Source organism: Peromyscus maniculatus, chromosome 1, assembly GCF_049852395.1.
Source record: "Peromyscus maniculatus bairdii isolate BWxNUB_F1_BW_parent chromosome 1, HU_Pman_BW_mat_3.1, whole genome shotgun sequence".
Taxonomy (NCBI): domain Eukaryota; kingdom Metazoa; phylum Chordata; class Mammalia; order Rodentia; family Cricetidae; genus Peromyscus; species Peromyscus maniculatus.
In genome coordinates, this window is record NC_134852.1 from 36104134 (window position 1) to 36226029 (window position 121896).

Sequence of the window (121896 nt, forward strand, 5' to 3'; positions counted from 1 at the left end):
ACAGGAAGTAGCTCTCTTGCAGAGAGGTAGGATAGCAGCAGCAGTGAATGATAAGGTTTTTAGCTCTTTTTTTTTTTTTTTTTTTTTGGTTTTTCGAGACAGGGTTTTTCTGTGTAGCTTTGCGCCTTTCCTGGATCTCGCTTTGGAGACCAGGCTGGCCTCGAACTCACAGAGATCCGCCTGGCTCTGCCTCCCGAGTGCTGGGATTAAAGGCGTGTGCCACCACCGCCCGGCAGGTTTTTAGCTCTTAGCTATTGCTCTGACCTCTTGGCTTTTAACTCTATATTTGGCTCTGTGTTTCTTATTTAACAAGACGGTTACATCTACACCTTTTGTTTGGATTATTCCTAGGGGAAAAAAAACATTATTTCTAGGAATGCCCTGTCTACAGTCCCTTTTTAGGTGACCTTGTTTGCCACAATTAAAACACCTGATGTTTTTATTTTTCTTCAAGCCTCTGGAAATCATGTCAGTTCTCGAGAGGGCATCCTTTCCTAGTAAGGGAAAAGGGAGAAGTCTGAGAGAACAAGGGAGCAAAGGAGGAGTCCGGAAGGCTCTGGAGGGCTGTTTATGTTTTCTGACTATGGGTGAGGGTGAGTGGGACCCCAACAGTAGCATAGAGAGAAGGAAAGAAATCTGAAAAAATGTTTATACCTTAAATTACTTTCTCAGACCCATAAATGACTTTCTCAAACTTTCATAACTTACTTAAACTTTTATATCTCTAGACCTTAACCCATTTTTTTGAACTGTCATAACGTGTACCATTTACTCTTCTTGACCTATATAATGTACTTGTCTGTCTGTCATAACCTTCGGAAACTCCAATCTTTGGTTAGTGTGAAGCCTGTCAGCAAGGCAAACTGTACGTATGAATCAGACTGACCAGGCAGCTGGCTGTTTGCTTTTAAAGCTACAGTTAGTCATCAATTGCCTCGGAGATCTGAGAAGGATAAATTTGAGTAGGAAGTATAATTTAATTGTTATATCAATTAAAATGACATCAACTTACTGAGACAGTCATTTGAGGCTTACGTGGTTCTTTGCAGAAGCAGTAGTCAGTCTTTAGTTTTCCCAAGAGCTGCATGCCTTAGGCTGGTCAGCCTCAGGTGTGAATTTTTCCTTAGAGGAAGAATTTGGGAAAACTGACCTTACTTTGAGGAGGTAATGTACAGCAGTTAATCTAAAATGTCCACAGTTTGTGCAGGTTCCTGGCGGCAGGTGAGGCATGGGGCAGTTTTTCCCAGTGGCTAGCGTTACCACAGTCCAGGGGGAGTTGTCTGAACAGGGTTCCATCTGTCTTTTTTGGAGATCTTAAAGTTCCTTAGGAGGGGGCTCTGCTTATTTTGGGAAGTTTTTGTTTTTGGTTTGGTTTGGTTTTTGAGACAATGTTTCTCTGTGTATAGCCCCGGCTGCCCTGAAACTTGCTCTGTAGACCAGGATGGCCTCAAATTAGAGATCTATCTGCCTGTGTCTCCCAAGTGCTGGCATTAAAGGCATGCACCACCACCCAGCTGTGGGTTTTTATTGAACATCTTAAATGCCATATTTATCAGATCTATGAGGATTTTGAGAACCATTATCGATTAAGTATAATCTAAAGTAGACAAATTTTGCTTGTTTTTAGTTGCTTGTTTTAAAAGGCTTAATTTTGAAAAAAAAAATATATATATATATACATATACATATATATATATGGCCAAATAAAGCTCTTTTATATAATTAACTATGACTATAAGTATAGTTATGAACATATTAAAGAATATAATTATTTACGAGGTAACTGATTACTAATTTTTGTGTTTTAATTATCTTTAACAATTTATAATAAGTTAATGCAGCTTTTTTTTTTTTTTTTTTGAGACAGGGTTTCTCTGTGTAGCTTTGCGCCTTTCCTGGAACTCACTTGGTAGTCCAGGCTGGCCTCGAACTCACAGAGATCCGCCTGGCTCTGCCTCCCGAGTGCTGGGATTAAAGGCATGCGCCACCACGGTCCAGCTAATGCAGCTTTTATAAGAGTAGGACTGGTAGCTTTATCTCTGTTAAGTTTGAGTCTTGAAGTGTAAGTTGAAGATTTAATTGAAGATCTTTTAGCATGAAAATAAACCATAGACCACAAATGTAGTAAGTTTTTGTCATTACAGAATATTGCAGTTCTTGTATGATTAGGTTTAACTGAAGGCAGTTGGTGGAGGGAGGTGTTATCACAAGGCCCTAAGTTGTACTGTAGTTTACTTGGTTATAAACAGTGGAGAATTTGGCTCTAGGAAGGGGGGGGTAGCACTGGGCTGAAAGGAGGGGGCTTTTTGGAGTAAGGAATGAGGGAGGGGCTATTGGAGAGGCACAGCTGGAACCAGTGGTGGAGGAAGTGGGGAGGGGGTTTCTGGAGTGGTCAGAGAAGCCCTACATGGATCTAAGGACACTGCAGAATGTCCAGGAAAGAAGGGAGTGACTGGGTGTTAAGGAGTGTTAGAGAGGCTGGGAGAAACATCCCAGTCTGTAGGGAAGCTCCTTAAGCAGGAAGGTAAACAACTCAAAATGGTTTCAGGAAGTCCCTGAAACCGACCAGATTCACTAGGTCCCTCCCTCCCAAAGTAAACAAGCTAAGCTGTTAAGAGACATTCTCAGTCAAGCCAAGCTGCAAAGAAAACTCTTAGACAAGACCAGCTGCCTAGAAGAAGCAGAATGCAGCTGAGCTGCCCAACTAAGTCACTTGGAAAGAACATTCTCCAACCTGTTGAGCTGCCTGCAGGCTGTGCAGTGGGCTCCAGGTTCCCAGCTTTTGTGAGCTGTCATTGGTGCTGGGGTGGCTTTGGTGATGCAGCTGTCTGTGAGTCATTTTTGTTCCTGTAAGTAATCCCAATAAAACTCCTTGGTTTAGTAAACTGGGCTTTGATGGTGTGGTGGTTTGAAAGAAAATGGCAAACAGAGAGTGGCGCTATTAGGAGGTGTGGCTTTACTGGAGTGGGCGTGGCCTTGTTGGAGGGAGTGTGTCACTGTGGAGGTGGGCTTTGAGGTCTCATATGTGCTCAAGCCACACCCCAGTGTCTCAGTTCACTTTCTGTTGCCTTTGGATCAAGATGTAGAATTCTTGTCTTCATTAAGGATTTTATTGCTGTGAAGATACACGATGACCACAGCAACTCTTATAAAGGAAACATTCGATTGGGGCTAGTGTAGGGTCCTTAGATCACTCCAAATGACCAGAAGATACCCAATATGCAATTGCAGAAAGCAGATTTATTCTCAAGAAAAACCAGCATGCTTGGGACCCCCCAAAACGGCTTTGACCCCAGGAGAGGGTAAAGCAGCCCCTTTTAAGCCTGCTTAGGGGAATTCCAGATGTGGTTCAGTGTACTTGAAATTGATACAGCAATCATTTTATGATGGGCTCATGACATCTGGTCAGCAACTCTGGTTGCAAGGTGAGCGGTCTGTCTGCTGTGTCAGGGGTCTGTCTGACTGAAAATAGCAAGAAAAGTTCCTGCTTGTGGCCGGGTAGGACCCTGATTGGCTACCAGACTGGACGTACTTCCTGAGGGTCTCATTGAAGCCAGACCTGAGTCAACATCGGAGGGTGAGGTAATATGGGGCAGAGATTGTTATGCCCCGAGTCCGGACCCCCAAAGACCACCAAGACACCAAATCTGATGCAAAAGCAAAGAGTCTTTTTATTGTGAGTTAACTCGTGACTCTCTGTCTGTCTGTCTGTCTGTCTGCCGCAACAGCAGAGCAGGAGAGACCCCCAAGTGGCAATGGAGCAGGGTTTTTATAGGGGGTAAAGCAAGGGGGGTCTTGGGGTACAGACCACATAGGAACAGACTCAGGATTGGTTTATGTGAGTAGCAATCATATTAGTAATTTTTAATTGGCTACGGTTAGTTGGGGGTTACAGTTATCTTTTTTTAGACAGGCCTGGACAAGTCCCAGGCTTTGTCCTTGAACTGCTGTGGAGGCTGGCAGGCCTAGCACATACTGACTGTGGGGGCTGCCTTAGTAGCCCAGGCTTGGTGTGTCCTATCCCCCTGTCCCTGCTGACAGGGGCATCAGTGATTGTCTTTTGTTCATGGCCCTCTCAGAAGCTGCTTGCTCAGTCTCAGGAAACTGAACTTGAGGCCTGATTTCTGAGAGAAAACTGAGCAGCCTGTTATGGCGTCTGCTTGGTCCTCTCAAGGTCTTAGCAAACTGGCCCCTGGAAAAAACAACTGGCCCTGGTCCCTTCAGCTAGCTTGCAGTTTCAGAGGTCCAGTCCATTATCATCATAGCAAGGAGCATGGCGGCAGCATGCAGGCAGACACGGTCCTGGAGAAGTAGCTGAGAGTCTGACGTCTTGCAGGCATTGTGAGCGGTCCAGTAGCTGAGAGTCCGACGTCTTGCAGGCAATGGGAAGTCAACTGAGACACTGGGCAGTATTCCAAGCATAGGAAACCTCAAAGCCCGCCCCCACAGTGACACACTTCCTCCAACAAGGCCACACCCACTCCAACCAATCCACACCTCCTAATAGTGCCACTCCCTGTGAGCTTATGGGGGCCAGTTACATTCCAACTGTCACAATTCTCCAGCACCCCATCTGCCTGCACGCCGCCACACTTCCTGCCACCATGCTCTCTGCCATGATGATAATGGACTAAACCTCTGAAACTGTCAGCTGCCACCTCCATTAAATATTTCCCTCTTAAGAGTTTCCATGGTCATGGTGTCTCTTCACAACGATAGAAACCCTAACTAAGACAGGCGATATCCATGCTGGTCTGTTGTGGGCTTTCTATCTGGGATGAGTAGACAGGTATGTACTGAAGGGACACTGCCCACTCGAGCATGTGGATCCGGCAGGCCTTGCCCCTCCCCCACTCCCTCTGCCTTGCTAAAAACCATTACATCACATTCCTAAAGCTAGCACCAAGGTCTACTCGTATTTGGCCACTTCCTCCTCCCAAGGCTGACTACCAAGGTCCAGCTATCAAAGTATTCAAGTCCAGAAATCAAAAGCCCTCTCTGGTTCATCTATTTAACATGCCCAATCAAAATATACCACCAAGTGCTAACCCACTTTAACACAGGCCTCCCCTTTTCTTTCTCTTAGAAATGACATCTGCAAGGTCACTTGCTGCTGTTTTCTGCCTGAGTCAGAAAGCAGCCGCTTTAACTTTTCTTCCTGCTTAGTAAAGGATCTCTCTCTGTGAAAACAGGTATTTGGGTGTGGTCTGTGTCTAATCAGGGTGAGAGGGAGCCCCTGTGTGTGGGGTGGGGGGGCTGGGCACACAGAACTACCAAAGCCCCCGAAAGATAACACCCTCTTCCTATGGTGTGGGAGAAACAGAAGCAGTGTGCCAACCCACATGCCCTGCTAATTCCCTTCTTTCTCATCTTCATTATATCTTGACTTATGCAATCTCAGCTAGACAGAGCCAATAAAGTGCTTGTAAGGATTCTGTCCTTAATTATGTCACCATCCTGTGACGGCGTCCCAGCCTAAAATGCGGTGGGCCCTCTGTGTGCCCCTCTCTTTCCCTTCTGCTCCTTCCTTCCGTCGGTCCTCCCTCCCTCCCTCCCTCCCTTCTTCTCTCCCTCCCTCTCTCTCTCCCTCCCTTTCTCTCTCTCTCTGTCTCTCTCCCTCCCCCTCCCTCTCTCTCCCTCCCCCCCTCTCTCTCTCCCTCCCCCCTCTCTCTCTCCCTCCCCCCCTCTCTCTCTCTCCCTCTCTCCCTCCCTCTCTCCCTCTCTCTCCCTCCCCCCTCTCTCTCTCCCTCCCTCTCCCTCTCTCCATCTCTCTCTCTCTCCCCCCCCTCCCCCCCAGTAAAGCTCTAAAAAGATAACCATGGCTCGTGACTCTCCTCCAGCACTCTCCTCCACCGGCCACCACGGGCGGTGGCCAGCCACGAGTGCCATTTAACCAACAGTACCACCCTGCAAGCACAGTCTGTCTGGGGTGGGAAAAAACCTGCAGTTTCCAAAAGTGTTTTCTCATCTTGGGATCTGACTCTGAGAAAGAATGATGTTTAAAAGAGTCCACAAAGAAAAACAGTTGATAGTTGACTAAGAGAAAACAGTGAAGCCAGCAAAGGGAAAGCTTCATTCAGTCTTGGCTGCCAGGACATGCCATCTGTTTGCACAGCTTCACCGGAGCTCTGGAGTGACATGTGAGCAGCGGACCCTCAGGAGACACGGCTCTCTCTTAATGTTGTTTGTTTGTTTGTTTGTTTGTTTCCTTTTTTGGGGTTTTTCTAAACAGGTTTTCTCTTTGTAGCCCTGGATGTCCTAGAACTTGCTTTGCAGACCAGAATGGCCTCAAACTCACAGAAATCCACCTGTTTCTGCCTCCCAAGTGCTGGGATTAAAGCCTGGGCCACCACTGCCTGGCTCAGTTATTTTCTTAACATTTGTTTTATTTGTGTTTGCACATGGGAAAAGTTCAGAGAACAACTTTTTGGAAGTCGTCCTTCAAGGTCGTCCATGACTTTCTGGGCTTCGTGATAAACTGTTTCAAAAATACAACCAAGGGGCTAGAGACGTGGCTCCAAAGTTAAGAGCTTTGGCTACTCTGGTAAAAGTTCAGTTCCCCAGCACACGGTTCCCAGAACTCCAATTCCAGAGGATCCAGCGCCCTCTTCTGGCTTCTTTCGGCATTATATGCATACGGTGCACCTACAAACATTCAGGCAAAACACTCAATACACATAAAATAAATACAAATAAACAAATTTTTAAAGCCTAATTTAAAAACTAAAATTGAAATTAGAAACTGGTTGGTAGGAACGTAAGACAGAGCCCCACCCTCCAACCCAAAGGGTGCAACGGCTCCTCTGACCGCTAGGTGGCAATCTCAAGGCTCTCCCCAAAGCGCCCGGGGGAGACGCATGCACACTGCCCCTCGGCTTCGCCGTTGGAGCTACGCCTGCGCAGGTGGCGGTGCACGCGCCGTTTGCCCGTGCGCATTGCGCTCGGGTCCGCGCCCCGGCGTGCACGCCCCGCGCCTGGCCGTCCCGTTATCCCCGGGTCTCCGCGAGCAGCCGTGCTGACCCTGCGGTCCGACATGTCCCAGCTGCCCGCAGTCAGCAGCGCCCCGCCGACGGGCGCGGCGAGCGGCGACCGCGGGCTCCCGCAGGCCGAGGTAGGCGGCGGGCGGCGTGCGCTCCCGGGCCCGGCGCGACCCGAGGAGATCCGGGGAGGCCCGATGGCCGCGGCCCGGGAAGGCCCCGCAGCCCCGGGGGCGGCGGCCAGGGGAGGCCGGGTGGCTGCAGCCCGAGAAGGCCGGGTGGCGGAGGCCCGGGGAGGCCCCGCGGCGGCGGCCCGTGGTGGCGCGGCGGCCCGCGAAGGCCCGCTGGCGGCGGCGTCCAGGGAAGCCCGGATGGCGGAGGTGGCCCGGCTGCTGGGCGAGCCGCTGGAGGAGGAGGCGCCCGAGGGCAGGCCCCGGTCCAGGGCGGGCGGCCTGGCGGCGATGCCCTACCTGCGCCTCCGCCACCCGCTCAGCGTCTTGGGCATCAATTACCAGCAGTTCCTGCGCCACTACCTGGAGAACTATCCGATCGCCCCGGGCAGGATCCAGGAGCTGGAGGAGCGCCGGAGGCGCTTCGTGGAGGCCTGCAGAGCCAGGGAGGCCGCCTTCGACATCGAGTACCTGCGCAACCCTCAGAGGGTGGATTTTGACATTTTAACGTTTACCATAGCCCTGACTGCGTCGGAAGTGATCAATCCTCTCATAGAAGAACTGGGCTGCGATAAGTTCATCCACCGGGAGTAAGGAGTCAGGCGAGGGTGGACACGGCACCAAGACCTCGGCAGCCAAGTCAAACCCCATCCTGCAACTTGGTTTTCGAAAGTCAAAAGATCTTGAGAATAAGGCAGTGCATCGTTGGAAGAGGAAAAACGTCAGAAAATTGGGAGGGGGGAAATGTCCAAAACATCGTTAGGCTCCTGTAACGTTTCTTGAATTTATGATTGATTGGGATTTCTTGTGTCCACGTGGCTTCGTTAATGCGCAAAGGATGGTTTTGTAAAATTTTGAGACTTAAAATTGCCAGTAGTAGAGCCCACGATGAAGAAGGATCAGCGTGGAGAGTTAAAACTGGTTTTAGGACGAAGTTTGTGTCAAGCACTTGACTTTTGCAGAAAATGCCTTCTCTTCATGTCAGAGTCAACGAGAGTGTAGCGTGTAAGACTGACTGTGTTTCTGAGACGTTGAGAATGGCAAGCAACATGAATATTGTATATAGTATGTGATAAATGGTGTTTCCAAACATACCAAAATCTGCGATTTTGTTTTCCATATTCCAAAGGTTTTTCATTCTTGTCTCTCTTTTTTAGTAAGTCATCTATTCATAAACCCCGAGAACATGAAGGACTGACCTCTCTGTTCTTCTCTACTTGTCCCTGTACCTGGCACAGCCTCTAAAGTCAGTCTCCTTCCTAATTTCATTACGTATACACTTTATTTATCTATTTATTTATTTATTTTATTTCTTCACAAAGTGGACATACTTTGGTTTACATATTGGGATTTTATTTATAAGAAAATATCTTGAACCTTCCCGACCAGTATCTTTATTCCTTAGAGCTATACTTTTTGCATTCTGTGGTTATGCTGTTAATGAACCAGAAATATTCTGATGGACGGTTGGGCTGTCCCATCGCTTTCTCCCGGCAGTATAAAATCCTCCTCTAGGAGATTGTCTCCTGTGCATATCTCCAGCTGTGCTTTGCTTCTGAACACATTCTTCATGTTTACCATCTCAAGTTGGAATGCATCTTACACTTGATGGTGTTATATACCACTTTTTTTTTCAAGTTTCCATAAAATTGATGATGCATCTGATTAGCTCCTTAGGCTTTTTGTCCTTGGTAGTATCTGTAGTCTGATTTCTAGAAGTGACATTCCTGGGCCAAAAGTTTGCCTTGGTAACTTTACAGATATGGCTGATTGGCCTCTTTACACTCCCACCAGTGACTGGTAAATGGGTATTTTCCGATTTCGTAGCCAATATGCTCAACCGGCAGATGTATAGTGCTTACCAGCCTGGTGGTAGAAAAAAGGTGTATCAGTTTTAAGGTTTTTTTTTTTTTTTGGTTTTTCGAGACAGGGTTTCTCTGCGTAGCTTTGCGCCTTTCCTGGAGCTCATTTGGTAGCCCAGTTTGGCCTCGAACTCACAGAGATCCGCCTGGCTCTGCCTCCCGAGTGCTGGGATTAAAGGCGTGAGCCACCACCGCCCAGCTTAAGGTTTTTAATATAAGTAATCTTTTCATTTAAGAATGAAAAGGGACTTGAAAATTTTTCAGTAATAGCACACTTGCCTAGACTAGCCTAGTGAGAGCACACTAGCCCCAATGAAGGGTTGTGGGTGTGGCTCAGTGGTAGGGCACCTCCCTAGACTCCTCCATGAGAGACTGGGGTGTGGCTCAGTGGTAGAGCCTCTGCCTAGAATCCCCCAGTGAGGGGCTGGGGTGTGGCTCAGTGGTAGAGCCCCTGCCTAGAATCCCCCAGTGAGGGGCTGGGGTGTGGCTCAGTGGTAGAGCACCTGCCTAGAATCCCCCAGTGAGGGGCTGGGGTGTGGCTCAGTGGTAGAGTCCCTGCCTAGAATCCCCCAGTGAGGGGCTGGGGTTGTGGTTCAATGGTAGAGCCCCTGCCTAGAATCCCCCAGTGAGGGGCTGGGGTGTGGCTCAGTGGTAGAGCCCCTGCCTAGAATCCCCCAGTGAGGGGCTGAGGTGTGGCTCAGTGGTAGAGCAACTACCTGGCACACATAAGTAAGTCTCTGGGTCTGGTCCCTAGCACCACAAAAATCTAACCTATTTTCCTCTCTCATGACCGTCTACATTCTCTTTTGTTTTTGTTTTGTTGTTTTTCGAGACAGGGTTTCTCTGTGTAGCACTAACTCTCCTAGTACTCACTGTAGCCCGGCTGGCCTCGAACTCTGAGATCTGCCTGCCTCTGCCTCATGAGTACTGGGATTAAAGGTGTGCACCACCACCACCACCACCACCACCACCACCACCACCACCACCACCCCGCTGACTGTCCACTTTCTATACCCATTTCTCCCCTCAATAACTTCTTGAATGACTGTAGCTGCTGACTACGTATTACTGGCATTAGGTATGACAGTTTCTGATAATTACAAATACATCTTTCCAATTATTTGGCTTGCTTTACTGAAAGATTTTATTTTTATCCTTGGTGTGGGTTTAGGGAATCAAACTCAGGTCACCAAGCTTGTGTGGTACCCACAGGGTCAACACACCTGCCTGGATTGTTTATCCTGTTTCCCCTAAATTGTGCAAGATTTTGAATCCCAGAGTTTCCTTGGTGCATGGGAGAGATTTCATTTTTTTTTTTTATCTTGGACGATTTGGGATTTATTCAGAGGAGTAATAGTGGGAGGTAAGGACCCACTTTTCACATAGCAAACGAGCATTTCTAGGGAGCTCTACATTTTCTGATGCCGAACCCACTCCTGCTTTCTCATAGAGTTTCTGATTATTTTTGCACATGTTTACTTTGAGGAGGGGCATTGAACAGGGTTTCTCTGGCTGTCCTGGAATTCGCTCTGTAGCCCAGGCTGGCCTCGAATTCAGAGATCCTCCTGCCTCTGCTCCCAAGTGCTGAGATTAAAGGTGTGCACATCACATCCAGCATTATTACTATTATACATTACTATTATTACTACTGTATTACTATTACATATTACTATTATTTCAAATATATTAGTATCATATTACATATAACCCAGGGATAATTGCTATCTTTAAGATGCTGAGTCTTTTACTTTAAAATTTTTATTTATCTTTAATATGTTTTGAGCTGTTGCCTGCATTTATGTGGGTGCACCGTGTGTGTGCAGTGCCTCAGAAGGCCAGAAGAGGACACTGGATTCTTTGGAAGTAGAATTATAGAGGGTTATCAGCCAAACCCGGGTCCTCTGCAAGAGCAGCCAGTGCTCTCAACCTCTGAGCCATCTCTCCAGCCACTGAATCTTTCTTTTGAGATGTGTTTTGTCATGTTTGGTTTAAGACAGTCTCACTTTTAACTCATGCTGGCCTGAAATGTAAAGACTTACGTGTCTAAGTCTTCCAAATGCTGGGGTTACAAGTATGAACAACCTCACCTGGTAAGGTAGGAACTCTTGTAGCCAGATGGTGGTGGCACAGTCCTTTAATCCCAGCAGAGGCAGGTGGATCTCTGACCTGGTCTAGAGTGAGTTCAGGACAGCCAGGGCTACACAGTAAAATCTTGTCTAAAAAAAAAAAAAAAACATAAATAAATAAAAAGATACTGAACTCTTCCTATTCAAATAAGCTGTTTTCACACTTTCTCTTGTCTTTTTTCTTTTCTGTTTTTGTTTTGTTTTGTTTTGGTTTGGTTTGGTTTTTCGAGACAGGGTTTCTCTGCGTAGCTTTGCGCCTTTCCTGGAGCTCACTTGGTAGCCCAGGCTGGCCTTGAACTCACAGAGATCTGCCTGGCTCTGCCTCCCAGTGCTGGGATTAAAGGCGTGTCTTTTTTCTTTTTAATTTCTTTTTTGATTTTTTGAGACAGTGTAGCCCCTGGCTGTCCCTGAACTCAGTAAGTAGACCAGGCTGGCCTCCAACTCAGAGATTCTACCTCTGCCTCTGGAGTGCCGGGATTAAAGGTGTGTGCTACCACACCCAGCTGTTTTCATAGTTTTTAAAGACTTCCTAAACCAAGTGGTGGTGGCTCATACCCCTAATCCCAGAACCTGGGAGGGTGAGTCAGAAGGATCACAAGAGGTTTGAAGGCAGCTTAGGCTGAATATCCTGGCTCAAAAAAATTAGGGCTGGGAGTCAGTCAGCACAGCCTGTAAGATGCTTGTTTCGTGAGAACGATGACCCAGGTTTGTCCCCAACACCCACATGAGGTGACGCCTGCTTGTAGTCCCAGCACTGGTGATGGAGAGAGGGTCCCTGAGGTTTGCTGATGAGCCTGCAGCCCTGGGTCCCAGTGAGAGGCTGTCTCAGAAAACAAGGTGGAATTCTGTCACAAAGAACAGTGGAGGTTGACGTCTCGCCTCCACGTGCACGCAGCACCTGTGCACGCGGTGAGCACAAGGACACACACACATTTTTACAAACTTCTCTGTACCTGAAGTTGAGCATAAATGATTATTTGGATAGCACTAACATTGTTAAATGAATTTACCTAAAATTAGTCTTTCACGGGTCTAGACATTTATTCTTAGCTATTTTATCTTTTGTCTGCATGTATGTCTGTATACTTGAATCCCTGGTGCTCAAGGAGGCCAGAAGAGGACATCCAGTCCCCTGGAGCTGGAGTTACAGATGGCTGTGAGCCAAGGTGGGTACTGGGAATCGAACCTGGGTCCTATGGAAGAGCAGCCAATGCTCTTAACCACTGAGGTTATTCCTATTAAGTATTCTGAAAGCCTCTGTAGCTCTTGAAAATGATTATTTCTGCTATTTCTCAGATAGCCTGTCAATGTACTCAATTATGTTACTGTGTGTACTTGTTCAAATGATTCTCTATGGTTTTGAGTGTATGTGTCTCGGTGTGTGGTGTACACGCACATGTCCAGTGCACACATGCAGAGGCCAGAGCAGGATGTCAGGTGTCCTCTGTCACTTGCCCTGAGACAGTCTCACTGAACCTGGAGCTAGGCCGGTGGCTTCCTCCCCTCTCTACCTCCCACAGTGGTAAGGTTATAGACACGTGGCATGCTCGGCTTTTTACATGGCTGCCCTCACGGTTGCACAGTGTGATGGCCCATCTTGATTGTCAACTTGACTTCCCTGGAGAGGGGCCTCAGGGAGGAATTACCTCTAGCATACTGGCCTATCGGTAAGTCTGTGAGTCATTTTCTTCACTGCTAATTGATGTAGCAAGACCCAGCCCACCGTGAGCACTGTCATCTCTAGGAAAAGTAGCTGAACAAGCCAGAAGACAAAGGCAGTGAGCAGCACTCCATGGCCTCTGCCTCCAGAGTCCTGCCTTGAGTTCCTGCCCTGACTCCCCTCAGTGATGGACTGTGACCTCAGAGTTATAAACTGAAATAAACCCTTTCTTCCCAAGTTTGTTTTGGTCAGTGTTTTATCACATCAACTAAAACACAGTAAGTGCTCTCACCCCTCAGCCGTGTCTCTGGCCCTCTGACATCCCTTTATTGGCTCCTTGGCCACTGCATTCTGTATAATGTGGGTGAACATGATTTGTGAAAACTCTTTCCATAGCCATCTATTCATTCTCCCCCTCCTCATGTGTGTGTGTGTGTGTGTGTGTGTGTGTGTGTGTGTGTGTGTGTGTGTGTAAGAATGGATGTTGGGCCAGGTGGCGGTGGTGGTGGTGGTGGTGGTGGTGGTGGTGGTGGTGGTGGTGGTGGTGGTGACAACACACCTTTAATCCCAGCACTCGGGAGGCAGAGACAGGCGAATCTCTGTGATTTAGAGGCCAGCCTGGTCTACAGAGTGAGTTCCAGGACAGGCTCCAAAGCTACACAGAGAAACCCTGTCTCGAAAAACCAAAAAAGAAAAGAAAAGAAAAGAAGGAAAGAAAGGAAAGAAAGAAAGAAAGAAAGAAAGAAAGAAAGAAAGAAAGAAAGAAAGAAAGAAAGAAAGAAAGAAAGAAAGAAAGAAAGAAAGAAAGAAAGAAAGAAAGAAAGAAAGAGTGGATGTTGGAGGGAGTTGGAGAGATGGCTCAATGATTAAGAGCATTTGTTACTCTTGCAGAGGACACAGGTTTCATTCCTAGCACCTACGTGGCAGCCCACAATGACAAATGTCAGTAACTCCAGTTTCAGGGGATCTGACATCCTATTCTGTCCTGCACAGGCATCAGGCACACATGTAGTGCACATACATGCATGCAGGCAAAACACTCACACACACAACCCTAAAAAGGCAAGATGGCTGTCGGGGCTGGAGAGATGAGGTGGCCCAGCTGGAAGGAGCACTTGCTGCTCAGTCATGACCAGAAGAGCTGGGTCCCAGCACCCGTGTGGTTCAGCTCATGACCAGCTCCAAGGGATCCAGTCCTCTGGCCTCCGGGTCACATTCTCACGTACATACACATTCACCCAGAAACACAGAAGCACACACATCTAAATGAAAGATAACATTCGTTTTTTAAAAGAAAGGTGGTTGGACTTTGTCAAGAGCCTCTTCTTCAGGCTGAACTTAGCACACACCTGTAATTCCAACACGGGAGACAGAGGCAGGAAGATGCTAAATTGGAGGCCAACTTGTGCTATGTAGCAAGACCCTGTCACAAAACCCAGAATCTGCCGGGTGTTGGTGGCGCACGCCTTTATTCCCAGCATTCAGGAGGCAGAGGCAGGCAGATCTCTGTGAGTTCATGAGTTCGAGGCCAGCCTGGTCTACAAAGGGAGTACCAGGACAGTGAGGAATACACAGAGAAACCCTGTCTCAGAACAAAAGCAAAGCAGATCCACCATGATGAATTGTGAAATCATGTCAAGAAGTAATACTGCATGAGCTTTGTATTTTTCAAATTTACTAACAAGCTGTGTGTGTGTGTGTGTGTGTGTGTGTGAGAGAGAGAGAGAGAGAGAGAGAGAGAGAGAGAGAGAGAGAGAGAGAGAGAGAGAGAGAGACAGGGTCTCACTGTGTAGCCATGGCTGTCCTGGAACTCAGAGTTCCTCCTGCCTCAGCCTCTTGAGTGCTGACTGAATCCAGAGCATCACCACCGAGCTATGCTTCCAGTGTGTGTGCACACGCCACAGGATGCAGAGGTCAGAGGACAGCTTGCAGGAGTTGATTTTCCTTCCGCCATGTGGGTCCCAGGGTCATAACTCAAGACATCATCGCCTTTACCTACTGAGGCATCTCCTGGCCCCCGACCCTACTTTTATTTGAGACAGCGTCTTACTAAGTTGCCCAGACTAGCCTTGTACTCAACTTGGTAGCCCAAGCCGGCTTTGAACTTTGTCTTCCTGCCCCGGCACAGAAATGGCTACAGTTACAAGCTTGAGCTACAGTGTTGAGAGGTTGGTGGCCAGTGGACTCTGGATTCATCAAAGGCACAAGAAGGCAGGTACCTCACTGATTAATGACCACGGTACGGCTGCACTGCAGACATAAACTGGGCCACTCGAAGGTGATGGCGTGCAAACGGCTCTCACACACTTCAGACAGGTTTTCACACAGCTGGGGCTGGCCTAGAACTGGCCATGTAGCCAAGGATGGCTTTGCTCTCAACTTCCTGCCTCCACCTCCCAAATCCAGGGACTGCAGGTCTGCTCCACCCGAGACAGCTCTCTTGTGTGTCTGTTAGATGACTGATTGGCAGTTGCAACCAAGGGACAGCTCCAAGACAACAGTGTATTTCACTCAGGTAACTGAAGTGCCGCTGAATGGGAGCGGAAAATAAAGGCTTTCCTGAGAAAATATGCCAGCAAGATGGACCCAGGGTAGAGGTGCTTGCTACCAAACCTGACAACCTGAGTGCAATTCCACACGGTCGGACGGAACTGACTCCTGAAAGTCGTATTCTGATCTCCATGTACATGCCATGGCTTGCACATGTGTGCACACACAAAATTAAAACCAATGTGGTGCAGGCCAGAGAAATGGCAGTCGGTAAAGAACTTACCAAGCAACACTAGCAACCTGAGTTCAATACCCGGAACCCACATGAGGATGGAAAGTTGACCTTGACCTCCCCAGACATCCAGTTCCATCTTACACATATGAATAAAACAGGCTGTAGGAAGAGCACTATTGCTTGCAGAGGATCCAGGTTCAATTCCCAGCATCTGTGTGGTGAGTCCTAACTACCTTGTAACTCCAGTTCCAGGGGATCAGATGCCCTCTTCTGACCTCCGCGGAACCTAGGCAAACATATGGTGTGCATATACAGATATGTGACAAAATACTCATACACATCTTTTAAAAATGAGAAATTGGCCAGGCGTGGTGGCGCACACCTTTAATTCTAGCTCTCTGGAGACAGAAGCAGGCAGATCTCTGAGCATGTATATGAGTCCCAGGCCAGCCAAGGCTACATAGTGAGACACTGTCTCAAACAAAACAATAAAATAATAATAATAGTAATAATAATAATAAGTATGTGACGGAACCCCTTAGTTCAGAGCTGGAGGCGGCCACGGTGGTAATGGCACACGGCACCGCTAGAGGGCAATAGACGTCCGCGCACGGTGCTTGCGCACGCACTCCGTTTTCCAGCGCGCCGAGGCCCGCGCATGCGCACAGCTTCCCTGCCGATGGAGCCGGTGCCCAGCGCTCCTAAGCTCAGCGCTCTCTGGTGACCTAAGGGACTCAACAGTCGGCGATGTCCGAGCTGCCGGGAGAGAGCAGGGTCCCCAACCTGAGCCCCATGAATGGCATCGGCGACGTCCTGCAGGGGGGAGTGGGCGGAGGCAGTTGGATCCCCGAGGCCCAGGAAGGCCCGCTGGCCGGAGCCGCCCGGCCCGTGGTGCGAGCCCCGGGCCCGTTCCCCAGGCGACTCCCGGGCATGGCGGGCCTGATGGCCATGCCGCACGTCCACCCGCCGCTCCGCCTTCTAGAGCTGCACGAGCAGCGGATGTTCCAACACTACCTGCACACCAACCCCCTGATCCCCACCAGGCTGCTCCGCGACATCGAGGAGCGCCGCCGGCTGTTCGTGGAGGGCTGCAAGGCCAGGGAGGCGGCCTTCGACGCCAACCCCCCGCAGATGGACTCGGACGCCCGCGCCTTCACGCTGGCGCTCACCGCCTCCGACGCCAGCGGCCCCACCGCCGACTGAGTGGTGGCCGCCGCCAGTAACCCCAGCCCTCAGGAGGGAGGAGGCTGGAGGATCGGAATTCAAGGTCATCCTCGGCTATGTAGCGAGTTGGAGGCCAGCCAGGGCAACAAGAGACTCTGTCTTTAAAAAATAAAAATAAAGATTGGTGGCCAGGAAGTCAGGTGACTCTTAGGATCAAAGGCAAAGGCAGAAGTCTGGGCAGATGTCATGAGGTGGGAAATCCAAGCAGAGTACAGCCATGGGCAGGGTGGAATGAAGCAGGACCAGAATGAGGTCGACACTCAGGCTTGAAGCTGGCTGGCAAAGAGGACCCTTCTGATCTTTTTTCCCTCCCGGCATTTGTGGAAATTCAAGGTTGCTTCACCACTGTAAAGGACGATGGTTTTGCAAAGATGAAGTCTGAGAATTACCAATGGGGAAAAAATAGAAATCGACCGAGATACAGGGAGAAACCGGGGAGACTGGTCCTTAGATACAGTTGGTCCTGGGTTTTCCTGGCGTCAGAAGGCTGTTGAGACAACTTGGACATTTCAGAACTGAGGGGCTATCTCATTGTCAGCTGAGAAGCTCAATGTGCCGTTAATTCTTGTGTTGGATGTTCTGTAGACAAGCTGTAAATATTCAGATAGGGAAAATATGTATGTGTTTGTGAGATGAGTATTTCCCAAGACCATGTGTAATTGTATCCATATCGTAATAGATTTAATATTTAAATGATAGGTGAGGTGTACAGTCACAAGACTCAAAAGCAGCAAAAGATGCTATGGGAAGTTAAACTTTTCTCTTTGCCAAACTGAAAACTGTCTGAGCAAGCTTCCATAGCGATTTGGGTTGGGGTGGGGAGGCTGATTGTTTTCTGTAGGGTTTTCAAAACCGGTTTTTTGTTTGTTTGTTTTTGTTTTGTTTTGTTTTTAAAGCTGAGGATCGAACCCAGGGCCTTGCGCTTGCTAGGTAAGCGCTCTACCACTGAGCTAAATCCCCAACCTCAAAACCGTTTTCTAATGCCTATGAGTCGAGCCCAGTCTAGTTCTCCCCCAATCCTGGGTGCTAACAATGGAACCCAGAGCCTTACACATGCTACCCCTGCTCTACAGCGACGTTCCCAGTCCTTTTGAATCAAGATAGGGCTGGCGACGTGGCTCAGTGGTTAGAGGTGTTTGCTGCTGAGCCTTATTACTGAATTTGATCCCGGGACCCGCGTGGTGGAAGGAGAACCCACTCCTGTTTCTTCTGACTACCATTCATGTGCACACACATGCAATGTTAAAAAAAAATCTTGATAGTAGGTACCTGTATCAACATCTTGGGTTTTTATATTTTCAATAATATTGGAAGTAATTCTCTATTTTTTTTTTATGACTACTATTTAAGGCTGTACCAACATGTGTAATGAACTAGTTGTCTTCTGGACATCTGAATTGTTTGAAAATGGTTTTTTTCCTTTTTGCTGTTTTCAAGATGTGTGAGAGAGCCTGCATGAGTACCTGTGTACTGTGTGGGTGCAAGAGACTGAGGGGCCCCAAAGAAGGCGTGGGGTCCCCAGAACTAGACATACAGGCAACTGGGAGCCCCCATGCATGTGGGTGCTGGGAACTCAACCCACTCCACAGAGTCATCTCTCCAGTCTCTATTTTTTGTTTGTTGGAAACAGGGTCTCTCTATGTAGTTCTGGCTGGCCTAGAACTTCTGTGTGGTAAAGCAGGTTGGCCTTGAACTCACAAAAATCCTCCTGCCTCTGCCTCATGCCTAGCTTTTGTGTGTGTATGGTTTTTGTTTTTGTTTTTGTGGGTTTTTTTTTTTTTTTTTTTTTTTTTTTTGAGAAGGGGTTTCACAGAACTGAGGCCGCTGATCATGAACTCCTGATCCATCTCCCAGGTTCTGGGACTAAGGGTGTATGTCACTGTGCCTAGCGGCTTTTTGCTTTTTGTTTGTTTGGTTGCTTGGTTTGGTTTTTTGAGACAGGGTTTCTCTGTGTAGTTTTGGTGCCTGTCCTGGATCTCGCTCCGTAGCCCAGGCTGGTCTCAAACTCACAGAGATCCGCCTGGCTCTGCCACCCGAGTGCTGGGATTAAATGCGAGTGCCACCGCCGCCCGGCATGCGTTGTTTCTGTAATGTTCTGTGCATGTGTGTGCTTGCTCCTTTCATAGAGAAAACTTCTGAATGAATGGAAGTAGTTAAAGGGCAAAAGCGGTGGTGTTTTCATAGGTGTTCCCGGCCCTCTCTGTGTACTTCCATCCGCCCAGGAACTCTTCCTCTGTACCCAGCCCAGTCCTTCAGACTCGGCGTTAGGAAAAACTAACATCGAAAATGCACTTGGCCCTGCCACTCAATGTTTGCATCTCTCCCCTAACTGCAGGTGGGGGAGGGCTGTTTTCCATGCGGGAGGGCCATTTGGTTTCATTTTTCGATGACCCACCGGTCCATAGCCTTTATTCACCAAATCTACGTAAAAGTCACCAAAGAGTTAGTCCTAGATGGGTGTGATGGCTTGGGAGGTTGAGATGCGAAGGTCCAGCTGTGGTGGCACACACATTCAGGACACAGCGGCAAGCAGATCCCTGTGAGTTCCAGGACAGCCAGGGCTACATAGTGAGATCCTCAAACAATAAAAAGGTCTAAGCTGAGGCCAGCCTGGGCAATTTGTCTGGCAAGATTGCTCAGTGGGTAAAGAGCTTGCCAGGAAGCCTGGTGATGCCTGGAACCATATGAAGTTGAAAGGACAGACCCCTCCAAAGGTGTCCTCTGACCTACACATGGGCCATTCCCACACAAATCTTTACAAGTTACCCCTTTCAGCACAAGATGGATGCTTTCTTGGTGTCAGCTGCATTGATACTTCTGCCCGGCAGCCAAGTGTTTATGGCTGCACATGCTCAACCTTTCTTCCTTTATCGTTTCCAGACTGACCCATGATCACCTTGCCATATGTGGCAAGTATAGCTGTCACCTGTAATCCCGGTACTCGAGGCTGGGACAGGATAGCTGAGTTTACCCTGGCACCACACTGTGAGATTGTCAAACACAAGCCAAACACACACCACTCGGAACGATGAACGCAGACTGGCGCAGGTCTGCGTCTCTCTCCTATCACCTGGGACGTCTCTGGCTCTCGGAGTAGCCTTCCCCTGTCTCTTCCTTTTCTCTTCGGTTTCCAAGACAGGGCCTCTCTGTGTAACAGCCCTGGCTGTCCTGGAGCTCACTCTGTAGCCCAGGCTGGCCTGGAACTCACAGAGATCCGCCTGGCTCTGCCTCCCGAGTGCTGGGATTAAAGGCGTGCGCCACCACCACCCGGCCCACTTCAACGCTTAACTATGCAATGGAAAGTTTTCCAAATGTGTCTTAAATTAGGCTGTTGGAAATGAAGCCATGACAAAAGTAACCAACTGGCTTTGCCAGTATGAGGAGTCAAGGCTGGACCACCAGGAACAACTGGTCTAGCATTATACACCAAGGATACTGCAGATTAGTCAGATTCCCATCACTGTCATGAAATACTTAAGACAATCAGCTCACAAGAGGGAAAGGTTAATTCTGGCTCACAGTTCCAAAGGCCTCAGTCCATAGCATGGCCCTTTGCCTTGACCCTGTGGTGACATGGTGCATCGTGGCTCACCTCGTGGTGAGAGAGGAAAGGTCTGGGGTCCTGATCCCCCCACTATCCCCTTCTGGAACACCCATCCAATGACCTAACTTCCACCCACTAGGCCTCATCTCCCAATGTCTCCACCACCTCCCCAAAGCAGCCCAGCCTGGGGACCAAGCCGTTAGCATGTGAGTCTTTAAGGATAGAGTGATGCCCTTCCCCCTCCTTCCTCCCACACTCGGTTGTGGACCAGATGCTGAGAGCACGTAGCGGGTGGCTGCCGCAGACCTCAGGTGTGAGCGTGGTGACAGCGGACACTGTCAGAGGCCACACAGGGAAACAGGTTACACTTTCTTTACTTTCCCCAACCCCACGGAGCCCCAGCCTCCATCAGAAAAGGGCCTGGTTTGGCAGTATTTCAGCTCTTCTCTTCATTCTGCTGAGGTTCCTGAGGCAGGGAGAGAAACAAAACATTAACAGTTCCCCATGCGGATATTAGTGATTCTGTAGAGCTTAGTGTTCTAAGGCAGTCCGTGTGTGTGTGTGTGTGTGTGTGTGTGTGTGTGTGTGTGTGTGTACGTACATATTCCATACATAGCATATATATGTATATAGTCAAGGATGAACTCAAGTCCCTGAACCTCCTGCCTCCACCTCCCAAGCACTGGAATCACAAGCGTGCACTACCAGTGTGCTATATCCTAAGCCCTTTTGTGGTTGGCGTGTGTGGTACATATGTAGTTGTATGGATGGATGCATGTGTTGTGTACCTGTGCATATACATGTGGAGACCAGAGGCAAATGTCAAATATCTTTTATCTCGCTCCACCTTATTTTTGTTTAGATTTACTTCTTTTTGTTTTATACATATGAGTGTTTGCTGGCACGTGTGTCTGTGTACCCTGTGCATGTCAGGTCCCCTAGAACTGGAGTTACAGATGTTGTGAGCCGTCATGTGGGGAACAAACTGGATCCTTTGCAAGACAACACAGTGCTCTTAGCCCCTGAGCCATCTCCCAGCCCCACCTCTTACTTTTGACACAGGATCCCAAGCTCATGATTTCAGCTTGAATGGCTGGGGAGTGAGATCCTGGGATCCACAATGTCTCTGCCCCAAAGACTGGCGCTACAGAAACACGTGGCCATGGCCAGCTTGATACCTGGGGGCTGGGGAGCTGAACTCAGACCCCTTGCTTTCCCAGGCAGTGAGTGCTCTTACTCACTAAGCCAGCTCCTTAGTCCTCCCCCTTTATGGTTTCTTGAGAAATGCTCTATGGAACTCTTGGAGCCCATGTTGGCCTCAAACTCCTAGTGACCCTCCTTCTGCCTCAGTTTACCCACTGCTGGGATTACAAACTTGAGCCACCATGCCCAGCTGTAAAAAAAAAAAAAAACTTGAGACCCTTGACTGGATATTAGATGGTAGAAAGTGCTGTAGAATGTTGTTTTAACTGGGCAAAGATGTGTTACATTTGTTTATGCTGCAGAATATTATTACTTTAACTGTGTGAAGGTGTGTTACTTCTGTGCTTTGTTTATTTGTAGTATGTGTTTAACTATGTAGAGATGTTGCATTTGTTTCACCTTGCCTGCCTAAGGCACCTGATTGGTCTAACAAAAAGCTGAACAGCCAATAGCCAGGCAGAGAAAGGATGGGCAGGGCTGGGGGGCAGAAAGAACAAATAGGCTCAGGAGAGGAACAAGAGAAGGAAGAGGAAAGAACGAGAGAGACCCCCAGGGCCAGAGGCCCGGCAGCTGCCAGCCAGCAGACACCAGAAGCAGTGGAAGGAAGATATACAGAAGTAAGAAAGGGAATAACCCCGAGGCAAAAGACAGATCAAGAAAAACTTAATTTAAGTTAAAAGAGCTAGCCAGAAAGGAGCCTAAGTGAGGCCGAGCATTCAAAACTAATAATAAGTCTCTTTGTCATGATTTGGGAGCCAGTTGGTGGCCCAAAAGAAGAAGCCTGGTACAATGAAGACATTCAATCTCTTTTCAGGTGTCATAATGGCCTCATATTCCCTTTTTTTTTTTTTTTTTTTTTTGGTTTTTCGAGACAGGGTTTCTCTGTGTAGCTTTGCGCCTTTCCTGGAACTCGCTTTGGAGACCAGGCTGGCCTCGAACTCACAGAGATCCGCCTGCCTCTGCCTCCCGAGTGCTGGGATTAAAGGCATGCGCCACCACCGCCCGCTCATATTCCCATTTTTAAAACTTGTCTTTTAGAGCCAGGTGGCAGCCCACACCTGTAATCCCAGCACGTAGGAGGCTAGAGCAAGATAATCCTGAGTTTTAGGCCAACCTGAAGTACTTATTAGCTCCCAGAGTTTAGAGACAAAAACTTTGAATATCAGGCTCAGAAGTAGAGTGCTTTCTTAGGATGCACCAGAGAAGCACCTGCCTGGAATCCCCCAGTGAGGGGCTGGGGTGTGGCTCAGTGGTAGAGCCCCTGCCTAGAATCCCCCAGTGAGGGGCTGGGGGTGTGGCTCAGTGGTAGAGCCCCTGCCTGGAATCCCCCAGTGAGGGGCTGGGGTGTGGCTCAGTGGTAGAGCCCCTGCCTAGAATCCCCTAGTGAGGGGCTGGGGGTGTGGCTCAGTGGTAGAGCCCCTGCCTAGAATCCCCTAGTGAGGGGCTGGGGGTGTGGCTCAGTGGCAGAGCAACTGCTTATGAAGCCAAATTCCTGGAGTCCATCCCTTGCAAATCCAAGAAGAAAAGCCAAGCATAAAGGGTATGTAAATTATTGCAGACATCTTTTAATATCTTAGAATAATGCTACTAATAGAATTAGAAGCTCTGGATTGATTTTGTGCTCTGTATCTACAATTCAACACAGATTAACCTAGCCCTAACCCAATACTCTAGCCCCAGGCTGCTGTTGAGCAGTTGACATGTGGCTGGGTAACTAAAAACTGGATTTCTAATGCTTTAACTTTGGTTACATCTTGTTGTTTGAGACAGGGCCTCTCTGTCTGTGCAGTCCACAGCGGCCTCAATCCTCCTGCCTCAGCCTCCTGAGTGCTGTGGCTATCACACCCATCATGAATTTTAAAAGCGAGTGCACCGCTCTACAACCAGAAGATAAGACAACATCTTATGCTCTTCTGATAACCACAGGGCCCTAGTGACAGCCCTGTCTTACCCATCACTCTGGGAGTCCTCTCCTGGAACTATCTCAATGATCCCATTGACAAGCCAGGCTTAGTGTTGCTGACCTGTCATCCAAACTAATGGAAACCCAAGGTTAGCCTGGGTCATTTTAGGAGGAACCTATCTCAAAATAAGAAAGGAAGAAAGGCTATGGCCGCAGCTCCGTGGCGCAGTCCTCACCTCACAGGGGTGAGGCCCAGGTCTGACCTCAGCACTGCAGGGAGACTGCAGGGATGAGGCCGGTGTGTGTGTGTGTGTGTGTGTGTGTGTGTGCTTCAGATGGCAGAATGCTTGCCTAGCACGCACAGACTCTGACTTCACTCCCCAACCTAATAAACTGGGAATGGTGGGCACACCTGTAATCCCCAGCAACCGGGAGGTGGAGGCATGTGAATCAGTAGCTTCATAACATTTGAGGCCATCCTGAGCTAGGTGATACCCTGTCTCAAAATAAAAAAAAAAAAGTATGTGTGAAGAGTTGAAGGGCCGGAAGGGGGAGCTCAGACCTGTAACCCCAACACTTAAGAGGCTGAGGCAGAGGATGGCTGGGGGTTCGAAGGCAGCCTGAACTACACGATGGCTTCTGGGCCAGCCTGGGCTATACAGTAAGACTGTCTCAAAAAGGGAGTGGGGGGGGGGGCAATAATGCTCAGTGAGAAAGGTGCTTGTTGCCAAGTCTGGTGACCTGAGTTCAATCCCCAGAAGCCACACTGTGGATGAAGAGAACTGACTCCCACATACATGCCTTGACATTCATGTGCACTGTGCCCCCCAATGTAAAATGAAAATGAAAGCTGTGATTTGCCGTGGTTTAAGGCTGAGGGTCGGCTGAGCGGGTGAAGGCTGCCCCGCCCCGCCCCGCCCCGCCCCCGCCGCCATCACGGCCGCCCTCACTTACGTTCACACCGGCTCCTGGCCTTGCTTGTGCTCCTCTCCTCACTCATCTCCAGATCCGCTACTGCTGCTACCTTTTCTTGGTCTCCTCATCGATAACACCCATAAGTTTCTTCAGACTGGACTCATCCACAAACCCATCACCTTTCTAGGTACGGAGAAGAAAGAGTACAGACATGATTCCAACCTCCCGGTACCCCGGCCCTTCCCTCTCATCCTGTTCAGCCCTCTTGCCCAGAATCACCTTCTTGGAATGAACCAGCTTCCCGTTCACAAACACTTCAAACTCTCCTGATGCCTGGGAAGCCTTTTCCTCCTCCTGGCAAGGCAATGGTGTGGTGGAGGAGGCTGAGAGCACTCCTCCAAACCCTCAGGGGTCTGGGAACCCTGACCACGCTTCCCCAGGGTACCAGCACACTTACAAACTCCAGAAGGTTTGGAAATTGATGCTCCAGGGTCTTTCTCAGAAGGATGTACTGAGAGGGAAGAGATGGAGTCATGGGGTCACAGGAGAGGAAACAGGGACCCCCTTCCAGTCTTCACATCATAGGCTCCCTTATATTCTGAAGAAGAAACGACTCACCCGAAGGCCATAGCTTCAGAGGCCACTGGAAGCAGAGGGAAGGAGGGGGAGGTGGAGAGAGATAAGAGAGACATCACAGAGGCAGTGAGCCTGAGTCAGACGCCATCCCTGTCCTGCTTGGAGAACCCCTCACCCATGGTACCACCTCAGGGGAAAAAACCACCATCCTCCTCACGGTCCCTGAGTGGCTACAAAACTGTCCCCATCCTTCATCCCTTATCCCCACCTCGTCCAGCCACAGAACCCTTCTCATTGGTCTCCCAGTGGCACACACGCTAAGGCGGGCAGTTCCTCAGGCCTTTGTACTAGTAGGAAGCTGAGAATGCTCTTCCCCAGGATGTGGATGGCTCCCCTCCCTTCCTTCAGGTCACTTTCTCACTGAGGCCTTCTTGACCCTCCCGGTGGAAACCATGACCCTCCCAGGCGCCTCCCTGTGCATCCTAGCGGTGGCTTATTGCCTGCCCTCCACACTAGCATGTCAGAGTCACGAGGGCAGGGGTCTCCGTCCTCCTCACTGCTCTGTGCCTGGTGTCACCTGATGAGGTTTTGTTTGTTTGTTTTTTTTAAATAGCTGTTGAGTCAGGTGTGGTAGTGCATACTTTAATCCGAGCACTTGGGAGGCGGAGGTGGAAGGATCTCTGGATTCAAAGCCAGCCTGGGCTACATAGAAACCTTGTCTGAGAAGAGGAGGTGGAGGAAGGAGAAAGAAGAAATGGGAAGAGAAGGGAGAGAGCAGGAGGGAGCTACGCTTGGAAAGAGGAGAAAGAGACACCATGGGGTGGGAAGAGTGGCCTGGGATAGCCAGAGAAGGAAGAGGCAGCCTGAGACATGGACACAGAGTCCTCCAGAGCAGGCATGGGGAAGACAGCCCTGCCCCGGTCCTGTTCAGCCCAGTTCCAGGTCACTGCTTAAGCCAGAGGCAGTACCTGAGAGCTGCATCCAGCCCCCAGCTGTTTCCCAGCTGCCCCACTATTGCCTGGCCAGCTCAGCAGACCATCTCCAGCACCAGTGGACCAGTCAAGACCCTGGAGTGGAGCGCAGGGAGGAAGGGGAGTGGATTCCCAGTCCTAGGAATCAACAGATGAATCGTATGAATGAGAATGAATGGATGGATCAATGAATGAAAATGGATGGATGAATGGATCAATGAGAATGCGGTTTAGAGCCAGCAATCATGCAAATGTTGAACGAATGAAGGGGATGAATGAAGCTCACCGCTACTACCAATCATAGGAATGAATGAATGAACGAGTAAGCGTAAATGCATGCATGAAGTCGAGAGGCAGGACTCATGCAGATCAATGAATTATTCTGACTGCCAGGTGGGAAATGTCCATCAATGAAGAGAGTGAACGCAGCTCAGAGTCACTCATACAAATGTTTGAAGGAATAGGAGTGAATGGATGAAGCACAAAGCCAGTAAACATGCAAAAGAGAGTGAATGAATGAGTGAGTTAAGATCAAAGTCAGAAATCACGGGAGTTATGTGGGAGTGATTGGAAGAAGCTGAGAGCCAGGGTGGGGAACTCAACAAAGCTTTCTAACCTCAAAGGGACAGACAAATGGATCTGCCTCCCTGCCCAGGGCGCACCTGGGCCTGCTGACACATGCCCGGAGCCCCAGCACCTGCCAGGTTCAGCTTTCACGGGTAGGGGGAGCCCCTCACCAGTATATCACACGAATCAAAGTTCTGTTGGCCGGTGGGACGTTCTCGCTGGTCGAGGCGACCTCCTTGGTGCAGACGAAGCTGGGTGATGGGGAAAGTGGGGGGAGCCGACCCAGAGCAGGGGCCTCCCTTAGCTGGGTGGCGAAGAACTCCAGTACAGGGATGGCGTCCGGAGGGGGGCGCAGTGTACTGGAGGCCACGGCATTGGAGGCCAAGGAGTCTAACTGAGTGGTGGAGTCCCGGACGGAGGCCAGTGTCTTTGAGGCCGCGGCAGTGAGCACCGGAAGGGGACCCTGGATGGCCTCCGCTAGTCTGTGGGTCGAAGGGTCCTGCTTTTGAGCGAGCATGGGATCCTTTGAGACAGAGCTAGCACGCCTGGAAGAAGAGGGCTGAGCCCCGGGTAAGGCCGAGCTCGGCAAGGACTCCGCCGGAGGGATCGCGGGCAAGACTCGGGCTAGTTTCGGGGGCCGGACTGGTGCTGGGGCCCGGACTGGTGCTGGGGTCCGCACTGGTGCTGGGGCCCGGACTGGTGCTGGGGTCCGCACTGGTGCTGGGGCCCGGACAGGTGCTGGAGTCCGCACCGGTGCTGGAGTCCGCACCGGTGCTGGGGTTGGGGTTGGGGGTGGGGCTGGGGCTGGGGCTGGGGCTGGGGTTGGGGACCGGACTGGAGGAGAGGTCGGGACCTGGGCAGGAGCCCGGACCGGGGTGGAGGTTTGGGCCGGAGTCTGGTTGTGGGCCGGGGTCGAGACCGGGCCCCGGGTGGAAGTTCGGACCGGAGTCGGGTTGTGAGCCGGGACTGTTCTGACGGGGGTCGTGGTTCGGATGGGAGCTGGTGTCGGGGATGGAGTGTTTGGCTGGGCCGGGGAGGGAGCGGGGGTCCGCGCCTGGTTACTCATGGTGACCAAGTGAGACCCGGGTACCCCAGACTGAGCGTCCTGTCTTGCCCTGCTCCTTGGGCAGGGATAGAATTCGCTCCCCAGGGTTCTAAAACGGAAGCAACCACAAACAGGCACTGTTACACACGGGGTTCCACTCAGATTACACCGCGGCTCCAGGCCTAGGAGGCGGTGCTGCCCCAGATCTGTCCGATAGACCCCGGCCCTGCCCCCTCCCCATCCCCAACACAGGAAGCAGACCCTGCTGGGAGCTTCCCACCTCACCGCTGACACCCCCGCGCTTAGCGGGCTGCGATAATGTAGTGTTCCCTTTGCGCTGGGGATTCCCGGCACGCAGCATCTCTGCCTGCCCTGCTTCCTGCCATTGGGAGGAGGCCACACCCGGGATCAGAGAGTGACAGCCTAAAGCCGCCAGAGCAGGCAAGAACACCAGGACCCTTATGATCCCAGAGAGAAGGCACGGGTCTGCAGGATAAGAGAGGACCTCTGAGAATAAGGTACAGCTACCAGATCCGGAGAAAAATAGCGATAACCCACACAAACAGTGTAATTTACACAGAACCCGGAGCTGCCACGGTTCTCACACCAGACCAAACCGTGGGTGCCCGGGTCCTGTGGTTTCACCACTCTGAAAAGGGCCCCTGAAAGCTGTCTCATGCTGTATCCCCAGCTCCTAGAACAAGACCTGGATCAATAAATGCTTGTGGAACCTGAGTTGGTGAGATAAAAAGGGAAAGCTTTTTGTACTCTTTGGGGGCCTGCCCCGAGCTCCCAGATAAATACACAGAGACTTATTCTTACCTATGAAGGCCCAGCCTTAGCTTGGCTTGTTTCTAGCCAGCTTTTCTAACTTAAATTATTCCGTTTCTCTTTAACTACATTTTGCCTCTGGGCCTTTTACCTGTTTATGTATCTTTTTTTCCTTCTTACTCCTTGGCCGGCTGTGTGACTGGGTGGCTGGCCCCTGGTGTCCTCCTCGCCCCTTTTCGCACTCTCCATCTAGAGTTTTCCTCCTATTTATTCTCTGTGCCTGGAAGCCCTGTCTATCCCGCTCCTGCTATGGGCCGTTCACCTCTTTATTAGACGAATCAGGTGTTTTAGACAGACATAGTAACACGGTTTCCAGAGTTAAACAAATGCAACATAAAAGAATGCAACACTGCCAGGCCGTGGTGGCCCACGCCTTTAATCCCAGCACTGGGGAAGCACAGGCAGGCGGATCTCTGTGAGTTCGAGGCCAGCCTGAGCTACAGAGCGAGATCCAGGACAGGCACCAAAACTGCACAGAGAAACCCTGTCTTGGGGGAAAGAAAAAAGAATGCAACACATCTTTGCATGTTAAACAAATATTCCACAGCATAAAGGAATGTAACACATCTTCTAATAAATATTCCACAGCAGCTTACACCAGGAAATGGGACAGGTTTGGGAGCTGGAGTGTAGGCAAAAACAAAAGCCGACAAGGATTGGAGCCAGGGACAGTGACCATGCAAGACAGACAGACTTCACTCTGAAGCCATGGGAATCCAGGACGTTTTAATAGGGGATGTGGCCAGTTGGTAGAGAGTTTTCATAGCATTCACAATGCCCTGGGGTTCAAGCTCTAGTGCTGTGTATGGCGACACTGGACTGTAGTCTCAGCCCTCAGGAGATGGATCAAAAGTTCAAGGTCACTTTCAGGTACACATAAAAAAATCTCAGGATACATATGACCCTGTTGATACCCTAAGAGATGTCAGTCTTCATCCTTGGCTTTTGGGGAGTATTTCTTTCTTCTTTTTTTTTTTTTTCGATTTATTATTTATTTATTATGTATACAGTATTCTGCCTGCATGTGTCCCTACAGGTCAGAAGACGGCACCAGATCTCATTACAGGTGGTTGTGAGCCACCTTGTGGTTGCTGGGAATTGAACTCAGGACCTCTGGGAGAGCAGTTGGTGCTCTTAACCACTGAGCCATCTCTCCAGCCCCTTTTGGGGAGTATTTCTAAGCCAGGGAACATAGTTCCTGGTAAGTGGGGGTTGGGGGGCATGTACCAGATAGTCTATGATAATAATCTGAATGATGATGAGAGCTTGGACCACACTCGTAGCTCAGCCTTGGAAGGGCGATTAACTCTGTCTGCCTGACCAAGATCCCATGGAAACTGGGCTCTGGGATGCAGGCATGCTTCCTGGTCCGCAGTATTCCATGTCCATTATCATACCATGCTTCCAGAAGTCACTGCAGTCCATGGCTCCACCAGCAAGGACACCCAGATGTTTGTGCTAGGAACTTAGCTGGACCCTGGCCCACACCTGTCTTCTAATTGGCTGAGTTTTAAATTTATTTCTTGTTTTGGTTTGCTTTCTGTTGTCTTTGGGAAATAGTCTTGCTATATAGGCTAGGCTGGGCTTACAATCCTCCTATCCACTTTTTTTTTTCTTTTTCCTAAAACAGGGTCTCACTATATACCTCTGGTTGGCCTGGAAATTGCTATGACCAGCGAGGCCTTGAAAACACCGAGATCTACTTGCCTCTGCTTTCCAAGTGTTGGGATTAGAGCCTATGACACCACACCAGACTTCCTTGGCTGATTTTAATCCATATCCTTCCCCTGTGCCACAGCATAACCATGAGCCCTCACTTTCGATGAACCTTTCTATCAAAGGATCAATCCTAGCCCAGAGTGGTGGTGCGTGTCTGTGATTCCCAGTATGCTAGAAGCAGAAGCCAGGAAGGTGCTGAAAATTTGATGCTAGCTTGGTTTACAATTCAGTGGTTCTTAACCTCCCTAATGCTGCGACCCTTAGGTACAGTTCCTCACGTTGTGGTGACCCTGACCATAAAATTACTTGGTTGCTAATTTGTAATTGTAATTTTGCTACTGTTATGAATGGTAATGTAAATATCTGATATGCAGGATATCTGATGTGTGACCCTGAAAGGGCAGTTTGACCCCTAAAGAGGGGGGTCTCAACCCATATGTTGAGAACTACTGGTTTACATAATGAGTTCCAAGCCATAGCATCTTGCCTCAATTTAAAAACAAAACAAAACAAAAAATCGCCCAACATGGTGTCACACACCTTTAATCCCAGCACCTGGGAGGCAGAGGCAGATGGATCTCTGAGTTCGAGGCCAGTCTGGTCTACAGAGTGAGTTCCAGAACAGCCAGGGCTACACAGAGAAACTCTGTCTGCAGATAACCAAAACAAGAAACAAAAACAAACAAATTCTATTATTCTCCTTACAGGACATCTCTCTTCCTTAGTTCCAACATCAAAAACAAAGTTCTCAGCCTGATGTAGTAGATCAAAATAAAAGCCTTTATAGATAGATGTCTCAGGAGATGAGAAAAGTTAGGTTATAAATAAGCATTATGTACAACTTCCAACATCAAAATCCTCCCAAACACACTTCCCAGCCTCCAGTCAGTGTGGTGGGGGATGGGGTGGCAGAGATTGGGCACCACAAAGCAAACAAAAACATTCGGACTCCATCTCCAGGCGATGATAGAGAAGGGGCAGGATTATGCCTGGAAAAAAAAGAAGAAATGAGAAAGAAGCATTAGAAAAGGCATGGGGCCGGGGGCTGCCTCGGAGCCAAGTGCCCAAGGCCTGGAGCATGAGAACCTGGGACTCAAGTACCTCTCGAGCATAAATGGAAGGGGCCGGTATGACATAAATGGACCGAGAGTCTCCGTCTTCAGGGTGATTCCAGTCAGCCGAACTGTGGGAGGAGAGAAAACGGGGACAATTCAGACCCCATGAGTTGTTTTCCCGCACCCATCAAAGAGGGGAACCCCAGGTTGGCCAGGAGGAATTCTGCAATGACCCCATCCGAAGGCTCCAACACCGGGGTAAGAGGGTCCAATCGGGAACATGCATCAAGGAATCAGGCCAATCAAATTAGCCATGGTGACAAGGTGTCCCCCCTCACCTGGGGCCATCCCCAGCACCGTCTTGTATCCTCAGATTGTTGAGTGCATCCGGCAGCGTGTGGACCGAAGGCTCCCGGGTCCCAGACAGCAAACGAGTCCCAGTATCCCGGCCAGGGCCGCGGCGGCGCACGTGGATGAGCAAGAGCGCGGCGCCCGCCAAGCCCGCGGCCACCAGCAGCCCCAAGGCGGGAGGCAGAAGGAAGCGCTGTGGGTCTGCCTGCCTCAGGCCCCGGGGGGCCGCGGGCACCGCGTCCGCGCCCTCGGGGCGCACCGCGAACTCGCATCTCACGCCCATGTAGCCGGGCGCGCAGGCGCAGACAAGGCCGGAGAAGTGGGCGTAGCAACGGCCTCCGTGCGCGCAGGGGCGAGAGGCGCAGGGGTCGGCGCGCTCCCGACAGTCGCGCCCGCCGAAACCCAGCGCGCACGAGCAGCGCCGCGCGCCGCCGCCCTCCACGCACGTGCCGCCGTTGGCACAGGCGCGACCTGCGCAGTCGTCCAGGTGATGCTCGCAGCGCGGCCCCGCGAAGCCCGCGCGGCAGCGGCAGCGCAGGGCGTGGCCCAGGTCCAGGCAGAGGCCGCCTGCGGGGAAACCGAGTCAGCTTCCAGCGGCCCGGCCCGCCCCCCGCGGCCCCTCCGCCCCCTGCGGCCCCTCCGCCTCTCTTTGACCAGACTTTCAAAGTTCCCTGTCTCAAGAGCCACGTCGTTGAGTGAGCTGGCCCTCGCCCATGCTGTAAAAACATTTTGAAGTGGCACGCAGCTAGCCTCAAACAGAGAGTCCTCCTGCGTTCTCCTCCCAGATGCTGGGGCTACGGGTGCAGGCCATCGAGCAAGGTTGCCCAGGACTACTCCTACCGAGGCCTCTCTTTCTCCTTCCTTTTCTCCAGACCCCTCTCTGTTCATACGCCCTTTCCTCCGGGAAGCTTTCTCACCTTTCTGGTTCAGCCCAGAGCCAGCCCCGATGCCCTGTGCCCACACCACAGCCCCGATGCCCTGGGCCCACACCACAGCCCCGATGCCCTGGGCCCACACCACAGCCCCGATGCCCTGGGCCCACACCACAGCCCCGATGCCCTGTGAGTTCTGAGTGGGCGAAAGAGGAACCCCTGAGAGAGACAACTGCTGGTACTTGCAAAAGATCAGGGTCTAGTGCTGTCCCCCCTGTCACTCATTCCACAGGAAACAATGGTCTGGTTTGGTTTCAGGTTTGAGGCAGGCGCTCAGTATTAGCTCGGGCTAGCCTATAATCGTCTGGCCTCAGCCTCCAGAGTGCTAGAATTAACTATGCAACCATACTCAACTGTAACAATATATAGGCATCACTGTATCTACCAGACTCTTTACATCCATGGTCTTATTTAACCTTTCGTTTGGTTTTGGGTTTTGTGAGATGACCATGCAGCCCAGGCTGGCCTGGAACTCATTATATAGCCCAGGGTGACCTTGGACTCCTGATGCTTTTGCCTTCTAGAGTGCTGGATTTCTAGGCATGGGCCACTCTGCCCAGCGTGACCTCATCTAATCATTTAGTACATATGTCAAATCAGGGTTCTCCCTCTTAGAACTTTCTGTGGCTCCATCTCACTCAAGGGAAAAAGCAAAAGAACATCTTCCCAGCAGGTCCCCAGGGTCTGCTCCTGTCCGAGGCCTGACCTCATCTCTCTCCACCCTGGCTCAGTCTGCTCTGACACACTGGCACCCCTCCTGATCCACAATGCGCTGAGCACATCCCTCTATCACATCAGCTCCAAATCGGCAGGGACTTGGGTTTCCCTCTCCGATGTATCCTCAATGCTTAAATCAAGGCCTGATGGGCAGTACATTCTCAACAAATACCTATGAGATGACTCCTCTGCCTGTTTCAAAGAATGGAGGAGGCAGAGGGAGGAGGGTCATGTCCCTAGGACTTAGGCCACACAGGACATAGAGGCAGGATTCCCACCCAGGGCCATCTGAGCCACGCAGAGACCCTACTCCCACCCACCCCCCCAACTTTACATCCCTACCCCTGGCCACTCTGGCTTCCCCTCCTCACCATTCTGACATGGCTGCGGGCTACACCGGTCCACCCTCTTCTCACAGTTGGAGCCTTGGAAACCAGGTGGGCAATGACAGACATAGGCAGAGTCAGGTTCTTCGCCACCAACACACAGGCCGCCGTTGAAGCAGGGTCCATCTGCGCATGTCACCCCGCTCACCTCACATCGAAGCCCATAGAATCCCCGGGGACAGGTACATTCAAAGGAGCCGGAGGTTTCCTGAACAGAGACAAGCTGGCTTTGGGCAGGAGGCTCCTCGGAGCCAAATCCCTTCCTTCTCCTTTACCATTATGGCTCTTTGTCCAGCCCCAAGTCCCAGGGTACAGGGCTTCCCCGGGAGTGCCGCCCACGTGACCTTCAATCCACTCCATGCTGATTTTTCTGCACACAGAATCCCAGACTGGGTGAGGCTCTGAAGCCCAGAAAGCTGTTCCTACCCCACTGTGCCTACCTGGCCTGCCTACACACACACACACACACACACACACACACACACACACACACACACACATCAACTCTATGCCCACTTCTCTCATGAAAACAATTTTAAAAGACAGGGTCTCCCCTTGGAGCCCAGGACGGCCTGGAGCTCAGGATCCTCAGTGTCCCGAGTGCTGGGATTCCAAGAGTGAGCTACCACACTACCTCCAGGAAGGCTTCTTTCCTGCCCCTCACTTGAAGACCAAACTCAGCACCTTTCATGTGCAAGGCAAGTGATCAGCCACGAGCTACAGTCCCAGCTGCCCCACAAAGTTCCCTTATGTGTTAGGGAATGAAACCCCGGGCCTCTTACAGGTTAAGAAAGTGCTTGACTCCTGAGCCAAGACCCCAAATCTTCACTGGTGGACTCGGGGCAAGCGCTATCTCTGAGCCACACCCCCAACTCCTTATTGGAGGATTCTGGACAGGCCTCCTCTGCTGATGCTCGCCCCAGGCCCTCATTGGTAAACTCGAGGCAAGGTCTCTTGCTCCTCAGCCATGCCGTCTCCAGCCATGAAGGCTCACTGAGCTCCCTTCTCCTCTCTCGCGCTGTACTTTGAGTCTCGGTGTCCCACCCACGCTGTCAGCATCAGAAATCCCGCCGGAGTCTACTCTCCGGGCATCCCTCTTCCCAGCCCTGCTCCTCCACTGCCCTCTCCTTGCCTCATGGACCAGTCCTCAGGAAGCTTTGTCCGGTGTCTCCACCCTTGGCGCGTGCCCTGATCCCAAACCTTCAACAGGACTCTGTAACTGCCACCCACACGCCTTATGACCCTGCCCACTTACTTTTTGCTCTTCAATACCATTCCCATGTCCTAATCCCTACTTTAGATGCAGGTGGACACCTCCAGGAAGGCTTCCCAGGTAGCTGCTACCTGTCTGGGATTGCAGCCTCCTAGGTTGCAATGTCACAGAGCCCAGAGAGGGCGAGCTCTATAAAAACTCCTAATCAAGTAAGCCATGATGACACGCACCTGTAATCCTAGCACTCAAGGTGGCTGAGGCAGGAGAATTAGGAGTTCTGAGCCAGCCTGAGTTACATAGCTAGAACCTATCTCAAAGAAATCTGTGTGGGGTGGGTTTGCCAGATGCGGTAGCACACTCCTTTAATCCCAGTGCTCATGAGGCCTAAATAGATCTCTGTGAGTTCAAGACCAGCCAGGTCTACCAAGTAAGCTCCAGGCCAGCCACGCTACACAGTGAGACCCTGTCTTGGGAGAGGGACCTGCGGAGATGATTAGGAGGTAAATAATTTCTGTGAAAAAATGAGGACTTGAGGTCAGATCCCCAGCACCCACATAAAACGCGGGCTTGGAGGTGCACATCTGTGATCCCAGTAGTGGTGAAGGAGTAGAGAGAGACAGACTGGCCCCACAGTCCAGCCCGCCGGGCCGCTCTATGCCGAGTGGGAGTCCCTGTGATAAAGACACTGTCTGGTCTACACACACACACACACACACGTACGCGCACGCACACACTCACACACGCACGCACACATACGCACACACACGTACGCGCACGCACACACACACGCACGCGCGCGCGCACACACACACACACACACACACACACACACACACACACACGCACAGTTGTAATCAAGATGTGGTGGAAAGCAATACTGACACTACAACTGCCCCCGTTGGCACACGGGTTCCCATCACAGGGCCCAGGCCCAGGTAAAAGGCATCCAGTGTTGCCAGGACCTGGGACCCTGGAGTTCGGGCAGCTGCTGGCGGAGACAGGGACAGTGCAGAGGGGTCCAGTCCAGCCCTCCAGGCAATGGCATTCATCGGGGTCTTCACAGTAGCCGTGCTCAGGGCTGCAGCCCTCTCGACATATGGCTGCAGGAGGCAGAGGAAAGGCAGAGAGAACATGATGTGAATGCTAGAGCAGGCTGAGATCCAGGACCCTCAGTTCCCCGGAGATCGATGGGGTGTGGGAGGGAACTGGGATCCGCGCTTAAGCAAGAAGAGCGGGGGAGAGCGGGCCACACAGAGGGACTCACGCGGGGCTTCGCACTCCTGGGGGAACGGTGCACAGGGGCGCAGTCCCGGGCCGCACCGCGAGGGGGCGCTGCGCGGGCGGCACAGGCGCGCGCAGGCGGCCCCTACGGCGGGCGGCTGGCAGCGCGCGCGGTAGGAGAAGTGTAGCTCCCATGCGCCTGCGCGCTGCACATCGCGGGCCCACGGGCCCCCGGCCGCCAGGCGTCTGCGGCCGGCCACGCGTGCTAGCAGGTTCCAGGCGGGCCCTGCGGAGAGAAAGGAGGGCGCTGGGATCCAAGGCATCCCACCCCTCCTTACCCAGCCCTGGGAGCTCCTTGTCATCGAGAGAAGGATAAAAGCCCTCGTTAGTAAGCCTGCCTGCTCCTTCTCCTAGTGCACCCAGGGACCTGCATGTCACACTTCATCTAATGTCACGATGACAGGTTTCTTAGAAGCCAAACAATGCCGTATTTGCCCCAGAATGCTTTAATATTAAAATAGGAAACGTTGTAACATCTTGTAACATCAGTATCTATGGTCAAGGTAGTGAGGTCGTAGCGCCCCCGCAAGGTCTTCCTGTAGTAGCGGCCCCTCTCACGCCTGTAGTCCCAGCAGAAGCCTCAAAAAGAGCAAAAGGTCGGGCAGATGGATGTTCCAACGCCTCTTATCAATAGAGGAACCTTATCTAGAAATCTGAGGAGGAGAGGCCCAAAGTGTCGGCTCATGTTCATAACATCAGCACTCTGGGGGCTGAGGCAGGAGAATTGTGAATTCCAGGACAGCCTGGGCTACACCGCAAGTTAAAAGCCTGTCTACATTATTCCAGACCCTGTTTCAAGAAAAAAGACTTAAAATCTAAGCCCAGCACAATGGGGGCAATCCCTGTAATCTTAGTGCTTGGGAGGCAGATGGGGAGGGCCAGAAACTCAAGACCACTTCAGTTAAATGGCCATTTCCAGGGCAGCCTGGGCTACAGGAAACATTGTTTCAAATACAAAACCAGGGCCCAGGAGGTAGGTAGTGGGCCTAGAATTTACCAGTGAGGGGCTGGGGGCAAGGATCAAGGGTAGAGTCTATGCCTAGCATATGGGGAGTTCTGCTCCGTTACAAAAGATAAAATAAATGGATTTTTGAGCACTTGGGGTGTCTCATTTTTGGATCAGAGATGCTCAACCTGTACCAGAACAAGGCCTCTCCATTGCTACCATTGGGACTTTTAAAATACATTTCTTTTTCCTTTTTTTGTGTTTAGGAGTGTTTTACCTGGATGCACGTAGGTGGCACAGGACTGAAAAGCACAGGTAGTGAGCATAGGATCCTCCAGGACTAGGGTCATGGACGTGAGCCACCACAGGGGTGCAGGGAACTGAACCCGTCCTCCACAAGAGCAACAAGCGCTCCCACAGTTGACTCTTCTATATCCAAACTGCTAACCCAGCACCACATCACAGGAGCTATGATGACATCATAGCCCCCCCTCCCATGAATGCTCCACCTTAGAGACAGGCCCCATGTCTGTCCTGAACCCCACATTGCCCTTGCCTACCAAAGTTCCGAGACTGAAGACACTCACCTCCAGCCCGCTCCCCCAGCTGCTCTCTCCAAGTTTCAATGATGAGGGAGAAGGTGCCCTGGTTGGATGGAGAAGGAGAGTGGTCAGAGACACCTCTCAGTGAAAGCCAGACAGCAGCATGGAGTCTGGAAGCCAGTTCTGGGCCTGATCGAGGGAACATTCCCAGAAGGAGCAGGCCAGGGGACCAGCAACATTCTGGCCTCATTCCAGATACCTATTGAGTCCCTCAAAAGAAATCAGTGTGCCAGATATGTTTGCCCAAGCCTGTGTCCCAGCACCCAGAAGGCCGAGGTAGGAGGATTTCAATTTTGAGGTCAATTTGGGGTACCTAGCAAGACCCTATCCAAAAAGAAAGTAGCAGATGTTCCCACCTCACAGGTGAGGAAATTAAATATGGAAAAAGTAAAGTCTCCAAACTTATCTAAATTCCAAATATGGACCTGCTCCTTTCTGAGCTCTGCAGGCTTCAGGGATGGGCACTAGGATTCTAAGGGTGATCTGAAGAGGCGGGTACCAACCAGTGAGATTGGGGGACCCCAAGAAAGCACTTGGGAGAATCCCTGGGTTCAAGGAGAACTAGAATAAAGACAAAGACACCCCCCCCCAAAGCCCAGCTTGTTGATTGCATGCCTATAATCCAGAATTTAGGAGGTGGGGTGTGGGGGTGGAGACAGGAGGTGCAGGAATTCAAGATCAGATTCAGAAACCCAGTGAGTGAACTTAAGGACAGCCAGGCCCATCTCTAAAAACAAAACACAGGGTGGGGGAGATAATTCACTGGGTGAAAGCATTTGTCAGAAAGCCTGAAAACCTGAGTTCAATCCCTGGGTCCCACAGAACTGACACGACTCGCACAAAGTGTCCTCTGACATCCACATGTCACTGTAGCACAGGCGTGTCTCCCCTCCCCCAACTAAAAACATACATACATAACCAACCAAACAACCACAAAACGATGAGAACTTTTAGACATCCTCAGAGAGGGGTGCTGAGGGATCTGGGAATGTGGGTCCCGGGGTAGTTAAGGTGTGGGGCACGGGAGGGTGTCAGGAGCTGGGGGACAGAAGGAGGTTGGAGATCTGGGTGTCGGGGTTGGGCTCACCGGCCAGGCATCTCGGAAGGGCACACGTACGAGGCCGTCGGGCAGCGGCAGGGCAGCAGCAGGCGCCCCGGGCTGCTCCGTGTAGACGGGGCCATGCGTGCTCAGCGCTGCGCCTAGGGCGCACAGGGACTCCGCGGCCTCCTGGGAGACTCCTGGCTTCAGGCAGACCCTGAAGAAGAGGCGGCAAGGGCCTCGGGCGTTGCAGGGGGACCGCGGGGCCCCGGGGCTTGGTCCTGGCCCGAAAGAAAGAATCTGCAGCTCGAAGACACCGGCCGGCAGTGCCTGGGACGGAGAGGGCCACAGGGTTAGGGGATCTCGGGGACCTAGGCATCTATCTGCCCCACGAAACCTCCCTAGGACCTCTAGGTCTCAGCCCGACCCCATCTACCCCTTTCCTTTCTGTATCCCGCCGAGTCTGACCTGGGGAAGGAGAAGAGCCAGGATCAGTGTCTGAGGAAGCAAAGACACCTGCAGGGAGACCATTGCTTTTGGGGACAGAATGGGGGGTAGCCTCGGGAGTCGCAGCTGCGGATCCTGGAGCCTTATATCTGAGGGGACGCCCCGCCCCCTCAGCCAGCCTCCTGGCTCCTGGGGATCGAGGGGGAGAGGGTCGGAGGGGAAAGGACACAGTAACTCTATGTGGGCGACGTGATGGGGCTCATCCTGATTGTGACTGAGGGCGCCAATCTGAAAGTGACGGGAGCTGAGCCTCTGTGTGCCTGAGTGTTACAGGAAAGGCCTACTGAAGATGAACGACTTTCGGGGGGGCGGGGGGCTATGCAGCTCACGGGTGTGGACAGTTAACACGGATACAAGCTTGTAAAGAATTCTAAGATTCTCTGTGTTCCCCGAGTGGGGGAATTGAAGTTCAGGTGACTTTACTATGTGGCTGTGTGCATTCCTCTCTACCGTGTAAGTAATTATGATGTGAGGTCCTGTCCGGACCCTATGTCCTGTGAGTGGCGGACCTCATGAACCTGTGAGTGCTGTGTCTCCAGCTGGCTCTAAGTGTGTGTTTTGGATGTAGCTGTGAGTAAACACAATGAAGATCCTGGATTCTTTGTGGAAGGCCCCATGTATGCATACATGCGTCTTTCACCTCCTCAAACAAAGCCTCTCTTCCCCAAATCCAGCGTCACCAGACTCACCAGACGCCAGGCCAGGAGCCTGGCCTCCGAGGGGTCTCCCAGCTGTATGTAAATGTCGCCATCTGCCGGGCGGCCGCGCCCCTCCCCCACCCGCCCCCCTCCCCCACCCCCACCCCCCACCCCACCCCGGGCCGCAGCTGGGCCTCCCGTTTGGGCTCAGGAAGGTGTGAGGGGCAAATGGGCAGGAAATGAGTCTTCAGGCACCAGGGGCCCGCTATCCACCCCAGATGAATATAGCCACCTCCCGGGGGTGGGGGAGGCAGGGGCCCCTTAGTGTTCCAGGATCCAGGCAAATAAAATTACTTAGGTGCAGATGCTCAGTCTCTGGTCATAGTGTCTTGGAGTCAAGCACTGAGTAAAGCTGCTTAAATGGAGGAAGCCCATCACACACACACACACCACACACACACACACACACACACACACACACACACACACCACACAGTAAATAATAAGTTAATACTTAGCTAATAATTTCAGGGGCAGCTCTAGTCCTTCTCAGTAATTATTCAGTAGAAAAGAGCCGTGAGTAGACGTAGTGGGCAGGCCTCTAATCCCAGCACTGACTGCAGATGCAGAGGCAGGACAATCAGAAGAAAGAGTCCAGCCCGGGCTACATCAAGCCTCTCTCAAAAACAATACAACCACAAAAACCCACATCTGGCTTTGCCTCACTCACAAGCAGTGGATTCAGTCAGTCCCCAGCATCCATTATAAACTCAACCACAAGGCAAGACAGTGTGTCCAGAACTCTGCCACACAGGAAGCAGACTTTATGGGATTTCTGAAAGGCTTCTTGGCTGTTTAGGACTTCTCCTTATACACAGAAACAGAGGCCATGCTGAGGTGGCGAAGTCTGCACTACGGTCTGAAGCACGAGAAGGCCCTGGTGAAGACCTCATGGTGAGCAGCAAGTGCAAAGGGGTGACCTGGGGTGGCCCGGCCTGCACACTCGGCCATCCCTGTAGTGTTCTCTCTCACTTCCTTCCATGCTCAGCTCTCACACTTTCCCAGAGGCCTTCCAGATTAGTCCGTCTAAAGCAGCATCTTCTGGCTGGCTGGGTCGCTTGCTGAGACGCTGCCTCCCAGCCTTTGACCTGTGTTTTATCCTCTGATCCACACGAAGGAAGAACTGACCCCAAATGCTGTCCTCTGACCACATAGGTGGTGTGGCTTGTGCACACCCACCCTACCCTCATACAAATAAAAATACGTGAAATAATGTTATTATTTACTTATCAGTATATAAATTATTAAATTTATATAAATATATTTACTTTTAAATATATAATTTATATCTTAAATGATATATAAATTATTATTTATATTAAATAATGAATATAATTTAATGAATACATCTCTGAGGCCCCCAAACACTGCTTCTCACCTGTTCTGTCTCTCACTCTCTCCTTCTGTGCTAGAGTCTACATTCCTCACGCCTGTCAGGCCAGCACTCTGTGACAGATCTATGCTCCCAGCCCTTCCAGATTTTGAGACAGGGTCTCACTAAGTTACCTAGGCTGGCCTGAAACTTCCAATCCTCCTTCCTCAGTTTCCTGAGTAGCTAGAATTACAGGCTTGTGTGTTTACCCTGTCTTTAAAATTTTTTTTTTACTTATATTTTATGTACAAGTGCTCTACATGCCAGAAGAGGGCATCAGATCCTCTTATACAGTTGTGAGCCACCATGTGGGTGCTGGGAATTGAACTCAGGACCTCTGGAAGAGTAGCCAGCCCTCTTAACCTCTGAGCCATCTCTCCAGCTTCCATACTCTGCCCCCCTTTCATCTTTAGCTTTAGACCCCCGAGAATTGCCTGCACTGCATCTTCCCGGGGAACAGCAGCACAGTGGGACTGTGCTTCCCATCATCTACTCACTGCTGTCTTCCGGTGGTGTCTCCACCGGCTGGTGCCAGCAAGTGCTTAAGCAAACAAGTGCAAGGGAGGCTGAACTGACTTCCCAGGAGAAAGATGCTCAGGCCTTGACCAAGGGCTTCTGAGTGGTGGGACCTGGGAATTCAGATCCCACGGTGTGTGGGGAAGGGGCCTGCTTAGACACAAATGATTCCCACAACAAAGCAGTCCTTGAGCATAAGGCACTTGGGGTTCAATTCCCAGGCCCCATCCTATGGGCATCGTCTGAGGACCTCTGCACCTACGCCCAATCCTCTCCCCCAGTGTGAGGGGACAGGAAACGGTCCAGTTAGCACCAAGGTAAAGGGAGAGATCTGATGGACCCACTGGATGCTGAAGCAGGTGGCATCCAAGGTACCAGAGCCCTGGTCTCCAGGGTAACAGAGCAAACACACTTCTTCCTTATGCTGAAGGGAACAGATTCAAGTCAAGTCCATTCTAAAAGGGTGTCTGGCACATGGCTGAGGCAGGAAGATCACTCAAGGTCAAAACCAGTTTGAGCTACATAGCAAGACTGCCTCAAACACAATGTCCTCCTCAGAGGATCCTGTGGACAAAGTGTGTCCCCCAGACCGCACTCCAACAGGGAAGTACACTGGCCAGTTCCCTCCATCCACAACCCATTCCACCCAGGACCCTGTTTCTCACACAAGCTTTGTCCCACCACTGCTCCTTTTTAGACACAGCCTCGAACTCAGGGCCCCCAGATGCAAAAACAAGCATTCCTGAAAATAGGGAATCTTAGCCAGATGTGGCAGCACACACTTTTAATCACAGAACCCTGGAGGAAAAGGCAAACTGTTCTCTGTGAGGTGGTATCCAACCTGGTCTACATAACAAGCTCCAGGCCAGCAAGTTACACAGTGAAACCCTGTCTTTGGGAAAATAGAGGGAGGGGAATCTTCGGGACATGACGGGGCACTCTTCTGTACTGCCCAGTTCCCCAGGCTGGGAATTTGGTGTTAATTATAATTCTCTGAGTCTCCCTACATGACCAGGCTTGCTTCCGACTTGTCAATTCTGCCACGTCTGAGTCTTAAGTGCTGAAATTACAGCCCTATGGCACTACACCGACCCTTCCCCCTGTGACACCACCAAGGACATTTAAACAGTCTAGAGTGCAAAATCAACCTGGTCCAGGGCTTCAAATTCGTGAAAGCATCATTATTATTTAAGTTGGGCCAATACTAGATGCCGGCTGGAACAGAGAGCTTGGATAACAAAATGGACACTTCACCCTACTTTAGACCAGAAGCCGAGACAGAGGTGCCTTGCCTAAGGGTTGTGTGGCCACTACATGAGGGCCTATCCATTTGGTTGGAACTATTATTGGTGGGCTGGAGAGGCTAAGAACACTGGCTGCTCACCAGAGTCAGCACTCACAAGGCAGCTCACCACCTCGGGGAATCCAGGGCCCCTTCTGGCCTCCATGAGCACATGGTGTGTTGACATGAGTACATGGTGTGTTGACAAAGCACTCATAAATGTGATATAAAAGAACCATCATTGGGGCTAGACAGATCAATCAGCAGTCAAGAGCACACACTGCTCTTCCAGGTGACCTCAAATTCAGTTCCCAGCACCATGGTGGGCAGCTCATAACTGCTTGTGAAGTTCAGCTCCAAGGGACTGGATGCACACTTCTGGTCTCCACAGACACCTGGACTCATGTGTGCACTCACACACAAACACAATCAAGAATAAATCCCCCTCTCCCCCAAATGGTTTCTCTGTGTATCCCTGACCTGGAACTCACTCTGTAGACCAAGCTGACCTAGATCTCAGAGATTTGCCTGCCTCTGCTTCCCAAGAGCTGGGATTAAAGGTGTGCACCACCACGGCCCAGCTCAAAAATAAATCTTAAAAAGAACCATTCAGTTGTAGATGCAGAAACTGACCTCCAGAGAGGCTAAGTAACTTGTCTAGAACCACAGCCAGCCAAGAAATGAAAGACCTTGGATTTGAACCCAGAACTGGAACTCACATGCTTAAACACCACATAGCTAGTTCAAAGCAGAAGCTGGTGGACACACATGGTTGTTAAAATGAAGAGGCTGGGGTGCGGTTCAGTGGGTAGAGTGGACTGGTCCCCAGAAACACATCAACTGTGCATGGTGGTATACATCTTGGCACTCAGGAGGTGGGGGGGAGATCCGCAGTTCAAGGTCATCCTTTGCTCCATAGCCACTCCAAAACTACTTATGACTCTGCTTCAACCCACTAAAATCCCACAAAAGAAAACAAAAACCAGAACAGCTCAGTAGGGTACAACTTGCCACTCAGTAATGATGGAGTTCCACCTCCAAGACCCACATGGTACAACCGATTCCCAAGTTGTCTTCTGCCTTCACACACACACACACACACACACACACACACACACACACACACACACACACGACCTGGATTGGGACAGGGCTCACTGGTAGAATGCCTGCTTGGCATGTCTCAGGCTTTACGTTCCATCCCTAGTACCACTGAGATAATAATGAAACTAGAGAAATCCAATGGGTTTTTGTTGTTTTTTAAAATCCTGATTTCCAGCAGGGAACAGTGGCACATGCCTCCAGTCCCAGCTATTCGGGACGACTACTTAAGCCTAGAAATTCCAGGCTAGCCTGAGCTATGTAATAACCACCAGTCTCCAAAAGAAGAAAAAAGGGGGGCACAGTGGTGCACACCTTTAATCCCAGCACTTGGAAGCAGAGGCTGGCTGATCTCTGAGATCAACGCCAGCCAGGTCTACACAGTGAGACCTTGTCTTAAAAAACAAAAAAGTAACCCTGATTTCTGGCTTCTATGAGACACGGATGATCAAACAGCTCCAGGACCACCCTCCCAGGAGCCACTAAGCCGAGCAGCGCTTGAGCTGGTTTTGGCTCTCCAGAGGCCACACTTGTCTTTATTTCCATAGCACATAAGGAATCCAGAGCCAGAGAGATGCTTTTCTTTGCAGCTCATACAGTAAGTGGGAAGACACGGTGCAGCAGAGACCCAGGCTGGCAGCTTCTCAGGCTGGTACGAGCCCCGATCCAACAAGGCGCTCACTGTGCCTGGTGGTGCTCAGTCACTGGGGACGATGACCGAGTCCCGGACCTCACCCCACGCCCCATCTGGACTCTCTGGACACAGGCATTGTGGCATCTGGGGTGCGCTTTATTGGACACGTGGCCGTCCAAGCCTTGCTCTGTGAGGATTGGGGCCTGGGGCCCAGACACCAAGTCTGAGGAGGCCTAGCAGTCAGGGCTGCTTGGAGCGAGGCCACAGGCGACTGGTGAGCGAGCCAAAGAAGAGGCTCTGCTTGCTGGACTTGGAGAGCTCGGCCAGGCGCTGCTGTTCCTCCTGGGGTGGGGGGACAGAAAAAGACAGCGTCAGCATGACACAGAAGCCTGCCTGCCTTTGGATGTGTGCCCAGTAGAGAACACTAGTCCACATGGGAGGACCCAGACCCTGGCAAGAGCACCTCTGAGCCCAGGGGTGAGTGCAGGACTAGCATGCAAGAGGCACTCTCCTCTCCCCAGCACAGTGAAAAACAATTGAAAAGTCAATCCTGTCCAGTCCAGTGAAAACAACCCCTGTAAACCCAGCATTCAGAAGACTGCGTCAGGAGGATTCAGAGTTTAAGGCCAGCCTGAACTGTATAGGAGATATTGTCTCAAAAACAAAACCAATAAAACACTCTTCCCCCAGACTCTGAAGCCAAGCATCCACATAGCTCTGTAGACTAGCTCTAAACCTACAGCCCCCCAAGAAAGGCCCCAAAGCACCCAAGGCCATGAGGACTTACCTCACGTGCTGACTATTGCCTGTCTCCTGCTCCTAGGCCAGGCTGTCAAATCATTAGCACAGCCCTGCGAGGCAGGCTGTGTGAGAGCCCCGGACAGAGGCTGAGGCCAAGGAAGACAGCGCTCAAACTCACGCCGACATCCAGCAGACAGAGGCAGCTGTCCAGGACACCCACCTCTTCTGGGAGCCTCAAAAGTGACCAGTGGGGACTGGAGCCTAACCTGCTCAAGCCGGCTCTGCCGTTGTTTGAATGCCTCCAGTGGGTCATCCTCCAGGGCGTAGTGCTCCAGCACAGTCCGGACGTCCTCCACCTGGTTCAGCGCGATGGCTGTAGGCACAACAGGAAGAGGTGCTGGTTAGTCAGGCCTCGGCATGACCCAGAGGAAGGGTCGGCATGCCCTGGACGCTGTCAGCGCTGTCCCATGCTGAGAGGGCGGCTCCAAACATGCCCAAATAGCCCCTAAGAGGAGTGTGGGCATTCCAGAAAGGTCCCTGCACCCTGATCGCTCAGTTTGACACTAATGACAAGGCAGACAAGTGTCTGCCATTGTCTTCAGGGTCGAGGGCTCTGGAGCGGACACCAGGGGTCAGTCTCACTCTTGAGGAAGGCAGACAGGTCCAGCAGGGCCCGGTCATCGGAGTTGCCGTCCCAGGGCCGCAGGGCGACCCCGTTGTAGGGCTGTAGCCGGAAAGCTTCTTTCTTGCAATCCACGACCACTACTCGGGCCGGGTCCCGATTCAGACATGAAATGTCCTGGAAGTGGGTGTCACAGGTCAGGAATCATCAGTGTCCTCCCTGCTGATCGCAGGGGGACAGACACAGCATCATACACTTGGGGTGGTCCTGGCTTGCAGAGTCTCCTGAATACAGGACACGGAGGGTGACCTCAGGCTTCTGGGAAACTGGGGAGCTGGTCACATGAACACCTAAGCTAGGGGTCTCTGAGAGAACTTGGCCTCTGGTGGGTTCAATGTCTACCCCAAGTCTGATAGGCTACAAACCCAGGAATTACAGAGAGGCCCTTGTCAAAGCCTGAGTTTTCCATGCAATGACATAAACCCTTGAGTCACCAAGATACAGGGGAGAACCTAACGACACAGTTAACAGGGGCCTGGTCAACATGTCTAGATGCATGACTGGCCAAAGGAACAGATTCTATGACAGTCCCTACCAGGCCTCTCAGAAGCCATTTACAGCTCCAAAAACAAAGCCTGTGCCCCTAACCCGTCACCCAAGCTAGGGGCAAGTACTGACATCAGAAGGAGCAGGGCCCCCTTTCTCTTGGCAGTATAAGCACCCTCAAATCTACCCGAGGCCCACCATGATCCCCACATGGCACCTTCACATGATGTCCCTCCATGTATCTGGTGGCATCCCGGAACAGACGGTAAGAGATGAAGCCGTGGGGGTCCACACTATCAATGAGTGGAAATGCAGTCTGCAAGGATGGAGGGTAGGTGAGGCTGGATCCCAGCCTCCCGCACCTCACCCACCTGTCACTTCTGGCTCAGAGCCTCACCATGCCAGTCTCTGACGTGAAGATGACGATTTCATACAGAGGGGCAAGCTGTTGGAACAAGGTCTCGATGCCTGGACGCTTCTTAAACCTCCAGCCAGTGGCCAGCTGCAGACAGTGAGGACAGGGGAGCATTGAGACCAGAAAGCCTGAAGGGTCAAGACCCAGCCTGAGGGTCCCTGAGCAGGCTTCTGTTTGCTCCTGGGGGTTTGGGAGCATGTGGCTGGGCCTCACTCATGTGGCACATCTACTCTGAGCCCAGGTCGACTAGTGTCTGACAACCTCAAGTAGGTACCGAAGGATGCGAAGGCAGCAGGGGACATACAGCCAAGTGAGGCGAGCCCACCACTCCTGACCCATCCTCCCAAGTAGACCCCAACCCGCTGCCTTCCGCAGGACACACCGACCACTCCGGGTGCAGGAGGACCCCGGTGAGCTCCAGGACCAGTGTATAGGGTGGCTGGTAGTAGGGCTCCCGCAGAGGGTCTGGGAGAAGGCAGGGGCTGGTGGGCTCGATGATCATCTGCAGAAAGCACACACGGCTCACACTCAGGAACAGAGCAGGCGGGGAGGATGCACACTGAGCCCAGCACCCCCTACTCACCTGTCTGTAATCTTTGAAGTATTTGTATGTCCGGCGCAACTGCTGAACCAGAATTGGATCTAGAACACCGGGCACAAAGGGATTCCAAAGTAAGTCACTGCTCCACCTCCCGAGCAGATCAGTTTATTTTTATGATTTCTTTACTTGCAGAACAAACAGATTTCTTAAGGAAGAGCAGGAAAGAACTCACAAGAGTGGGGCAGTTTTTAGGGGAAGAATACCTATTTTACTGGTTTGTTTTTTTAGATAAGGCTTCTTATGGCCAAGGTTCGTCTTGAACTCCTGATGCCCGGCCAAGCCTGCACACACACCTGCTGTGTCTAGTGTAGAAGCAGCGAATCTCAACAGCGATGGCAAAGACACGCTCGCCCCTGCCCAGTGTACTGTGAACACTTCTATCTCCACGCCACGGCAGGTACAAAACAGAAAGTGCTAGGATTAAAGCTGTGCCTAGCTTCATGGAGTTATTTTTTTTTTTGTTTTATTTTGTTTGGCTTTGTTTTTCAAGACAGGATTTCTCTGTGTAGCCCTGGCTGTCCTGGAACTCAACACTAGACCAGGTTGGCCTTGAGCTCAAGAGATCCACCTGCCTCTACCTCCCGAGGGCTGGGGTTAAAGGTGTACACCACCACTGCTGGCCATGAGATATTTTTAATGGTCATGGTCATACTCTAGCATCTATGAGCAGATGCCCAGAACACTGTTAAAGCATCCCACAACGCACAGGACAGATTCCCTGCAACCAAGAACTACTTGGTCCCAAGTGGGAACAAGGCTGGTTTGCAGTAGCACAGGCCTGTTATCCCAGCTACTTGGAAGGTTAAGGCAGGAGAATTTACAAGTTCAGGGGCAGCCAGGACTACATAGTGAGCTTAAAGTCAGAACAGGCAATTTTGTAAGACCCTGTCCTAAAATTAAACAAACAAACAAACAAACAAACAAAAAACCACTAAGGGGTGGGGCAGTAGAGTGGGCTGGAGAGATGGCCCAGCAGTTAGGAGTCCGCACTGCTCTTGTGGTACACCTGAGTTGGGACCCTGGCACCACCACAAGGATGGTAAACACCTGTTACTCCAGCTCCAAGGGCTCCAAAGCTTATTTAGCATTTGGGGACACTCGCACTCATGTGCACACCCTGCACAGACACATATACATACACATAATTTAAAAATAAAACCGTGGGGCTGGCGAGATGACTCAGAGGTTAAGAGCACTGGCTGTTGTTCATCCCGAGGTCCTGAGTTCAATTCCCAGCAACCACATGGTGGCTCACAACCATCTGTAAGGAGATCTGGTGCCCTCTTCTGGTGTGTAGGTAGAATACTGTATACACAATAAATAAATAAATCTTTAAAAAATAAAATAAAATAAGCCGGGCAGTGGTGACGCACGCCTTTAATCCCAGCACTTGGGAGGCAGAGCCAGGCGGATCTCTGTGAGTTCGAGGTCAGCCTGGGCTACCAAGTGAGTTCCAGGAAAGGCACAAAGCTACGCAGAGAAACCCTGTCTCGAAAAACGAAAAAATAAAATAAAATAAAATAAAACCGTGCTGGGACGCAGATGGGTGGGAGAGCCCTTGCCTAGCAGCGGTCCTCCAACCCCAGCCCCTGTCGTCCTAACAGGTGTCAACCATCAGCACAAGAGACAAGGGGAAACGCTCTGCTAAGGGAACATGTGACTTCAGTGGAAAAACGGAAATACCTTAATGTGGCATTTCTTCCTTTCTTTCTTCCTTTCTTTTTTGGTTTTTTGAGACAGGGTTTCTCTGTGTAGCTTTTGGTGCTGTCCTGGATCTCGCTCTGTAGATCAGGCTGGCCTTGAACTCACAGAGACCTACTTGCCTCTGCTTCCCAAGTGCTGGGATTAAAGGCGTGGCCACCACCGCCGCCCTGCTCTTAACGCGCATTTCTAATCTAACTCTGTCTTAGATTAGCCTGCCTCTTAAAGTCTCAATGTTGAAGCCAGTTTAAACCAGTAAGCACACTTACAGTAAACCATGACTACCTGTGCAATTTAAGTAACTTGTTTAAACCAGTGGGGAGCAGGGGATGGTGGTGCATGCTCTCAATCCCAGCACTTGGCAGACAGAGACAAGTGGATCTCTGTGAGTTTGAGGCCAGCCTGGTCTACATAGTGAGTTCCAGGACAAGCAGAGGTACATAGAGAAACCCTGTCTCAAAAACAAATAAATAAGAAAACAAAACAAAAAACCCAGAGGATTTGACACCTGTCCAGTTAAAAGAGCAGACTCACTCACCTGGCCGGTGTTAACCAGGGAAACAACCACTGCTCGTACCCACGGTCTGCACACCTCCCCCCACAGGGGGCTCTCTGGACCCACCAACTTCACTTTCTCTCAGGAAGGGTTAGCTACTTAGTTACTTAGTTAGTTACTTAGTTAGTACAACTGCTCTACTATCTCATCCATCAGAAGTTCCTCACCAAACTCTGGTGAACCTGGAGTGTGTTTGGAGATTGGGGGGACGGGGTGGGGGGGTGGGGGGGTGACAGGACAGACACTGAGCGACATTGTTTTAGAAATGAGGCATGAGTTGGGGTAGGGACGGGGATTTTAAAACAAAAACAAAAACAAAAACGAGGCTGCCATAAGAGGTCAGGGGCCACAGAGGCTCAGATCTAAGGCCCAGGAAGCCTTGTGCCTGGGAGGGATGGCTGGGGCTCCTGCCCCCATCTGTTCCTGACCATCTGCTCCAGGGCTGAGGGGCTTTTGTTATGTCCTTCTCCCAAGCCATCCAATTGTTGCACCTCAGGGAAGGAGGAGGCGTTGGGGTACAGGATGGAGGAGCAGCGCTCTAAACAGACAGAACAAAATAGCAGCGATGGGAACAGCAGGGAACCTCAAACCCGTGTTTAGTCACTCACCGTTGTCAAATTCATCAGGGATCTGGAGGAGAAAAGGAAAGGTTTGGGTCGGCACAGGGAGGGGTCCAGTGCGTCCACCCAAGGGGCTCCAAGCTGAGCAGGCAAAGGTCCCAAGGAGGGAGGGAAAGGAGCCTGACCCGCCCAAGCGGCCCACCCGCACCCTCACAGAGCAGACTCCTAGCACCCCTGGTCTCATGGCTCACCTTGGTACCGTTCTCATCCACAGGGTTGTTTCCTGCAAGGGAGACAGAGACAAGGGAAAGAAACCGGAGTCTAGTCTGCTGGCTCTGGAAGGTGTGGGAGAATGCGGGGTTTGGACCCCCCACTCAGAGGGAATATTGCTAGGCACAGTTCCTGGATTAGGGGAGGAACAGGCTAGGGTCCAGGATTCCAAGATATTTAAGAGAAAGTGGGCTAGCTGGGCGTGGTGGTGCACGCCTTTGTCCCAGCACTCGGGAGGCAGAGGCAGGTGATCTTTGTGGCCTGGTCTACAAAGTGAGTTCCAGGACAGCCAGGGCTGTTACACAGAGAGACCCTGTCTAAAAAAAAAAAAAAAAAAAAAAACAGAGAGAAGGAAAAGAGATAGAAAGTGGCTGGGGAGGGGAAGGTTAAGCTTTTGCTGCTGAGGGGAGACATTAGGCATAGCTTCAGGCACTGGGCCAGCCCCGTTCTTCCCATTGTCCCTTTAGTTCCTGAATGCAGGTACAGGAACCAACTAGAGGACAGAACTTTAAGTACAAAGGGTAGAAGGGAACTTCTTGAGTTCCTAGGTGAGTATCCTAGTTGATGGCCCTATTGAGGGAGGAGCCAGGGAATGAACATGGTTTGAGGGAGGTCTCACAGCGGAAACCTGGGGCCAGCAAGCCAGGGGTGTGTCTCTCACCAAAAATATAGACGATGCTGACAGTCCCACCGGCCCCCAGCAAGCCAGCAAGCCAGAGTGCAACTTTTTTGGCATAGCTGGGACCTTCTGAGCCTGGCTGATGCTGTGGCCCATGGGCCTTCGGGGCCCCACGGCTGGCGATCTCAGCAACCTGGGTGGAGGGGAAGGAGGTGAGGTCAGCTAAGAGAAACAGCAGGATACTCTGACCTCTAAGTTGGTCTAAGTAGACTCAAGATCAAGGGCCTGGAAGTGGACACACACAGAGCCCCGGAAAAATTGTGTCCTTGGAGAGATAAGTCGACAGATTGGTCCCCTCAGAGGGTCCAAACTAAACTGTCTAGAGGATCACAGAGGTTCAAGAGCTGACAGGCCGGATTGCCCAAGACCCTGGACGCAACAGGAATGCCGAGTCTGGAGCCAGGAAGAGTAGGGCAGGGAGAATAAGGGATGAAGGGGGGCCAAACTAAAGGGGCGGAGGTCACACAAGGGACAGAAGGAACAGTTAGGGCATCGGGCACCCAGGGCCCAAGATGGAGGGGTCTGAAAGGGAGGGAAGGAGGGGCGAGGCGATGCAATCTCCTGTCTGGGACTCGGGGGACGGAAAGTGATGGCCCTGGAGGTCAGAGTGACGTGGTGGAAACAGAAGGCGAGCTGGCTCCCTCCAGGCTCCCTCGCTCACCACCGCCGGTGCGGACGAAACGTCCCCAGGCTGCTGGGGCCCCGGCGTCGCGGACCCCTCCCCGTCGAGTGTCACCCCGGGAACAGGGACCTCTCCGGCACCCACGTGGCTAAGGCCCGGGCTCCAGAGGATGCACTGGGACCTCCGCGCCGCAGCCCCGGGGAGCAGCATCCCCAAGCGCGGGCTCCGTCCCACTCACACCCTGAGGCGCTGTATTCCGGACTCGCCGAGCTGCGACCGCACGGTCAAACCTTAGCGAGGAGCCCCGAAGCGGGGCGCCGCTCCCGGTGCCGCTCACCTGCTCCGAGGCGCGGGGAGGCGGCGGCGCTGTCCGCGTGCACAGTCCCCGCGCGCCGACCCGGAACCCGCTCCGCAGGCGCGAGAACAGCGCCGCCGAGGCCGCCATCTTGCGCTGACGCCGCGCGGCCCCGCCCACTCGCCCGCTCGCTCCCGCCCCAGGCAGGGACGGCGACCAATGGGGCCGCCGGAGTGGGGCGCGTCGACGGGAACCCGAGAGGGACAAAAAGGTGTGGGCGGAGTTCCTTGGCTGCGCTCTGAGTTGACTGTTCTCCAGGCTGCTCCGGACGGAGCGCACGGAATCCGGTCACCTGCCACCACGCCCCCTGGTGCCCTAAGGAATCCGGTCACCTGCCACCACGCCCCCTGGTGCCCTAAGGAATCCGGTCACCTGCCACCACGCCCCCTGGTGCCCTAAGGAATCCGGTCACCTGCCACCACGCCCCCGGTGCCCTAAGGATGGACAGAGGCCCCCTGGTGCCCTAAGGAATCGGTCACCTGCCACCACGCCCCCTGGTGCCCTAAGGAATCGGTCACCTGCCACCACGCCCCCTGGTGCCCTAAGGATGGCCACCATCCAGTCCTTCACCTCTCAGAGGTGGACAGGGGCCCAAAAAGCGAGCTGGACTGGCAGCCCTCACTTTTTTATTCACGTGGATCAGGAGACTGAACCGGTCCTCTCTCGGGTTTTCAGATCCCTTTCTACCCCTTCCACCATGAGTTTCTAGAAAGGACTGGAGATCCTGCCACTCGTTTGGATTCATTTATCTAAGGGAACAGTGCGTGCTGACTGGTCGAGGCTTGAGAGTGAATAAGAAATCAGGTACAGAAAGCCACCATGAATGTTCCCCAAGTTGTTTTTAATGGGTAAAAGTCAGATTTTTACATTTAAACTGTAAAAACAAAAGACAACGGTATTAACTAAAATACATAATAGTAAAAAAACGAAGTCGGGCAAAGGAAAGGTACACAGAATGAAATAGTTATTTCTTGGGTGGAAAGAAATGGATTGGGGTTCTGCTAAATTACACGCGTGTTTTTAGTGTGTGCACCCTTATGCCACAGGGCGTAGAGAATGGAAGACACTTTCAAGAGTCGGCCGGAAAGATGGCTCAGAAGATAAGAGTACAGAAGTTAAGCAGCAGTACTGGCTACTCTTCCAGAGGTCCTGAGTTCAGATCCTGACAACCACAAGGTGGCTCACAACCATCTGTAATAGGATCTGGTGCCCTCTTCTGGCAGGCATGGATACAGGCAGACAGAGCATTATATACATAATAAATAAATCTTAAAAAATTTTTTTTTAAGATTTATTTATTACGTATACAGTGCTCTATCTGCATGTACATCTGCAGACCAGAAGAGGGCACCAGATCTCATTACAGATGGTTGTGAGCCACCATGTGGTTGCTGGGAATTGAACACAGGACCTCTGGAAGAACAAGTAGTGCTCTTAACCTCTGAGCCATCTCTCCAGTTTTCTCCTTCCACCATGAGGGGCCGGGAGTCAAACTTAGGTCATTTGAACCTAGGCTGTCTCCCTCATCTGAAGTCAGTAGTTACGACACTGTCTTCATACTGTACTTAACATACTGTAACTGGGTGGAGGGGACATAGGTCTCCATGATGTATCTGAATTTTTAAAATTAGTTTTATTTTGAGACAGGGTCTATGTAGTCCTGCCTAGCCTGGAACCATGTAGACCAGGCTGACTAGAACTCACAGAGATCCACCTGCCTGGTTGGGGTGGTGTCAAGTCTCTCTTTCCATTATAGGAGTCCAAGTGTCTTCACCTAGTCTCCTGTGTCTCAGGCTGACCTATACAGCTGAGAAAGACCTTAAACTGACCCTCCTGTTGCCTTCTCCAAAGTGCTGGGATTAGGAGGCATGTGCTACCATATACCCTGCCCAATGGCATGTCTTTAATACCTGAAGTATTTTACAATACGCTTCCATTTGTGAAGACTTGGGCCTATTGCATATGGAAAAGAATAAGGTACCCAGCCTGATTCTCTTGGGGTGCTCATTCCTGCCTGAGTTACCAGACTTGCTGAAGCAATCCTGGTTCACTGCTCTCGGCATTCAAGGTAAGACTGTGGGGCTGGAGACAGCTCAGTGGTAGAGTGCTGGCTTAGAATCCCCTCGGGAGGCTGGGAACATGACCACAGCACAGGAGTGGAGTCCCGGGAACACTGACTTGACCTTCACTTAGCCCCAAGATGTAATTTGTCAGCCATATGGCAAGGTGTTCTAAAGAAATCCCAAAACTCTAGATCATTTAAATTACATATCCAATATGTTAATATTGTTTCAGCTCTTCCATTAAACTTCTGGCTGTCCTTCAAATGCCTCTGGCACTTGAGGACTCCAAATTCCCTCAATATTAAGACCACATTCCATCTCCAGAATCCACCCAGTTTGACTTCCTGGGGGATCAACCTCAGGTCTGACATATCCCGTCTCCTGACCAGTTTTTGAGTTTTTATTTACTTAGAGGATGTCCCAGCATGCATGTGGAGGTCAGGAGTCATGCAGGAGTCAGTCCTCTCCTTTCATCACGTGGCTTCTCAAGATTGAGCTCCCGCCATGATGCTTGGTAGCAAAGTACTTTTCCCATCTGAGCCATCTGGCTGGCTCTGGTTATACTGTCTTGACTCTCAGTTGGTGGCTGTTCTGGTTGAGGCAACCCATTACTAGAGTCTCAGCAAACACAGGCTCTTCTCTAGATCTGGGTCTTGACTTGTCCCCTAGAATTTCACAGGGATGCACCATAGGTCAGATAAGTTCTGAGCAGTCTAAACGCCATTCTTTTTTTTTTTTTTTTTTTTTTCTTTTTGGTTTTTTGAGACAGGGTTTCTCTGTGTAGCCCTGGCTGTCCTGGAACTCACTCTGTAGCCCAGGCTGGCCTTGAACTCAGAGATCCAAATGCCATTCTTAATGAGGTTATTTTTCCATACTGGTGTTAAACCCATGGCGTCACACCTGCTGTGTGAGCACTCACTGAGCTGCGTCCCAGTTGAGTTATCTTCCAGTCCAGCTTCCTTGTCCCCTCCTGCCCCGCCAGGGTCTTACTATGTAGCTCTCTGGCTATCCTGGAACTCAAACTATGTAGAGTAGGATGGCCTCGAAATCACAGAGATTTGCCTCCCAAGTGCTGGGATCAAAGATGTGCCCCTAGCCGGGCGGTGGTGGTGCATGCCTTTAATCCCAGCACTCGGGAGGCAGAGGCAGGCGGATCTCCGTGAGTTCGAGGCCAGCCTGGTCTCCAAAGCGAGTTCCAGGAAGCTACACAGAGAAACCCTGTCTTGAAAAAACAAAAAAAAAAGATGTGCCCCACCATGCCCATCTTTTACTTTTTGAGACAGGGTCCTACTAGGGCAGTGGTTCTCAACCTACCCAATGCTGAGATACTTCAATACAGTTCATGCTGTGGTGACCCCCCCAACCATAAAGTTATTTTCATTGTTACTTCATAACTGTAATTTTGTTAGTTATGAATCATAATGTAAATATCCAATATGCAGGCTATCTGGTATGTGACCCCTGTGAATGGGTTGTTCCACCCCCTTCCCAAAAGGGTCAGGACCACAGGTTGAGAACAGTTACATGAAGGGGACCTGCTGTCCTTAATGGGATCTTTGCCCAAATAGGCCATGACTTTGTGACCCGCCTCCCCCAGTCTTCTGAGTAGCTTGGATGACAGGCCTGAACCACGAGGCCCAGCTCTAATCCTCTTTCTCCTGTCCTCTGGGAGCCCTTTGGAGTCCTAGAGCCATTATTTTCTCGATGGGGAAACAGACTTAGAATCCAGTTATTTACCCCAATTTAATAACTTTTCAAACAGCTTCTCTTTATTGAAAGACCTGAAGACAAAGACAAGCTGGGGCAGCAGAAAGAAAGTGGAAACTTTTCTGAGTCTGCTCTGATGTTAGAGGATCAGGAAAGGAAGTCCTCCAGACAACCTCAGGGCTCCATGCTGGGCCCAGCAGGGCTGCCTGCTCCATGTTTGCAGGGCACACTTGGGCTTCAGGCCTCCAGGAGCTTCCCCAGGAAGCGGAGGTTCAGGATCTTAATCTGCTGGTCTTCTAGGTCCATTCGGATGATGCCATCCTCACCATCAATACTCAGTAGGACCCCGGTGGCCTCTCGGTCCTCACCCAGAATCACTTTCACCTGGAGGCAACAGTAAGTGTCAGGCCCAGCAACAGCTGCCATGCCCCTGTGCCGTCCTACAGGCCCCGTCCGTCCTACCTTGTTGTTCTTGGTGGGGGTGATGGGCTCCAGGTGCTCACTGGAGATGCTGACCACCTTCTCACTGTCTTTCAGGTACACGGAGCACATGCCTCCCTGCAGAGGGAGGGTAGTCTGCTCAGCCTGTCCTGTTCCCAGTGCAATCTGGAGCCCACCCTCCAAGCATCACAGGCTATGGGGTGAGCAGTTAAGGCCACTAAAGGACACACTAAAATGCAGCTAAATCAGGTCCAAAGAGAGCCAGGCATTGTGGCACATACTTTAATCCCAGTACTCAGCGATGAGGATCTCTCTGGGTTCCAGGCCCGCCTGGTCTATATATCTTTGTTTGTTTTGTTTGTAGCCAGGCTGGCCTCAAACCCAGAGATCGGCCTGCCTCTGCCTCTAATGCTGGGATTAAAGGTGTGCGCCACCAAGCCCAGCTTCAGGTCTCAGCCTCAATGTCTCCTCCAGAAAGTCCTCCCTGATTCACCAAAGTTGAGTACAGTGCCTCCTCAGTTCACTCTGCTCCCCAAGCCCTCTAGGCTTCTCAAGCCAATTCTGCCCACTCTGGGGACATCTCTCTACCCCAACTCAAGCTGAGGTCTGTGAGGACAGGCTCTGGGGCTGATTGGTCCCTGGTGTTTAATCAGTCCTATCAGAACATCTACTGGAGGGTTAACAAGGTGCAAAGCCTTCCTATAGAAAGTTTGGCTCCTGAAGAAAAGAATAAAGGTGCTTTCCTCCAGAAAGTTAAACAGATGCACTGAGCACCCCCAGCCCCAAATACAGACCACGCTAAGGTTGACACTCAACTCTAGGCAACAGGTGGGTAACATGAAGAGCTCCTCAGACCCTAAGACTCAGCCTGAGACAACAGCTGTTTTCTGAAGGCTGAGACTAGCCAGACAAGACTGGATGGAAGAAGACGGGGGTGGCGTGTGCAAAGGGTGAGAACTCAGTGGGCCTCTGGGAGCTTGAGCCTGGGGGTGTCGATGCCTGGCCCAGGGGGACACTCGGCACACTACTGAGTTCATCTTTCCAAAGTCACCATGCTCAAGTGTGCCAGGTGCCCAGGCCTGAGCTGTGAGCACATGAGGCAGAACTACCCATCCCCTGGAGTTACAGACACTCCCTCCAGCCTTCAGTATCTGTCCACCACAGCATACCAGACATTATAGTTGGATAGTTATAACTAAAACTATAAATAAGTCAGTTGGGGATAGAGCTCAGTGGTAGAGCACTAGCCTAGCATGTATGAGGCCTAGGGTTCCTAGGTTCCTAGCACCACAGACAAATTTACATAACTACAGAGTTGGGGGCCCTGCCCACCCCAGGACACTACTTACTGTGACACTGCGGATGACGCCTGTCTGCCCCACTACTTGTGTGTCCAGATAGGTATCTCGCACCTTCACCTGGATGTCAGTGGTTACCCAGTCACTGGAGTTCTGTTCAATGCCTGAGCCTGGTGTATGTGGGTTGTAGCCTCCAGGAGAAGGCGCTCCAGGGGTCATCGGACTGTAGCCAACAGGGCTGGGGCTGGGACTGGCCTGAAGGAAGAGGAATGAGTGTCTGGAACAATCACGGCCTGGCCATCCCAACTGAGGCCCACCTCTGTCCACAGACTTCTGTGACATGGCATACCTGATAGGCCATGGGTGAAGGTGTGGGGTGGTAGCTGGCCGGGGAATGGGTGTTTTGATAGCCTGCTGGGCTTGGTGCCACTTGGTGGTAGCTCTGAGGGCTGGGACTGGGCTGGTAGGACCCCTGTGGAGAGGGGGCAGCGTAGGGGGAGAACTGGTCCGTGTTGTACCTGTAGACAGAAGAAAGGGGTGTTAGTACCAACAGAAAGGGTCAGAAGGTAGGGCGGTGGGCAGCTGTGTGCAGGGCTTTTCGGGCTCGGCCCTGGTGGACTCACATGGCTGGCGTCCCTGGTGTCTGCGGGTTGTACTGTGGATTGACCTGGGGGGATGATGGGTCTGGGTAGCCGGGTGTTTGGGGATTCGGGGTTCCCCCATATGCCTGTGGGGATGGGGTGGGCTCGTCGTCAAAGGCATACTCGTATTCCTCCTCAGCCCTGGTGGGACAGAAGTCTGTTGAGAATGACGGGCGGTAACAAATCTGACAATGCTTGTAGAACAGCTCTCCACACGGGATCCTCGACTGAGGCAACTGTGCTCTGACAGAAGCCCAGACAAAGGCTTCCTGACACTAAGGCAATGCCACAGCTGAGCCGATGGTGCAGAGGGACAAGGCTGCCTGCTCCAGACCGCACACCTGGCAATGTCTCCAGCACAGAGTAACTGGATGTTAGGCTGCATGTGATGCGGACAGGACACTGTATTCCCAGCCTGCAGCAGTCACCACAATATTCCAACACAACCACTCACACCCTGGCCAACACAGCCCATCCTAAAAACGGCCCTCACCTGGAAGGTGTGTTTGGGTTGTTGGGGTCCCAGGCCCCACTCTGAGCAGGAGTGCGGCTCCCATCATGCAGAGGCGTCTGTGAGCCATAATGTGGAGTGCGGCTACCTGGATAAAGTAAAGAAGCATACTCTTCATTCTGTCCTATCTATTTGCTGAGCGCTCTGCTTCATCCCTAGTGTTGTGGACATACTTACCATCCTGCAAAGGTGTCTGGGAGCCATACATGGGTGTTCGGGAGCCAGAGCCGTACATGGGTGTCTGAGAGCCGTACATGGGTGTCCGTCCGTAGGTGGAGGCCATGCCACCTGGACGCTGGGAGTCACTGTGGACACAGCAGGGGGGTGGGTTCCTAGTGTGCCCATGCGGTCCTCCCTGGGCAGCCATCAACCCCACACTGGTCTCTCCCAAGCCCAAACGTACACCGTGGTGAGCCGCTGGCGGTCTACAGAGATGGTCTGGCAGGTAGAGTGCAGTTCTACTCGGGCCGTGGATTCCGTGGCATCCTTCACCACACCAATGTAGCCTATGAGGAGTCAGGCAGTCAGGTGGGGGACTCTCCATCTCCGCCCCTGCCTCCCTGCACCCATAGCTCACCTTTGTAGGGTCCCTGGGAGATACGCACAGTCTGGCCTATGAGCTCGTTATCTCTTCGTCCTCGACCCCTGCTCATGCCACCACCTGGGCTTCCAAAGCCACCATGCTGGCCTGTGGGTGGAGGATGTCGTGGGGCCTCAGGAATTATGCCTCTTTCTTACACTGTTCCCACAGCCAGGACACCCTCAAACCTCTCTCTACCAGCTTCAGCTGCCCAAGAGGGTTAAGGGGCCCCTCCACCCACTCCCTAACCCTGAGGCATTTCCTTGACCCTACTCTGGGTCACAAGGCTCTCAAGCTGACCACTCAAGGCCCCCCCATTCTGACCTCTGAACTCTGACCCCATCTCACCTTCAGCACTGGGGTGCATGGGGCTGCTGATCCGGGGACTCATAGGAGTGAAGCCACCAACAGTTAAATTGGTCACATCCCGGGGCTGGGAGAGGGATAGAGAGTGAACAGGCAGGCAGGACAGAGGTGAAAGGCTCCAGTCCACTCCCTACAGTGACTGGCCTAGGTTCTGCTTGCAGCGACCATCCATGCTTTTTCCAGGAACAAACCCCATCTCCTAGGTGAGGAAGTGCCACCTCTCGGCCTCTGTAGGCCTCTCCGTAAGAGGCCTGGGTCTCCCCTCACCAAGATAAGCACTTTAACCAAAATGAGTCAGAAATTTAAGTCCCTAGTGACATAAAAACACTAGTCACTGGGGTCACCTGTTGGCCCCAATTTCCTTATTTTTGAGACAAGGTCTTGCGTAGCTCACCCTGGCCTTGACTTGCTGTGTAGCCAAGAATGATCTTAAGCGGAACTGCCTCCGCCTCACTTCCCAAGTGCTGGCACTGCAGGTGTGTGCTGCCACAGCTTGCTCCAGATTTCCTTTCCCATATCTGGCCCTGCACAACTTCCCTGCCAGTCCTGTCTCAGAGCCTGGGCAAAGGCAGCTCCTGAGTTACCCGGTGGTTCTGGATTCCTTCACCCTGATTTCTGCTGTAACACACACGTCCTCTATCTCAACAGTGGACCCTGACCCTGTCTGTGCATTGTACCATCACTTCTGGGAAGAGGGGCACACAGGAAAGGAAGCCCCGACAGTGAGACCTGCGGCCACTTCGCTTTCCCCTGTATCCTGATGAATGAGCTGCAGGAGAGTGGAGACTTTATCTCCTTCGCAGGGTGTCTAGTACCCAACATGCAACCCACAAAAGTGACAAATGACAGAAGAGCAGCCCAAAACCCCAAAGAAACCTTTCTTACCTTCCCCAAGGACTTGGCAGTGAGACCTACTCTTAGTTCCCACCAGCCTGGTCTCCCTCTGCTGGGGCCCTGACGTTCTTACCTTTGAGCCCCCAGCCAACACCAGGTGTCGTGCCTTGCAGACAAACATTCCGCCATTCTCCACCAGCTTCTTGCAATGCAGGAAGGCAAAGCTGCGATACAGATGGCGGATCTCGCCCTCTCGGCCCTGGGCAGAAGGGGGGTCACATGCTGGGCAGGGAAGACCCCATCACAACTCTTTCAGACTCAGCAAGAGAGCAGTGCTGACACTTACTGAGTGAGGGCCGTCGATGACCTTGACTATGTCCTTCACATGGATGTTGTTCTGATCGGAGTCCAGGGCCACAGCAAAGCGGTTGTCCTTTTTCTGAGTCACGGCCTGGTGCCTGACCGTCACCACCTTCCCATGCATGTTCAGAACCTTGGGGGGAAAGGACGCAGAGGACGAAAGGGGATGAGGTGATGTGAGATGAGCTGTCCCTTCCTCAGGGGAGACAATCCTGAGATCCTGAGCCCTCCATGGCATCCTGACTGCATGAATGTGGAGCAAAGTCAGAGCACCAACCACCAGGCCCTAGGTCAATCACAAACATTCTAGATCATTCCAAAAGATCCTTTGGAAGGTTGCGGGGTAGCTCAGTTCAGAGTGCTGGCTTAGCATGCACGGAGCTGTGATTCCCTGCACCACGTAAACTGGACATAGTGACAACGTCTGTAACCTCAGCACTCAGCGTGGAGGCAGCCACATGGGAGAAACAAAAGGCACTTTGGGAGGAGACTACCTTCCTGACTGAGCATCAGGGGCATGGGAGGAGGAGTCCACTGATGATCCACCCCTGCTAAACTCTTCACACACTTCCCTCTGAGAGGAATACTATCTCAATTCCTACTTTACAGTGGCCCCAAGAGGGTAAGTCATGAGGCCAGGGTCACACGGGACAGAAGCAATAGAGCTGACAGACTCAGGGTCCTTGGTGCTATGCTACCACAGACATGGGGGTGGGGGAGGGGAGGGGCAGAGCTGTGGCAACTATAGCATGCTATCTTTGAAAAAGCACCAAATACTGAGACATATATTCAATTCTCAGCCAATGAGGTAGATCTCCACCTAACTAGGTGTGAGACGTGAGGCAGACAGGAAAAAATGACAGGCCACTTGCCAGCATTACAGACAGGCTTCAGGAGCCTTACCAAGTCTATAAACCAGCACAGTCTGTAAGCTTGGTCCCCTCGCTCTACCACCTCCTAGGATGGGGGGCTCTCGGGACAGAAGTGAGTGTAAAGACGCACCTGGAAGGTCTCTCGCTCTAACCGCACGATGACACCCACGGTGCGGGGATCCAGCTGCACCAGCTCACCCCACTCATGCTGGCCCCCGACATCTACACCTGAGGCTGTCTCTGAGCAGAGCTGCAGGTCCCGGGGAAGCACCTTCAACTGTGGAGAGAGTGGAAACGGTGAGGCAGGCCCCGGAGAATTACCTACTAGGGTCCCCTCTTCCAGGCACCTACCTCATGCATGGTGAGGTCCGAGAAAAGGATGACAAAGTTCTCCTCCACCCGCACAATGAGACCTGTGTCACCCTCGAATCGGCCAGCAATCACTTTTACATGGTCCCCCATTTTGAAGTACTTCCGAAGTTCCTGTGCTGGGAACTCAAGCATGTCCTAGGAGATGTGGCCACAGGGACAATAAGTATGTAAAAGAAACCATCATCACCTGCCCTACTCACCTTTAGCTTCACCTCAGTCTCTGCCGAGACCCTGCAGACCCACTGCAGCTCCCTATCGCCCACCCACCACCGGAGGCCACCTGAGAAGACACCTGCACGGCCCCTGCGGAGCCAGCTGCCCCAGGCAGGGCTTTGAGCTGGGCAGCCCTCTCCCACGGACAGGGCCAGCCCGTGTACCACATGTGCATGCCTAAACACGCAGGCAGCTTATCCTCAGATACATGGAACTCTCTTGGACCAGTATTTTGATGCCATCCCCTAAGCCCCAAACACTGCATGCTGGCACCGACAACTCGTCATACATGTGCACGCACACACACAAACACCTGTGACTGAACACAGGCACTGACCTCAGGTTACTCCACAGTCAAACCCTAAACCCAATGAGACGCAGACATGCCACTCCTCAGAAACAGCAAAGGCAGGCAGACAATGTCATTATGCCACGACAGACTGGAAGTCAGTCCTTCAACAACACATCCGGAAACAGCCCATGACAGGACCTAGTGACTGCAAGCCAGTCAGCTACTAGAGAGGACCAGGCAGGAGGATCACAAGTTCAAGGCTGGCTTGGATAAGTTAGCAAGTTTCTGACTCAAAAAGTAAAAACAGAACCAGTGAGATGGCTCAGCTTGGGTAAGGGAGCTTTTTTCCAAGACAGACAGCTGGAGCTCTGTCCCTGCCCTTCTTCCCCATATACATACACAGTGATTAAATACAATTTCTTAAGTAAAAAGGCTGGGCATGCCTTTAATGGCCAATGCCTTTAATCCCAGCACTTGGGAAGCAGAAAGCAGGTAGATTTCTGTGAATTAAAGACCAGCCTGGTGTATATAGTAAGCTCCAGTCCAGCCAGAGCTACATAATGAGTCCTTTTCCAAAAACAAACAAACAAACAAAAAAAAAAGAAAGAAAAGAGAGAGAGCGCAAAGGGGATCAGCAAGATGATTCAGAGATAAGGGAGCTTAAACCAAGGGAACAGACTATGACCTCCATGTATGCGCTGTAGTATCTGCACACACAAAATAAATAAATGTAAAAACCACAAAACAGAAGAGCACCAGGCAGTGGTGGTGCACGACTGTGATCCCAGGCAGAGCAGGGGGTCTCTGAATTTCAAGGCCAGCCTGGTCTACAGAGCGAGCTCCAGAATAGTGAGACCCTGTCTTGAAAAACCAAATATAAATAAAAAAATAAATAAATAATGGAGGGGGTACACAAAAAAGAATATAGCCCAGTAGTAGAAGGCACCAGTGAGGGCTGGGGGTGAGGCTAAGAGATAGGGCATTTATCTAGCATGTGCAAAACTCTAGGTTCTGCGCATCACACACAGGTACCCAAAAAGAAAGAGGGAGGCATCCCTTGGGTGCATTCTTCCTCTCCTCTAAAAAGCCACACATAGAGGTACACATCACTATCAGGTTGTCCTTCCTCGTAAGCAGGACAGCCCAGGCCACAGCATGTACCCAGAAAGTTCCCCACACACGTCCTCCTCAAGGGCAGGAACCACTGCCCCACACACAACCTGCCGTGAGCAGACAAGCCAGCCCTGTGCTGTCACCTTGAGGTCCTCGTGCTTGGGCATGATGGTGATCTTGTTGCCGTCCACGCTGAGAACCTTGCCCTGCAAGTTGATGAGCTCACCCTCGCACACCTCCACATTGTCCCCGGGCTGGAAATTGTGTTCCCGCTCCTTCCCTGAGGGAACAGTGCAGGGCTGATCGGACAGCAGTCTCCAGGGCCACCCTCCTCCACAGCCAGGGGTGAGGCCAAGACCAGATACCTGTGCCTTCAGTCACCACCTCCAGGTCAATGCCCTCAGGCTGATCTTCAAACTTTTCCAGCTCCGACAGGGTGGGCTTCACACCCTCTGTAATCTGAGACCCAGGTGAAGGGAGGAGAGGGACAGGGGTCAGTGTTGCTGCCAGCGAGTCACTGCCCAGGACAAACACTGGAGACCAGGCCCCGGGAAAGGCACACCACCCCGTGAGCACTGCCCACTGGACTCACCACGGCGGACATGGCGAAGCTCTTGAACAGAAAGCCCTTCCGGCTATAGCGGTTCCCCTCGAAAATGAGGAAGTCGCCGTCGGAGGCAACATCGCCCCCTAAGGACCTACGGTTTGGGGGAGAACAGAGATGCTAAGGGTGTGTGCGGTCCTCTTCCTGGATGGAAAAGGGGTTCAAGACCCTCCAACACACGACTTGGGTGGCTTAAATGACTTCACAGCCCACAGGCCAGCTAAATGAAGGGACTCCCTGCCTTAGTGATCACCCGCTGCTGCTGTCCCTACCTCCCAGGACAGTGAGTGCTGGGCACACAGCAGACTCTTGGGAGCAAGAGTCCCTGCATGTTCTCATCTGTGCAGACACCCCCAAACCCTGGGACATGAGAAGCAGAGCCTCATTCTCTAGCAGAGGGAAGGTGGACTCAGGACAGCTGAGAGCAAGGCTGATCATGATCCCAATGCAGGCAGACAGGAGTCGATTCTGTACCTTAACTCCAACCCAGACTTGTCAGGGTCCCTCACGCTGCATACAGGGTTCAAGCAACTTAGCTTAGGCCCCCAGTACAGAAAGATGGTGGCCACTATAGGAAAACGTTTGAGTGGCTGTTCCCTCAGCCATCTTTGCCACATGGTGAGTCTGGCAAGGGGAGCAGTGTGCTCTGATGGGCACTGGGGGGGGGGGGGGTCCCCTCTGCCCTCTGCTGAAGCATGGCCTAGTGGTGGAGCATGTGGACAATGTGCCCAGCGCCCTAAGTTCCACCCTAGCACCAAACCAAAAACCTGCCTAAGGGCCCTTACACACAGCAGGTTCCAGAGCGAGACTAGAGAAAGCTGTGTCCCCTCTCTTTTGCCCATCACCAGGAACCCCAGCCAGTCTTAAACACACACACAGAGTCAATGACCATAACTCCGGGAGACTGGGGTAGTGCATCACCATTAGCAACATGCAACAGACTGACATGTGGCTTGGTGGTAGAGTGCTGACTGAGCATGCGTGGAACCCACCACTCAATCCTCAGGACCAAAGGAAGAAAAAGGGAAAAAAAAAAGGGGCGGGGGGAGAGAGAATCTGCAGCAGAGAAAACTGAGATCCGAAGAAAGTGCCTACCTGAGGCTAGACTGCCCAGCTATGAGCTCACACACCTGAGGGGTAATGTCCCTAAAGAGGACACCAAAGCACACTGTGCCACACAACCAACAGCCAAGCCTGGTCCCTAGGCATGCTCACCTGATCTTCTCAGCATCAAAGAGCCTCTGTGGAGGCCGCTTGAACTTCTTCTTTTTGGCAAACCAGTCTTTCTGTGGAGAACAAGGGCCACATGTGGGAGAGGTGAGGGAGGAGGGCTGGCTACCAGCAAGGATACAGTGTCCCCAGCAGGCACCACGCTTGCAGTACCAAGCTCATGCGGGCTTTGATGCGGTCATAGTCGATGCGTGGGATCATCTTGAGGGAGATTGTGTTCTGGCTGGGTTCAACGTAGTCCACCTGGCGGAAAACAGCAGGTCAGCAGAGCTCATCTGGACTTCAATGACCCTAGCAACCTGACGGGAAGGTACTAGAGTGTCCAGAGAAGGGCATGGTAGAGATCTGCTTGCTCACAACTCCCAGAAGCCTCTCTGCCCTGACCAACACTTCTTAGCACTGGAAATGAACGTATAGCACCTACCTGCCTTCCCCACTTGGATGTCTCAAAGGTCCCACAAACATAGGACCACAGCCTAGTAATGGCCGTTTCCTCCAAACTGCCCCCTTTCCCATAACCTCCCACTCCATTCTGCTTAGGCCACAGCCTAGAGGAATTCTTCAAGGATGACCCTGGACTTCTGACTCTCCTCCTCTACCACTTGAATCCTGGGATTCTAGGCATGAACCACCAAGCCTGGTTTTATGCAGGGCTGAAGACTGAAGCCAGAGCCTCCCACATGCTCGGCAAGCACTCCACCAACTGAGCGCCATTCCCGGCCCTTTCTTTCCCATTCCACCCACCCAAATGAGGGGATCAAACCCACAGCCTCATGCATGCAAAGCAGGCAACTGTCAGCTCAGAAGCCCTGGCAGCCCTTCTCCATCCCTTCATTCTTATGCACTCACAGGTCCCCGCAGCTAGGAATGTTAAGATCCCAATCTTGCCAGCTGGGGGAAGCAGTAGAGCATTTGCCTAGAACCTATCAGTGGGGCTTGGGGTGTGGCTCAGTTGAACATTTGCCAAGAATGTGTGAGGCCCTGGGTTCACTTGCCATCACATAAGAAAATTTACAAATTGGACTACATTTCATAGAACTTTCCCATCTCCACAGTGACGCCAAAGACTTACAAGCCTTTAATCTCAGCACTCCAGAGGTAGAGGCAGGCAGATCTCTGAGAGTTTGAGGCCAGCCTGGTCTATATATAAGTTCCAGGCCAGCCAGGACTATATATTAAGATTCCGTGTAACAAAACAAAAGGACCTACAATGAACCATGAGGCCTATCACCTCCAAACTCAGCTCTGTGTCTCTCACTACCCGCTCTAGACATCTTGATTTTATTTATCCTGTGTGTGTGGCGGGGGAGTCTACATGTCTACCTGTATCATGTTGTACCTGGTTCTCTCAGAGGCCAGTGAGCATCAGATCCCTGAGGACTGGAGTTACAGAAGGCTGTGAACCACCACGTGGTACTGGGAATCAAACCCAGACCCACTAGAAGTACAAACCACTGAGCCATGGCTCCAGCCTTGTCCCAGGCATCTACCTCAGGTGCCTACCACCTTCTTCCTCACACAGCCCATGTGCCTCATCTCCACTCCCTTTCCTCAGTCTTTATCAACTTGCCTTTGAATGTCCTAGCGACAGCCATCACCTCCTGTGTGCTCAGAGCTAAAGCCTCACCTTGCCTCCCCACCCTGAGGGAAGCTCTGTTCTTGGCTCTTGGAAAGGGAAAAGGATAGAAAACAGGCAGTGTACAGCAGCCTGGCCCACTCAGCTGCTCCATCGGCTCCCACCTGAGCGATGTCGTCTTTGTAGATGCCACGCTTGAGGCGGACCCAGGACTTTGGCTTCAGGTTGGCCACCTCCTTCACCACCTTGAGTACATCAGTCATCTCCTTGATAGGCACCATCTGCTGGTTCCAGTAGCCAAGCCGCAGGTTGCCCACACCCTCAATGGCCTGCTTCACATGGGTTTGCTTGTAGGCCTCCACGTAGATGTAGCCCTTCACGTGCTCTGGGGCAACCACTGACTTAATTTGCAGGGGCTGGAGACAGAGGTGGGAGAGGGGTGAGGAACACGGATGGCCAACAGTCAGGACCGCTGCCACTCCCGGGCTCCTCCATCACCAAGTGGCACAGGGACTGGGATGGCCACAGCGACGAGAATGGAAGCGGACCTCCAATCCCTGTTCCTCCTGCCTCCACCTCCCAAATGCTGGGATTGCAGATGTGCATCACCATGTCTGGTTTTATGCAGTACTAAGGACCAAGTCCAGAACTTCAGGCACGCTAGGTAAGTACTCTACCAACCAGGTCACATCTCCAGTCCTTTCGTTTTTTGAGATAGTTTCTCATGGAGCTCAGGTTGGCCTTGAACTCCTAATCCTCCTGCTGTAATCTCCCAAGTGCTAATAATTCACATCTGGCTAAAAGGTTTTTTTGTGTGTGTGTTTTTAAAACCCAAGGAGGAGAATGAAGGGGGCTGGCTGTTCCTCTGGAACTCTGCCCAGCCAGGCTTGGCGAGGTTCCTTGGTCACCCTTTCCTTCCTGTCTTCTCGGATTCTTTTCCCCAGAGACATCCTGAGGACCCCACCTGTCACACTGGCTGATCATGTCTCTGAGGGTGGGAGAAATGTCAGTACCCTCCTGTTTGGAACTGAGGAAAGCATGAAGCATGGCCAAGGCAGGCAGGTGCCGAGGGCCAAACCCTCTTTGGGGGTTGTGGGTGGGTCCTCCTTCTGCTGCTGTCCTGCAATCCATGACAGGTGGGGCGTGGGGTACGCAGACACTGGGATATTTGTATTCTTGTTTGTTTGTTTGTTTGTTTGTTTTGTTTTTTGAGACAGGGTTTCTCTGTGTAGCTTTGCGCCTTTCCTGGAACTCACTCTGTAGCCCAGGCTGGCCTCGAACTCACAGAGATCTGCCTGCCTCTGCCTCCCGAGTGCTGGGATTAAAGGCGTGCGCCACCACTGGCCCGGCTTCTTCTTCTTCTTCTTTTTTTTTTGTTTTTGTTTTTTGAGACAGGGTTTCTCTGTGTAGTTTTGGTGCCTGTCCTGGATCTTGCTCTGTAGCCCAGGCTGGCCTCGAACTCACAGAGATCCACCTGGCTCTGCCTTCCCAATGCTGGGATTAAAGGCGTAAACCAACACTGCCCAGCAGGATATTTAATCCTGTGACATTAGAGAGGCTCCTGCCTGAGGCGGGCCAGCCCCTCCTCCTCTCGGCTACATTCTTGTTGCTCAGACTATATTTCAATTAAAAGAAAAACAATCTTCTTACCATGCCAAAAAAAAAAAAAAAAAAAAAAAAAAAAAATTATAGCCAGGTGTGGTGGCGCATACCTTTAACCCCAGAGCTTGGGGGGGGGGGGTGTTCCCAGAGGCAAGCCGATCTCTGAGCTCGAGGCCAGCCTGGTCTACAGAGTGAGTTCCAGGACAACCAGCACTACACAGAGAAATCCTGTCTCGAAAAAACAACTGGGCCAGAGAGATGGCTCAGAGGCTAAGAGCGCTGGCTGCTCTTCCAAAGGTCTTAAATTTAATTCCCAGCAACCACATGGTGGCTCTCAAACATCTATAATGGGATTTGATGCCCTCTTCTGGCCTGTAGGCAAACATACAGAGCACTCATACCTAAAAAAAAATACATAAATAAATAAAAATTTTGGCCAGGTGGTAGTGGTGGTGCAAGCCTTGTAGTCCCAGCACTTGGGAGGCAAAGGCAGGTGGATCTCCATGAGTTCAAGGCCAGCCTGGCCTGCAGAGTGAGTTCTAGGACAGCCAGGACTACACAGAGAAACCCTGTCTCAAAAAACCAAAACCTGGCTGGAGAGATAGCTCAGAGGTTAATAGTATGGGCTGCTCGGTTGGGAAGAGGGAAAACAGGGGAATCCGTGGCTTATATGTAAAATTAAATTAATTATAAAATAAAAATAGCCGGGCGGTGGTGACACAGGCCTTTAATCCCAGCACTCGGGAGGCAGAGCCAGGCGGATCTCTGTGAGTTCCAGGCCAGCCTGGTCTACTGAGCGAGATCCAGGAAAGGCGCAAAGCTACACAGTGAAACCCTGTCCCGGAAAAAACAAAAAATAAATAAATAAATAAATAAAAATTTAAAAAAATATTTAGACCCAGCCATCCCACTCTTGGGTATATACCCAAGGAATGCTGATTCATACCATAAAGATACATGCTCAGCTATGTTCATAGCAGCACTATTTGTAATAGCCAGAACCTGGAAACAACCTAGATGCCCATCAACGGAAGAATGGATGAAAAAAATGTGGTACATATACACAATGGAGTACTACTCAGCAGAGAAAAACAACGAAGGCAAGAAATTTGCAGGCAAATGGATGGAACTAGAAAAAAATCATCCTGAGTGAGGTAACCCAAACCCAGAAAGACAGTCATGGTATGTACTCACTCATAAGTGGATTCTAGATATAAAATAAAGAACAATCAGACCATAACCCATAGAACCATGGAGGCTATATATATATATATAGCATGGAGGTCCCTAGGATGACTGTGGCTTATAATAAATTTCAGTTTTACTCAATTATTGAAAAAAAAATAGCCAAACGAATGGAAACACATGAACTATGAACCAAAGGCAGAGGGGCCCCCAGCTGGATCAGGCCCTCTGAATAGGTGAGACAGTTGATTGGCTTGATCTGTTTGGGAGGCAACTAGGCAGTGGGACCGAGTCCTGTGCTCATTGCATGAGTTGGCTGTTTGAAACCTGGGGCTTATGCAGGTTCGCTAGGCTCAGTCTGGGAGGAGGGGACTGGACCTGCCTGGACTGAGTCTACCAGGCTGATCGCAGTCCTCGGGGGAGGATTTGCCCTGGAGGAGGTGGGAATGGGGGGTGGGCTGGGAGTAAAGGGAGGGGGTTGGAGGGGGAGAACAGGGGAACCCGTGGCTGATATGTAGAACTGAATGGTATTGTAAAATAAAATAAAAGGAAAAAAAATAAATAATACGGACTTGGCTCAAATTTCATCAGCTCTCCCACTAATATTAAAAAAAAAAAAATGTAATTAAAAAAAAAGTACTGACTGCTCTTCCAGAGGTCCTGAGTTCAATTCCCAGCATCCACATGGTGGCTCACAGCCATCTATAACTGTAGTCTCAAGAGATCCAATGCCCTCTTTCTGGTGTGCAGATGTACATGCAGACAAAGCATCTATATACATAAAATATATGAATAAATAAACCTTAAAAAAAAACAAAAACACTAAACTAAAAACAAAACAAAAATTACGATTATTTATGTGTACATGTTTCTGTAGTTGTGTCTAAGGAGGTCTGAGAAGTGTCAGATCTCCTGGAGCTGAGTTACAGGAAGTTGTATAATTGTGAGTGCCTGATGTGGGGACTATCAAACTCCAGTCCTCTGCACAAACAATATGCATCACTAACCACTGAGCCAACTCTCTAGCCTGGCAAAAAAGTTTTAATTTACACATAGACACACACAGAGACACAGACACAGACACAGACACAGAGACACACACGCGCGCGCGCGCAGAACACTAGAGAGATGGTTCAGTCAGTAAGAGCATTTGCTTCACAAGCATGAGGGCCTGAATTTGCATCCCTAGCATACATGTAAAAAGCCTGGGGGTAGGGAGATAATGGAATGAGACGGAAATATCTCTGGGGTTTGCCAGTCAGCCAACCTAGCAAAAAAAAAAAAAAAATCCAAGTTCAGGGAGACCCTATCTCAAGAGAATAAGGCAGTGACCAATAGGAAAGTTATGTGATATTCTCTCTGGCTTCTTCATGAATGCACAGGTGGGCGTACCTACAGACATCACACAAGACTGCATATGCATACACCCCAAAACAAAACAAGGGCTGGAGAGATGGCTGAGACATTAAAAGCTAATGTTCACAACCAAAAGGGCAAGAGTTCAGTTCCTATGACACACAGCTGTTTCTCCAGCTAAAAACAAACACCACCAACAAAACAAAGTCCCAGGAAGGCAGAGCACTCCTAAGTCCAGGCAGTGGTCTTATTCTCTTGTTCTAGTTCATCTGTTCACCCAGTCACTGCACAGCTCTGCGTGCCCAAGGGCACCTAGTGCCTATGAATGTCTTTGCACCTGGGCGCAACCAGTCTGCCCACTCCCGACTCACCGTGTCTGTGAACTGGTAAGCGATGAATTTGCGCATCAAGGAAATCGCCGTGGCTCGTTCCTCCCCAATCTGGAAAGAGAGGTGGATTTGGAGACTTGAAGAGCAAGAGAGCAGGACACAGGAAAACTGACAGGAAAAAGGAGAGGCAGGGGCAGGCGGGGGACAGGAAGGTGAAGGAGGAGAGATGGACTGCAAGAAAAGACACGAGGACGATGGGTGTAGTGGGTAGCCATTCCAGCTTGGTTCTGGAAGTTCCAACCCCCATTGAGACTCGGGCAACTGTCACGCCTACGAGGCTGGGCGAGGGGAGGCGCCTGGGGACCCGAGAGCTGGATGGGCCAGCGCTCGCTCTGGGCACTCGCTCGGTGCCGGAATGCTGACCGGTGCAGATTGACTGTGCAGAGCTCCGGAGAACACCGCTGGACTGCATTACACCTTCCCCAGACCCTGCGACCTACCCATTACTTAATTTGTGAGTTACGCCATTAAATAAATATCCTTTTAACTACGTGGAGTGGCCAAAATAATTTCTCCAATAGATGGGAGCTGAAGAGGGAGGGGCAAACGGTGGGACAGAGGGACAGGAAAAGGGGCACAGACAGGCGGCTACAGGACCAGGGACTAGTGCAAGAAGATCCAGAGATGTACGTCCTCCCACAGCAGCCCAAGGCCAGAACACGCACCTTACACTTGACAGTCCACAGGTTGGGGTCCCTATTAGCACAGGATAAGGAAGACAAGGTTACTAAAACTGTCTCCTCCGTAAGACATGACCCACACCATCTGACCCTCCAGCCAGGGCCAGCTCTTAACGGCTGCACACCAAGTTCTCACTTCCCCGCCCATCTGTGTGTCCACAGCCCACATGGGGTCCCCCCTGTGGCCTTCACCCTTCGCCCACTCTCTTACTTGACTCCTGGGAGCAGCTGCTGCTGGGTGATGTCATCCGAGAGCTCATCAGACCCTCCATACACCCTAGAGAGAGAACAGCAGTGGGAAGGAGGGGAGTCCCTCCACACCACACTCGCTTCCCACCTAGGACCACCTGCGCCCCCCAGGCACTTACGTCTCTCCCACAGATGATTTAGCGTATTTCTTCATATAATACTCGCCCAGTTCTTCTTCTCTCTGGTCCCTGGGGTACGAGGGGAAAGCAGTCATGAAGGAAAGTGGAGGACTAGAGGGCAAGCTGACCTGCCCCACGTCTGTCCAGGAAGCTGGGTCCCACCCAGGTCTCCTCATTTACTTACCTCCAGAGATTCTGCAGACGGCGAGCCCCAGAGCGGTCTTCATCCAGGACAACGTTATCAATATTGGAGGCTGGAAACAAGAGGCACGGGGAGTCAGGCTGGGAAAGGGCTTCGGGAGTTCAGGGGCCAGGCCTGGCCCCAGGGCAGGAAGACACCTGGCTGAAGCTGCCCCACCGTCTCCCCCAGCTCTGTCCTACTCAACTCCCTGCTTCTCATCGCGTGCTCAGGGATGGGTCCAGTTGCTGGGGGGCATCCATCAGTCCTCCATCTCAGTCACCATCTAAGCACGCCCTGAGCTCCCCCATCTCATACTCCTGCCTGCACTACATCTAGGCCAATGGACACAGAATGCATAAGCTTCCTAGGTCAGACACCCAAGACTGCCTATCCCTGTACCCCATGTAAGTCACAGCCCCAGGGCCACACAGGATATGGGAGGAGAGCCACAGACCACACTTGCCCAGTTCTTACCTTCAATCTCTTCTACTTGGAGGAAGAGGAGAAGGTGGTGGTGGTGGTAGTGGTGGTGGTGGTGGTGGTGGTAGTGGTGTGCAGGGTAGACAAAGTATGAGCCAAATTATAGCAGCGAAATCAACCAATGGGGTGGGGCGGAGGGAGGGACACAGGACGGTCAAAAACCAAAAGTAAAGGCCAGGCACCAGGTGGGTGGGGAGAAGCCGAAATGTATGAGGTGCACAGAACGGAAAATAACAGGGAAGGGGCACTGGCCCAGCAAGTGGGGGGTATTGTGGGGGCAGAGCCCACCCACCCTACACCCCACAAAGGGATACCCAGAATCCTCTCCCCACAACACCACCCACACAACGGTCCCCGCCCCCACTCATGGGCCTAAAAGGAAAAGGGTAGGGGAGCCGTCTCTCTGGCGAGGACAGAAAGAAGCAAGTGAAGAGTGAGGGTTGGGGTGGTTGCAGGGATGGGTGGGGAGGGGCTTAGAAGACACCCTCCCAGGCGCAACCCCCGCCCAACATGATCTTGCAGGCAGGTCCCACACACACCTTTCTCCAGGATGTCTTCAGCTCCATCTTCCCACTGGTCCTCATCCTCATATTCATCATCCACATCTGCAATGGGAAAGCCAGGCAGTCAGCAGGGATGAAAGGTGACCTCAGGACAGCAGCTCCAAGAGAATGAAACATCCCCTCTGAGAGACAAGCCTCAGAAATCCAGACCTGGACACAGGCTCAGAAAGGTCGTACCACAAACGGAGGTGTCACGTGGATACATACACCTGTTTCTAAAGGCCAGTTCCCCCACCCTACCCTAACCAGACATATCCCTTCTAAAAAAATTACAACCAGAACCGGCATGGTGGCACACATCTGTAACCCCAAGCATTCTGAGCCAGGCCCCATGGTGAGGCCATTCATCCCAACTACATGAGAAGTTAAGCAGAAAACTGCAAGTTCAAGGCAAGCCTGAGCAACTTAGCAAGACCCTGTCTCAGAATAAAAAGTAAAAAGGAGGGTTGGGAGTATGCCTAGAGTCCACCGGTGAGGCTCTGAGGATAGGGCTCAGAGGGGGTAATTCTTTGGAATAGCCGATCCCCACCACCTCACATGCATGCACACACACACACACAAAACCGGAGGCACAGACAGACGCCTCATGTCTGTGTCCTCCTCAGGCTTGCCCAATGCTTCCAGGCCCTATGACATACCAGCCTCGTCCAAAATGAATCCCCCATGGCGTGGTTTCTTTGGGGGCCGGTCATCATCTTCTTCCTCTTCCTCCTCATCGTATTCTTCCTCTTCCTCCTCCTCCTCTTCCTCGGGCTCCTCTTCCTTTTCACTGCCTGCTGCACTCCGTCGTTCATCCTCCACCTGTCGGGGTCAAGCAGGGCTGGGGCACCAGAGTTCTACTATCCCCAGTCCAGAACCCCTGATGTCACCCACACATCCAAACTGCCCTCTTCTCTGTGTTTCCTTAAGAGTCTGCTCCTGACTCCTGGATCTGTCAGGGTTTACACCCACCAATGGATGTCTCCCGGGGTTCCCTGCAATCCCTCAACATGCTATTTATCCTGAGCAAGCTCCAATCAATCACTTCGTGTGTGTGTGTGTGTGTGTGTGTGTGTGTGTGTGTGTGTGTGTGTGAGAGAGAGAGAGAGAGAGAGAGAGAGAGAGAGAGAGAGAGAGAGAGATAGATTTAGTAATGCAGATTGCCTTGGAACTCACGGCGTAACCTAGGCTGGTCTTGAACTTGTGGCAGTCCTTCTGTCTCTGTTTCCCAAGTAGTGGATTACAGGTGTAAACCCCCACAGCAGCTTTAAATGGACCTAAAGCTCTGTCTAGGACCATCATTCCCCCTCATCCCACACCTCTCTCACTAGGCCATTTACCTTCCATTACATCAGCTCCCCCATCTGCTCTGATGCCCCCACACGCCTCTACTTCTCCACGTTTCCCAGAAACAGAGCCCACCGCCCCCATGCAGCAGCCTCTGGGCTGTCTCCCTAGATATCCTCTGAGTATGCCAGGCCAGCAGTCTCTGTGCCCCAAAGTGTCCACAATGCTGTCCCCATAGCCATGCTGTCCAGCTCCCTGAAGGCACCAGATCCCACCCTTTCTGCCTGTGAATGTCACTGCTCTGATCCCTCCCTATCAATACATCCCTCCAGCACTGGATCCTTGCCTTGGCCTCCTCAGGAGACCTCCGGGTTTCTAATCCCTGTTCTGTAGATGGATTTTTTTTGAGCCACCAGCTCACAAATAACTACAGAGGGACTAATTAATTATGAAAGCTCGGCCTTAGCTTAGGGTTGTCCCACTAGCTCTTATAATGTCAATGAACCCATTTATATTAACCTTTCTTTCTCATTCTATATGTCCAATTCGTTCTGCGTCTCTCTTGCATCTAGATTCATCTCTTCCTTTCTCTCCCTGGGAATCCCACCTATACCTCCTGCCTAGTTATTTGCCATTCAGTTTTTTATTACACCAATCAGCATATACATCTTCACAGTGTACAAATATCCCACAACACTGTTCTATACCAGTTACAAACAGATCCACACAAATTCTGCTGCCCAAGCATTAACCTTAACTCACCACCTCAAGGCTTCCTCCATTTCCACATTGTTACATTGTTATCCAATATTTTTTTTACTTCTGTTTTTATTTTAAATCTGCTTATTATTGTATGTGTGTGTGTGTGTGTGTGTGTGTGTGTGTGTGTGTGTGTGTGTAAATGCCAGATATATACAGGTGCCCTCCGAAGGTGTAAGATCCACTGAAGCTAGAGTTACAAGCAGCTGTGAGTCACCTGACCTGGATGCTGAGAACCAAACCCAGGTCCTCTGGGTGAACAAGTGCTCTTAACCACTGAGCCGTCTCTCCAGTTCATTTTTTTTCTTTAAATTCACTTAATTCTTTCTAAATAGCTTAAGAGACAACAAGTAAATTAAAAATATATACATGCATGCATACACACACACACACACACACACACACACACCAACTCTGGGCATGGTGGTGCATGCATTTAATCCTTTCTCTTAGAAAGCCAGGCAAGTGGATCTCTGTGTGTTCAAGGCCAGCCTGGTCTACATAGTAAATTCCAGGCCAGCCAAAGCTATACAGTGTGACTCTGCAAGATACTGCTGCAGTCTATGGGCCGAGCCCTCCCCTGCAACAGCCAGGCTCCACAATCTCAAAGCAGGTTCCAATCCAACGCAGAGCTGCAAAACTGCAAGGGAAGTAACACATACCCCCAGCATCAGCATGCCTAGGTCTTATCAGTCTACCTGAGAGCACCTCTAGTCACCTGGTCCTGAACCATCTTTTAAGTGATGGGAAACCAGCAACTGACCCTGAACCTGTAGCCAGTCAGGGCTACAAAATGCAACCCTGTCTCAAGAAAAGGGGTTAAAAAGATACAATGTATATACATGTAAAACTGACAAAAAATAAACATTGTTAAACAGAAAAGTAACTAATATGTATCCTACCTGAATCAATTATGTACATTTGACCTTGCTCGGGGCTGAAGCCCTGGCTCAGCAGTTACAGGCATATGTTGCTCTTCCAAAGTTCCAAGGTTCACTTCCCAACATTCATATTGGGCAGCTCACAATTGCCTGTAACTCTATTGCTAGGGGATGAGAGCCCTCTTTTGTTCTTGAGGGCACACTCCCAACACACAGCAGCATACATTCACACAAACACACATACACACTAAGGAAAAAAACCTTCATTTAACCTGGGTGTGGTGGCACTTTAATCTCAGCACTTTAGAGTCAGAGAGGCAGGCAGATCTCTATGAATTTGAGGCCATCCTGACCAACATAGTGAGTTCCAGGAGAGCCATAACTACATAGTGAGATTCTATCTCAATATATAAATAAATTTTTAAAAACCTCAAGCTGGGTGTGGTGGCGCACGTCTTCAATCCCAGCACTGGGAGGCAGAGGCAGGCGGATCTCTGAGTTCAAGGCTAGCCTAGTCTACAGAATGGGTTCCAAGGGGGGAAAAATCCATTTTAAAAAAAAATTGCTCCATACTATTTTAATTGCATGTTGAATTATAAATTTTATACATTTTATTAGTTGTTGTTATTACTTTGCCCACTAATAAATGTGACCAAAGACTTAAAAAACATACACATTTGCCTGAGTCTGATAATTCGTCCCCTGCCAGGACTCCTTGGCAGGACTGGAAGGAAGCACACACCCTGCCCACTGCCACCCACTGCCAAGCTCTCTTTCCAGGGCCTTCCTCTCAAACAATTCCTCTAGGCGTCTTCTGTTCTGCACCACTTTGTACGATGTGGGTATTTTGGAGGTTTCTGTTTGGATTTGGGGTTGACGGGCTGGAACCCGGGGCTGTGACAATGCTAAGCACATGCTCTATCATTGAGAGCAACCCCAGCCTCTAAAGCACACTCTGCCCTCTCAGCAATGACACCCACCATACCAGTCCTCTTTATAAAGAGCTGTTCTAGGGTGTGGTCCTTGGTAGATGGCTCATACCCAAGGAGTATATAGCCAGCACAAACTTGGACTAGGCAGGTAATCAAAAAGAAAAAAGACAGGAAGTGGGAGGTGATGAGAAGGTGGAAGGGAGATTGGAAGGAGCAAAAAATGGAGGGGTAAACATCAAAATACACTGCATAAAGTTCTCCAAGAATTAATAAAATATTGTATTAAAAAACCTATTCTAGGCCAGGCGGTGGTGGCGCACGCCTTTAATCCCAGCACCAGGAGGCAGAGACAGGCGGATCTCTGTGAGTTCGAGGCCAGCCTGGTCTACAGAGTGAGATCCCGGAAAGGCGCAAAGCTTCACAAAGAAACCCTGTCTTGAAGAGAAAAAAAAAAAAAAAAACTATTCTAGCCAGGCATGGTGGCACATGCCTTTTATTCCAGTACTTGAGAGGTGGAGGTAGGCCGTTCTCTAAGTTTGAGGCCTGCCTGGTCTACATAAAGCCACCATTTTATGCCAGATTAGTCTACTGCCAACACTGTAAGAAAAAAGGTTATTCTTGGGCTGGGGATGTGGCTCAGTAGTAGAGTCCCTGTTTAGGATTCACAGGCCTGGGTTAGGTTACCAGAACCAACGAAGAAAACATAGAAACAACAAAAACCATTCCTGTTGCAGGCAGCCTGCTCCCTTTACCCTAGGTGAAGCAGGCTCCTCCACCACAGCTCTGAACAGAGCCGCTAAAGGCTCAGGCAGCATTGGGTCCCCAGCACTGCCGAACCCAGAGCAAGCATTCTTTTTTTTTTTTAAAGATTTATTTATTTATTATGTATACAATGTTCTGTCTGCACATATCCCCACAGGTACCAGATCTCATTACAGATGGTTGTGAGCCACCATGTGGTTGCTGGGAATTGAACTCAGGACCTTTGGAAGAGCAAGCAGTGCTCTTAACCTCTGAGCCATCTCTCCAGCCCCAGAGCAAGCATTCTTTAAGATGGCTTAAAAATATCTGCTTGAGCCGGGCAGTGGTGGCACACGCCTTTAATCCCAGCACTCCACAGGCAGAGGCAGGCAGATCTCTGTGAGTTTGAGGCCAGCCTGGACTACAGAGTGAGTTCCAGAAGCGCCAAGCTACACAGAGAAACCCTGTCTCGAAGAAAAAAAAAAAAAGAATATCTGCTTAAGGGGCGTGGCTAGGCTTTCTCTGCTGTTTCCTCCCTCCCAGACCTCCACCATCACGGGTAGCATGCATGTTCCCAAGAAGGGCTTCTCCCTGTTGGTGCTGTCCTATCCCTGAGCTATCTATAACTCCAGTTCTGGGGGACCCAATGCCTTCTTTGCATTTATCGGCACATGGGTAGCGCACAAAAATACAGGCGGGCAAAAACACTCATACACAAAAAATAAAAATAAGTAAATCTAAAAAAAAAAAAAAAATCACCCACCTAGGTGTGGTGGTGGCCACCTGTAGTCTCAGCACTCAGGAGGCAGATGGGTCTCTTTGAGTTCACAGCCAGTTTGGCCTGGCCTACATAGCCAGTTCCAGGCCAGGCAGAGATACAGGTAAGACCCTGTCTTAAAAATAAAAACACTGAGAAGAAAAAAAATGATTTCCTGACTAGGTGATAACATCTCACACTGCAATTTTTTATTTTCTTATTTTATATATTCTGTGTGTGGGCTCATGTGTGGGGCCACCTTCAGGAGTCAGTTCTGTTTCACCACGTGGATCCTAGAACTCAAACACAGGTCCTTGGACTTGGCAGCAGGAGCCCTTACCCACTGAGCCATGTCCCCAGGCCAAGCTTTCTAGGCCTGTCAAGCCATCTTGCCACTGTGTCCCTGGCTGGGTTCCAGAGAGGCCTTCTTCCCTGAAGCAAGGGCTCCTGCACACAGCTGTATTCCCTGGGGTGCGGGACCACAGTCTTGGGTTTGTGTTGTTTTTTGGGGGGAAACAATCTGAGATTGTAAGCATGAACTGGAAGAGCCAAGCCATACAGTCAAAGACCCAGAGAAGACACCAAAGAACTAGGAGCCTGGTAGGCAACACTGCACTGCTCTAGTTCTTATTCTACGACACACTCACACCGCCGTCAACACCCCTGCAGGACTGTGTATCTATAAAACAATCTCTGCCTCCGGACTTAGCTCAGGACGGGAGGCTGTGAGCCCCAATGCCACACTTGGAGCCCCTGCTGAATGAATGAAGGGATGAGAATGGGAAGCCAGCTGATCTTCTTCACAGCAAGCAGCATACTGTTTGCTTGACAACCTAACTATCTACAGAACACAGGACAACATCTGGCCGCAGTCTTCAACAGCTGGGGCAGGTATGTTGACATCATACCTCCTTGACGTCAAGAGTCAGTAAGGAGGCGACTCCTGAGTCTGACGAGGTGCCCAGTAAAAAACCTCTGCAAAGAAGGAACCAGGGACCCTGGTCTCATTACCACCAGGCTACAAGTGCCAGCAGTGACCTGAAGCCATGAGTCACTAAGAGCTTGGAACAAAGGCTAGTCCTGTCACACACACCCTACACACCTGCTGCCCTACATTACCATGGCACCTCGATGCCTGCCTGGGAAGAGAGCACCAGCCCCAAAGGCACACAGACTGGCAACTAAATACCTACAGAGGACAAGCAGACCATGTAAGTAAGTGGGTACATCAACAGAAACCTATAATCCTAAGCCTGATGTCCTCCATGACACCTTCCCTTTTCTAAACTCTGCCACGAGGTAAGCACGATGATAAATGGCAACTGATATACGCCAGGACTGGAGAAAACCCAAGTGTGCATAGAGCAGGCGGGATGGAAGTACTGCTTAGTAGGAGAGCACCTGCCTAGCATGCCTGAGGCCAGGGGTCAATCCCCAGTCCTGTAACAGGAGGAGATCGCCACCTCTGAGCAAAGACGCTATATAGACCACGTCTGTGCTGTTAGTCCCTTCTACTTCCCAATAACGGGGACAGTGACCTGCAGCTTCAGGTTACTGCCTGGCAGCTGAAGCCTGATGATGACACCAGGGTCCCTAGTTCCTTCCTCGCACAGGTTTTACATTGTAGACGGTGAAATGTTTGAAACCACTGACAACTCACTAAAGAAATGAATTTAGGGCCCAACCCAAGAACACACGCACACGCACACGCACACGCAATTCTAAATTTAAGGGAATCGCAACTTAGTGGTAGAACTCCTACTCAGTGTGTACAAAGCCCTGCCTTCTATCCCCAGCAACATTATGACTTGAATTCACACGTTTCCTAGGTGCCTTGCACAGAAATTTAATACAGTATTTTTAGTGCACCAGTGTTTTTGACTTTGACCTGTTACGTTAAGTCGGGTGTGGAAATTTCCATTTGTGGCATCAATATAGGGGCTCAAAAAGTTTCAGATTTTAGAACATTTCAGATCGTTGCTTTTCAGATTAGGGATGCTGAACCTGTGTATCTTCTAAGTATTGGCTACATTTATTCACATTAGCATTTCGTGTTCGCTTATCAGTTGTTTATTTACATTTTAAAATCTGTTAGCAGGAGCCCCGGGACAAAGAAGTGTGCCCGGCACACAGTAGGCAACACAGACACACTTCTGGGAGAACTGGGCACACCTAAAAACGGAAACACAAAAAACACACTAACAGCTGAAGCTGAAACTCGACGACAGTGTATCGATCTGGCACGACTGAAGCCCTGGATTCAGCCCTAGCACGGCATTCAGCAATAGTAAACAAAGGGAAGCAAATCGGATACATGAATTTAAAAGCCAGTGACGTCTGAACTCATCACCTAAGGCCTCGGTGTACCCGCGCACCCACCTTCCAGATGCTGTCCCTCTCTCCCCTCTGACTTGCCCACTCGCCCACCTCTCCGGACCATCAGGAAAAGCCCAGCCGTCCCGAGCCTGGGCTCCAGGGGCCCCTCTGCCCGGGCCCTGTCCCCAGGCGCAACGTCTCCCCCTAGGATCGCCATCACTGACCTCGGCCTCCTCCGCCTCGCTGCTGCGCTCGCTGTCCTCCTCCTCGGAGAAGTTGCTGTCCTCGCTGTCCGACATCTTCCGCAACTGCAGAGGAACACAGCGGCCTCAGCGCAGCCCGGAACCCGCAGCGCCACCCCGAGCCTCAGTTTCCCTGCAAGCTCCACTGGAGAGGAAAATCCCCAGGCGCACTTCCTGCTGCAGCCTCGCTCGGGCAATCGCGAGTTCGGCCGACGGCAGCGAGCCCATGCCGCGGCCCCGGCCCCGGCCCCGGCCCCGGCCATCCCCGCGCCCCGCAGCCTCCGGCCCAGCGCCTCAGCAAACCCCCTTACCGACGGCTTCACACCTGAGGCTTCCGCGCCAGCTGCGGATCACACAACGCCTAGCTGGCCTGACGTGCTCTCGCGCGAGAACTGGCGCGTTAGGCTCGCCTAACGCGAGATTTCTCGGGGCCTGCCCTGAGGACGGCAGGTGGGGGGCGCCATCTTGGGAGTGGCTAACGTAGCTTAAGCGGCCTGTAGAGCCGCCATCTTAAGGAGGTAAAAATAAAAGACTTTCTTCGTAAGCCCAGTAAGAGGTCAGAAGCGAAGAAACAGAAGACTCGCTTCACACCGCCACCCTCGGCGCTCGAGATCCTAGGGACCTAGACCTAGTTCCTGAAAACAATCTTAAAACTTGCCAGTTTGGTGCAGCAGGTTTTATTAATGACTTGTTTGTTTGTTTGTTTGTTTGTTTGTTTGAGACAGGCCTCGGGCTGCAGAGATGGCTCAGCGGTTAAGAGCACTGGCTGCTCTTCCAGAGGTCCTGAGTTCAATTCTCAGCACCCACATGATGGCTCACAACATCTGTAGTGACATCTGGCGCCCTCTTCTGGTCTGCTGTCACACATGCTGTGTACATAGTAAATAAATCTTGAGAGAGCGTGCCTCACTGTGTATCCTGGCTGATCTGGAACTCACAGAGATCACCGCTTCCGCTTCTGCTTCCGTGGTGCTGGAACTAAAGGTGTGTGGCACCATGCCTGGCTATTAAAGACACTTTAATAAGGACATAGGATTGAGGGTGGAGCCGGGCGGTGGTGGCGCACGCCTTTAATCCCAGCACAACCAGATGGATGTCTGTGAGTTTGAGGCCAGCCTGGGCTACGCAGAGAAACCCTGTCTCTAAAAAAAAAAAAAAAAAAAAAAAAGATTGAGACAAAGGAGTGCCTGGAGTGGACCGCACAAAACGAGCAAGTCAACATAGTTCTAGGACAGCCATGGTTACACAGTGAGACTTTGTAAACAAAAACAAAAACCCTGAAACTGGAAAGATGACGACTCGACTGTTAAGAACCCTGGCTGCTCTTGGAGAGGACCTGGGTTCAAATCCTAGCACTTACAAGGCAGCTCACAACCCTCTGTAATTCCAGTCTCAAGAAATCTAACACCAAAAAGAAAAAAAAAGAAATCTAACACTGGCCCACTGGCCCTCTTCTGGCCTCTGCAGGCACTGCATTCATGTCGTCCACGGGCATTCATGCAGACTGAATATCCACACACGCACAAAAAATAAAAATAAAGAAAAAAAAAGAAAAGTAAATAAAAATAACATATTTGGTCCATCTAGATGGCTCATCAGATTAAAGGATCTTGCTGCCAAGCCTGGCAACCCGAGTTTGATACCAAATGCCAAAAAATATCTTCTGACCTATATGGCATGCAGGTACCCCTCCCCCCCCCCCCGGGTGTGTGTGTGTGTGTGTGTGTGTGTGTGTGTGTGTGTGTGTGTGCATGCGCATAATAAACATGTTTAAGAAGTCACATACTTCAGCTAGAAGTGGTGGTGCCCACCTTGTAATCCTAGCACTTGGCAGACTAAGGTAAGAGAATCTGAAGTTCCAAGTGACCTGGAGTACAAAATAGGACCCTTTTTCAAAACGAGAAAATGGGGGAAGGAAGAGGAAACAGAAAATGACACCCAACTACTGAAAAACACAAATTAATTTCCAAAACCATTTATGGACAGGGAAAGAAGCCAGACAGCGGCGTCTAGCAGGGCGGATGATCCCATTCACACCAAACTCCAGAGCAAGCAAAAAACCAAGCTATTCATAGGGAAAACAGATTAGTGGGTGCCTGAGGCTGAGCTTGGAGACAGACTGGCTGGGAGTGGAAATGTGGCAGTGTCTGCCTGTGTCAGAATATGCATGTTACGTGGTGCCTTTCACTATGTGCAAATCAGGCTTTCATAAAAGTTTAGCTTTGGTTTTCTTTACTAATCAGGCCTTCATAAAAGTTTAGCTTTGGTTTTCTTTACTAATCAGGCCTTCATAAAAGTTTAGCTTTGGTTTTCTTTCCCTTCTAAAAAATGTCCGGGGCTGGAGAGATGGCTCAGGGGTTAAGAGTACTGGCTGCTCTTCCAGAGGTTCTGAGTTCAATTCCCAGCACCCATTTGGTGGCTCAAAACAATAATAGGATGGGATGCCCTCTTCTGGCCTGCAGGTGTACATGCAAAGCATTCATACAGAAAATATAAATAAATAATTTTTTTTAATGTCTGGCTTTTTCTGTTTTATTTTATTTTTTTTAAAGATTTATTTATTTATTATGTATACAGTGTTCTGCCTGCATAGATGTCTGCAGGCCAGAAGAGGGCACCAGATCTCATTACAGATGGTTGTGAGCCACCTTGTGGTTGCTGGGAATTGAACTCAGGACCTTTAGGAAGAACAATCAGTTCTCTTAACCTTTGAGCCATCTCTCCAGCCCCCCTTTTTCTGTTTTATGAAGACAGGGTCTCACTATGTGGTTCTGGCTGGCCTTGAACGCATTATATAGACCAGGCTATCTTTGAATTTGAATGAATCTCACAGCCTCTGCCTCCCAAGTGCTGGGATTACAAGTATAATTTTTTTTTTCTTTTGGAGCTCAAGGACGAGTTTATTAGATTTTCAAATTTTTGTTTATTTTTATGTGTGTGGACGTTTTGCCTGCAGGTATGTGTGTGCACAACGTGTGTTCCTCACACCCTTGGAGGCCAGAATAGGGTGTGGGATGATGCCCCGGGAGTGGAGTTACAGATGGTTGTGAAACTGAAATACCATGAAGGTGCTGGGACTGAAACTAGGGTCCTCTGGAAGAGCACTGAGTTCTCTTAAGTGCTGAGCCGTCTCTCCAGCCCAGAGAGAAAAACAACAGGGCTGACAAGCTGTAAACCTTAGCAGTTGCTACCAAGAGCAGGGAGATGTAGAAGAGGAAGCGACCCATGCCTTTTGGAGTTAGGGTCCAAGAAAGCCGGCATGTTCAGTAATGGAGGATGGCAAGCAGCTGCGTGGTGGGAGGGACTTCAGAAAGCACGAGAAAGCCCAGAGTGTCAGTGAAACCATGAGAGGGCTTTTGGCCAGTATCCGGGAGAAAAAAGAAGTGGAGGTGGGAGAGAGGAAGAGGGAAGTAGAGAAGTGTCTGAGTTACAGCTTAAGAAAGTAGGCGAGGTTATAAATTATAAATGTACTGCCTCCTGTCAACATTGTATACTTCTATTTGATAATTTCTGTGTCAAACATTATATGGCAATGTTTCCAAGTATTTTCTGTATTAACTGTGAATGAATAGAACAAAATAAATTGCCTGTGATGGAAAAAAAAAAAAAAAGAAAGAAAGTAGGCGAGTGGAGTTGTATCCATGCCGGTGGATGTCCACACACTCCAGAAGAGAATTTGACATTGCTGCTGTCATTGTTGCTGTTATAGCAGTGGCAGCCACCGCTGCTACTGTTCCTGGGATTACCATTTCATAATTGCTTACTACAGCTAGCACAGTGGAGACCCTGGCAGCAAAAGTAGCTACAACAGTTAGTTAATCTTTCATTCTATTGGGCATGATAAATTTAATTCAATAGTTATATACATTTTGATTGGCTTTGAAAATTATAAATTTATAGCCGGGCGTTGGTGGCGCACGCCTTTAATCCCAGCACTCGGGAGGCAGAGCCAAGCGGATCTCTGTGAGTTCGAGGCCAGCCTGGGCTACCAAGTGATGAGTTCCAGGAAAGGCGCAAAACTACACAGAGAAACCCTGTCTCAAAAAACAAAGATAAATAAATAAAATAATAAAAAATAAAAATAAAGATAAAAATATGTTACATATATGTGACAAGTTGGGCAATACTAACAGCAGATTTTTAAAAATAATGGGGGCGGGGCTGGAGAGATGACTTAGTGGTTAAGAGCAGTGGCTGCTCTTCCAGAGGACTAGGATTCAATTCCCAGCATCCATATAGCCGCTAACAACTGTCTATAACTCCAAGATCTGACACCCTCACACATACATACGTGCAGGCAAAACACCAATGCACATAACATAAAAGATAAATAAATTATTTATAAAATAGTGGAAGACTGTGGCTGGGTGGTATACACCTTCAAGCCTGGTATTTTGGAGCTCTCCGGGGTGTGGGAGGATAAAAAGTATTGGGTCAGGGGTTAGAGAAACAGCTCAGTGGTTCAGAGTGCATCAAAAAAGCAAAAGAGATAAAATAAAACTTAAAACACAAACACACACACACAAAAAAGACACAATTGCCTTGACACTTTTTGGGGGTTTTGTTTTTGTTTTGCTTTGTTTGTTTTTCGAGACAGGGTTTCTCTGTGTAGCCCTGGCTGTCCTGGAACTCTCTGTAGACCAGGCTGGCGTCAATCTCAGAGCTTCACTGCCTCTACCGCCTGAGTGCTGGGATTAAAGGTGCTCACACCACTGCCAGGCCTAGGACAATTCTAAAACTGGATGTGGTAATGGTTTAGCTACAGATGGCGACCTTGGCAGGTTGGAGCCAAGGGGCACCATGAAGTCACACCATGCAACAGAGCTCTTGTGGAGGTTTATTGTGGGGAGATGCAGAGGCAGGAGCTTTACCCAAACGAGGTGACGTTTCCGTGATAGTTTGATAAGGGTGTTTTTAAAGGATCGGTTAGTTTGTCCTATCTTTCCTGAGGACTGGGGATGGCGTGGGATATGGAAAGGCTCTCCACCCCGGCAACCTCCTGCAAAGGAAGAACTGTAGTCATGCACATCTGTAGTCCCAGAACTGGGGAGGTGGAAGCAAGAAGATGGAGGGTTCAAAGCCATCTGCTCCTTAGTTACATTGTAAATAAACTCCAGCCAGTCAACCTGGACTTCAAAAGAAACTGAAGGACAAGGGACAGGCGGATGTGGGGGGTGGGGGTGGTAAGGGCTGGGCAGATGGAGCACCAGTGGATTAGGACAAGGCATTTTACTGCCATCTGCTGGAAGTTCACAAATCTGAAGCTACACTGTCCAGGACAAACACTGCCCTTTATAGATGTCACACCTCCACATGGTGGCTCTGCCCACCTCACGGAATTATCTTGGAGAGTATATTACCCAACATACTCAATACATTTAGATTAGATCAGCACCTGGCACAGAGGAAGCACTATTTAAATGTGAGTGTAATCATCATAATTACCGTTTATGTCTCTGAAATATATTTATCTTCCAAAGTTTGGGGTAGTGGGTCAGAAATATGACAGCCAGAACATCAGCCCCATTGTTTTCCTGTGAACATGTTCAGGCATGTAAAAGTGCATACATGCTGAGCCCAGTGGTTTCTCCCTAATTTTCCAGCTTCAGGAAGGAAGCTGGAAAAGGCATGGGTCATGTTTGGCTTTGTTTAGACAGTGTCTCACTAAATAGCCCTGGCTGACCTACAACTCTCTCTGTAAACCAGACTGACATCTAATTCTCAGAGACGCATTGCTTTAGTGTGTGTGTATTTTTGTTTGTTTTGCTTTTGTTTTAGTTTTATTACATTTAAGTGTGAGTCTATGTGTGTGTGTACCTCAGTTTATGTGTGGAGCTCAGAAGACCTTTCGTACCACTTTTCTCTTTTTACATGAAGGTCCCGGGAATCAAACTTGGGTCCTCAGGCTTGGGCATTTCACCAACTTGTTTCTTTCTGAGGCAGGGTCACATGTAGCCCACGCTGGTCAGAAACTCACAATGTATTGGAGGGTGGGAGGAGAGGGTGGATCTGTACTCCACCTGATCCCTCTTCCTCCACCTTTCAAGTGCTGATATTCCAGCTAGCTGTACATGACCATACAACCCTGCCTTCCAACTGTTTCTAAGTCCCTGACAAGGGGAGTCCCTACACCCTGTGCTGCTAGAGAAACCGAGGCAGTAACTGTGAGAAAACTATAGCCCTGTGAGAGAATTCCCTTGACTTAGGAGAATTCTGTGGGGTAGAGACCCAGAGCAGAGGGTTTAGGAGAGCATTACGATAATTTGGAGGCCCGTAAGATGGTCAGTAGGTAAAAGCACCTACTGCTTTTACAGAGGACCTGAGTTTGGTCCCCGGTACCCAAGTCTGGTGGCTCACACACACCCCGTACCTACATTTCCAAGGAGATCGGGGGCCTCCCTCGGAAACCTGAGCTCATAAAAGTATTAATTTTTAAAACAAGACGATTTGGGGGATTCTGGATAATGATCTTTTAGCATAACTGCTCTGAAGTCCGGTCTTGAGGATAGCTTCTCTAGATGAGGGCCATCCTCGGAAGAATTATTTCCCAGGAGCAGTTGCTGGGGAGAGCAGCCGCCAAAGAGGTGGTAATTCCGGCGAAGGTGGGTGTAGGACGGGGACTCAGGAAGAATCGTGCCTGAGACCGGTTGTAGGAGGAAAGAGAGTTTAGGGGAGCTTTGAAAGGGGCTTTTAAGGGTGTGCCTCTGAGGAAGGGGTCAGGATTACTCGGAGAGGAGACTCGGAGAGGAGGGCAATTCTAACCAAGGTAGATTCGCAGCGCAGGGTCTGAGGGACAAGGATTCTAGGGAAGAGGGTTCCGGGAGGCAGGAGGCTGGGAACGTAGCTTCACTTAGCGCACTGGATTCGGGAAGACCCGATGGGGTCCCGGGAAAGCGCCAGGGTGGGAGGAAGCCGGCGAGTGGGAGGAGGGTGGAAGGAGGACATCAGGACTGCTGTGAGAACTGGCCCAAAGTGCCGTCGACCAAGCCCGCGAAAAAACAATGGAAAAGGAAACACAGCTCCGCGCCTGCGGAGATGCAAACGCAGTCGCCGCCCAAGCCCTCCCCGCCCCGTCCCTTCCGCCCCTCCCTCGGAGGGCGTTCCCTCCGCAAAGCAGACGTCCCGGCCTAGGTTTAACGTCAGCCGTAAAGCAAGCTTCTGTCGTGAAGAAGCGCTCAAAGCGCCTGCGCAGACCCTGAAAATCGGCCGGGGCGGCCCCGAGCCTTCCTTTTCCGGTGGCGGCACCGCGCGGTGAGGAGCTCGTGTCATACTCGCAGCCATGCCGTCCAAGGGTCCGCTGCAGTCCGTGCAGGTCTTCGGACGCAAGGTGTGCCAGGGGCGGGATGGAAGGGTCCGGGGGAGGCCGGGGCTGGGGGACCCTGGAGACCCGGGGCCCCGCTGAGAGCCAGGGCCCCGAGCTCACGCGGTCCGCCGTCTCGCTCGCCTTCCGCAGAAGACGGCCACAGCCGTGGCGCACTGCAAACGGGGGAACGGGCTCATCAAGGTGAACGGACGTCCCCTGGAGATGATCGAGCCGCGCACGCTGCAGTACAAGGTGCTGGGGTCGGGCGCGGGCATCGGGAAGGGAGACGGAAGGCAGGGCCCCGGGGTTGTTAGAAGCTGACATGTGGGAAGGAAAAGAAGGCTTAGCCAGCGGCAGGTCTGGGCTCCGGCCGGGGAAGCGGATTTCCTAGCCGGGACAATGAAATGTAGGACCTTGGAGAGTAAGGGGAATGCAGTCTGCAGTGTTTGGAAGCCCGCTGCGAGGAGCGGGTGGCCAGGGGAAATGCATAGTACGTGCTACCTGATTGTCGATTTCTTTCGTTAGAAATGTAAGTTTACAGGCTCATGTGTACAATCCTAGCACCTGGGGAACAGTGCCACGAGTTAGAGAGTCGATGTTAATAAAGCGTGGTGTAGGTCGCATGGGCTACGGTGTGAAACTCTGAAAAGAAAAGCCAGCGAGAGTCCTCTGAAATTTAAGATTGGTAGCACCTCTGTGGGTTTTTAACTGGTGGACAAAGACTTAAAGACAGGTTCCAAAATAAATTCCCTTTTGCAAGGCAGAACTCATTGTTGTTTGAGTTTTGATACATGTGAGGAGTATCACACTTAAGACAGTTCACAGCGATGACAGCATTGATGATAATGCCATTGGAAGCCGCCTGGTGTTACACGCCTTCAATCCCATCATTCTATACTCAAAGACAGTCCTATCTCAGTTCAAAGACGGCTAGGGCCACACTAGCAAACTTTAAGTGGGAGGGGCTCTAGGTATCCTTCCGTGGTAGTTGAGTAAATGTGATCTGAGCCCCTTTGAGTAAAGAGAAGTGTGGGATTTAGACAGGCTTGGTGTAGTACCCATGCCTTTAGTCCCCGGCTTTGAAGACAGGGTTTCTCTGTGTAACAGTTCTGGCTATCCTGGAACTCAGATCCACCTTCTCTCCCCAAGTGTTGGGATTATACTGTTTGTCAAATTCCACTCTTCTCAAAGGGAAGAACACGATGCTTTGCAGAGTGGAAAATACCAGATTTCCCTTGGATACAGGGTATGGGTATGGTTGCTGATTGTCAGTTTATTTGAAGGGTTTGTATACCACGTTATGCATTGGGGAAAAAGCACTGATCAGATGGCTCTAGGCTCGGCCCTCATGGAGCTTCTGGTTGGACTAGTCCTACATGTTGGACATAACTTTATCCAAAATAGTCAGGATTGGGGTGTGAGCTCAAGAAGGCTCAGGAGAGGATGGAAGGGCAGGCTGCTCGGGATGGAACTTTCCACTGTGGGCAGATTGTCTTGGTGATGTCTTCCATAACAGTATTCTGAAAACAGACGACCTGACTTTGTTCCTATTCAGGGCAGCTCATAACTACCTCTCTTTCCATAATTCGAGCTTCAGGGTGTCTGAGGCCTCTTCCGTTCTCCACAGGCACAGGGATTCCAGAATAGGTTGCCTTTTTTTTGCCACTAAAGCAAGGATCTTTACTTAGCTGATTTGAATCTTCCTTTGCTTCTGGTGGTGGTGGTGGTGGCAGGAACCACATGAGATGAGGAACCTCCTGAGGGGGGTGATTAAGCTGTCTAGGTTAAGACTTAGCCCTGGGACTGGAGAGATGGCTCAGTGGTTAAGAGTACTAAATACTCTTCCAGAGGACCTGGGTTCAATTCCCAGCACCCACATGGCAGCTCACAGCTGTCTGTAATTCCAATTCCAGGGTACCCAACACCCTCACACAGACATACACTAATGCACATAAAATAACGATAAATTCTAAAAAACAAAACAAAAAAAAAGACTTGGCCCTATCTATTTCCCATTTCTCTAGTTATTGGAGCCCGTTCTGCTGCTGGGCAAGGAACGATTTGCTGGTGTGGACATCCGGGTCCGTGTGAAGGGTGGTGGTCATGTGGCCCAAATTTATGGTGAGTCTCAGGATCTGGGCCTGTGGGTCTTGGCGGCTGCTGGAGCAAGACTGTGGGTCTTCACAGAACTTTTTCTTTGTGTTCTTACAGCTATCCGACAGTCCATCTCCAAAGCCCTAGTGGCTTATTACCAAAAGTGTGAGTGAGAGATGGTCTTCCTAGTGAGGGGGGAGTGTGTGGGGACCAAGTTAAGACGTGTGGTTATTTGAATCTTGTCCCTTTATCTCCAGATGTGGATGAGGCCTCTAAGAAGGAGATCAAAGATATCCTCATCCAGTATGACCGGACCCTGCTTGTAGCCGATCCACGTCGCTGTGAATCCAAAAAGTTCGGAGGTCCTGGTGCCCGTGCTCGATACCAGAAATCCTACCGATAAGCCCATCTCAAGGATCAGGGTTTACCTTTGTAATAAACATCCTAGGGTCAATGTTCCTGTTTCTCTGTTGTGTTCTCTTTGAGACAGGGTCTCTATAGGCCTGGCTGTCCTGGAATTCACTGTGTAGGACCATCGTGGCCTCAAACTCGAGATGTCCCCGCTTATGCCTCCTGAGTGCTGGGATTAAAGGCGTGCACCACCACATCTAGCCACTTAATCTTTAAAGCACCTTCTCTGGTCTTTTGTAGAGGTGGCCGGTAGAAGAGACTTGGTTTAGTTTGTTTCCCTCAGGTAGAGTGCAGTGCATGTGGGCAGAGCCCAGGGCAATGATGGCTTTGGCTGCCACAGGGTATATGGATAGGTATGTGTACTTAAAATCTTTAAGTTACTTTTAGTTTTTTGTATTTATGTATGTGTACGTGCCCAGTTCCCACAGGCCAGAACAGGATGTTGTGTCCTGTAGAGCAGCACTGACATGAGTGTGTGCGTGCACTTGAGGGAGGCCAGAGGGCAGATCGCCTGGAGCTGCAGGTTGTGAGCTGCCTAATGTCCAGCCCTTATCAATGGACTGAACATAAATATTTTAGGTCCTTTACTGAAATTCATGTAATGAACTGCAGGGGTCTGTCTCCACCTCCCCCGAACAGGGATTACATTGTGTTACACCATGCCGGACATTATTTTATTTGAGATGGTTTGTTTAGCTGGCTGTCCTCGAACCTGCCCTGTAGACCAGGCTGGCCTCTGCCAAGTGCTAGTATTGAAGGTGTGTGCCATCATTCTCAGCTCCAGTGAGTTCTGAAGCCAGCTATATCCGGTTACTAGCTGCCAAGTAACAGGAGCTGAGTCCGGTCTTCCAGAGCAGCACTCACTCGACCACTGCAGCCAGCACAAGCCCCTCTCAGCTCTGCTTTTTAACTCAGGTCCTCATGCTTCCAAAGCAGGCATTTTGCCAGTCAAGCTTTATCCTGCCCCTTTTGGGTTTTAGGAGTTTTTTTTTTTTTTTTTTTTTTGAGACAAGTTTTCTCTGTGTAGCTTTGTGACTTTCCTGGCTCTGGAGACCAGGCTGGCCTCGAACTTACAAAGATCCGCATGTGGTTTTTAGGAGTCTTACCAGGCTCAAGCAGTCCTGCCATGTCCCCACCTCAGTAGCTGGAACGTGGGCGTGTACAGCTGTCACAGCATTATCTTTTTGCACTCTGCCTGCCTCGTTTGTTTTGATGGTAGCAAACCTAGGCCTTTGCACAGGTGAGATGTTTCCACCCTTCTGCACTGAGCTGTCACACTCCACAGCCTTTGTTCATCGTGAACTCCAGGGCTCAGGAATCTTGTGCCTTAGCCTCCAGAGTGCTGGGCTAGAGCTGAGAAGCACCACACCCAGCCCCACTATTTAAATACCAGGAAGAGGAAATGTGTAAGGCCTATAGTCTGTGGTACAAAGAAAGCAAATCCAGACTGCCTGGCGAAGTCAAGGCCGAGCCAGACTGAGGAAGTTTTCAATGTCAGCCAACAGTATCGTTGATAATCTGGAAGGGTCACACAAGTTTAAGGAGTCGACCATCTCTAGGCCAGGCAAGCAATGTATCTGCTCTTCTGAATTTGTATATGGCAGAATTTTGGTTTAGGTGCTAGCAGTGTTGAGCCCAAGGCAGATCCCCATTGCAGATCCTCATTGTTCAGTGTGGAGAGCCCATGGAGCCAATGAGCTCAAGTGCTCTCTCTTTTTTTTTCTTTCTATTTTTTGAGATAGTTGCTTTGTAGCTTTGTAGCCTGTCCTGGAACTTGCCCTGTAGACCAGATGTCAACTCAGAGATCTGTCTCTGCCTCCCTAGTGCTGGGATTAAAGGCGTGCAGCCCTACCGCCTGGCTAAGTGCTCTCATATCTTGCTATGGAGACATCTTACTGCTGGGGCTGCATGCCTGTATTCCTAGCACCTGCAGAGGAAAATCAGAAGTTCAAGGTCATCCTTGGCAGTGGTGGTGAGTTCAAATTCAGCCTAACTCATAAGACACCAAAAATACATGGGACTGGGTGTAGTGGCGTATATCTTTAATCCCCACACTTGGGAGGCAGAGGCAGGTGAATCTGAGTTCAAGGCCAACCTGGTCTACAGAGTGAGCTCCAGGACAGGCTCCACAAAAAGCTACTCAGAGAAACGCCGTCTTGGGGAAAAACACGTGCTGGAAAGAGCACTGACTGCTCTTTCAGAGGATCCTGATTCAATTCCTAGCAGCCATGTGGCAGTTCACAACTATTAACTCCAGTTCCAAGGGATGCGACACCCTCACACAGACATACATTCAGACCAAACACCAATCAAAGCACGTTAAAAATAAAGAACTGGAGCCAGTACTTCGGAGCCTCTAGATGCCAGTCCTGCGGTGTGCTCTTCAATTTGTAGTGGAAGATAAAGGAAGAATGCCAGGAAACGGCTCATTCAAGGGTCTGCAGAGCACGTTACAGGACTCCAACTTACATCCGATCGGTGCCCTCTGTTTGGACAGAGCAGTCTGCTTGTGGGGGAGTCTAAGCCCACAGAATATAACTGAGCCAACCCAGAGGGCCCAGTGGGTTTCTTGGTTAAGTCAGGACCTGCTGGTGGAGTTGTGGGGTCTTCTCACACACCTTTGAGATGTGATCCAGGGACCTTGGTAACAAGAACCCACTTGCTGTTAACGGGAAGAACTGGCATACAGAAGTAGTTGAATGGCCCGTGAGCTACACTGAGTGCTGGCCTTGCAGGGGAACTCAGCCTGCAGATCACACAGCAGAGGAGAGCTGCTCACAGAGATTGTTGAGACAGGGTTCATTTGGTCTTGGCTGACCTTAGTCTCAGAGATCTGCCTGCCTCTGGAGTGCTGGGATCAAAGGTGTGCACCACACCAGACTCAGCAGATGGACATTCCCATAGGTACCATTGGGCAGCACTGCCATCAGGCAGAGGGGAGTGAAGCTCAGTGAAGGCCAAGTAGATGGAATGCCATGCTCAGTATTACCTGACATGCTCATGGTGGCCTTATGATGGCGATAAGGGTGTCCTCAAGAAAATGTCCCTGGTGACAAGCCATGTTCTACAGCAGGAAGCTGAAGGGAATGAGACCTGGAGGAAGGCAGCAGGCTCCATTTTTTTGGGTGTGTGGGGGGGGGGAAGGCAGGGTCTCTCTTCATAGCTCTGGCTGTCCTGGAACTCTGTAGACTAGGCTGGCCACAAACTCAGATCCACCTGCCTCTGCCCATGAGTGCTGGGATTAAAGGCTCGTGCTACCACTGCCCAGCTCAAAGTCCATATCCTGATTTGACTTATTCGTTTCTGTTTTTTGTTTGTTCACTTTGTTTTTACAAAGGGCTTTTGATGTGTTGCCAAGGTTGGCCACAAGGATCCTCCTGCCTCAGCCTCTGGAGTGGCTGGGACTCCAGGTACTGGCCACATAACCACTGTCCTCATCCTATTCCCTTTGAGTCTGTAGCTGTAAGCAGGCTGACTGGTAGGCAAGAACCCTCCTGAGGCCCTGGTAATCTGGGGCTGTGAAGCAGACAGGAATAGGGTAGGGAAGGAGCTCCTCAGGAGGAGGAGGGGCTGAGGCTGGCCTGGGACCTATGGTTTTCCCAGAGGGACCAGACCCCTTTACTGAGGCTCATGGCTCTTTCCCAAGAGGCACAGCTGGAACGCATCTGGAGAGAGGAAGTGCTTCTCCTTGCGCCAGGCTCTGGAGCAGACAACCCTTTCTCCCTCCCTACCTCCTTGAATACCGGGAATTCCGGCGCCGCTGGGAGCCTGGGCCAGGCTGGGAACTTTCCTACAGCTGGGGGTGGCTGGGAATGTGCAACCCTGCAGAGGCGGGGAAGGCCAGCCTCAGTTCTGACCTTGGGGGAAACCTCAGTCACTGTGAATGTATGTGTGAGGGTGGGGGACACAGGGCTCCGCTCCTCGGGAGCCCCCAATACATAGTGCAGGACCTGTGGGCACAGTGGCATTCGGGAAGCAAACAGCTCCTTTTATTGAGTCTGGTCTTGGGCTGGTTGACTCACAATCACCTCTTGTAACCCTGGTGGCTCTTGGCACTAGATGGGCAACTCAGGCTGTGAAGATTTGTCCCTGGTCAGCCTTTTTCCTTGCAGTGAGACCAGGCAAAGCACTTCTCTGGGCCTCAGTTCCCTCTTCCTATTTTTGGATTGAGATAGGGTCTCACTCTGTAGCCCAGGCTGATCCTCATCTCTATGATTAAAAAGGAGGAGCTGGAGAGATGTCTGTGGTTAAAAGTGCATACTGCTCTTGGAGAGGGCCCAAATTCAATTCTTAGCATCCATGCTGGCTGGCTCTTAACTACCAGCCCATAACTCCAGTTCCAGAGGACTCTGACCCTCTTCTGGTCTCCAAAGACACCTGTACTCAGATGCACACATACAGAATTCAAACAAACCCACCAACAAATAAGGGCTGGGGATAGATGCAGCCCAGTGGTGGAGCACTTGCCTAACAAGCCCTGAATCCAATGCCCAGCACTGCAAACAGAACAGAAGCCATCCTCATGGTGTTGGGGATGTAGCTTAGAGGTCAAGCTCTGGAATACCAGGCCCCCAAGAGTCTGGTGCTCAGATTGCAAAACCAAGCCCTCATTAGCCTCTTAGGGATGCCGAGGGTCAAATCAGAATGAGCTCACACAGAATGACAACCTTAAAGCCGGCAGCTAGCCTGTAATAAAGCACAGCCTCTGGCTGCTAGCCAATGGCTAACAGCAGATTCCCGAGCTCTGTAGGTGTGTGTGAGATGAGAGTGACTCCCCAGTGAGTCACAGGTTAAGATGCACTTGAGAAGGGACAGGATACTCACTGGATGCTAAGGCCACTCCAAGGAGACAGGAAAGCCACAGCTCTGAGAGGAATGTCACACACCAAATAAAGGGGACTTGAATTGACAGCCCGTGACACAGGGATGCCTCAGAATTCCAGGGAGGATTATCGACAGTGAAGGAAGGAGCTGGCATTCTGTCATCAAATTGTTTAAATTATGCTACCCGGCAAACCACTGCCGGGAGGGGGCAGGATGCAAACATAGAAAACCTTTTTGTCCTACAGCTTGAATTATTCTGTGGGAGGCAAGAGCAGGCTGAGGAACTGCAGAGGTCCCAAATGAGGAGGAATGTGGTGTGTGTTTGGGAGAGGGGGGTTAGGCATTAATCAGGATTTCATGGGAAAGGGGCCTAGGTGTTTCCAGGGAAACCAAATGATCCCAATTCCTATAACCCCAACTTAATCTGCCCTGGCATCAGCATGGAAAGGTCCTGGGGTTTATGGTACCTGAAAGAACCCCATTAAGGAGAGATGGCAGAGGATGGGTTGATGGATAGAGAAGGTGGTGATGGCGAGGTGCATAGATGATTAAACAGTGGGTAGAGAGACAGACGGGAGGTGGGTGGGCAAATGGTGGATGGAGATGGAGAGGTAGATATGGGATGTATTCAGATGGAAGAGTGGAAATCACAGGTAGGATGGTGAATGAAACTGGGTGGGTGGAAGGAGAACAGGATAAAAGCTGATGGGTCAGATGCAAAAATGGACAGATCACAGGGGCAGGGATAGAAGTAACAGCTGGGGTAGGTGGGAAAATGGATAGATCACAGGGTAGGGTGGGAAAATGGATATATCACCGGGTAGGGTGGGAAAATGGATAGATCACAGGGTAGGGTGGGAAAATGGATAGATCACAGGGGCAGAGATGGCAAAGCAACCAATGGCTGCTGAGGGAATCGATTTCAAGGGTTCTGCTCAGAGGAGGGCTTTTGCCCTTGTAGCCCAGGTTGCCCCCCAAACTCCTGGGCTAATGGGGTCCTCATTTCAGCCTCTCAAGCAGCTGGGACCAGAGCTACGCACCATCATGCATGCCCAGCTGGAGTAGGACTGGCCTTCTTGAATGGATCATCAAATAGTTTCAAACGCCTCAAAACTACAACCCAGGGCCTAACAGTTTCTAATGGTCCCCAAAGATCTTGATGTTCCCTTTTTTTTTTTTTTTTTTTTTTTTTTGAGAAAAAGTCACTCAGGCTGGCTTTGAACTTGCTATATAGCCAAGGATGGCCACAAATATCTGATCCTCATTGTCCACAGATTACAGGTGTGCACTATCACATCCAGTTCTGTGTAGTGCTGGGAACTGAACTTAGGGTTTTGCACACTCTAAGCAAGCACTCTACCAACGGAGTTACATGCCCACCCTGAGATACTCCAAATGTTCTTAAGAGTTTTCACACTTGGGCCACATCAGCCCTTCCCGTTCATCATGTCTTACCATCTCCCACTACCTCAAGAATGGCAAAACACACAGCATTTCATAAAGTTAATTAACAAAATAACCATGACCTCAGAAGGGCCATCTGTGAACACAGATCCCAGGGCTGTGGCCATTAATAAACCTGTGTCCTGACTCTGGATGTCACGAGGGTGGGTGGCACCTGGTGAAAGTTCTTGAAGCTTAGGAAGCCTAATTTCCAGGCTTACATATGGGAAGGGGCATCAGGAGCCCCCTGGGCCTTGGGAAGGTCCACAGGCTCCCGGGTGGGGGGCCGCCAAGAGAGCAGGGTGGTTTAGCCGGACCTGGGCTTTGGCTGGCCGTAGCCGCCCACCGCCTCCTACCTGGATGCTAACCGTGGTGGCATAGCTGAGCCTCCTGGCTGGAGGGGCTGGGGGCTGGGGCTGAGGCGGTGGGGAAGGCGCCCTTGACGTAGGGGCAGAGGAGGACCAATGCCCCTGGGAGGCCACCAGGCCATCTCCCCCAGGGCCCTGACGCCGAGCCAGGCTCTGACTGATGTAGGAAGCTGCCAGGTACCTTGAGAGGGCAGCCGCACTGGGGCCCAGGAGCTGGCGAGTGGGCAGCGAGGGGCTCTGGAGGGGAGTGGAGTCTGAAGACTCCGACCTGGCAACAGGAGAGACCGCATGGCCTCGTGGTTTAGGTAACTCCATGGTGGTCTGAATCGGGGTGGTTATGAGGCCTTGAAGGTCCAGAGAGCATCCTTGTTCAGTGAAGGGTGTGGCCGCTGACACGTGGCCATCTGTGGGATTCTGCTGGCCCGGTGAAGGCACAAGTCTGGTAGCTGGTATGTCTGTGAGGCTGGGCTCTGGACCCCGAGAATCTGGAGCTCCCTCCTGCTCGGGGAAGGGTGGGGGAGCATCAGCCCTGATGTCTGTAAGGACTTGTGGCTGGGACACGGGAATGGCACTTGGCATCTGAGTGTCTTGGGACAAAGATGGTAGAGGGCTGCATGGGATGCAGCTGTCCGGATGACCTCCCTGTGCAGGCAGAGGTGAAGCATCAGGACCCTCAGTGTCTCGGAGGTCAGGTGACAAAGGCGGCGAGGTGGTGGCTGGGATCGGACGGTCAGGGTTGCTGGTGCACATTGGTAAAGGGCTGGCAGCTCGACCACCAGCAGCAGCTGGGCCCTGATCAGTGCTGACATCTCTGTGCTCACTTCCTGGGGCACTATCTGGGCTTTGGCGATCTTCCTGACCCTCTGGCTTGGACGAAAGAGGGCTGGCTAGATTCACGACACTAGCACATGCTCCCTGCTTAGGCATCGCCACGGGGTTTTGCATTTGGAGGTCTGTGTGACACTCTGGCTCAGGAAGGCAGGTGGTGGTGGACGGGACCTGGATTTCCATGTAGTTTCTATGCTCAGGCGAAGGAGTGGCAGCTGGAATATGACTCTGATCAGGCACAGTGGAGGCAGCTGGTACCTGGACATCCGGAGGTTCTTCTTGCTTGGGCGAAGGTGATGTGGATGGAGCCTGGATGTTCTCAGAGTCGCTCTGTCCAGGTAAAGGGATAGGTGGAATGCAGCTGCCTAGATGGTCTTGCTTGGGCAAATTTGAAACATTTAGACTCTGGCCATTCAGGTGATCTCCTTGCTTAGACAAAGGTGTGGCAGCTTGAACCAGGGCAGCAGGGCCCAGAGGGACAGACTCCTGGGCACAGTTTAGTGGGAAGGCCAGCTCACATACAAGGACATGTCCAAAAGCAGGCAAGGGTCCTGTATACAAAGGAAAGACGGTCAAGGGCTAAGGATGCAGCTCAGTGGTAGAGCCCCTGCCTAGAATCCCCCAGTGAGGGGCTGGGTGTGGCTCAGTGCTAGAGGCCCTGCCTAGAATCCCCCAGTGAGGGACTGGGGGTGTGGCTCAGTGGTAGAGCCCCTGCCTAGAATCCCCCAGTGAGGGGCTGGGGGTGTGGCTCAGTGGTAGAGGCCCTGCCTAGAATCCCCCAGTGAGGGGCTGGGGTGTGGCTCAGTGGTAAAGGCCCTGCCTAGAATCCCCCAGTGAGGGGCTGGGGTGTGGCTCAGTGGTAGAGTCCCTGCCTAGAATCCCCCAGTGAGGGGCTAGTGGTGTGGCTCAGTGGTAGAGCACCTGCCTAGAATCCCCCAGTGAGGGGCTGGTGTGTGGCTCAGTGGTAAAGGCCCTGCCTAGAATCCCCCAGTGAGGGGCTGGTGGTGTGGCTCAGTGGTAGAGCCCCTGCCTAGAATTCCCCAGTGAGGGGCTGGGGGTGTGATTCAGTGGTAGAACCCCTGCCTAGAATCCCCCAGTGAGGGGCTGGGTGTGGCTCAGTGGTAGAGGCCCTGCCTAGAATCCCCCAGTGAGGGGCTGGGGGTGTGGCTCAGTGGTAGAGCTCCTGCCTAGAGTCCCCCAGTGAGGGGCTGGGGGTGTGGCTCAGTGGTAGAGGTCCCAGGCCCTAGCACTGCAGGAGAAAAAAAAAGTTTGTCACCTGGCTCAGCCTCCTCCTGTGGTGGGCAGGGGGATGGCTGGGGTTGGGCCAGGACTCGAGGTCGGCGGCGGGGTGCATTGGTGGATGCCCTTGTCTCAGCTCGCTGCATCTGCTGAATCCGCTCGCTGTAGAGCCGAGCCAGCTCTCGCACCCGGGACGCCGAGCGCTCGGAGCGTGGCACTCCTGCCTTCCCGCTGGTGCTGCCCCCACTAAGATCCGAGTCCTCCAGGATCAGCAGCGGCTCAGGAAAGCCAGGCCGGGAGAGCTGCCCCTGCTCCAACGCTTGCCAGGCGCTCCGGATTTCTGAACAAGAGCGGTATTCCAGTTCCTCCGGGAACCCCTGGACTTGGGTGCCGTCCTGGGTCTGCATGGCAGGGAAGGACACGCCTTCTGCATCTTCCTCCAGCCCCACTCTGCTTTCCGAGGGTGGCTCGCCCAGTCTTCCCGGACTGCTTCCAGTCAACAGTTCCCTCCTGGTGGCCAGAGGCAGGGCGGGCTCCTGCAGGGGTCCAGGGAGCCAGGAGCCACAGGGGAAGGAAGGGGTGCTGGTCAAGCTGGGAATGTCAGGCACACTGGACATGGGTGGAAGGCATGGCATCTCAAAAACACTAGGGATGTCAGAGAGACTCGGAAGGCAGGGAGCCTCGGGAATTTCTGGAAGGCTGGGCATGTCGCTGGGAATCTTGGTAAGGCTGGGCATGCAGGGAATTTCAGCTGGACTGGAACCTTCCAGCCCCTCTAAGACATGGAGTGGGGAAGGCTCCCGTTCATCTGCTTCTAACTCTTCATCCTCCTCCTCTTCTGAAGACTCTCGGCTGGGCAGGGCTTGGAACGGGAGGGGTTCACTTTCAGCTGGCACCCTGGAGTCTCTGGGGAACTTGGGAATGTCGTGGGTGGCTGGCTGTAGTGGGTACACAAAGAAAGCCAAGATGTCAGGGGGACGGGGTGGTGGGCTGACCTGGACCGTGCTCCAAGGCTGCTGGGATGGCAGTTGTAGCTCACCCCCGGATCCCTGAGGCCTCTCTGGTGAAGCAGTTCTAGAATTTCCTCGGTGATGGAGGTCCCTGATGGATCCAATGTGGGAGGCCCAGCATCCTCCAGGTCTTCCGGGGGGCCGGAAGCAGAGACTGGTGGCTGCGACTCAGATGGGGGATGGAGTTCCCCTTCACTGCCAGCATGCTGTGAGGAGGGAGGGGTGGGAAGCCAGAGCCAGGAGTGATCTGTCCTCCAAATTCCCAGCCCCTCCTCCTGGGCATAGGGGAAGTCAAGGATCCCCACCCCACCTTCTTATCCTTTTTTTGGAAAGGGCCTTATATAGCCCAGGCTGGCCTTGAACTTCTAATCCTCCCGGCCTTCCTACCACAGGGAGCTTGGCTTCACCACCACCCATTTTTAAAATGAGGTGTAGAGGATGGAACCCAGGGACTCATTATACCAGACACTCGACCACTGTGTGTTATTCCCCCAAAACCACCCCCCACTTTTTTGAGAGAGAGGGTCTTGCTATGTAGCCTGAGCTGGTCTAAAATTCAGTATGTAGACCAGGCTGGCCTTGAACTCAGAGATCTGCCTGCTTCTGCCTCCCAGCTGGGATGAAAGGCGTGTGACAGATAACCGGCCCGTGCTCCTTCAAACTTTCGATTGCTTCGGTTCCCAGTGCGCCTGAACTGCGGCCATCTGCCAGGACACCTGGCCTACTGCCCCGACTCTCTCACATAGTCCAGGCTAGACTAGAACTTGGTGGGAGTCAAGGATGACCTTGAACTCCTGACCCTCCTGCCTCCATCTCCCTTGTGCTGAGATTTCAGGTTTGTGCCATCACATCAAGTTTCATGAGCTGCGGAAGGGCTCAAACCTAGAGCATGCTGGGTAAGCACTGAACCAATTTAGCTATATCCCCGGGCATTTAATACGTGCTTATTCTGACCCAGGATTGTGGAATTTAAATTTTCGTCTCCACTTGAGCTAGGAATTCAGGTCCCCAGTCTCTGACCCAGGGCATTTCTCATCTCTTACCTTGACTTGAGGCTTCTCTGAGGATGGAAAAGTGAAGGAGAAGAGACAAGAGTGAGACACAGGATATCATTCCCTGTAACCAACCAGCTGCTCCTCCCTCTCCACGCCCCCACCCTCACCCCCAGGTATCCCTGGAAAGAGACAAGGACAGACTGACAGACATGGACCAGTCACTAACCGTTCTGGGGAAAAATGACGTAAGATTCCTTTGCTGGCTCTGGGGGAAGGACACAGGACATCAGGAGGCCAGGCCATTGGACCCCTGGGTCCCCCTGAAGTGGTGAATACTCACCAGACTGCCTACGACCACGGCGACTGCCAGAGAGTCTTGGAGATGGAGCTGTTGGAGAGATGTGTGAGCCCAGCCCTTCAGCCTTGGGGGGTGCCTAAAGACTCGAACCCATATTCTCTCTGTTACCTGGGTTTCTTCTTCCAGGGGTGAAACTCCGAGCGTCTCGAGGGCGGGGAGAATCCAGTGGGGATGTGGGGGGCTCTGGGAATGTTTTGCTTTTTGGAGTACCTGTGGGGGAGAGTTGAGGGACTAACCGTCTACTTTCTTGGAAACATCGCCTCTTTTGGCACAGGACCACAGCCCAGACCCCCGGACTCACAGTGCAGGCTGTTTTCCAAAAGAACTTGCTTTGCCTGAAAGACAGGAAGACAGATTTTGGAGGGATGGGGTTCGGACAGCAGACTGTGAGCACCAACCATTCCCAGGAATGAATGATTGCTTTTAATGCCAGGCTGATAAAGGTAATCCTCACCACTGCCCTACAATGTAGGCGCTACTCCTGCAGGTGAGGAAATCCAAGGCCAAGGATCTTGTTGCCCAAGATCACAAAGCAAGGGTGTGCTGCATCCCAAAGCCGGGAAGCCTATTCTGCAGGACTAGCCATCAAAGTAGCCAGAGTGCCCCACCCCCACTGGGTCTGCCACGGAGTCTGCCATGGTTCCAGGCCACTTGTTGTGGCAGGTCCACACCTTGGCAGGGATGGAAGCCGGATGGTTCTCAAAGAAAAGGCGCTGGAGACAGTGAATCCACAGCCGTTTCTCTTCCTGGTTCTTGGCCTGGGGTAAGTAAGGTTGGTGAAGGTCAGGGATCTGAGCTGCGGCAAGGCAGGGGTGGGTATCTCCCAACCCAGCTGCTGCATACCTGGAACAGGTGTCTGTGCTTGGGGATGGTCAGGTCCGACACCTTAAACCCTAAGGGGTCTCGCGGAGTCTCGCTGACACTCAGGTTACAGCACTGAGGACAGAACAGAGACGGTGGGGTGCCGAGGCCCTCCTGGCAGAGACATCCTTCAGAAAAGTCTGGGGTTCCGACCTCCTAGAAAGCACTCCTCACGGGCTGTGTTGCCCGACCCCACCAGGCCAGGCTCGGCTCACTGCCTTACCAAACCTTCCTGAACATGTACTCCTACTTCCTCATCTTCCTGACACCCGTTAAGACACCCTCTATACCCCACATTTTCAAAAAGTCAGAGTCTCACTATGTAGCTCGGGCTGGTCTCAAAGTCTTAATTTTTTTTTTTTTTTTTTGGTTTTCGAGACAGTGTTTTTTTATACAGTCCTGGCTGTCCAGGATCTCACTCTGTAAGGCAGGCTGGCCTCGAACTCACAGAGATCTGCCTGCCTCTGCGTCTGAGTGCTGGGAGTAAAGGTGTGCGCCACCACTGCCTGGCTAGCTCTCCCATTTTTTTAATTCAAGGAAAATGCTGGCTGGGTATGATGGCCTACCCCTGTAATCACATCACTTGGGAGCCCGAGGCAGGAGAATGAGAGCAAGTGTGAAGTCAGTCTGGCATGCACAGCACGTTGCAGGCAGCTAGACTATGAAGAGTGGAGAGAAAGCTTAGTAGGGGCAGAAGTGCTTGTGTGCCAGCCTGAAGAGCCGAGCTCAGTCCCCAGCGGGTGGCAGGACAGAACTGAACTGTGAGAGTCATCCTCTTGTTCTTCACTCTCTCTTACACACAAATAAAACGTGGGCCACTGCCACATGGCTCAATCTGCCCTTCGTTCTGGAGGTCGGACTCCCTGCTTTTGCTTTCTTTCAAACTAAAAATCCTTTCACTGTTAATCCCAGCACTTGGGAGGCAGAGGCAGGCAGGTTTCTGTGAGTTTAAGGCCAGCCTGGTTCACACAGTGAGTTTGAGGCCACCCATAGCTACTTAGTGAGATGTGAGACCATGTCTCAAATACAAACAAATTATATGTCCGGGGACTGTGCTATGTGCATGTGAGTTCATGCATGTGTCCCTGGAAGCCAGAGGCTGTGGATCCTCTGTATCTGGAGTTCTGCTGGTTTTGAGTAGCCCAGTGTAAATGCTGGGATCAGATGGGGATCCTTTATAAGAGCTCTATCTCCAACCCTTCCATTTTCATTTATTTGGCATTTATTTACTAGTGTATGTGTATGTGGGGGACTTAGCGCACACACCACCAGGTGCCACACTGGAGGCCCATGGCATCTTTATTCTCGGGCCATGAGCCATGCAGCTACCTCCTGTGTTCACTGCTGCTTTCTTGGTTGTGTTTTGTTTTGGGACAGGGTCTTGCTCACTCCATAGTCCTAGCTAGCCTCGAGCAGACACAGATCGCCTGCACTGGGATCTGTTTTTGAAACAGGATCTCACTATGTAGCCTACACTGGCCTCCAGCCCACTTAATAGGTCTGGCTGGCCTCAAACTTGCTGTGACCTCGCTCCAGTCCCCTGAGTGCTCAGTTTCCAGGTGTAAGCCACCACACCCAGCTTCCAGGTTTTACTTTCTGATTCAGAGTGTCAAGTTGCCCAGATTGGCCTTGCGCCTTCTCTGCAGCCCAGGCTAGCCCTGAACTTTTGATCTTCCTGTCCCAGCCTTCTCAGTAACTGGAATCACGGGTCTAACGTCACTGGGCCCAGCTAAATATGGTCCTTGGAAGCCAGGCTGTCCTGTCCCCTAGAGCACCCTTTGGGTGTTCAGGTGATGCTACATTGAACGTTTTTCAGTTGTAACTATCCAGCCCAGACCCTACCCCATACTTACAAAGATGTGGCCCTTGTAGGTGTATTCAGGCCCCCGACGTTTGGCCACAAGCAGCATCCGGGAGAACAGGAAGAGCAGGCGCTCACCCCCTCTCAGCCGCGGGCCTCCCCCGCCGCCCCCACGGAAGGTGCCTTCCAGCACCAGCTCTCCAAAGGCACTGAGCTCTGGGCCGGTCCAGCCACCCAGCCGCCGCTGCACTTCCTGCCGGGGACCACACCAGGCACAGACAGGCCCGGTTGGTGGCGCACACACACAGGCCAAAACAGAGGTGTCAGTGACAGGATACTGCTGCTGAGCCCTGTCCCCCAGCTTGGTCCCCGGCTAGCCAGCCCAGCCCACCCCGGGGGCCACCTGCAGGCGAGCTGCATGCTCTTGCTTGCGCTTCATGTCATTGATGTACCAGGCCACTGCAGTCATGGACACAATAGCTTCCTCTACCACCTCTCGCCCTCCGGCGTCTGGGCCCTCCGCCCAGTGTTTGCCCAGTTCCTGACCGTCATCCAGCAGGGCGCACAGGGTGAGGGAGAAAAAGAGAAGGAAAACTGAGTGACAAGAGACAGAGCAACATGGAAGGAAGGGAGGGGCAGGGCAGACCACACAGTCCAGGGAACTAGGGGTCCCTCGCAACAAGCCAGGCCCAGGGGCCACAGCTGACCTGCAGCAGGAGATGGTACTTCAGGATGCGCTGAACAGGCTTCAGCAAGAAGCTCTCCAGAGGCAGGGAGTGACGGAGCTGGGCCTGACGTTCCTGCAGCCACAGAGTGGCCGGCGGGGACAGCGATAGCTCTCGGAGCAGGGCCAGGGAGCTGCAGGCACAGCACAGATCAGCGGTGGCTGGTGCTCCAGCAGGCTGGGAGGGGTCAGCTGGCGGCCAGGGTTCAGGGGTGACAGGTCAGGGCAGCTAAGGGGGTCAGGTAAGTGACTATCAAGGCACGGCAGGGCTGCACCTGGGCTCTGGCAGGGTTGGAAGGTAGGGGTGGCGGCTGGCACATCGGCTCATGGGCACGGCCTGGGGCCAAGCAGGGACTCCCTCTGCCTCACCTTGGGTAGTTCATGCAGTACAATGTGTAGATGTCAAAATCCTCGCTCTGTGGGGACACGGGAGTCAGCACCGCCTAGCTTCCCACGGCCCCCCAGGAAGCCAAGTTCAGCCCGGCCCGCTTGTCCCCTCGCCTTGAGCTGGGCTCAGCCCCTGCCTCACACTCACCCTCTGCACAAAGCACTCAGCGATGCCCCCAGCACTGCTGCTGCCTTCCAGGTCCTCCAGGAGCTCACTGCGGGGGAGGGGAGAGTGAAGGGTCACAGCCTCCCTGTCCCTCCTCGGCCTCCTCGGCCCTCCTCGTCCCGGGACGAGACTCGGGAGTTCCAGACAGACGGGAAGAAGCCTAAGATGGCTACGCGGGAGAGCCTACCCCACTCATTCTGTCTCTGCACGGCTTCCTATTCTCCAGCCTGACAACCCTCTCACAGCCGGCACCCAGGGAGTGACCCCACACTGGGAAAGAGGGTGCTGGGACTTCCCAAATAGATGGATGGTCTTAAATTTAAAAAAGGACTCTGTTACAAGCCAGGCATGGTCTGCACACCTGTAATCTCACCCCGCAGGAGGCTGAGGCAGGAAGATCTCAATTTCGAGGCCAGCTCGAACCACACCGGGAGACCCTATTTCAAAAAAATCCAGGACTAGCTGGGTGTGGTGGCGCATGCCTGTGATTCCGGCGCTTGGGAGGTAGGGCAGGGAAAGGCTAAGTTAACGTTGCCCTCAGGTACACAGCAAGTTCCAAGCCAGCCTAGTTACACGAGACCTGTCCGTCTCAAATAATAAAACCAACCACAAAAGCTTCTCTTGTGATTCTGAGATGTCACTCTTGGGTCCCAGTGCCCCCCACCTTCACCAGGGCGAGCCAGGGATTGGCCAGAGCTGCTGGTGTCCCAGGCCCAGGGAATCGCAGTGCTAAATCTGGGGGAGTTCTAGGCACCCAGGCCCCCCATGATTCTCAGAGCCCAGGCTTGACTCAGGTCTAAGATCCCAGTTTAACGAACGGTATCCGTGTGGTTCCATTTCTTTCCCACCCTGAGTCCTCACTGTCCCCACACCTCACACGCCAACCTACACAGGGCCACTATGAGGCACTCAGGTTAGTGTCAGGACACAGCCCCTCCCCCGCCACAGCAGCCAGTGTGGGTCCCCACCCGTCCCTGACCTGCTAAACTCATAGATGTCCTCGATGTTGGCAAACAGCGTGGCCACCTGCTCTGTGCTCAGCCCCAGGGCCCTGCCGTCCATCAGAGGACCCAGGTAGTCCTGTGAGGATGAGAGAGGTTACAGAGGGGCCTGGCCTGGGTCCCCAGTGTCTTCAGATGCCTGTCCACCTCACCTCCACAATACTGCGAAGGTCCCGGACATACGCCCGCTCCGTCTCCACGATCTCCTTGGCCACTCGCTCCAGCCTGGAGGGTTTCACCGAACCCTGGATTCCCACAGGCGACAGGTGCAGCCGTATGGGGGGTTCTGGCAGGGGCTCCGGCCTGGAGGCTGAGCAGGCTGGCGATGGGTCCCCCTCAGAGCCTACAGTACTCAGAGAGGTGGAGCTGCCGGAACCCCTCGGGGAAGCCATGGCGGGGGCTGGAGGGGCTGCTAAGGAAGGGAGCGAGTGGTCAGGGCTTCCCAGACACATGTTCCTATGACCCCCGAACTCTCTCTCACCCAGCTGGCAGTTCCCACAGGTCTCTGCTCCACTACCCTAACTTGTCCAGTTCGGTCCTTCCCCTCTGAGCCTTGGGCCTCCATTGCTTTAATTCACCTTCTCCATGAACCACAGCAATCATGAGTCTGTCCAACCGACCTTGTCCACAAGCATAGCCCTTTTAGTTCAAGTTCAAATTCCTCAGATCCATAGGGCCCGGTCCAAGGCAGCCATGGCGGCCCCTTCACCCAGTTCCCTTTCCTCGGCACAGCTCTTAACAGCCCCCACCCCTTCACACTCAACTTTGTCCAATTACTTCAAGGCGCAGCTGTGGGCCTTTGCACACACTGTTCCCTGCATGCAGAAGAGCACTTTTTGTGCCCAACTCCTTCCTTTCTCCCGAATTCTCGGCTAATCGGTCTCCTCCGTGGCGACAGGGCTGCACTGCACTGTCTTGGCCCTGGTTCGGCCACAAAGGGATGCTCAGTGTCCTGAAGGAAGGGACAAATGCCCACAGGCTCCACCTGTCTGGACTTCTCACCTGTCGGCGTATCACTCACAGCTGCGCAGTCGCAAGCTTCTCCTTGGTGGCCACACCCCAGCCTAAGGCTGGGTTTGGACAGGCTGAGTCCCCGGGCTCCCTCGGGCATGGCTGAGTGGCACAACTCGGACCTGCAAAGACACCCAGGTCTTGGGAACTGGACTTGAGGGGCTTCAGCTGCCGCTCCAACTCACAGATAGGGTGCTGAAAGTTGATATAGAACTCGAGGAGGGGCCCCACGGAGTGACTACTAGAAGAGATACAAAGTGACAGAGAGGAGGAGCCGAGAAGACAAGCTAAGGATGGAAAGGTTGAGACAAAGAGCGAAGACAGCAAAAGTGCCCGAGTCTGCAAGTCCCATCTGTCTGGGCGGCCCCCCTCCCCCGGGCTCAGGGATCCTGGGAACTCTCAGGCTCAGGCTGAAGCTGAGGGCGAGGGGCAGGGCTGGGAAAAACCGTGGGCGGGAGAGGCCGCGGGGTCCCAGGGGAGGGCGGAGGCTGGGGGACCGGATGCCAGGGTCCTGCAGACGGCTCCCTACCCCGCCCAGGACTGCGCGCTGGGCGCTGGCCCCGGGCCCTCCACCCAGCTCCAGCGGGTCCCTCGGCACCCCGAGCGCGGTCCCCCACCGTCCGAGCGTCCCCAGCGCAGTCCCAGCCCCCGACTCCCGCCGGCGCCTCCGCTACCCCCCGCCGGCACGCCCCCTCATTGTTCCGCCTCGGCGCCGCCCCCCTCCCCCAGCCCCGGGCCCCTCGCCTCCCCTCACCTCCCGGGGAGCCGCGGGCCCCAGGGTCGGGAGTCCGGCGCGTCTGGACCGTAAAGCGCGGTCCCCGGGGAGGCTCCCTGCCCGGACTCAGGGTCGTGAACTTGGGGCTCTCAGACTCCAGAATCCGGGGAGAGTTGGGATCCAGAGTCCGAAGTCTCGGTGTTCTAAGTGGAAGATGCTGCAGCCCTCCACTCGAGTCTCAGACGGGTGCGCTGGGGACCCAAATTCCTGAGTCTTCTAGGTAGGGCTGTGTGTGGTCGGGGGCACCGGGATTCCAGAGTTTCCAGAACCCTAGGGGCAGGGATGAAGTCACCTCCGGGAGGGAGCGCAAGGACTCGCAAACTCCTCGGTCTCTTGGAAGTGATGGATGCTGCAACCCTAAGTCGAGGAGCGAGGTCCGGTCCCCAAGTGGCTCCAGGAGGGGGTCTTGGACCCAAGAGTTAGAACCCCGGGGGGGATGCGCGGCCACGGATCCTGCGGTCTTCGAAGCCGGGTGCAGGGACGGGCCTCCAGCTTTGGAACTGATGTCCCGGGCCCGCGGCTCCTCCAAGAGGGGGCGCTGGGCATCAGAGGTCCCGGCCGGGCGCGGGAGCCTGGACTTGCGGGGCTCTTAAGCCGCGGGACCGAGATCCCGGACGCCCGGGTCCGACACTCTGAACGCCCTGGGCTCCGGGATGGGTGCCCCGGGGCTCTGGGGGCGGCGGCGGCGCCGCATCTGGGGCGGGGAGAATCAGGTCCCAGATGTGGGGCGGGGGGCGGCCGCCCGAGGCTTCCCCTCCCCCTTGCCGCCGCTCGGGCTCACATCCTGTTCCCGCCCGCTGGGGGGAGGGGCCGCCTTCCGGCACGCCCTCCCGCAAAGGGTTAACCCCCCGCCCCCTACTCTGAATATCGGCGAGCGGGCGGGTCCCACGGCGGGCCCCGCCCACATTCCAGGCGCCGGGAGGACTTTTACCTTTTTCAGCCGGGGCCCGCGAGGCGTGAGAATCCGCCGTCGTCCCACGCGCCCGTTCCTACTGGCCGGTCCGAGGCCTTCGCATTTGCATATGCGATGCGGGGCGGGGCTGTCCGGCAAAGTCGCGCGGCTACGACTGACTGAAGGATTCAGTGGCGCGAGGGTGCGGCCGGAGCTCCAGTGGCGCAATCGGTTAGCGCGCGGTACTTATATGACAGTGCAGGCGGAGCAATGCCGAGGTTGTGAGTTCGATCCTCACCTGGAGCACTACTTTTCCTTCTTCCCTTTTAACCGGAGGTGCTTTGTGTTCTCACATCCGTTTCAGAAGACTTGACATTTTATAAATCAACCACGCGGTTCGTTTGAAACAGGATCTCACCACGGACACTCTCGCTGGCCTGGAACTCACTCTGTAGTCCAGCCTGGCCTCGAACTCAGAGATGCGCCTGCTTCTGCCTCCCGAGCGCTGGGATTAAAGGCGTGCGCTACCGTCTCGGAACCTACAGCAGTTTTGAGGAGTGAACATTATTTCCTTGTGAACTTTTTTCAATGGTCGGCTGGAGCAGCCCCGGAGGTGCAGTTCCATTCTGGTCGCCAGGGGGCAATGTCGCCCCTCATTAGGTGGCCTGGGCATCGAATGGAATCTAAGTCTCAGATCCTAGCGATGAACGGTTAGAACAGGCGCTGCCTCTTTCTGTATATTTCTCGTTTTCAGGTTTCTGAATCGTTTTTTTGTGTTTGTTTTCCAACACATACTGAACACTCATTAGGTACCGTTCTTCCTGTCCCTGAGGACTTGACTTTCTACCAGAGAGACTGCTACAAATCTATGAATTAAGTACATATTTTGACTTTCACCGTGTTGCCCAAACTGGGCTTAAACTCCCGCCTCCATAACCTTCTGGGAGTGTAAGCGTATCTTTACATTAGGTAGTGGTAAATGTGGAGCAAGTTGAGTAGGGCCGGATGTGGACTACCAGAGTAGGCAGTCAGGGATCCTTTTTTGTTTTTTGAGACAGGGTTTCTTTGTGTAGCCTTGGCTGTCCTGGAACTTGAATTTAGAGATCCACCTGCCTCTGCCTCCCGAGTGCTGAGATTAAAGGCGTGCGCCATCACTGCCCGGCTCCTAGCCCTATGTGTATGGGTGTTTTGTCTGCATGTGCTTGGTGCCCAAGGAGGCTGGAGGAGGGTGTTGGATCCCCTGAACTCTGTGGGAGCAGTCAGTATACTTCACTGTGGATCCATCTCTCCAGCCCCAGGGAAGATCTTTAAAGAACACCTGGAGGAGGGGAGATGTTCACCCTAGGGCTGAAGACCGGTGTGTCAGTGGAGCAAGTGAAAAGAGCAAGCAGCGGTGTGTGTGTGTGTGTGTGTGTGTGTGTGTGTGTATGTGTGTGTGCAGGGACTCTGGTGTTGGTAAGGATTTAGGACTTGACTCTTTGTGATCTGACTCTGGTGTTTGAACAAGCTTCCCTGGTCTCCTTGGGGAAAGGGACTGAGTGCGGGGGTGGGGTGGGGGTGAGAGCAGAGCAGGCACTTCTAGGCTTCTGAGTAGGAGCAAGGTAGCTTTCGGTGAGGGGCCCTGGGAGCTGGAGTGAGTTACAAATTTGGGGGTGTGTCCAAGACAGGTCTGAGTGTCTAATAAATGGGCTTGTGTCATATTCTTTTTAAAAGTATTTGGTTTTGCCAGGCGGTGGTAGCCCGTGCCTTTAATCCCAGCACTCATGAAGCAGAGGCAGGCAGATCTCTGAGTTCGAGGCCAGCCTGGTCTACAGAGTTCCAGGATAGCCAGGGCTACAGAGAAACCCCGTCTCAAAAAAAAAAAAAAGTTTTTATTTTCTGCATCTGAGTGCTTTCCCTTGCACATACACAGTGCACTGCAAGCATGCCTAGTGCCCAAGGAGGCCAGGAGAGGGCGCTGGATCCTCTGGAGCCGGAGTTGTGGGCTGCATTGTGGGTCCTTGACAAGAGAAGCAAGTTCTCTTAATCTCTGAGCTATCTCTTCGGGGTTTCGTGTCATAGTCTTAGACCAGGGCTTTGCAGACACTAAGCAGGGACTCTGCACTTAGCTTCATCCTCAGCCCATGATGTGTGTGTGTGTTTGGAAAGAACAAGAGAATTGGGGTGGGGAGAGACCGTTGCCAAGGGTGGTAGCTGTGTGGTTTTTCCCTTCCATCTCTCGCAAATGCCCGGCTCTGCTTGCTCTCCTTCCCTCTACCTTCCCGATGCAGAGCTCTGCGTTTGTTTCCCTCTCCCAGCCTTGTTCCACATACCGGGGCCTGAGACTTCCCACAAGGGAGGCCGTTTCCTGGAAGAGGAGACCAAAGGTCAGGAGAACGGAGTGCAAGACAGGCAGGGCTGGGGAGAGGAGAAGAGCGAGGTTAAGGTACGTTTAGGGGAGGAAGGACAAAGGAAAGGAGACAGGACCTAGCAAGGAGGGCTGCAGCGTGAGGCCGTCTCAAAAACAAATCCAACAAAGTCCTAGGGGCTAAGAGACAGATCGGGAGGAGCAATCGGTGGGAGGAGTTGGGGAGAAGAAGAAAGAAGAGGAGGAATGAGGGGGTGGAGGCTGAGACGGGGGAGGGAGCGGAGGAAAGAGGAGGGGCGGGGCGCGGGCCCTGACGCGGGCAGCTTCCGGGCGCGGCGGGGCTGGCCGCCGCCGCGGTCTCTTGCCTTGTATGGTCGGAGGACGCGGCTGCCCTGCCCAAGCGCCCTGCCAGCCCGAGCAGATGTAGCTCCGGAAATGCCCGATCGCGATCGGTCCCAGGGCTCTGGGGGCTGCAGATGCTAGAAGGCCGCGACTCTTCTCGTGTCTGGACCCACGAGTTGTCAGGAACCTGAGATTCCCAGCGTCTAGAATCCTCACACCTATTTAAATCCCAACCCGGTGGGGCGCGTGTCTATTATCTTAAACATTCATGAGATTGAGGCAGGAGGATTACCGAGAGTTACAGGCCGCTCGGGGTTCAGAGGGAAGACCCAGTGTCCCCTTCTTTCCCGGCAATAAATAAATCAACCCATAAAGAGGCGGGTGAGGGCTCAGCAAGCAAAGGCACTTGCTGCCAAGCGGGAAGGAAGATCCTTTTCTATCCCCGGGACCCGCTTTGTGGAAGTGACCGATTCCTGCAGGCTCTCTTCTGACCTCCACACTAGTTCGCGCGCGAGCACCCTACGGGTTAAAAAAAAAAATGAGGCCGGGCACGGTGGCTTGTGCTTGATCCCCCAGCATTTCAGAGGATGAGGCCGGAGGTTGACGAGAGTTCCGCTCCAGCTTGAGCTACAGTTTCAAAAAAAAAAAGCAATCCGAAGTCCATCCCCGCTCTCTCTGCCGGGTGCAGGGTCCCCGAGGACCCGGCTTCGAGGTGACCCCTTGCCCCCGGCCGCCTGGGTTGGCGTTCCGGCACATTCCGTCCTCCCCGCCCCGCCCCGCCCCGCCCTCTACCCTTGGCCCCGTGGGGACGGAAACATCCCGTCCCTGCCCGAGCTGGGTCAAGAGCCGGAGGGACAGGACTGGAGCGCCCCCAGCGCCTGCAGAACTAGCTCTCCTGGTTCCTGCTGGGTGACCTCATCTCACCACGCCCCCTCAGGTGAACAACCGGCCGGTAACGTCACTTCCTGCCAGGTAAGCGCCACTAGGCAGCCCAGCTCCCTGGCGAGTCTGGAGGTCAGTTTACCCACCATCCCGTGGCTGTGGACCGTGAAAAAAACAACAAAAACAAATTTCATCTCAGTTCACACTCAAGACTTTATTTAAAAATTCCAAAACAACCACAAAAATAGACCTGTAAGGTAACAATATATTACTTAATATATTATAGTATATTTAATACAGTATCCATTTTAATATTACAAAAAGGAAAACGAAGTAGACGACCCAATATATATAAATACTATAAAATCTTATTACAATAAATAAAGTCGTCATAAATAAAGGGCCCACTGGTTGAGGCAGAGGGATTTGGCAATGGCTTTGGCTATTTGCTTTCAGAGGGAAATTTGAGCACCAGGATTCTCCCTCGGGGAGGCTTCAACCACCAAACGCTGAACCTCGGGGTCTAGTAAAAACTGGGGTGGGGTTGTGGGAGCCAGCTCTTCACAGCACTTAAGATTCCAGGAGACCAGAGGTGGGGAGGGGCTGGTGCATACCTATACAACCCCCAAACCTGGGGAACTAAGGAAGGATTATCTCAAGTTTGAGGACAGCCTGGGCTACATAATGAGCCCCTATCTCAGAAACAACCCAAGAGTATGCTACATCTCAGGTACCCCAGGAACCAATCCGCCTAAACACTGAATTTGCAACTAGGGACCTGCCCCAGCACAGCACCAGGAGAGGGTTAATGCATTTGGAATGTCGGGGAGAAGGCACTAACTTAGAGTCCCCTTAGGTCCCCACAGCAATGAGTCCCGCCCTCTAGAGATCTAGCTGATCCATACAGGGTGGGCATTTGTCACTCAGAGACAGAGATGCGATTGAAGATGGGGAGACGCCTTGGGGGTGCAGGGGGCGCGGGAGGCCCAAACACTCCGGCCTCAAAGACCGGTGAGTCTGACCCACCCAGGCTGCTACCGCTGCTGGCATAATCATCAGGATCGGATCCCAGGGAGTGTGCAGATGGGCTCCGAGCCAGGCCGCCCAAGGGCCCCCAGATGGTGTTGGCGGTAGACCTTCGGCAGGAGGGGCAGCAGGCTGGAATAGGGTCTCTTCGAGTCACAGGGGTCCCGGGGGCGGCAGAGAAGGCAGAGGGAGAAAGTGGAAGGTCCCCAGGTGGTGGTGGGGAGCTGGAGGGCGAAAAGGAACATGAGGACAGGGAAGGGCCGGGAAAGCCTGGCGGTGGTGGCGAGGTTCTGCGGCCCGAGGGCAAGCCTGAGAAGCTGATGCTTTGTCGGAGCACATGGGGCTGGCCTGGAGCAGCCAGGTCCTCGTTGGGATTGTGGATGAAGTGGCATCGAGAACCATAGGGACAGCGGCCCTGGGTGTAGAACTTGTGGCAGAGTTCCGTTTTGTACTTGGGGTGGCGATTGGCCTGGCGCAGTTCACCCAGGCCGTGGGCAAACTGGCACTTGGCCCCGTATCGGCAGCGCCCGCTCTCTGAGTAGGTCCGACAGAGCTCAGTCTTGTATCGAGAGGAGGTGGTGGGCGTTGCAGTAGGCGAAGTAGGCGAGGGTGACAGCTCAGGCCCCGGGCGGGGAGCCAGGGGTGCGAAACCAGGGGGTGGCGGTACCCAACCACAGCTTCGGCCCTCCACCAGGCTGGTGGAGCGGCCGGTCAGGCGCGAAGTGACCCCGGACGGGATGGAGTCAGACGAGTTTATGTTCCAAAGTCCCGACTCAGTTCCTCCGTGGTCGGACGACAGGTCAGGGTTTATCGACAGGAGGCTCTGAGGGAGACAGGGCTCGGTTAGGCCACCAGAAAGGGTAAGGTGACGACGCCCCGCCCCAGTTGTAAAGAACTTCACAAGCTTGCCATTCCGGTTTGTGGGTTCTCGGCCCGAGCCCCACCCGGATCACACAAACTACAGGGAGAACCTGATCATGGAGATTTGAGTGTTTCAACACGACTGAAGCTAACCCAGGAGGATTTAGGAAACCCAGTACCCCCGACGGAACAAGAGGCGGGACCCCCAAACCACAGCACACCCCTGTTCCCCAACTTTGGGCCTCTAGACCTCCCCGGATATGACCGCCCATGGGCACTCCAGTTTCACAACTTGGAGGAACCGGCCAAAGCCGACCCAGGCCAGATCTCTCTAGAACTCTGGCCGAGTCAACTCCCCTCAACCCTGTACCCGCTAGGGCGCCAAACCGCTCCAGAGGCAGCGAAGGGGCCCAGGCAGGTGTCGGGGCTGCTTCCGCCCCGCGCCAGTGACAGCGGTGCGCCCGCTTTCCGTGCCCAGGGGCCCGCGGGTATCCGGGCCAAGGCCCTTTCTCACCTCCCGCCAGTTAGGGCTGGTCTGAGAAGGGAGGCAGCGTCCGCGGCCTAAGTTCGGGGCGTCAGGGCGTGCCGTCTAGCCAGTACTCACCTCATAGATGGCAGAGAGATCCATGGTGGCGCGAAGGGCCATGGAGTTGAGACCGACAGTCGGGTCGCAGAAGTCTGGCTGTGGCCCGCGGCGAGAGCGCTGGCCTTTTATAGCTCTCGGCCTGGGGGCGTGGCCGGGGCGTGGCCGGGGCGTGGCCAAGGGCGCTTCCCGGACGCGCCCCCGCGGCGTAGCCGGCCGCCGGGTGCTGGGCCCCTTCCGCCCCTCCGCTGGTTAGTTTGCTGAAGGTGCCTGAGCTTGGCTCGAGGGCAACCCCGGGCCCTCTCGGGAGGTAGCGGGGTGTTTGTGTGACTGACTGGTGGTGATGGTAGGGGGCGTCTGAGTAGTTTTCAAAGGTTGAAGGCAGTCGGGAAGGGAACCGGGGCAGAAGTGGGGGCAGGGCTCCAGGGACAATTTGACAAGGGCAGAGGCTGAGAGGGCGTGTGCGCCGCGTGAGACAGACGGGGGCGGGGAGACACACACTGCAAGAGACAGAGATGGCCAGAAGCCGAGAGAAAAACAAAGAGACAGAGTGAGAGACACTCACGTTAGGCCAGCTGTTTTAGGGCTGTAGTTCCAGCCACTCAGGGAGGTCAAGGCCGGAGGGTAGTAAAATTCAAGGCCTGGCTGGACTCCAGAGTGAGTTCTCGGTCACCCTGGGCCACTTAGTGAGACCCTTGTCTTAAAATAAAAAGGGTTAGCCAGGCGGTGGTGGTGCACGCCTTTAATCCTATCACTTAGGAGGCAGAGGCAGGCGGATCTCTGAGCTCAAGGAGGCTGGCCTGGTCTACAGAGCTAGTTCCAGGCTAGCCAGGGCTACACAGAGAAACCCTGTCTCTAAAATCCAAACACAAAGTAAAAAGGGCCTGGCGGTGGTGGGGAGCACACGCCTTTAAAACCAGTTTAATTCCAACACTCCCTATGGCTGAGGCAGGTGGATCTCTTGAGTTCAAGGCCAACCTGGTCTACAGAGTGAGTGAATTCCAGGCCAGCCAGGGCTACATAGAGAAACCCTGTTTCAAAACAAGCCCCCTCTTCCCGCAAAAAAAAAAAAAAAAAAGGCCAGTGGCATATGGCTGTGATCATGGTTCTTTGGAGGTGGAGGAAGCAAGACCAGGCGTTTAGTGGCAGTCTCAGCTATTGAGCGACTTCTAGGTCCTGTTTCTAAAAAGGGAAACCACTGCGACAGGGAGGGGGTAGGAGGGCGGCGGCTCAGTGCTGGGGTGGGTTCCTCGGTGACACTCCTCAGCCTTCAATCCCTGCTACACACGGGGAAACACACACAGAGGAGAGAGACAGTAGGGTGCCGGGGAACCAATGTAGATGACCAAGTCGGTTACAGAAATACAAGAAGCAAAGGTGAAATAAAAACTAAAACCTCCAGGCACAGAACCTGTAAGACCGAGTCCGTGATCAACTCGGAGCCCAACCCCCTGGTCTAGCAAGGCTGGACAGGGCCCCTTCCCCCAGCTGCGCTTTAAATTACTAAGAGGTTTCGCTTCCGAAAACTCAAGGTGGGAATAGCTTGAGTCTCTATTGAAAAACCTTCACCGCTGAATGGGTCTCTTGTAATGTAAGCAGGCCTTAACTCAAGTTTAAATTCTCTCCAAGATAGTTCTCCACCAGATCTGTTCAGGTTTTTGTTTTTTAGCAGGACCCCCCGCCTGGCCTGGAACTTGCGATCCTCCAATCCCCACCACCCAAGTAGTGTTAGGATTACAGGCACGGCCCGCCGCCCCACCCAGGTGAAAAAAAAAAAAGTGTTACTTCAAGGATCTCTTCAGTGAAAAAGTGTTTGTGTATGGGGGTTATCCTTGCTTAGGAGTGTAATTACAATGCTGGGAAGTTCTTGCACGGTGCGTCGCGCACTTGTATTGAGGTGGGGAGATTCTGCCAGGCTTCTCACTGGTTTGCCTCACCGGAGCGGGCGCGGGGGGGGGGGGGGGGGGGGAATCCCTGGTATATCGCTTTCTGGGGCCAAGGGGCCTTCCTGGGCCGGTCCCGTGAGCTGGGCGGGCCCGCAGGCTGCTGTGGCACGGTTGCGGCCTCCCGCTCGCCTGTGACTCACTCGCCCTGGGCGGGGGAGGGGGGCCTTCCTGGAAGCCGTGACGAGGACGCTCAGCCGGGACGCTTGGGTTCCTCTCTTGTAACCAGGGATCCAGTCTGTTGTAAACAGTCTCGAGGACAACGGGAAAAGAAGGGAAGGAGGGGCCCCGAAAACTTGCCTCCCGCCCAGTTTACAAATCCCTGAGCCAGCCGATTTTAGGACCAAACGCAAAAAACGGGGGTTGGGGTGGGGCGTGCTGGGGTTTTCGGAGGCCAGCTGGGTCTGGATCCTGGAGGAGTAATTCCAGTTTCGATTCCCTGGAGACTGGGAGCTTTTGCCATCCCTGACTCAGCCTGGACCCCTCCTCTATCTGCTGAGTCACTGGGACTAAAGCCTGGCCAACTGGGTCTCAGCCACTCTCCAAAGGGTGCTGGGGGGAAGGGGGCAGAGGTGTGGCGATCCTCAGAAAATCACGACTTTAAGCTGCAGGACTCACGAAGTGATCCGTCAGGTGCTCAGCTTCTTCCTACCCCCCGCCCCAACACGGGAGCCCTGGCCCCCACCCCCCGCCCCCTTGGCCTGTCCAGGGATCCAGACAGAGAGGCGATCTTCAGTGGGACCTGGACTTCTTCAGATCCAGGCGTTCAGGCCTCACTTCCTCTCCCTGGGACCCCTGGCCCTCCTCCCTCAGACCCGGGTGTCCAGGTCCCACTCCCCCCTCGCGCTCAGAGATCCAGGCCCCAGTCCCTATTCTCTAGACCTAGGAGTCCGAGGATCCCATCCAGCCCCCGCTTGGGTGCCCCCATCCCAGCAGGAAGTTCATGGCCTGACTCCTCCCTGCTCCCCACGTAGCCAGCGGGAAAATCCGCGGCCCTGGCAGTGGCCGGGAATCCCCTCTGGAATGACGGTGGGGAAGGGGGTGGCCAAGGTCCTGCGGGGCACTCGGCCACGTCCTGTGCGCGCTGGGGTGGGGGCTGGGGGAGCGAAAGGGGCGGAAACCAGAGAGGCTAAAAATATAGCAAGCACTTCCGGCGGGGAGGGGGGGAGCAGAACGCAGAGCTGAGTTTCCAGAAAAACAAGCGGCGACGGGAAACTCGGGGGTGTGAGAGCCTGTGGGCGGGCTAGAGGGCCCGTGTACTCGCGGCACGTGCGTGCCTGTCGTGATTGCCTGCGAGTGTGGTCCAGGCAGGGTGCTGCAGGGACACAGCCGATATGCCAGGCTCCCGCGGGAGGGAGGTGTGCTTGCTGGTGTGTTGTGGGGAGTCCAAGGTCTGCAATCGGGGGCGTAGGTGCGAGGACAATTATGTGGCCCGTGGTTAAGGTCCCCATAGAACAGGACCCTGTAAATAAATGTGAAGCCGCCTGTCTGCACCACAGACTAGATCATGTGTGCTGCAAATGGCCTCTGGAGGATTGTCAACTGTAGCTACTGCAGCTGTCTTTGAGGGGCTTCATGGGAACTGTCACTTCCATCCCCCATCTGTGCGTAACTGAGCTGCTGTGGGATCTGGGGTGACTTCGTGTGTCATTCCTCACGGGTGCCTGGGTGATGGGATTGTGCTCGCCCACACTGTTGTAGTGTGTGTTCAGTGGTACTTGTGGGTCTGTGCCCTTGTTTGTGGCTGTCTTGGATGTTACGTGGTAGACCTGAGTCTGGACATAGTTCCTCCGTGGACCAGTCACAAGGCAGTGAAACCAGTGAACTTTGGTGCCTGACGTAGCAGCGGGCACATGATGGGGGCGAGTTGCTGGCTGTGTTATGCTCCTGTGTCTGCCTCTGTGGGCAGAACAGACGTGCACACACCCGCACCTAGAAGCTGAGTGTCTGAGCCGATCTTATCTGTCCCCAGCGAATGAGGCTGCTCTGCCAGAGCTGAGTCAGCTGTGAGGGGCAAAGTCTTGATGGGGTGAGAGATAGTGGACTAAGTGGTGGTTACAGGGTTCGGGAATCACGTGGTCAGATGGGTGCTTTAGTACTTGCTCATGGAGCAGGGTCCATGTGTGTGGGAGGATGGCCAGTGTGCTAATCCCTGCTGGGGTGGGGCATGTGCCCATGGTCAGCCTGTAGACAGGAGAAACAAGGGTCCTACTTCTGCCTCTCAAGGGCTGAGATTACAAGCATGAGCCACTTTGGCTGGCTCTGTGGTTTTTCATCTCATACACATCCCTCCCTGGCGTGGGGTTTTGCACAGGCCTATCCAACTCCATCTGTGCCCGTAAGACTGGGAAAAGGCCCTTCATGACCCATGTTCCCCGAACCTAGCGCAAACCTCTTCACTTCTGAGAGCACATTCGTGCCAGATGTTGGCCAATGCTCTGTGGTTCCCGACACTTGTGCTGGGGGTATTCATAAGACCCAATTCCCTTTCCTTCCAGTCTGCTATCACCTGCTTAGCAAGGGTTTCTTTGACAGACTGGCTTATTTCTGCCCAGGCTGGTCTCAAGCCATCCTCCTGCCTCAGGCTCTCAAATGCTAGTATGAATGTAGGCCACTAGCCCACTTCTTTTTTAAACAAGTGTGTGTGGCGGTGAGAAGACCACTTGTGCCAGTCAGTTCCCTCCTTCCAACAAGCAAGTTCCGGGGACTGAACTTAGGTCACCTGGCTTGGTAGCAAGTGTGGTTACCCACTGAGCCACCTCAATGCCCCCCACACCCCCCTTCCTCTTTAGAGACAGGCTCTCACCATGTAGCTCTGTCTGGACCTAAAACTTGTATTGGTTCTCCTGCATGCTGGAATTACAGGCTTATATACATACCATGTTGCATTTTGTTCATCTCTAGGAATATAGGATCTTCACTCACACTGCACAGGGCCCTTCAAAAGCTGCCCTGTTTTTTGAATGAATGTAGCTCGGTGCCCATCTCCCATGGTGTGGGGTGGTGGAACACACACCTGTCACCCGGAGTGTGGTTTTAAGCATGGGCCTTGCAGCGTCTGAGTGCTGGACGCCACGCCTACCTGCACGTGATATGCTGACATCACCCTGTAGGGCCAGGGCCAGCTGTACCTGGCTCCTTGTACCAGACTGCCATATCCTAGCAAATATATGGTGTGAGCCCTGGTTGGAAACTGATGTGTTCTGCCTTGTATTTTCAGTTGTATACAAGCTCACTATATCCCTGAACCATTTCTAGAAACGAAGACTGGCCAAGGAGACGTGTGTTGGGTGCCCGAGTGATCAGAGCCAGGTGATCGGCTGCTGCGTCAC

At 52.2% G+C, this 121896-nt stretch overlaps 9 protein-coding genes, 1 non-coding gene and 1 pseudogene across 25 annotated transcripts; 5 read left to right on the plus strand and 6 right to left on the minus strand.

Moving 5' to 3' along the window:
- Positions 1 to 6872: 6872 nt before the first annotated feature.
- On the plus strand, positions 6873 to 8247 carry Eid2 (EP300 interacting inhibitor of differentiation 2). Its single transcript, XM_076574985.1, has one exon. It carries the CDS (start codon positions 7034 to 7036, stop codon positions 7739 to 7741), a length of 708 nt encoding a protein of 235 aa, XP_076431100.1. The 5' UTR covers positions 6873 to 7033; the 3' UTR covers positions 7742 to 8247.
- A 7921-nt stretch (positions 8248 to 16168) lies between these two features.
- Eid2b (EP300 interacting inhibitor of differentiation 2B) lies at positions 16169 to 18133 on the plus strand. Its single transcript, XM_042273445.1, has one exon. The coding sequence runs from the start codon at positions 16268 to 16270 to the stop codon at positions 16721 to 16723; it is 456 nt and encodes a 151-aa protein (XP_042129379.1). The 5' UTR covers positions 16169 to 16267; the 3' UTR covers positions 16724 to 18133.
- A 2511-nt stretch (positions 18134 to 20644) lies between these two features.
- Selenov (selenoprotein V) lies at positions 20645 to 27614 on the minus strand. Of its 4 annotated transcripts, none has more exons than XM_076574998.1 (6): positions 26594 to 27610; positions 24928 to 24952; positions 24767 to 24820; positions 24589 to 24692; positions 24349 to 24492; positions 20645 to 20754 (listed from the first exon to the last, which is right to left on the minus strand). In XM_076574998.1, the coding sequence occupies exons 1-4, from the start codon at positions 27487 to 27489 to the stop codon at positions 24615 to 24617; spliced, it is 1053 nt and encodes a 350-aa protein (XP_076431113.1). In that variant the 5' UTR covers positions 27490 to 27610; the 3' UTR covers positions 20645 to 20754; positions 24349 to 24492; positions 24589 to 24614. The 4 variants fall into 4 exon arrangements, with proteins under 4 accessions (XP_076431113.1, XP_042129382.1, XP_076431115.1 ...); XM_042273448.2 differs by having other exon boundaries at positions 24589 to 24663; positions 26594 to 27595; XM_076575000.1 differs by lacking the exon at positions 24928 to 24952 and having other exon boundaries at positions 24589 to 24663; positions 26594 to 27613.
- Positions 27615 to 30545: 2931 nt separating this feature from the next.
- Dll3 (delta like canonical Notch ligand 3) lies at positions 30546 to 39071 on the minus strand. The gene is made up of 9 exons (XM_076543008.1): positions 38999 to 39071; positions 38589 to 38923; positions 37487 to 37544; positions 35937 to 36179; positions 35555 to 35772; positions 33445 to 33667; positions 31412 to 31991; positions 31120 to 31201; positions 30546 to 31007 (listed from the first exon to the last, which is right to left on the minus strand). The coding sequence occupies exons 1-9, from the start codon at positions 39069 to 39071 to the stop codon at positions 31002 to 31004; spliced, it is 1818 nt and encodes a 605-aa protein (XP_076399123.1). The 3' UTR covers positions 30546 to 31001.
- A 5449-nt stretch (positions 39072 to 44520) lies between these two features.
- Positions 44521 to 52454, minus strand: Timm50 (translocase of inner mitochondrial membrane 50). Of its 2 annotated transcripts, none has more exons than XM_006986298.4 (11): positions 52301 to 52454; positions 51324 to 51474; positions 50644 to 50675; positions 50441 to 50462; positions 47558 to 47616; positions 47357 to 47476; positions 46957 to 47061; positions 46777 to 46875; positions 46034 to 46190; positions 45658 to 45764; positions 44521 to 44992 (listed from the first exon to the last, which is right to left on the minus strand). In XM_006986298.4, the coding sequence occupies exons 1-11, from the start codon at positions 52406 to 52408 to the stop codon at positions 44891 to 44893; spliced, it is 1062 nt and encodes a 353-aa protein (XP_006986360.3). In that variant the 5' UTR covers positions 52409 to 52454; the 3' UTR covers positions 44521 to 44890. The 2 variants fall into 2 exon arrangements, with proteins under 2 accessions (XP_006986360.3, XP_042129398.1); XM_042273464.2 differs by having other exon boundaries at positions 52003 to 52312.
- Positions 52455 to 56123: 3669 nt separating this feature from the next.
- Positions 56124 to 82905, minus strand: Supt5h (SPT5 homolog, DSIF elongation factor subunit). 7 transcript variants are annotated; one of them, XM_006986296.4, is made up of 30 exons: positions 82401 to 82905; positions 82072 to 82155; positions 74834 to 74996; positions 74172 to 74237; positions 73627 to 73638; positions 73156 to 73225; positions 72972 to 73040; positions 72815 to 72880; positions 72589 to 72619; positions 71906 to 71974; positions 67556 to 67807; positions 65969 to 66058; positions 65801 to 65871; positions 64574 to 64679; positions 64347 to 64440; positions 64125 to 64261; positions 62343 to 62498; positions 62122 to 62268; positions 61106 to 61252; positions 60893 to 61018; positions 59908 to 59992; positions 59557 to 59667; positions 59383 to 59485; positions 59157 to 59284; positions 58962 to 59067; positions 58451 to 58609; positions 58177 to 58345; positions 57879 to 58082; positions 56551 to 56646; positions 56124 to 56472 (listed from the first exon to the last, which is right to left on the minus strand). In XM_006986296.4, the coding sequence occupies exons 2-30, from the start codon at positions 82144 to 82146 to the stop codon at positions 56326 to 56328; spliced, it is 3255 nt and encodes a 1084-aa protein (XP_006986358.1). In that variant the 5' UTR covers positions 82147 to 82155; positions 82401 to 82905; the 3' UTR covers positions 56124 to 56325. The 7 variants fall into 7 exon arrangements, with proteins under 7 accessions (XP_006986358.1, XP_006986359.1, XP_042129428.1 ...); XM_006986297.4 differs by having other exon boundaries at positions 82415 to 82551; XM_042273494.2 differs by lacking the exon at positions 73627 to 73638.
- Positions 82906 to 89257: 6352 nt separating this feature from the next.
- On the plus strand, positions 89258 to 91944 carry Rps16 (ribosomal protein S16). Its single transcript, XM_006986295.4, has 5 exons — positions 89258 to 89416; positions 89543 to 89644; positions 91417 to 91513; positions 91604 to 91651; positions 91744 to 91944. The coding sequence occupies exons 1-5, from the start codon at positions 89369 to 89371 to the stop codon at positions 91887 to 91889; spliced, it is 441 nt and encodes a 146-aa protein (XP_006986357.3). The 5' UTR covers positions 89258 to 89368; the 3' UTR covers positions 91890 to 91944.
- On the plus strand, positions 90080 to 90200 carry LOC121827011 (small nucleolar RNA SNORA40; annotated as a pseudogene).
- Positions 91945 to 98209: 6265 nt separating the features above from the next.
- Positions 98210 to 109807, minus strand: Plekhg2 (pleckstrin homology and RhoGEF domain containing G2). 6 transcript variants are annotated; one of them, XM_016004891.3, is made up of 19 exons: positions 109668 to 109807; positions 108905 to 109035; positions 108055 to 108311; positions 107881 to 107981; positions 106884 to 106950; positions 106718 to 106764; positions 106332 to 106482; positions 106028 to 106165; positions 105677 to 105877; positions 103806 to 103898; positions 103634 to 103720; positions 103264 to 103297; positions 103071 to 103172; positions 102945 to 102992; positions 102831 to 102869; positions 102653 to 102669; positions 101639 to 101815; positions 100637 to 101537; positions 98210 to 99911 (listed from the first exon to the last, which is right to left on the minus strand). In XM_016004891.3, the coding sequence occupies exons 2-19, from the start codon at positions 109011 to 109013 to the stop codon at positions 98401 to 98403; spliced, it is 4080 nt and encodes a 1359-aa protein (XP_015860377.1). In that variant the 5' UTR covers positions 109014 to 109035; positions 109668 to 109807; the 3' UTR covers positions 98210 to 98400. The 6 variants fall into 6 exon arrangements, with proteins under 6 accessions (XP_015860377.1, XP_006986356.2, XP_015860376.1 ...); XM_006986294.4 differs by having other exon boundaries at positions 108055 to 108314; XM_016004890.3 differs by having other exon boundaries at positions 102831 to 102992.
- A 986-nt stretch (positions 109808 to 110793) lies between these two features.
- On the plus strand, positions 110794 to 110886 carry Trnai-uau (transfer RNA isoleucine (anticodon UAU)). The gene is given in 2 exon segments: positions 110794 to 110831; positions 110851 to 110886. It is a non-coding gene; the product is annotated as a tRNA-Ile (tRNA).
- A 3460-nt stretch (positions 110887 to 114346) lies between these two features.
- On the minus strand, positions 114347 to 116790 carry Zfp36 (ZFP36 ring finger protein). The gene is made up of 2 exons (XM_006986293.4): positions 116643 to 116790; positions 114347 to 116000 (listed from the first exon to the last, which is right to left on the minus strand). Exons 1-2 carry the CDS (start codon positions 116682 to 116684, stop codon positions 115071 to 115073), a joined length of 972 nt encoding a protein of 323 aa, XP_006986355.1. The 5' UTR covers positions 116685 to 116790; the 3' UTR covers positions 114347 to 115070.
- Positions 116791 to 121896: the final 5106 nt, after the last annotated feature.

Bases quoted from the DNA above. Each gene is read 5' to 3' on its own strand.
- Eid2 (XM_076574985.1), top strand. From the start codon at position 7,034: ATGTCCCAGCTGCCCGCAGTCAGCAGCGCCCCGCCGACGGGCGCGGCG.
- Eid2b (XM_042273445.1), top strand. From the start codon at position 16,268: ATGTCCGAGCTGCCGGGAGAGAGCAGGGTCCCCAACCTGAGCCCCATG.
- Selenov (XM_076575000.1), bottom strand. From the start codon at position 27,489: ATGAGTAACCAGGCGCGGACCCCCGCTCCCTCCCCGGCCCAGCCAAAC.
- Dll3 (XM_076543008.1), bottom strand. From the start codon at position 39,071: ATGGTCTCCCTGCAGGTGTCTTTGCTTCCTCAGACACTGATCCTGGCT. The intron at 38,924-38,998 runs GCGGGATACAGA...TTCGTGGGGCAG, and splicing joins CCTTCCCCAGGTCAGACTCG to ATAGATGCCTAGGTCCCCGA. The intron at 37,545-38,588 runs GTGAGCCCAACC...CCATCCAACCAG, and splicing joins CCTTCCGAGATGCCTGGCCG to GGCACCTTCTCCCTCATCAT.
- Timm50 (XM_042273464.2), bottom strand. From the start codon at position 52,173: ATGCTGCTCCCCGGGGCTGCGGCGCGGAGGTCCCAGTGCATCCTCTGG. The intron at 47,477-47,557 runs GTGAGTAGGGGG...TGCTTTCTGCAG, and splicing joins ACTTCAAAGATTACAGACAG to ATGATCATCGAGCCCACCAG. The intron at 46,876-46,956 runs GTGAGGCTCTGA...CCATCCTTGCAG, and splicing joins TCACGTCAGAGACTGGCATG to ACTGCATTTCCACTCATTGA.
- Supt5h (XM_006986296.4), bottom strand. From the start codon at position 82,146: ATGTCGGACAGCGAGGACAGCAACTTCTCCGAGGAGGAGGACAGCGAG. The intron at 59,993-60,892 runs GTAAGAACGTCA...TCCCTCTCCCAG, and splicing joins TGTTGGCTGGGGGCTCAAAG to CCCCGGGATGTGACCAATTT. The intron at 59,668-59,907 runs GTGAGATGGGGT...CTCCACCCACAG, and splicing joins CATGCACCCCAGTGCTGAAG to GCCAGCATGGTGGCTTTGGA.
- Rps16 (XM_006986295.4), top strand. From the start codon at position 89,369: ATGCCGTCCAAGGGTCCGCTGCAGTCCGTGCAGGTCTTCGGACGCAAG. The intron at 91,514-91,603 runs GTGAGTCTCAGG...GTGTTCTTACAG, and splicing joins TCATGTGGCCCAAATTTATG to CTATCCGACAGTCCATCTCC. The intron at 91,652-91,743 runs GTGAGTGAGAGA...CTTTATCTCCAG, and splicing joins AGTGGCTTATTACCAAAAGT to ATGTGGATGAGGCCTCTAAG.
- Plekhg2 (XM_016004889.3), bottom strand. From the start codon at position 109,013: ATGCCCGAGGGAGCCCGGGGACTCAGCCTGTCCAAACCCAGCCTTAGG. The intron at 103,298-103,633 runs GTGTGGACCTGC...CCTGTCTTTCAG, and splicing joins CGGCTTCCATCCCTGCCAAG to GCAAAGCAAGTTCTTTTGGA. The intron at 99,912-100,636 runs GTGACAAACTTT...CTTTGTATACAG, and splicing joins ACAGGAGGAGGCTGAGCCAG to GACCCTTGCCTGCTTTTGGA.
- Zfp36 (XM_006986293.4), bottom strand. From the start codon at position 116,684: ATGGCCCTTCGCGCCACCATGGATCTCTCTGCCATCTATGAG. The intron at 116,001-116,642 runs GTGAGTACTGGC...TGTCTCCCTCAG, and splicing joins ATCTCTCTGCCATCTATGAG to AGCCTCCTGTCGATAAACCC.